The 112,365-nt window shown below is 44.2% G+C and overlaps 1 protein-coding gene across 1 annotated transcript; it reads right to left on the bottom strand.

Moving 5' to 3' along the window:
• Positions 1 to 736: 736 nt before the first annotated feature.
• TTBK1 (tau tubulin kinase 1) lies at positions 737 to 94,928 on the bottom strand (the record flags this gene model as incomplete). Its single annotated transcript, XM_084262417.1, has 15 exons — positions 737 to 1,163; positions 2,845 to 4,439; positions 28,649 to 29,207; positions 31,831 to 32,006; positions 35,305 to 35,524; positions 36,492 to 36,646; positions 46,903 to 47,028; positions 47,717 to 47,809; positions 49,315 to 49,380; positions 66,149 to 66,253; positions 67,545 to 67,685; positions 71,526 to 71,599; positions 85,088 to 85,235; positions 94,585 to 94,743; positions 94,878 to 94,928. The coding sequence occupies 15 exons, from the start codon at positions 94,926 to 94,928 to the stop codon at positions 737 to 739; spliced, it is 4,095 nt and encodes a 1,364-aa protein (XP_084118543.1).
• Positions 94,929 to 112,365: the final 17,437 nt, after the last annotated feature.

A 112,365-nucleotide genomic window follows, 5' to 3' on the forward strand; every position in this document is an offset into this window, starting at 1 on the left:
CAGGCATCTGCTGAAACAGCAGCAGTGTTGCTGAGCAGCGATGCCAGACAGCCTCCTCTGTGGGACATACTGGAGCAGGTAGGAGCATCTAGCAAGACCCGCCTGTCTCCTGCTCCCACCTGATGAGGCATCTCTGAAAAGGAGAGGAGAGCCCCCTCCACCCTGCCCCTGCTCTTATCTCAGCACACAAGGACGCATCCATCCCTCCTGGCTAAGCTGGTGACAATCCCTTGCTAACATGGGTGGCAGGAGGCGAGCCAACACTCAGGTAGATGGTGGTGGCCAAGGCTGGCATTTTCCCAGCAAGGAGAGAGGAGGGAGCTGCCTGCAGGACAGGGGTCTTCCTCCCCGTCAGGCCTTGCTCTTATCACCTCTGCTCCTCTTTCCAAAGCCAGGGTCGGTGTTGGTGACTGGTATTGCTCACAGAGAGAGGGGAATGCCTGGGGAGGGAGGAGGCTCAGGCACTAGGCAGGCTGCCTGGGTCGCTGCTTGGTGCTGTGCGTTAGCAAGCGTGAGCTGCGGGCGGAATGTCTCCCTTGAAGAAGGCTCCGTGGCTCAGAGGCTCTCAGGCCCGTGGGAGCTGATCACGATGGTGTGGGGTGAGAGTGAGTGAAGCATTGAAGTACAGCTACTGCTATACACTTGTGGGTCCAGCATGGAAGGCTGTGCTGCAGCATCTCGAGTGTATACTATACGCAGAAGTTACCCAGTCCGTTGGGCTGGCAGAAGAAGATCATTATCTGGCAGCTGCCTTACTTTCCAGGGACACCTGCTTTCCTTTGGTTGCTGGACTCTGAGTCTGGGTTTTTCCTCTTTGTTGTTTTTTGGCCACACCAGGAGATGGCAGGGAATCTCCTGTCGGCCCCAGGGCCTGAGCTGAGGGCTGAGGTCGGGGGGAAGGAGGAACTCGCTGAAGAGCAGTCCCTGGCTTATGCTGTCGGCAGGGAGAAGGACTTTCCCTCCGAGGAGGCAGCTGGCTTCTGGGGGAAGCACTGGGGTTTCTTGAAGGAAGGACAGGGCTCCGAGGGGATGCACAGCTGGACCTCCGCGAGCTGCTCCGTGGAGGAAGAGAAGTGGAGCTTGGCAAAGGAGGAAGCCGGCTTTGTGTCTGTGTTGTTCGGCACTCGCTGGGGATGCTTCCAGACGGTCTCTGTGCCTGAAGCCTGCAAGGGAAGAGAAGAAGGAGGATGAAGGTGAATTTTTGAAAGGGGTTCTGGGCTGCTGGCAGGTTTGGCATGAATGGTGCTGGGCAATTACAAGGAGTCTCCAGCACCAGAATGACAGGAGCTCTGCTGTGAACAAGCTGGGGCACTGGTTTGAACACCATCCTGTAACTCTTGATGCTGTTAGTTAGCATTTGCCCTGATCCTCCTGCATCCTCTGGGACAATGCACTGCTATGGTTTGGTTGATAGCACATATCTGGGGCTCTTCTTAACATGCAGTGTGCATGAATGCAGCAACTTCTTGCAAGGGAGGAGATACAATCTGGGAACATGGGCATGAGCTGGATTGCACCAGTTCGCCTCTAGTGGTGCCTGTTAGATGACTGGAAGATAAACCAACCCACAGAGATCCACTCCTCCTGAAAGTGCAGAATTTGGTGTGCCTGTGGCAGAGCCACAGCAGCAGCTCTGCTCCTGGGCTGGACCTCCAACCCCAAGGTCAGGTAGAAAAGCCAAACATTGGTGACTTCAGAAGGTCCACCTCCACTTACATCTCTGTGCATAGAGAGCCAGTTACCTACAAAAAATCAAGGCACAGGGATGTGCAGGGAATTCAGACCATGTGGAGGTGGCGCACACTGTTCCAGGTGATGCCAAAACCTGTATGTGTTCACCACCTTCTCTCCAGTTCTTTGCATGTTGGCCATCATCTGAGGTAATCACAACTGGCAACCTCACAGCCAAATCAGAATAATCCCTCCAGAGTTGCAGCTGTGCTGAAGATGCTGCAAAACTCAGCTCAACACCAGAGGGATCTGCTAGGCAGGATCAGACCAAATAGCTTGTGGAAGGGAAGAAGACCTCAAAGCCAGGGCAAGCAAAGAGGGGCTTGGTCCTTTGGCTAGGCTGAGCCAAAGAAGACAGAGGTGGGAACTTCACACACCAGTGAGCTGAAATGACTGCAGAAAACAGGATGGACCATGTGTTCAAGCCAAGTGAAGGATAAAGCAGGGGGAGGTGAGCAGAGCCCTGGCTGTGCCTCCTTAACAGGTCCAGGATTGAGCATTGCTCACTGTTGTGGTTTTGCCCCAGCTGAGAGCTGGGCACCATGCAGCCACTTGCTCTTTGAGAGGGAGCTGGGGGCGGGACAGGGAATTGAGGGAGGGGGAAAGGGAGGGAGAAGAAAACCCAAGGAACCAAAACCTTGCGGGCTGGGATAAGGATAGTTTAGTGGGATAGCAGAAAGATAGATATAACGATGATAACAGGACTTTACAACAGAATATACAAGACTGGTGATACACATTGCAGTTTCTCACTGAACCACACAACTCAGGCTGTACAGCTCAGAGCTGTCCCAAACCCAGACTTCCCCAAAACCACTTGTCCTGGAGCTGCCTGCTCCTTCTCCCACCAGCCCCCCTTTTATGCTGAGCATGACATAACTGGCATGGAATACCTTCTTTGTCCAGTTTGGGTCACCTGTCCTGGCTGTGTCCTCTCCTTTCTCGTTAGCAGAACAACTGAAAAGTCCTTGATTGCTTGGCAACAACTAGAAGCGTCGGTGTGCTATCAGCACTGCTCTCATCCTGACTCCCAAACACTGCATTCCATCTGCTGCTAGGAAGAAATTAACTCTATCCTAGCCGAAACCAGGACATTCACTTTTTTGGTCTTACCTGTTGGCAACAGCCGAGTCCTGCGGGGAGCTACTTAGCACTGCCATCGCCACAGCCACGGAGCTCTCAGACTTCGCTGCCTCTAGCGGTGTTTTCACCGGCGTGATGGGCCGAGGAATTCTGCTCTTTGTGCTTATGGGTCTTTCTTCTTTCCCCAGGAGGGCAGCTTTCTCCTTCCCTGCCTTCCTTGGGATGGAGTCATCAGAATCGTGGGTGTCCTCCTCAGAACCGGTGGCGGACAGGGTTTCTGAGGCCCGCCGCCTCTCCTCGCTGGAGGATGCGGAGGAGGATGCCCCTGAGGCCAGCCGAAGGAGGCGGCTTTGCCTCTTCTCCATCACTAGGCGGGCCAAGTCAGGTTGCTTCGCTCTCTTATAAAGCCTCTCCTTGGCCGAGAGTGAAGTTGAAAGGTCTGAGCCGGTGTCCTCCTCAGAGAACAAAATGGGTATCCGACTTCTATACCTGGAGCCCAGAGGTCTCCTGGGGCCCTGCTGCGGTGCATCGAGGAGGGTCTCCGCTTGCTTAAGGTGCTCTGCTGCCGACGCCGACTTCTCAAGGCCAGGTTCCCTTGCCACCATCTCACCGGGCTCTTCCAGATCCAGCGAGAGCGCCACTTTGTCAGAGAGCTCCGGCTTGACCTCGGGAGGCTTTGCGACACCGTTGGGAAGGGCCAACTGCTCCCCCACCACCTCTGAGGTGGTTTCGATGTGATTAGCTGACAGCGCGCAGCTCTCCGTCTCTGCCCCTTCTAGCCCCGAATGTATGCTCCCGTTCTCCACCAGCACCAGGTTGTCCTCCAGCTCTTCTTCAATAATGACCTCCTCAAACTGACCCGGAGGGCAGTACTCCTCATGCCTCATCATCTGGCCGCTGGAAGACATGACATTTAAGTGGGTCTTTTCAGCAATATGAACAAAGGTGCGCTCAACTTTGGTAAAGGGGGAGGAAGCTGCAGCCACTGCCATCGGAGGCTTTGGTTCAGATTTAAGGACTGAGGACAGGGTCCCTGGCTCGGATACATCCAGTTGGCTACCCATAGGCTGTGGCCGCTCGCTCTGAGGTGTCAGTGCAGCAAGAGTGCCCAGATCAACTTCTGGAGCCAAGTCTGTGGTCACTGGAGACTTTTTCAGATCACCTGGTGAAAACAGCACTAGTGTTTTTGAGCCTTCCTCCAGCTCCAGGTCCCCGTCAGCAGTGGATGCTCGACCCTTGGATCCCTTCTGGTCATCAGCCAGGAGCGTGGATGGAGCGCACTCCTGACTGCGCTCTGTGCTTTTTTGACTCAGGTCACTGCTGGAACCACTGTGCATGTCAATCTCATCCCCCTCCTCCTCTGCCTCTTCCTCCTCATCTTCCTCCTCCTCATCTTCTTCCTCGTCTTCTTCCTCCTCGTCTTTTCCATTCACTTCCAGATAAGGTTCCAGAGGTTTGCAAGGAGCGGTCAAGACAACATTTGAGAAATCAACTTTCTTTATCCGCTGGGATACCTTAGGCTTTTCCCAGTAGTCTGACACATCTTTCCTGAAGTCTTGATAAGGCAAACTTAAAGGCACCGCCTTGGGCAGACCATTCATTTCAAATGACTTCAGCATGTACGCCTGCAAGAAGACAGATGTGACAGAAGAAAAGGGTTAGTATTCAAACATGGCCTTGACACAGAAGACATTGAGATCACTGGGAAGCATGATTGGACAGGGTCGAGTCCATCACGCTTCCAGAATACACGCAGTGACTGCTTGATCATGAGATTCGTACAAACCTTGGAAAGGAGAGACCACAGACACTTATCAATGAGGGCAAAAAAAATGTGCCAAAGGCGTTCCTTTGATAGCTGTCTTTAACCTGGACCTAAAAAAGCTGTTTGCAATCAATTCCTCAGGGTTTTCCCATGTTTCCCAATCTTTTTCAGTATTCATGTATTTGTTTCAGTATTTTTACAATTACATGTTCAGTCCTTCCTTACTGGAGTCGTTCAACAGCTCTTTTTTATGCCCAGACCACAGTGAACTCAAGGGACCCCTGCGAGCTAAATAAATTTCGTGAGCACTTTCCAGTACCATCCACCATGGTCCCAGGGGCAACAACCACTGTAGCACACGTGTTCCTCTGCAGGTCCTTTCGTCCCTCCCTTCTGCTCCCACATCCCTTCAGCAGCTCCTAATTCTGTCTCTTCTTCAGCAAGTCAGCCACGGAGGCTGACACATAAAGTATCATTATTGGACTCTGGGTGTCCAACCATGAAAACCAGTGGGAGGATGGGAGTCAGTGGAGGCAGTGTTCCTCGAGCAGCAGTGTCCAGGCGGTGAGACTGCCTGCCAGGGGCCAGGAGTAGGTGTGAGATGGCTGCAGATAATGCTAGTGGAAAAGCAGCAGCTCACACACAGATGCACACACTTAACCAAACAAGAGAGGGGGTAGGTGGGTGGGGGCAAAATAAACAGGAAATGTCCACCAAAGTTTGGCCTAATTAACAATGGGTTGTAAGTGAAAACCACGGCAGCACCACTCCACAAAATGGATCTTAAAAATACCCACAACCATTTAGTTCATTCTTCTATTATGAGGGCTGGAAAATGAAAGCCCCTCCATAAAATCAACCAGTCAATAATGCATCACATGCTACCCTTGAAAAGTCCTAATCATGAACAGAAGGGCTCAGAACATCTGCGTTTTCAAGCAGCATTTGACAGCATCAGAGGGTATCTAGGCTACATGATTAAAGAAACACCCGTTCCACCATGTGGGCTACAGAGCTGACAGCAGCCAGCACATCCACCTCGCTATCTTTTTGTCTCAGGGAGGGGGGGGAAGCCCTCAGTAGCTTTTCAGTCCAATGACACAGTTCCAAATTGTGCTGAAAATATTCTGTGCAGAGCAACTCCCCTATTAGGACGCTTGAAAAATTTAAGATCATTATGCTCATGTATAACAGGGACATTTCAAATAGAGTGGTGGGCAGCACCAAGCTGTTATGCATGGTGATAAGCTGTTAGCTGTTTAATATTTCTTTTTATATCTTATAAATTAAAACACAGACTGTTTTTGGCGGTACCTCTGGAGTCCAAAGCTTCTTTTCTTCTACTAAAGCTGAAGCCTGGCCCTGAAGGCAGTCCTGTATTAGCACGATTTGGGCTTTCACTGAGCCACTCCACCTTTTCCATCAGGATGACAGATGTGGAACTTGGACTGGTAAGAATGGCTTATCACCCTTTGCAAAGAACATTATACACTTGGCTTCCTCCCTCAGGCATGTCTTTGCAATTAATCCACTCAGCATCTTAAGACCAGATTCTGGCTGTTGGCTGGTGTTGGTTTTCCCAAGAAATACACATGCAGTGCTATCCTGGAAGTCCTGATCCAACAGACACCCTTCCCCAGTGGGACTGGGACCTGATAAAGAAGCCCTGACCAATGCCTTGCCTTGTGCTGAGCCTCCCACTGGAAAGAGTACCCCATTTCCAACAGCAGTTCACCTCCTGCTCTACTTCGCCCCATTTCCTGGATGCTGTGATTGGAGTATCTCTGGTTTCTCTTTGCATATGTAAACTTTCAAATCTCTCAGCTCTTTGGAGCTTGTGTTGGCTCATCTGCTTTCTTGTCAAGGAGAATGGAATCCAGTCCTGCAGTGCACATCCTATACAGGCCAGAGATAGGGTTCCTATGTCCTGCAGTTTGCCCCATCAGTAGCAACCTCTCCAGCAACCTCTCTTTCCTCAACAGCTCTTGCAAGACATGTGAAGCTCCTCTGGGATGAGACAGCACTATGCAATGAGGTATGGCATGGTGCTGGGCAGCATGATGTTGCTGTAACAAAAATAATGGTTCTTTCCTTCTGCTCAGGTCCCTCTTTGCTGTCAGTGAGTTGTGCTGTAGACCACTTTCTAGCCTCCAGGTACTTCCACCTCTGGCTGTACAAATTCATTGCGGTACTTAGCAAATGGACTTTGTCATTTTCCCCATGTATTTTGTATTTCCCTGCACGGACACTGGTGGTTGCATGGGCACAACAGGGATTGCTTGGCTTCCACCTACCTTTGGGACACCTGGACTGCTTCAGCTGCTGCATGCAGTAACCCAAAATTGCCAGAATGCAGTCCCGTAAAGCAACCTGAGACTGTGGTTGTTTTGCCACTGTGAATGCACCAAAGAACATAAATATGCCAAAAAATATGGAGGGCAGAGGTTCCCTGCAAACCCAACTAAAGCTTGATTGAAATGTCTCTTGGGTCAAATATTATTTTAACATATTTTCTTACCTTCATTACTATCATCACCTGAAGCTGTTAACTAGGAAGACTGACCTAGGGCATCAAAGCCTAAGACTGTCTTCACAGCTGCGTTAATGTGATCAGCAGCTAGCTGTGAGCAGGCACCCTGCTGAACTAGGTGTTCCCACAGCTTGAACCCCTCACTAGAGAAGCTTGTGTCCTGTTGTGACAGTCATCACGTGTCTTTTGGACTACAGCACACTCAGCTGCTCTAGGACTATTCCCCAAAGCCTGGAGAAGAACTTTTCTCATCTGCTGTACCAAAGAAGATGGTGTTTCTGTGTTTCCTCTTCCAGCCTGATCCCAGACAGACCAACAGCAACTGGAGTTGAGCCACACGCCGCTCTACAGCAGAGACAGTTTTCAAACAGGAGTCACGATGCAAGGCAAGCATGGTTAGATCCATGTTACTTGCAGGACAGCCACAATTCTGCATCCATCTCACTAGGGTTTTAGGGGAGTGTGGGGGCTGGAAGTTTACCAGATGTTCTTAAACACCTTGTCAAATGTCTCATGGGAGACAGACATCTATCAACCCTATGCACATCCTTGCTGCCAGCCAGTGCAAGAAACCAAGAGAAACGTGACAAACTGTTTCTGCTGTGTTTGTAGGTGTTGATTTGTACTAGCTAAAGTTTAGCCAGTTTGGATGCTGGTAACCATCAAGGCAGGGCTCTTCCTTAAGTTTGGAACAGCTGTAACTTGCTGCTGTAGTATGACTGGGTCTGAGCCAGTGAAATTGGGACCAGCCTAGATTTAAAACTGAACTCACAGCGTGGCCTTGCCAAAATATGTGAAACACGTCTCCAAGAGTGACAGAACTTCGCTTCTATTCCCAGATCTGTCTTAACTGCAAGTTTTCAGTGATCACATTAGTAAACGATTATTAAACTCTCCTTGTTCTACCAGAGCTCCTTTACCTCCCCACCCGCTGCTCCCATGTACCCAAAGATAAGCAGGGGGCACCTTCCCAGAGCTGGAAAGCGAAGGAAGTAGAGAAACAAAGCAAGAAAGTAAGAAAAAAAAAAAAAAACAAACCACCCCAGCCATCACCAAGGTGCTGCCTTTGATTCTTTAATAAGGTTTCAGTAGTATACAAGCTTTTTTTTTTCTTTTTCTCTTTTTTCCGATTGTCTGGATTAACATACATGGATTTAAAAAAGGCACAAAATCCATTGCACAGCTTCTGTTTTTGTTTGTTTTTGATGACATTGCCTGTTCATTGTGGTTTCAAGTGTAGGATTTTACAGTACTCTGCAGCATTTACAGCATGGTCTACATACAGGTAATCAATGCATGCTTTTATACAGGAGACAGAATTCAAATTCTCTCTCAGTATTTCTATATACACAATAATACAGTGGTTTTCTTCTGAAAAAAGCCTTAAATTGGTCTTGCATGCTCAGTGTGCCAGAAGAATTAGTGCAAGCATATATTACAGTGTTATTGCAGTACAAAAAGGTGTTGACCTTAGGCTCTAAAGGGATTAGATACAGGAAGAATAAAAAGACTCAAGGAAATCAAGCTTTGGATCCCTTTAGTCAACTACGTCCTTCCAAATGGATCCCTACCCAGTACCGCCTTTAAAGCTACAGCAGGCTGCTTCCTCTCTGTCTCCCTGCTGCCCTTCCCCCTGAGACGAACTTCCACAGCTTCTTCAAACCTCCCGTCCCTAGCAATCCATGAGGACTCCTGGCAACTTGAGGAAGTCCTTCTGCTGTGCCTCCTAATGCTGGAGACCAGCTTGAAGGGGACTTTCCCGAGATCCACTGCCTTCAAGCCAACTCAGTTCCCAGCAGGTGAAGTTTCTCAAGCCAACCAGGAAGCACAACAGGTTACCTACAGCTTTTTTTTGTCTCCTCTCAGTAGAAACGACTCCAGAAACCCACATTCACCTCCTGCTTGAACAGCGGTTGGTTAAATATGGTTTGGACTCTCTCCTGCTTAGCGGCAACGGAAGTCTAACAGGTGACACAAGGTAATGCAAAGGAAGGATATGCTGGTCCCTGAGATTCTTCATGGGAGCTGGAAAGTCCGAGAAGCAAAAATCAAGTTCCCAACATGACATTAATTGTCCCATTGGGAATGGGAAGAGGCCTTAGTTCTGAGAGATGCAGATGGCACACAGACAGCAAGAGCCATAGTCTGGTCTTCCCTGTAACGGCTTTGATTTGGGTACTATCAGGGCCTTAGCATATCCTGGAAGTGACATTATCCTCTGCCAACATAGACTAAGCTTGTTTGAGACTTGGAGATCTGGCAGGATTAACACCAGTGAGTGGGAAAAAAAAAAAAACCAAACGTAGAATCTGAGTTTCTGAAGCAGCTCTTTCTTCAAACCAGCATCCAATGAGGTAAAAGTAGCAGGGGTCTTAGAGCTGCCACACTTGCTTGCAGGATCTCCACATTCCAAGAATCAGCACCATAAATGTCAGAGAGATGTTCTTCTTTCCAGCATCTTACCATCACATGCTCCACAGCCTTTCTCTTAAGTTTTTTTTACCAAGGTCAGTAGGACAGTCCAGGTGTAATGCTGGATAAGCACTCTGCTCCTCCCTATTTGTGCTTTCGCTTGTTGTTGGATTTGTGCCAGTTTTCCTAGCATCTTGGACGGGAGCAGTAGCTCTGTAAAGGTGGAATGCCTGCCACACAGCTCTCCATCTCAGCACCCACCAGCATCTCCAGCAAGAGTCAACACAGAGCTCCCTGCCTGAGAAGACACAGGGACCACCTCATTCTTACCCCTTGTAAGAGACTCAGGAAATGGCAAGCAAAGTGGAAGGAGAAGATAATCCAAAAATTGTTCTAGTCCCTAATTGTAAAGGCAACTTAATAGCAGCAAGAAAGAAGAAGAAGATTCTGAAAGCTAAGCATCTTCCTTACTTGTAAAAATAACCAGAAGTCAGCAGTGCTGAATAAGAACCTGATCTGGCTTTTTTTTTTTTTTTTTTTAAGGAAGGACCAAGCTGAAGGGGCAAGAGTCCCATGGAAACCCTCCTTGTCTGACTTGTTCAGAGGAAATTTGCCATTACTGTGTTTCACATTGCCAGATCAATTAATTGCACTCATAATTAAACTGAGAAACTTGGAGTTGTTGGAGGAAGCCCTGGGGATTCTTACGAGGCAAGTGCACTAGATGATGAGGTAACTGACTTGAAACACTTTGCATATGAAAAAAACCCCTCTAAACATAAAGCGATTTTCTTCCCAAGCACAAAAAGACATGCAAGTGAATGTAAAATGGGGATTGCTTCCAATCCCCAGGTTACACGGTTAGCAGCTTGTTCAAAATGTACATTCATTGTAACATCATTTTTTCCATGGCAGGTGTCATACAAAAGAGTTGCAGTACATCAAATAAGACTTGGAAACGTTTCCCAGAAGTTAACCTTGGCGCTGTGCCCTGGGCCTGCGAACGCAGGTCGGCCTGTCATGGCGGCCCAAGCACAACAACACAGGGTACAAAAACGCAACAGAAAGGAAGGGGCCACCGCAGCGACCAGCCTTTACATTACACATTTTATTTCACCTTTGAACGTTACCCCAAAAGAGGTGTCTCTGTACTAACCAATTCCACCCCATCGCCAGAATGCTCTGCCCCCCAGGGTGACGGGGAGTGCAGGGACAGGTATGCTACAAGACACCCCAACTGAGGAAACGGGGCTGGGCCAGGTTGGGGAAATCAGGTGTGCAATGTGCAGAGGGGGGCCTGGTGTGTGCCACCCGAACCAGACACCAACGAGGAAACTTTGCTGTAACTGGTTGGAGTTTCGAACTTTGCCAGGGCCTCCTGAGCACTGGGGGGTGTGCAGAGCGGCCCGGCGCCGGCACAGAAACGCTCCGGTAAGGCATGACCATGCGTGGCCGTGCAACGCTGCACGTGCGGGTCAGGAACACACAGAAACATAGATACAATCAGAAATGGAAGCTCCAGCAGAAGGCCTCCCAACACCACCCTGGGGACAAGAGTGCAATCAGGAAGCGCAACTGGCTTTTACTTTGGTCAGCCTCTCCATAAACTGTCACCTCCTCCAGTCACCCTGAGGACTGGCAACTACAGGGGACGCAGGTCAAGAAGACAAGCTCCCCATGTTCTCCAGCTGAGAACTACCTGGGGAAATTTATTCACTATAAGCTCTAAGGGGAGTTTAGGGATTTTCAAGGCTTCAGACCTTGTCTGCTAGGAAATGCAATTTTAGTTTCTTCAGCCAGCCTCTCGAAGCCCATCTGTTACTGCCAAGCAGAGCTATACAAATATATGATAGCTATCTCCAAACAGTTCTTTCCCATTTGTCACCAAAGGAGAAACAGAAAAGGAAAAATAAACCCAAAAGCTTCTCTTTTGAACTGATAGGGATAAAAGAGCCCTTTCTTATTCAATTTGGAAGTTGCAAAACGGTCTCAGCTCCAGGTAAAGTTCTGAGTGGCATGAACAGATCTCCACCAGCAGCCATTAATAAAATGCATCATTCATCTAACCCAGCAGTTTACCATAAAAACAAATTAGGTCAGTGACACATTGTTATGTGGCTGTGATGTGGATGTGACTGGATACCACAGAGACTCCACAAAGCCTAAGGAAGAGATGCTAGACCCCCTGGACAGCCGTGGTGGGTATCTGTCACCAATCCCTACAGATAAGCAGTAGAAAATCTCCTTATATTTTCAAGAAAAATCTTCTGCTGCTGCCAAGCACATATATATGCAAATCATAGAAGATTAACTGACCGAGGTGTGAGAGGGAAGGGCACTGGAGAACAGGAAAAGGACGGAACACATCTTTCCATCTTTCCTGCTCTTCAGTCTCACAGTGCATCCTCTTGTTGAGCTATTTTACAATACAGGACTAAACTAGCAATGGATACATTTTCTTGCCTTAATTTATTTACAAAGGATCACAGCACCAGATTCAAATAGTGCATTTTTACAGGAGAGAGCAAGTGAAGTTCCCGGTGATTTGCAGTCAAAGAAATGCCTCAGTGATACTTGTTATATTTGGTATATAGGTCCCACCCACTGTCTTGACAATTTCAAGATCATGAAATAATATTCTGCCTCCTGAAATTGCCTCTGTGCAATCAAACCCAGCTGTCTGGCTTCATCCTGAACATGTTCTGAAAAGGCTTTATTTGCTGCTGGCTTCCTCTGGCTGTCCCACGTGTCAAACAGCAGGGAAGTGACTCACAGGAAAAAAACCCAACAGTTCGGGGATCTTTTGGGTTAAGAGGCCATAGGAAGGTACGAGGGGTATTTTGGAAAGGGTAAATTGAGGTGTTTGCCCTGGTTTCCCATCTGACTGCAGAAGGCTTCTACTAGACAAGTTATCAAGTCTCTCAGAAGAGGCAGTAGTACACTTTGGGGGAGGGCAGCCAGTGACAAAGATGGCACCGAAGCGACGCTACTGATGGAAAAGACAAATGAGGTAGTTAAACACTCCAAAGTGAACCCTTTGGAAGAAATGTTTGAAGCACAGAACATTTGGTTCGTTTCTCATTTTGAAGTGCTCGCAGCCTGGAGGGGTTAGAAAAGGAGGGTGTGTTAACTGGCTTGGGAGTCCCCTTTGGAAAAGAAATGCAGCTCAATTGCTCAAGAGTCACTCCTTGTGCAGAGGCTAGGGAAGTTGCTGAGGACACCTTTGCTTATTAATACTGATCAGTTTGAAACAATAGGCCTCTTTCCAGAAGTCCTATATGCAAAAAATATATGCAAAATTTGGAGTTTTTTCACCTCAAAAAGGAAAAAAACCCACATTGTTGACTGGTTCTTAAAGGCAGGCTGCCTTCTCATCGGGTTTGACTGCCGCAGAAGCAGCTGCAGAACGGGACTGCAGAAGAAACCCAGAGCTCCTTTAAAACAAGAAGATAGTTGGATGGCGTCATGCCAAGGGAAGAACTGTCATTACATGTGTCAAAGGGAAGAATACCAAACCTCGAGGAAAAGATCCACCACTCAGTGATACCTCCGGATCAGACAAGCAACCAGAGGAAACACCGGGGAGTGAAAAGTTTGGAATAAATGAACAAAGTGTCAGCTCTGTTGCACTTAAAACTTGCCCTGTCCTGGCTGTCTGAAACACCCTCTTTAGTTCTATTTATATTTGGATTCCCAGCCTCAACTCCCATGTCCCAGAAGGCGGACAGCCACTTTTGCCAGCCCAGAAAACATCTGGTTTGGAAGGACTTGTACTATTTGCAACTGGAGTTGAGACATTTTCTTGCTCACAGAGACCAGGCACCAATTTAAATGGAATTTAGAAACAAGCTCACGACAACTGAAGTGGTGTTTGACCACCTATTTACATGGTTTGCAATCATAGATGGTATCTGTGTCTTAAGGGAAAGAGCATTGCCAGCCCTCTAAATTTAGCTGTTCATGTACTCAATAATTTTTGGGAGATTGCTAAATCCTAAGGATTCTGGGATTTGAAATGTGTGCAACTGTCCTGGAAACAGAGGGTGTCTTCCATTATTCTCTTTGAAATCAAACTGCCTTAAAACAACACGATCACTGTTCCTCACACAGACCCCGTGGTGAGCTGAGACTACTCTAAGTGCCAAAATGTGCCATTTTTCGCTGTTTCCTCCAAGGAAATCAGAGGGAGGGGAAGGCAAGAGGCTGATCAAAGTGCTACAGGGACTGTGTGGTGCAACATCACATATGCAACGCATGGGAAAATGGTACCTCCTCAGATATTCTTGGGAATGGCAAAGGCAGGAGGTAGTGCAGGTACCCAGGGACACAGAAAGGATGCGAGGGATGAGATACTGCCAATGGCAGAGGAGGTAAACCATGGGGGCAGGAGAATGTGTGGAGTGGGACATGCACTGGCACTGTGAAAATAGTTTTCTCACAAGGGGAAGAGACAGGATAGGCAAAGAGGAACAAACTAGATGTAAGAGAGCTTATTGAGCAGTGAGGTGATGATGAGGGAGTTCTGCCTCCTTATCACAGTGTATGTGAAGCCCCACCACCAGCTCACAGCTACAGCTGACTGCTGTTCTTCTTGCATCCAGATCGAGATTTAAACATAAACTAATAGGGTGGCAGCTGAACAGCAACATCCCTCCTTATGGATCAATGGACAAGATCCCAGAGGAGAATGTCATCTAGTCCTGGAGTCAGCTGCCTTATCTCAATCCAGTCTGGAGGCCAACTGTCCAAGTACAGCTTCTTCACCCTGGGCTGGGGAGGTGGCAACTGCCAGCATCCTTCACAGCTCAGGTGCTGCCGGCTGCCTCCTAGCACTGGAAGAGAGAAGGTGCACTCAACCTCTCACCCTCAGCTGGGTGCCCAGTAAACAAAAGGCAGCTAGAGCTATACACTCCTTAAGAGTCGTTTGGACACAGAATTTAAAGGTGGGCTGATCTGCCTCTGTCCTTGGGTATCATTAAAGAATCACCACATGAACTACAGGAAAACAGCTGAAGGAAAGGTCTTGGAGTCACCATCTATGATGTCAAAAGAAAAGCACCAGTTCAGGCTGGAAGTCTCTAGGAACCACAAAGACACTTAACCCAATAAATGTACCTTTTGAACCAGTTTGTCCCTTTCAGAACAAGAGTCTTCCAGCAGTCTTGACCACGGCAAGTCCAGGTTCAGACCCACAACAAAGAGAAGGAGTGGAAAAGCAAGAGATAACTTTTCAACATGAAGAGGTAGCATAGGGATGAGATTATATCACCCATATGACTGTCTTACAAGGCATTTCTATATTACATTCTGTCACCAGTGTAACAAAAGAGACTTTAAACAGAGAAAGAGGTGATGCAAGATAGCTCCTCCACTTACCTGTCCCTCAACACTGGCAAAAGAACTATGGGAATTGTGGACAAAGTCAGGTTCACACCAGGGACTTTGTCAACATGGGCATATCATCAGGACACTCCTAACACAGATGCGCTGGCGTCTGTGAAATTGCACCCTTGTCAGGACAGCTTATTTTCAGACAACCCCCTCCCACCAAAACCTTCCCCACCCAAAGTGAACGTGTGCTGGCATAGCTACCTTCACCCAAGTCGTGCCAGCTCAATCGAAGCACCTACAGTAACGTTTTCACAGAAACCACATCTCATTAGCATCTTCCTGGGGGAAGGAAGCTGGGGAGAGAGTGATAAATTGGAAGCATCTCCCATTCTGCATAGAAAGAAAGTGAAAGGACCAAGAGACTGAGATATAAAAAGATGGCTTTTGTAGGTATAGACAACCAATGTGCATTTGCTCACTGAAGTAGAGCATAAGATCCTAGCAACAGCTACCTGTCCCTCTGATGCTAACAGTGCCTGTGTCATAAAGGAGTGGGAAATGCTCATTTCAATGTTCACTTTGGATTCTGAGGTGAACAAGTGCTATATACAATGGGAAGTTACAATAAGAACATCTCTTTCAGGATGCAAGACCTGTTCTTGGGCCCTTGTGATGAACACAATTTGTCTGGGTCTGATGCTGAAAGGGATTTTTATTTTGCTAGGATTGATTTACACTGACTTACCCTAGCTGGAGAAGTTAAGGAACCTTATCAAACATAAAAGGAAGAATAACTATGGCAATTAATTTTTCAGCCCATAGCCCCATGATCACTTTTCATGTTGACAGCCCTCCATCAGTTGGGTTTTTTTCCCTACTGACCCTTGCTTGCCAGTGCTGTCAGTTGTGCAAATGGATAATGAAGCAAAGCAGGAAACGAACCAAAGTTGAAAACAACTTCCCTTCTTCCTGTGCAGGTCCATGCAGCTGCCTGGACACCAGCACTGGCATCAGGTGGGGGTTGGAGGGTACATCTTAGAGAACTTGACCATGAAAGCTTGTGGAAGTGGCTGCTTGGCATTTCCTTTGAGCTTTCTATTTTGGGTTGGTGGGGTTTTGTTTTGGTTGGGTGGGTTTTTTTGGACAACTGATTTGGGACATTTTTACATTTATAATTGCAGTCATTAGAAATGAAACACAATAAATAAATGCAATATAAATGTAATCTACAGAGGTCTTTTAGAATTGCACTGTAACTAGCTTTAATATTAATTTATTACATTTCCAAAGATATAAAAAGAGCTATTTTCACATTTCTTTAATTTGCCAACTGTTCCTCAGCAGTATGTGGATTCCATAGTAATTATTACAGCATTAGATGAAAATGTTAAAAATATCTGCAAAGTGACTATTTTTAATGCTCTTTGCATACTACTGTAACACCAGGATTCCAGCCATTAGCACCAATTAATTTGTTTGGCATTAAATTGTAAGAGCCATATTGATCATGAAATAAAACTCCCCATAAAACCCAGGCAACAGCAACATGTCCAGTTATTCTGGTATGGAGCCCAAATTTGATCTTTTAACAGGATTATTTAGAAATTGATATCCCACCTTACAGAATCTGAACAGCAAAGAGTTTGGTGTTTTTTAATAATGTATTTCAGCATTTTACCACAGACCTATGTTTTTTTAAAATGAGCATTTTACTTCTAGTTTGACCTTTGTTATTTTATCTTCCATAATCTAGACCCATATCTTTGCCTGGCAGATTAAAAACCCATCTTGCTCTCTTCAGGCAGGTGCTGCTAACAGCAATTGTGGCACTTTTAGTTTTGCCTGCAATGACAGACTGTTTCTTCAGGCTCATTCTCCAATGCAGGCTTTACAGAATCAAGTGATTCTTGTTATCCCTTCTCCTTTGTTTAGGTTTTGAAAATATTTGGTTTTAAATTCCCATCCAAGACTTGGATGTGGTATCTGGTGGTGATCTCCCCAGTAGAAAAGATCTCCCCTCTGCTCACATCTTCATTTTCCTGCTGTTACATTTAAGATTTTAATTTTTTTCTTCTATAGCAGCACGAGAACTGACATGTAGCTAATGATTTCCCCTAACTCCCACCTCATTTTGGGAGACAGCACCTCCCAGGGCACAGTTTCTCCCACTCTGCATGTGTGACCTATATTCTCCATACTCAAAACGCGACCCTGTCCCTGGCTGAACGCAATAATTAGCTTGAATGCAAGCAACTTCTCAAGTGATTCAGATCTTTATGAACAGCTGGACTGCCAGTGTTATTTTATCAAGCCCCATCTTCCTGTCACTGCAAACTTTCTCCTCAGTGATTTCTTTTTGCTCCTTGACAGCCATTAAGGGCGTGGAATAGTGCTGAGCTAAGGGCAGGAGATCAGGAATCCTAATAAGAAACATCTCCACTTGTAAGAGATACCAACATATAACCATCTTTTGGTTGGTTAGTTGCTTTTCAATCTATTAATAATTTTAAGTAGAAGAAAGTCTTACTGAAATCTATATAAATCAACTGTCTTTATCAATCAGACTTTTGAACTTGGAAGAAGAGTATCACGTTTACTCAGCAAGAACAGTTCTATATATAACCATGATGAGCTGCATATAGATAGATTACTGCCCTTTAAATTTTATCTGTGGAGCTACTTGTCAGCTAGTCATTGTTTTTGTCCAAACCAGGCAGATTAGAGTTTATAAATACCCATTTATCCTCTCTGTTCCCTGGCAAAATGAAAAATTAATAAAAAATTAAATAAAATTAGAACAATAGAAATTTTCATTCCTAAAAATTGACCTTGAAAAGTGACTATCAGTGTTTTGGAGAATATGAACTAAAAAGTATTACGAGCTACTGATTCTAAATCTACTTGTACAAATTCCATTTCCTCTGGAATCTGCTGTTCTATTGAAAGTCTCTACTGAACACTTTAAAAATAACATCAGAACAGCATCTACTTAAAGAAACAAATCCTCCTGTCACTCTGAGAAAAGCAAACCCTTGCTTTTCCTGGTGTCTGTGCTCAGCAAGAGAACTGCCAAACAGGATTAAGCTGCTGGTTAATTCAGTCCAAACGTTTCTGGCAATGCAGAGTGCCTTTTTAAAAAATGAAATGGATCAACAAATTGCACGTAAAATTTTTGGCTGGACAGTAAAGTGTCCTGTTCACTCAGGTCCTTGGAGGACATCAAAATAAACTGATGTCACTGATTCAAGAATGGCTGTGGGAAGAGACTGGTCATGCCTGTGCTGCATCTTCTCAAGGAGGATGTGTTGACCCCTCCACCTCCATCCCTTCACCCACCTGGATATTCTGTGGGCAGGCAGGAGGCAGTGCTGGCCCAGCTTGCCCGAGCACGTGCTGCAGCATGCAGACCCACATGGCCAGGTCCTGCAGGCTTCAGAAAGCCCTCCCCTCCTCCCTTCCCACCTGGGGTCACTTACAGAGGGGTGAATCTGGTATTAAGGGAGCCTCAGTCAGGGCAGATATACCTACAAAAACTGGCATTTGCAAGGAAGTGTTCACTGTAACTCTACTGGAAACACCGCCCTATGCAGTAATACCTCTGTGACACAACTTTCTCCAACACCCACACATACCCCACGGCATTTTCACATCTGCCTGAGATTTCTATATGATTTCTTGTCGTCATCCTGTTCTTACACACTTTCTGCTGAGTATTTTACTTTGGACTCTCACTTTCCTAAAGCTCTGAGCATCACCAGTGACCCCTTCTTTAACCTTAACACCCAAACTGACTCTTCTCCCTGAAGACCAGACCAAAGGCTCATTTCAACAGAAGACAGTGACTACGTTGACTTAACTACAGAAGGTCTTCATACAGCCTGGTGCTTTCTGCTGCAGCTACACTGAGAAGGGAAATATACTCCTGCACACCCAGCAAATAAGGTTACTTATGACAATTTCAATTAACTTTGATTTCCCTTTCCTCTGAGATTCAAGTCAGTTTTGGACAAGAGCTCCAGGGGCTCTGTATACCAAATGCTGAGGCCAGTTTATTTCTCAAGTGAGATCTGTTATCATAGGCATTTCCAAACAAGGCCAAGAAGCAAGGCTGCTCTGCCACTGAAAAGCTGCAGGTGCCTAAAATTTCTGGAATTTAGAAACAGCATTAATACACAGCTGGATCAGTGAGAAAATCTTTGCTATCCAACTCTTGACAGTCAGCGCCTCTGGGTGAAGGCAGGTAGGCTTGGAGCAGCTTCGGAGTGGAGAGCAGACAAACAGGTCCTCTGTCACTCAACAGAGGCAAAGCCAGAGAGACAGAAATGTGTGGTCACTGCATGGAAACCAAACTGCAACACAAGCAAAGGGGGTTTCCAAAGCCAAAGCAACAAAGAGATACATGATCGTAACTCCACAAGAGGGACAGATCCTGAGGTCCCGCCTCAGGTGAGCTTCCAGTGGGAGTCTGCCTGGATCTAGATGGAGTAAAACTGCCTACAGGTTTGGCCCAGTGTAAGATACCAACAAAGATGCTTGAACCGAGGTGCCCGGGGAAGGCAATGCTTGCTGGTACCTCCACAGTCTCTCCACTCCAGTCATAATTTGACAATGTTTGTGGCTTGACTGCATGTGTTCAGTGAGGCAGCCCCGCGCTTCCTACCCCAAGGCTGCAGGACACGCGAGCGAGTCTCTGAGATGAGCCCTGGCATCCACCTTTTTCACACATCACAACGTTCACCATTTGCGTTCTCATCTTCGGCCATGCTGCCACCCCTCGCCCAGGCTGCTGGGAAGGTTAGAAAGGCAGATGTTTTCAGTCTCTGTGGGGTCTGGTTGCAGGGGCTTTGGAAGTTACAGTACCTTAGGCCAGTGTTGTCTGGGATTCAATATTGCATTAAGTGGTGACACATTGTGGGCAGGTGGGATCTATTATTGCATTATGGAGGCTGCTGCTTCCCTGAACAGGCTATGTTTTGTGTGTGAAGCGGGCCCACACCTGCTGGAGCTGGGACCTGGAAATGCGGAGGACGGAAGGCATGAGTCTGTGGTTTCCTGCCGTGAGGGGCAAGTGCCTGCGGTGGGGCATGCGCACGGGGCTGCTCTCCGCCGAACGGCTGCGCTGTATGAAAGTGCCACCAACGTGAGGGTAGTGTTCTGTCTCCAGGGTTGAGGAGGAGAAAACGGAGGACGCCAGTCTTCTCAGGGGGCTGTACCTCGGGAGGGAGTGCTGAGAAGGCCTGTCCTCCTCCAACTGAAAAAGACCAAGAAGAGTGGAGGAAAAGGTGTCAGGCAAAGACTTGACTCGCCCCTGGTTTGCGATGCGCATGCTGCAGACATCTTCGCCGGCGGATGAAAAATGCTTTTTGCTCTACACGGGGCGTACTTACTGCTCTGTGTCTATAAACTCCCAGGGATCCTACGGGCACCAGGGGAGCCTGCCATGCCTGGGGGCCTGCCATGCTCTCCCCAGCCACACACGGACACGAGCGACACCAGCAGTGCCAGGCTCCGCTACATCAGTCCCCTCCTCTGGCTCCTCCACCTCTCTGTTCCTCTGGCATCACTCATCTTCACATGTCATTAGTCTATTTATGCATCTTGCACACAGGTAACAGTCAAACTCTCAACACACTTGGAAGCCATGTGTATGAGAAAAGGTGAAACACCTGCTGCTAAAATGACTGTATGTATTTAAAAGTGAGGGATTCTCAGGGGCTCTTTCGATGAGTCTTACGCAAACTTGCTCCAGGGATTTGCAAAGACAATTCTGGGGACTGTTAGTGGACTCTCCTTTTCTCACACCCACAACTGCTGACCTCCAAATTCATACTGAGTACCTGCAGGGGGAACGTTACTGCTCTCTGTTTTGTTAAGAGGATAAGGCAGCAGCTGGAAAGACAGGCAGGGCATAATTCCCCTTTCAGCAAGAAATGCAAAACACAGAGCCACGGGACCACAGGAGGAGAAGATACACTCTTAGGTCCCTTTTCTGCTTCTGCCATCCTGGGATGGCCAGGAGAGGGAGGGAAGACTACTCACAGAGGACAGCTTATGCCAGGATGGGATCGCAGTCCCTACCTTCCCTGCACAAGCAGAATGGAAGAGAGAGGCATTACTGGAACGACTTCAGATTCTTCACCCTGAAAATGTTAAGCTCTTCCTCCCCTCTCTACCTCAGCTATGAAATTCGTGTTTTCACAGGGGTCAGCAACCTCAATTGCCAAACCCAGACCATTTTCCTGGAATTCGCTTTTCCTTTCAAATTAATTCCCTTCCTTGTATTGCATTTTTTTTCAGGGAGTCTCTCAGGTCTCAAAAAGCAATTGGGAAATGTGAAAAGGCAATACTGTATTTTCTTAAGCCAACACTGCTCTCCTTACCCTACTAGAGATGCTGCTCTTACAAATGATATGAGAAAAAGAGCTGAACTTCATCAGTCTCATCGTTTTTCTATCACCTTCAATACCTTTGCAGTGCTTTGAAGCAGGTATCTTACCTTCATAAGTGTCTGAGAACTACTCAACTTGTGGTGGGCTTTAAATGTGAAAAGCAATTATTCACAGTCCTAAATGTACAGCATGTCACTGCACAGATCAGACTCTCAGATGACGATAATAATAATGATGTAATGGTGTCTGACAGAGTACTTGAGAGAGGCAAAGAAATTATAGACAGCCACTCTCACCTCTCCTGAAGATGTCTTCTTTGCATAGTTAGTGTATAAATTCAGTCCTGGGTGTACTGTTCATAGGCTGCACAACTAAGTATAATGGAATTCTTATTACTTTTTGATCCATGTTTGGGCTCACCATACTGTATGATTTCCAATTTATATATCAGCCCAACATGGTAAAAGACCTCCCAGATCAAAAAGGATCATTCCAACTACCAAGATGGACCTCCTTGAAAGCACGGGACCGAGGACCTCTCCCGGGCCATGAAGGCGCAAACCCCACCACCAAGCTCACTTAGATATTGCTGCCCCTTTGTCTGAAGCTGATGTTACAGACGTGACTTTCTTCACTCTAATGCTTAACTTGCAGAGTCTGTGCTGGGGGTGCTGCCCCGTCTTGTACCTTTGCTCTTGGCAGCAACTGGGACAGCAAAAGGACCACTTTCCATCAGGCCTCTTCTGCTCTGTTTGGACAGGTGCTTCTCATGACCCCTCTCATGTGAAGTCCTAGAAAATGTGGTATTGGTAGAGCTCGATATATTTTAAAGATATAAAATGGAATCAGGAATTTCTAATGAGCTCAAGGTTTTGATTGTGTATGTATATTGTTTTGATACATAGTATTTTGACTGTCTATACATAATGAGTATACATAAGCATTACTTCCCTTATAGTATCATCCTTTTGCTGATCCTTTATTCCTAACACATGGATGGACTGGGACCCTCCATCTAAGCAACATAAGGGTCAGAGGCCAACTCTACAATACATCCTTCTGCATCAGCTGGCAAGCTCTTGTCATGTGGAAGGAAGCTGGAGGAGCTGAATGTCAAAGAACTGTGTCTACAACAGGCACCAACTACAGCTTGGCAGGAATTATACTGAGGGGTAACAAGATGCTTCCCCTCCCCTGCAAATGCCCATTTCTCACCACAGAGAAATGTTCCCTCAGGTGCCCTCACAGCAGCCCAGAGATGATGCTGTAGAAGGGAAACCAAGACACTTAGCACTTTACCATACCTTATTTTTCCTGCTGCCTTCTTCCCCCAGCCCACCTCTTTTGCCCAGGGTCTGCTGAGAGCCTGCTGTGGTTACTTCCACCTGTTGCTTGATTATTTCAGTCCAGCTTTTCTTCTACCTGCCTCAGAGCCAGCAAAGTTGTAATTTCTACCCTCTGCTCCTGCTGGCTGCAGGCGCTCTGGGAGTGACAAGGGCTTCCGTCATCACTGCTGCAGGGCCTGGGGCCACAGAGGTCACTGGGCCCAAAATATAACCCAGAGAAAGCCCTGCTCAGCTTTCAGCCCTCAATGCAAACCAGAGATCCTCCAGGTAACAGAGCCAGGGCAGCCCAGAGCTGTACATCACAGCTCTGAGATCAGCCAAAATGCTAGAGCCCTGTCCCTGCTGTGAGGCAGCCCTCTCCTGTGCCTCTGTGGCCCTTTCAGAGGAATAATCATCACCAACTCAAATCAATGGAGGAAGAGAGCAGCACACTGGGGTCACTGAGGTGGCTGTCCCCTGGCAAGCTGTACTGTTCTTAAGGGCATCAGGCAACCTCACAACTACAACGTCCTTCGGATGAGGCAATGAGGAAGTAAGTTCAGGAGCACAGGGACAGCTGTGGGCTCAGCACTAGAACAAAGGGTATTTTCTTGGCTCAGTGAGGGTCTCGGCACAGTTTTTTACAGAAGAAACGTGGTGATTATAGGTAAAGTTGGGCTGCCAGGTGAACCTGGTCCAGGAAGCCTGTGAAATGTGCTTCTCTCTGCCTCCTGTGTCACCCCAGTATTACCAACACAGGTCTTCACGCTGAGCATCTTCACCTGATCTCTCAGCAAAGACAACAGTGGTGGGGTATGGCTGGGAAGGACTCATAAGCTTAATAGTTGCTGCTCTCTCAGAGTCAAGGCATGGATAACTTTAAATAAGTCCACTTGTGGCATCCTCCTGGCTGTGGGAGAACAGAGGCTAGCACCAAGGGAGATTTTTTTAAGAGTGATTCTAACTACACAGATAAGCTGGTGAGGAAACACAGCAGTCCCTCTTCACATTGGGACCTCTCCTGAAAGACAAACTCTTGCCTCCAGAACACAGTGTAAGCAAAATGCTCTCTAAACTCTGCAGGATGTATCCAAGACTAGGTAAGGAAGAGTTAATATCATCTCCCCCTCTTGCTCCACTTTTCTTGTGTCTTTTGAGGTGACATCATTCGGGCAAGCATGTTTTAGGCAGGCAAGTCTCAAAGCTTTCTGTACAATGCCAACTGCACTAGCAACCAGGGAGATCCAAAGTCAGGAAATACTTCTGAGCACAGACCTAGTTGGAAGTAGTTGCTAAAACTCTTTCCAGTGCAGAAGGCAGCAGTAAGTAGCCACCTCTGTCAAGTGTCAGAGAACTTGCTCAGCATATTTAGGAACTCAACAGATTTTGCAATTATATTGTTAGGTGTGGATAGAAATGATTTCCAACAGGAACAGCAATCCTATGGCAGGATTAACATGTCAACAGAAGTGCAGTTTAATTTTTTCCCCCACTCATTTTGAGCTATTTCTGTAGCATTATCTGCACATTAGTTCATAAAAATAAGCAGAGATTTTTTTAGTGCATCCCTGAAATGCATACATTATACTGTAAGAGCTCTCTTAAACAGCTTGCTGGGTGCTCAGTGCCATCCTGAGCAGTGCACAGACAGAAGGGCTTGAACTGGACATAGTGTCGTGACAGACCTGTCCTCCCTCTATACCAGGGCTTCCCATGAGGTCTATGCTCCACTGCAGCTGCCTTGTTGTCAGCTGAAACTGAGAGATATCTAAGATGTGAGAGTATTTGGGTCAGAAATTCCCCCAGGCTATTCAGAGCCTCCTCTGTTCTCAACTTTCCCCACAGGAGCATCTGTTCGTACTGTGTTCCCTCTTACACCCACACAGTTTCAGGAGGACACCATCATCCCTCACACTTGTGCTACAATATCTTTCTTCCAACAGATGAATATATTTGAACAAACATCTGAGCTCTAAATGAGGATAACTCAGGGAACTACAGGCTGGTCTGCCTGGAAAGGGCATGGAGCAAATCCTCCTGGAAGCCATTTCCACACATATGAAGGAGAAGAAGGTGACTGCGAGCAGCCAGCATGGATAAATGAAGGGAAAGTCATGCCTGATGAACCTGACAGCTTTATGGGTGGGAGGTTGTTTACCTTGACTTTAATAAGGTGTTTGACACTGGGTCCCATAACATCCTCATTCACAAAACTATGAAGTATGAGCAGGTATGAGTTGGACAGAAAAATGGCTGTGCTGCTGGGCTCAAAGCATTGTGTTTAGGGCAACAAAGTCCAGCTGGAGGCCAGTCACTAGTGGTGTAGTTAAGGGTTCATACTGGGGCCACTGCTGTTTAACAGCTGATGACCTGGACGATGGACAGAGTGAACCCTCAGCTGCTTCACAGATGAAACAAAACTGGGAGGAGAGGTTGACACCAGAAGGTTGTGCTGATATTCAGAAGTGCCTGAAGAGGCTGGTGAAATGGGCAAAAAGGAATTTCATGAAGCTCAACAGAAGGAAGTGCAAAGTCCTGCACCTGGGGAGGAAAAGGACATGCTGGGGGCCAACTGTCTGGAAAGCAGTTTGGCAGAGATGTGCCTGGAGGTCCTGGTCGACACCAAGCTGGACACCAGCCTAGTGCGAGGTGCCTTTGTGGCAAACAGAACCAGCAGCCTCCTGGGCTGCATTAGGAGGAGTGTTGCCAGCAGGTCAAGGGAGGTGATGCTTCCCCCTCTACTCAGCACTAGTAAGACCAGGCCTGGAATGCCATGTTCCAGTTCTGGGCTGCCCAGTACAAAAGAGACATGGACGTGCTGGAGATAGTCCAGCAGGGAGTCAAAAAGATGATGAATGGACTGAGTATCTCTCATTTGTGGAAAGGCTGAGAGAGCAGGGACTGTTATGTCTGGAAAAGTTAAGACTTAGGAGGGTTCTTATCAATGTTTATAAATACCTGATGGGAAAAAGAAGATGGATCCAGACTCTTCCTAGTGATGCCCCATGAAAGGACAAGAAGAAATGGACAGAAATTGAAATATGTGTATTCCATTTAAACACAAGTAAAAGGTTTCTTTCCTGTAAGGGTGACTGAACATTGGAACAGGTCGCCCAAAGAGGTTGTGGAGTCTCCATCCTCAGAGATATTCTGATTGGACACTGTCCTGAGCAACCTGCTCTAGCTGACCCATCTTGGAGCAGAGAGTGGGACTAGATGATCTCCAGAGGTCCCTCACAACCCTCAGCCATGTTGTGATTCTATGACAACCCATACATCACTGTCTTTTTGCCAGTAATGACTTATATATTGGAGCCAGAGAATGAAGCAACAGAAGAAAACATTGAAGCAGGGATTAACCATTTGCTCTCAGTTAGTACTCTACTGACACCAATGGATGTTCACCAGTTTTTGGGAGACCAGGATGACATCCCAAGTTGGTACAGTAAGGCCTATGACCTTAGTCAAAATAGTTCTGCATTTAGTGACACGTTTACCTATCTTAAATGCTCAGTTCATATTCAAAGATAAGGAAGATTTACTCATACATACACTATCTAATCACAATTTCAATCAAACCCAGAGGAAGCCCAAGCCTGAGCTACAGGAAACACCTGTCATTGCAAGTGAGGCCTTCAGTATTTTCATTAGTTAAATCCTTGGTCAACTTCTTATTAGTGTCCCAACCAACTGCCCCTCCATCTCTGCTGCACCTGAGGAGAACAGGCTTCTACTCTCTTTTAGGCACCAACTCATTTATCCTTTGAGAGCCAGCAGCTGGCTTTGTGACAGCAAATGAAAAAATAATAATGTCACTGCAGAGCGGTGTATATAGAGGCAACTGAAGGGTCCAGACATCAAAGGAAGCACAACTAAATTTCAGCCAGCCAAAGAAATCCAGTGTTGGTCTGTATGTACAAAGCCAGGCCCAGGAGTAACCAGAGGGCATTTGAGAAAACAGGGAGCAAAAAACCCCCCACCCCTCAGAGTCTGCTGGGGAACCAAGGCTGTCTAATACATTAGCAGTGATAACCCACAATCCCATCAATTTACCTTCTTTCCCCCTGCTTTTCAAGTTATCGCTGTGCAGTGCTAAGCAGCCTTCATACTGCATCATACCCAACTCTCCCAGTCAATTCACACAGCAGTATTACCAGCTGTGGCCAAGAAGACACCTCCAGCCTTCTTTAGCTATGCTAGATATGTTAGTGGAAGTGTTCCTGCTGGTTCTTGTCTCTGTTTTTTTGCGAGCTGGCTCTTGCCATGTTCATTGCATCTTGCAGATCTTACATATCTTGCACTGACCAGACTACTAAGTGTGCAGGCAGGGTAAATTCAGACATGGAGCCTTCCAACCCTGCTGATCTTGCCTCTGCAATCACTACATATCTGGGCATTCAATATATTGGCTTTATACAGCAAACACCTCCTCCTAGGAACTTTGCAGCTGGACACAGTCTTCATGAGCAGCAGGTACTGCTACTATGCCATGCTTCATCAGTGCCTGCTGTTGGCATTTCCATTCTTCCTGTAAATGCTTCAGCCTCATACGCTTAGAAAGGACACCTTGTCTGGCAGGCAAGGACTTGGTTTAGTTCTTTTTATGTAATTTCTTGTATCGTTCATGTTTTGCTGCCAAAACCAACAGTCTCTTCTTTTCTTGTACCTCTCCAGGATCCAGAGAGTAGAAGAACCCAGGGAAGGCCTGAGCAGAGGTTGCAGAGATGTCAGGGTTGGTCTCTTCTCTTGGATGACAAGCAATAGGACAAGAGGAAATGGCTTGAAATTACACCAGGACTGATTCAGGTTAGATATGAGGAAGAATTTCTTTACTGAAAGGGTTGTCAAGCATTGGAACAGGCTGCCCAGGGAGGTGGTGGAGTCACCATCCCTGGAAGTATTTAAAAGGCATGTAGATGAAGTGCTTGAGGATATGATCTAGAGGTGGGTTAGGCAGGGTTAGGCTGTGGTTGGACTCAATGATCTTAAAGGTCTCTTCCAACCCAGGTGATTCTATGATTGTATGTTCTTTTAACATGTTCCAGTCCAGTGACCACTTCCTTAGAGAGGAAACTCAAGAGGGAATGGAAGATGGAATTGCACCTCCCAGAGGGGAACAAGGGGACTGCACAAACATCTGCTGTAGGAGGGTATCACTGTGTATGTGACTGGAGACTCGCCTGCTCTTTGCTTCACTTACGGATCCCACATGCATGAGAAACATTCATTAACATACAAATACAAAAAGCCCCCAGGAGAACAATTTTCCTGTCTCTTACAGTGAACACTCTGGGACAGCCTTCTTCTGAACATCTGAGAAATGAAGATTAGATATGACAGAGGAACTCTGAGCCTAACAGTATATCATGTTTTTCCAGGTAATCTAATAAATTGCCTCCCACTAATAACTTCAGCTTCTTTATATCTTCAGAGGACCACAGAAAAAAAGTGAAAATGAATGGAAAAAAACCCCCTCTCCAGCTATCTGGAAAAAACACAGTAGGTAAAGAACATTTCTATGAGTAAGAACCCAGTAACAACAATGCCAGTCACTGCAGTAAGGCTGATGGGATGTGTGTGCTGGTTACTCTGAGCTTTTTGTCAGATATTTAGAAGAAAGTTTAATTTCAGGGAGTTTTTTTAGGATTTGCATTGCTGCAGGCCTGTCCAGTGCTGATGTGTGATGACATTAGAGTCCATTCTCTTGCCAAATGCTGTTGCTGCTGCTGAGAAACTACATGGAGAAGATTTGCTAGCAACACTTCCATACAACTAAGTGTTATTAACAAAACACTGTGGGAGAGCAATGGAAGAACTGATTAAAGATAGCTACAACCACAGGTGTGCTCTCCTCTGTTTCTGTGCAGAAACAGCTGAAAGATCTTGATAACAATGTGTCCCTAGTAGGGGACAGCGTTACTAACTATAGGGAGCACTTCTAAGGTGTTCACAAGGTTTGCAAGCGCTGTCAGAAAGTTTTACAAGAGCATCCATGCTTGGAATCACAGGCTTCTCCAGCATGGCTGAGGTTTCCTAAGGAGATACTATGCTAGGCAACATGATACAGACACAGGGATCTTACCTGTCTCTGAGGACCAGTAGGTTCAGATTCTCGTCTCCTTTGTCGGATAGCTGGTGCTGAATGTAAGGGGGAGTGGGCTGGACTTCCTGTCTGCTGTTCATGTTTACTGTCAGATACTGTTTGAGAAGGTCCTTCATGTCTGTGGGAACTGTCCTCCTCAGTCACAGGCTGCATACCCCGACTTCGCCCATCATGTGTCTTCGGCCTGACTGCAGCATCTCCCCCTAAGCGCCTTCTCTCCTCACCCTCTTCAATGGGTCTTAGTTCCTCAGGCTCCTCATCTGTGGTTCCAGAGGTGCTTGGTTCAGCACCTGGGTGGAAGTCCTTCAGCTCTGTCTCCTTATCAATGATAACCCACTCCTTGCTGTCGAAGTCCTCCTCCTCCGCCAGCGGCACGGAGCGGAAGGCGTTGCTGAGGGCTTCGTGTTCCACCGAGGCAGACACATCCATCCTGCCGCTCGCCTGCCGGTCCGCCTGGCCAGTATCAATGGACAGCATCTGGGCCGGCTGTGAGGAGCACACAAGCCGTGATGGAGAGCCAGGCAAATCCATTCGGGACCTAAAGACAGAACACCAGGTCTGTGGTTAAAGACAGGGAACGTGAGAGTTGAGAGGAAACCTGCACAGCCCTTCTCACTCATTTCTGGGTGTACCTCAGACAGGCAGGCTTAAGCAAAAGTATTTCTTTAGAAACTATAGTGGCATAAAGATGCTCCCCCTAAAGTGCTTCAGTATGATAGCCAATTCAGCATCCCCCCTCCTTGTAGATGATAGGGTGACACCAGTCTCCTCTAACGATACCTTTTTCAGTTCTACAGGTTTGTGGGAAAAAACCCAACGCCACAACCCAACCCCAAAACACCCCTTACTCCTAAATCTACCATTTGACTTAACAGGGTATCTGTGCCATCTCTGTGGTGGCCACTGAGGCCTCCAAGGCAGCCACATGAGTTCTCTGAAGACAGCAAGAATATTTGATCCCATTCTGCATAGACCACCCCAAAATACTGTGGAAGAGGGGGAAGAAAATACAAGTATCCTTTTACAAAGGGTAGTATAATGTTCAGTGGCTCACAATCTAAACACCAGCAGCTTCTGCAGCCATGCAGAAATACCTCTCAAAGAGGTGCTGGAAGCTCCCTGAGCCCCAGGTGGCCCTGGCAGCATTTCAGCTGGAAAAGCTAGTGGTACTTCTGTCTTTCTGCTCCACAGTGTTATGATCCATGCTTCTCCTTTGGCCTGCACCTGCTGCTTCCTTGCTCCTTTGCCTATCACAGAAGCTGGCAGATTGTTGTACAAAGCCAACGGGTCTGCTGCCCAGAAAAAGTCAGCTGCAGTGTGTTTTACAAAAGGATTTCAACAGGGACCATATGGGAGCTTTGCAGATTCTTCTGGGAACAGCCTTCTATGTGTGAGAAAGCATGAGGGGAAACAGAGAAGTGACTGACCATTGAGTGAGGGTTGCCGAGCAAAACTGTGTATCTTTAGCACAGTGGAAGGTCAGAGCTGAGATGGAAAGAATTAAAAAAAAAATTGAAAACATTTTGGGGAAGAAAGGGGAAATAGAGAAGGAGGTGACCAAAATTTTGCAGAAAAAAATCATTAATAAAACCAAAGGTCTCACCAAAAGCCATCTGATGGATCTGAAAGAAGTAAGGCTGTATTTCTTAAAGTCTTGAAAATATATTATTGTGAAGAGGGAACACTAAGAGTGCAAAGAACGGAAAATGGCCTAAACTCTGTGTGTGAAGCACTGGATTTTATAGAGTTGCTGCTAAAACAATAAAAGAAATTTTGGCTTTAGCCAGGGTCTTCATCCATTGCCCAGCAGAGAAATGACTGCTGGAGTGGAAGACTTTACTCCAGAAAGACAGAAGGATTTCCTAGTGCTGGGAGTCAGGTCTGTGTTATGAAAATATGAAAACAGAATAAAGAGAGGACTGTGTGGCACTCTACTTGGTGCCGGCTACTTGGACAATGAAAAAAGATCTTGATTTTAAAAACAGGAGCTGAGGGCAGAAGGCAGGAGAAAGGGATGTGTTTTCAGTACCACAGAGTTTTAGTATTGTTAACATGATTATGAGTAAACAAAGAAGAGTGGGAGAAATAAAAGGAATTAAAACCATCCAGTGAATACACAGGATTAGTGTTGCTGACTGTTATAAAATGGCTTTTTTCCCCTTCCTATTTTAAAAAGTCTTTCTTCTGAACAAGAAAAAGAAGAGGCAGCAAGACCCAAGATTTGTTATTCAAACCATAAATTATTAATAACACCACAATCTTTCTTGGATTGCAGAGAAACATCACAGCTTTCCCCAGCTGCCCAGAACAAAACAGTACCTAACGAACTGGGAATAGTGCTAGGGGCTCATCCTCTCTCTAGTTCCTTTTGATCCTCATTTCCAGCGACCATCTCCTCATGACTGTTCCTCTTGGCTGAAGTCTGTCAGATTTTTGGTGAGAAGGCAGCCTGTCTCTCCCCTAACCTCTTTTAAAGGGGCTGTTTCACCAGTACATTGTGCAATCACAGCCCATGCCCTGACTTTCAATGAGAAGAGGAAGACAGAGTAACAAAGGATGGGAAGGGGGTTACCAGCACCAAGAACTTGTATCTTACAAGGCATGTGCTCCAGCACACAATACTTTAAAAAGTTTCTTTTCATTACTTTTACTATTCTTGTTTTTTTGTTTATTTTTTGCTGTGGGTCTGAGAGAAGGTATTTCTGATACCCTCAAAAATAGGGTACATGAAAACACATGCAATGCTTTATGCTGAAAAGTGAATATCTTAATGAAAAGTAATGAAATAACAAACCCATCAGATCAGCATCTGCTTGCCAGCTCCCAGATCCTTGTATCTACCCTAGCAAGATTCACTCTTCCCCCCCAACTCAAACCAGCCAAAAGCTTGACAGAGGGCTTGACGGTTTGCCCTCCCTCTGACAATGTCCCTCCTTCCCTCTGTGGAGTTCTTTCCATCCAGGAACAGGATGAGAATCATTCCCACTAATGCCCCTTATTAACAGACAGGAATGTCTCATCAGAAAGGTCATGCAGCCCATGAACACCTCCACCCAGAAATGACCTTCCCGTGCCTGCTGATCTAATGATCGGGTTGGTCTCAACAGTCAATCCCCAAGACACTGCTAAAAGCAGTGGGAGGCTAGAGAGGTTGAGCAAACCTTCTTTCGTGCAGATCTGCTTTGCCATCAGCAGTGGAGAGGCGCTCTGACTCGGGGCTGTTCACGCGGCGGTATCTTAGGGAGCGTACTTGTGCGGTGGGGGACTCCGGAGGCACTCGGACAGGGGAACTGGGGCAGACACCATTTCTCTGCTCCTCTTCCACCATGCACTGAGTCTGTAGGGGGTAAACACAAGAGAACCTCAAAATCTGACCAAAGACATGGACTTCCCATCCCTCACTCTTGCTCTGTGCTTCCTTCCAGGATACAGCTTCACAATCTGTACAAGCAATGCTTGAAGGAATACAAGGGTCCATGCTATTGAAACAAGGTATGGATTTTAAATCAATTCAAACATTTAAACATCTTTACAAGGCACCCTTTGCATTTCAATCACCCTGAATAGTTGATCCTGCTTATATAAGATGACTAAGAGCCCTTGTTCATCAGTAATTGTCTACGCAGTGTCCATGCATTACATTGCAATGTATAGACTTTTACTTCTGAAGAACTAGACGTAACTAGGCCATCTCCTAATTCCCAGTGTGGTTTGGGTTTGCTTTTTTCTGTTTGTTTTCTTTTTTTAAACTTTCACTCAACTTATTCATCTGTAAGAGCTTTCTACAGACCCAAAGTCCTGCAGGGACCTGAACATGTTTGTGGACAGTGATGAGCATTGAGCGTTCATACTCCACCTGCTTAGGATAAAGCATAGAGGCAGAATGAATGGTCCAAGGGCTACAGCAGCAGCCTAGGATTTGCAGTCAACCCTGCTGTGCTGCCAGCTACTCAACATCAGCTGCAACACACTGCCTCTGCATGGGAATGTGTACTGAGGTGTCAGTGCAAATTGCTAGTATGGAGAGCGTTCACCCTTCTCTGCAGCATGTCCTACATTCACTTGTCCTCTCTCAGTGCCAGAGGGTCTGAAGGTAAGCAGACTTCTCAGTAAAATGCTGCTGATCAAGGTGGTTGTCTTTGTATCTGTGTTGTGCATATGGTAAATCAGTCAGTGTCCATAAATCAGCAGATTGAAACCATCCAGGCTGGGGTCAGAATGCATAACAAAGGAGCCTTTGCAGCTATGGAGAGTGAAGGACAACTTTGGGGCATTACACAACAAGCAGAATAGATGATAATGATTTAATCTGTAATCTGTTCAGGCCAGGAGCAGGTTAGTGACAAAGGAAGATCAAATGGGTTTGTGAAAGAAGGAAAGTGCTTAGGTAACAGGCAACTTGGTAAGATTCCAGAGCAGAGAATTGGGGGAGGGTGTGGGAGGGAAGGAAGAGGCTTCTCAAAACAGAATGAGAATTTGATCCCATGGAGGAAGGAGGGTTTAGAAGGTTGGTGACAGCAAGCAAGGAAACTGTGCTTAGCATAGAAATGGGAGAAGTAGGACAGAATAAGGTCTGAACTGTGTGAACAGAGAACTAAAGATGCCCTTAGAGAGGTAATGGGGAGAAAAAATACGTCAAGATCTACTCATCACCTAAATACAAAGAGCAAGACAGGGAGAGCCAGTGCTACATGACCAGAACATGAAGGATGGTGGCACTGTGAATAGCAGAAAGGTGTCTTACACACCAACTGCCACTTTGGTTCTGAAAGACACAAGGCATGCCTGAGATTACAAGCAGAGGTGAAGCTGTACCCTTATATATCCAATCTGCAGCTTCCCTTTTTTCCTCCATGTGGTGACTGTGACTTAAATAAAAACTGATTCTCTCTCAGAGAGCAGTCAGAACAAAGATAATAAGCTAGCAAAGCAAAAGGACAGGCAAGAGTCAGACTAAAGATAACAAATCTCACAGAGAGAAAGGACAGACTTCTTAAGCTTTGGAGAGCACGATGCCTTGGGCTCTATTTCATAGACTGCTGTGTAGCTACAGAGCCTGTCAGAACTGAAGTGCTCATTGCCATGCTGACTAACTCCCTAAGCTCCTTCACCAGTAAACTGACAAGAAATAGTATATCCCTTAGCAGGAGAGCACCTGGTCATGCTGTGGATCTTGTAGAAACCTGCCCTGCCTCTAGCTGCTGTTATGACAGGGCTTGTGAATGGGTACTCAAGACATGATGTACAGCTAGCACACAAAAAGGACATTTAGGACTCCCTCATGCACACCTCAGTCTGACTGAAGGACTGAAGAGCATGAAGGTACCTGGTGGTTCAAAGGAACACAAAAACACATAGGAGTTACCAGGACTCCACTCTACCAGGCTTTTGTTGATTTCAGGTACCTTCAAATGAGAACTTCTGGGGAGGCACACAGTTTACCAGTGGGAGATGAAGAAGTGATTTGAACTTGTTTTTTAATTCTTAGTATTGGGGAATGCTGCTGGTCACGTTTCACACAGACAACATATTGATCCAAATCACCCACACTGGAGAATTTTACAGAAGTTAGAGGGGATTATTTCTTGTCCATGAATAATGTCTTCTAATAAGACTAGGAATAGTGGAGATATCTACAGGGCTGAAAGAAGGACTGACCTTGGGCCAGTAGAGACTGAAGTGAATTCTGGTCAGACCCAGAAGACTAGCAGATTTAACATGCTAGTCCACAAATGTCCATGAAAGACAGGTTTGTGGAGTGAATCCCATACGACCTGATAGTATTTTAAGTCTGTTGCATGAGGGCTTCCCTGCTAACTGATTCTGTACATATCTGATGTAATGCCATGGGACATTCTGATTTTTAAATATGAATTGAGTTCAACACAAATACTAATTTACTTACAATACCTAAGTTGATCTAATAAATAAACTAACTGGTAGATTCTCATATTTAACATTTACTGTGGAATCTCCATTCAATATGGATGCCTCCAGGAAATTACATAACAAGAAAGGACTGAGAAACAGAGTAGGGATTACATGGAAAACCAACTGATTTATACACTTCATGCAAGCTAAAATGTCTAATATGATCTTGGAATACAGAGATATGAGAATATCACTCCTCAGTTCCTTATAGATTGTGACACCTTTAGAAAGGAAAGTTAAAAAACTGGAAGAGAAAAATTTGGGATGATTAAAGACGTAGAAAAATATGGCTTATGAAGATATCTCTCTCAATTTATTTACCAAAGAGGTTAGAATGAAATAAAATTTTGGTTTATGATTTCCAAATCTGGGATATTTCTGACAGTGTATCAGCTAGGCAAGGACTAAAATTCTATTGCTTGAAGCATCAAGATCCTAAATAATGATACAAAGATTGCACAAAAGATTCACTCGAGCATTATTGGCTCCCAAAATCTCATTTGCACAAAGATCTGAATTAATCCCAATGGCTTTTACTCTGAGAAAAAATTTCTTATAATTTCCGTTTCTACAGGGAAATTCCACAGTGCTTTTTGGGCTGCACTACGCATGATGTACATCAGTGGATCCAGGTGGCTTCTAGGAGTCTATGAATCCACTGCCCTAAATCCAACAGCCGCAGGAGATAAGTAAGTTGTCTTTACTTTGCTGATGCTGATCCTGAGTTTGTTGCGATTCACATCCGTCTCCTCCCAAACTTCAGCCTCGTTGAAAGCGGTGTTTGGAGCCTGACCAAGGCCTTCTGTTGGCCGGCCTGACAGGATGGGAGGAGCATTCTCTTGATCACTCAGATGTTCACCCTGTAGGACATCCTCAGTGTTCTCACGAAGCAAGTCCCCAGGTACCGGAGTGACATTAACCACCCTATGGAAGAGACAAGAAGAAAGGTAAAATCATTAATATTTAAAGAAGGAGGCTTATCACACTGCCCCACAGAAATTCTTTAGCATCTTTTAGGGCATCACCAAGTTGAAAAAAACAGGCAGTCCAGCATTACCCCAGATATGACAACCCAAAAGAGAACAGGAAGACTTCACCTGACATATAATCACAAAGACAGTGGGATGGATCAATGACAGCATCTTTGGCCCCCTGATACGTGGGCTGCAAACTTCTTCATATTTAACTTAGAAGAAACTTCCCCTCTTTGCATGAGCAAATGAGGATTAATAGGCTTTATAGCTTATATATTCCAGAATATTAAGCTTTTATCTTCTAGAATATTGCTAAGGATTATTGTTACCTCTTAACATCAGCCCCCTCAATGGCACTAAGGCAGACCAGCGAACTGAGCCTTATTAACTTCTGTTTGGTCTCCTTTCCATCTCTGAGCCCAGGCTCTGTGTATCTTTGCACCAGCACATGAAACACACTGTAAAGGTCAAGGAGCTGCGTTCGAGGTGTGATCAGCGTTCTGCTGTGTTCAGAATACTGCAGACCTGTGTTTGAGGTGTGACCAGTGTTCTGCTGTGTTCATCTCACCACCAATCACAGACCCACCCCACAGCAAGGCTCTCACAGAAGCTCCAGCCACGTATGCTATATATATATGGCAAAATATACAAGTGCATGGGCTCCATCAGTCCTGACCAAAGGCTGCCAGACATCCCTTACTGTGACTCCAACCCACATGCTCATCCCCAGTTGAAAAATGTATTTCCAAGGGTCTGAAACTGGGTTCAACCAACTTAAGATATACATTTAGATATATCAAGTTAAATTAAGCTGCCATGCAGCTCCAACTTCCCCTGAAATCTTTCAGAAATGAACTTGTTCCTGAGCTTGTTGTTGAGGATGTCCACAGTCTGACTGGTGCAACTGTGATACTCACCCAAACATGGCTGCTGTCTGCCTGGTGTTTTGTTGTGGTGGAGTAGAGGTGCTAGTGGACAACAAGATATCTGTGCCAGCCTTCTCCCAGTCAAAGGCTTCATTTTCAGTGATGCCTCTTTCTTTCATGCTGTTCTCGAAAACGGACATGATTAACTGCAATAAATTTGCAAAAAAACAATTGATGAAAATAGCTGAGGGTGGCTCTCACATAAAATCTGGATAATGAGAACCAAGTGCAGATTGTAAACTCCTTCTTGCCTACAGCCAGGTAGGTAAAGGTACCAAGAAATGAAAGCAAATGTCATAAAATCATACCAGTTGCTTCTCAGGCTGGTTTTGGCTTGGTATCTGAAATTTCTTTAAATCTGCAAAAGAAGTGCATGTAACAGTTTGCCATTGGTTTGATGAAATTTTGCAGTGGGCTGCTGAGTCTAAGGGTTTGACTTAAACTCAGCTTTCCTGTCAATCAGACACATGCAGACATTTGATATGCAGGGTTCAAGGGCTGACAGAAGATGTAAACACAGCAGGAAAACACAGTCCTAGGATGCAGACTAGTTGCAGTGTCTGGCTCAAACCCAACTTGGTCAGGAGTCCTGTGACATGCTGATGTGCAATGTGGCAGGATTGCTCATGCACATTTGGCTGCAGAAGAAAATGAAACTGTAAAAAGGAAAGAATAATTTTCTTTCTAAGAAAGCAGGTACATATGCTCATGCTGACAGAGTTTATCCTTGCTGCTTTATATGAACAGATATTCTTTAGGAGAGAATGAAACTACTGGCAACAGTGATCTGTGCATCACCCAGGGAAACCTGATGTTCTGCTGTCAAAGGGAAATTGGACACTACAGACCAACACAGCTGTATGTGAGGTCCTGCATTTCTAAAAATAAAAATCAGCTAAATACTGCAGAACTGAGAGGATTTAGCCTAAAGTCTACATGGAGAGAGAATATGGTGACAAATACATATGGATTATAGCACAGAATTAGCACTAAGTTATGAATAAAAATTACTGTGAACAACCCCCTGTTTGCTTGCATTTACATTACAGTTGTTTGTCAGCATGATAGAGGTGTAAGGTCTTGCACCTTGGAAAAAACAATCTAGGAGTGCAGCAGATTGGGATCCACCTGGCTGGAGAGCAGCTCTGTGGAAAGGGACCTGAGGGTCCCAGTGGACAAGCTCAACATGAGTCCCCACTATACAAAAAATATGTGGAGAAGCTGGAGAAGGCCCAGAGAAGGGCCACAAAGACAATCAAAGCACTGGGAAGCCTGCTATATAAGGAAAGGCTGAGAGCTGGGTTTGTTCAGCCTTGAGGAAAGGCTTATGGGAAACCTCATCACCGTGTTCCAGTATTTAAAGGTATAAAGAAGATGAAGACTCCCTTTTTACGAGGAGTTGCATGGAAAAGATGAGGGGTAATGGGTGCAAGGAACTTCAGAGACTGGATATGACATGGGAGTGGTAGCAGCTTCTTTGATTTTAAAAGGATTTTATGGTTGTAACAGTTCAATAGGATAGGATTCTGTTTCTGCTTGGTTGCTTCATGGCACGATATCCCCTTTCACCTCTGATGGAAACAGGAGTTGTGCTGCTGTTGGCAGGGGATTTCTTGCTCAAATGTGAGTGTAACTGAGGGGTCATAGTCTTGCTTTTAGAATATGCATTTCTGGTATTTAGTAACTTTAGATAGATATTTTCTTATTAATTTGCCTCATGACTTATTGAACACATAAGCTTTCAGACTACACTTATGGTAAAGTGCACCATTCTCCATGTACTTCTTGCCATTCTGCCTTTGATTTTAAAGATGTCAGTCCTCTTTTTCTTCCAGAGTGTACCGTCCTAGTCTAGTTAGTCTTTATCTGGAAGTGAATCTATCTCTAGCCTCCTTGTCACCCTTTCCTACATTTGTCTAATTTTCAGATATCCTTTTTGAGATGCAGGAATGGAACTACACACAGTGTTTAAGAGTATGCTTCACATAGATTTACATATATAAGGATATTTTCTGTTTACTCTCTAATTATTCTGAAGATTATATTTGCCTTTTGACGACTACTTTGGCAAGGATTACTGACAAATATGTCTTTTAGAAATTACTATCTCCACATACTCAAAGACTCCTTCCAAGAACTCCACACATTTGTAGACAGATGCACTTATAAAAGCCAGTCTGACTTCTGCTCATTAGAATGTCCTCACCCATCTGTCCGTTAATCCCAGACTTTATCACAGTTTCTGATTCTTTGTGATGTACCTGTCAGTGTCAATGACTGGAATCTTCTGAAGCCATTTTAAAAAATGGGACTGCTTCTGCCACCTGCCATTCCTTTGATAATGAAGCAGCCTGAAGTAAGAAGCCGCATGCTAAAATTAGAAGTTCAGCTGTCTTATTCTTAGCATTCCTTCACGCCATCAAGGACCCACTCAGTCAAAACCAGTTTTGTTACTTTCTTCTACAACTTCTTGCATTTGACTTTGCAGGCCATTTGGGATGGTACAGACTTCTCCCTCTAGGGTCTTTTTGCACTGGCTGAAGGATACAAGTGTCCTCAGCTGCCATTATTCTCAAGCTATTCCATGGTCTAGCCACCAACTGAGCTCTGCGTTGCTGATCACAACCCTCTGACACCCAGCAAACCAGACCACTTCCCACCAACCTTGTGGTCCACTTATTCAAACCATCTCTTTCTAATCTGGCTACGAAAACACTAGGAGAGACTGTGTAAAGTCAAGGTAGATAACATTTGCTGCTCTCTCTACAGGCTGGTCAGGTACTCTCTGTCCTGGATAATCCATGTTGGTTCTTCCCAGTCCCCTTCTAATCTTCCATGTACCTGGACATGCTTTCCAAAAACAGTTATTTCCTAACAAGCCCAGCATGTCTCTGCAGCAAGAATATAATGCCCACCATAGCTATGCCTACATACACTACTCCATGAAGAATTGTTGAGTTTGCATGCCGTGGACCTAAGGGAAGACAGAGACTGACTTGTCGTATTTCCTTGGCAGTGGCAGACCTAGACATCTGGTGTCTGGACAGAACACCAAACCAGGGAAACTGATGATGAAGCACATGCATACATGAAGAATGTTACAGGGTTTTTTAAAGAAATATCTTTCTGAGTAACCATTTGATGCATTAGAGGCTAGATGAAGAGAGTTCTGGGAAGGCTGATGAGGGAACACAGGTAGGAGATGACCAAGTAACATCTTCACATAAGACTTCCTTCATGCAAAAAGATATTCCCATTTCTCTCTACAGGTTGAGAATAACATATATGTCTGTCATCCAGGCACTGGGTAAGAAAAGTTATGTAAAGCTAATTGTAACCTAAAAATTAGGCTCAAATCGTGAAGTTACCAGTGCACCCAACAGGTCTACACTACACGCAGACAGGGACCTATGAAAGCAACCTGTTATCACAGTGCCTGTAGTTGGTTTGACTTGGAAAAGAGCTTCCAAGTCATAAGGAAGTCATTGTGGAAGACCAACAGTTTGGACAGGTCTCACTGGCAATTCCTCATATACAAAGGAAATGTTGGCCATTCTGGGACCCTGTGAGGCAACAGGAAAGGCACAAGGCAGTACATTTCATTCAGACTACCTTCACCTCTCTGTACTAGGGTACAGAAAGGCAAGGGAGGCAATGGCTACAGATGCAGATCAGATCCTCTTCCCCACCTACAGGATAAGAGAGATGCATAGTACCCCAGTGAGAAGAAAGGCAGTCTTCCCTTGGAAGGTTATGAGAATCACAGGGGTTGAGCAACTGTGTTGTGCATCACTTCTTTTGTATATGTTTTTACCATTACTAACTTCCTTTTCTGTCATATTAAACTATCTTTATCTCAACCCATGAGTTTTACCTTTTTTTCCTCCAATTGTCTCCACTACCCCACTGGCAAAGCAGGAGAAGGGAAGCTGGGGCAGAGTGAACTCAAGTTGTTTTATTTGCCAGCTGCTTTAAACCACCACAAGATGTTAATGTCCATGAAGACATGTAACTTAATTCCACATTTTGTAGTACTATACTGTATTTTGGTCTGAGGCCTCATAGAAAGAGAGAAGCAGACAACTGGACAGAATATACCCACTAAACTGTCATGATACATCTTTTTTTGGATGCTTTCTCCTGGCCAAGGTTCAGGAATGAATCACAATCAATCCTGAAACAGCAAGTATAAAAAGGTCCCAAAATAAGTTATGGATTGTTTAGATGCTCTGGCCTTGAATTCTTCAGCGTTCATCTAGGAAGATTAAATCTTTCAGCACACACTTCAGGCATGGCAAGTTGTTCTTCCTCAAGTTTCTAATCTGCACTATAACACCACCCCCACCTCCCCGTATTGAAAAATAATAACACCTCTTAAGTGGCAGGGGTCCCCTTTTGATGAGGGAATGCTCCTGAGAGGCATTTGAGAGCCCTACAGGGATACCTGGGGAGAAAACACTAGGCCTGTGATGGAAGATTTCCAATAACTGGGCCAGCATAAGTGCTCTCAGACTGGCACTGGTTCTCTACAGAGAGTCTTTCCCAAATCGTCTGACAAGGTATTGACTGGATCTGAGGAAATGGTCCATGTAGAAAGCTCTTACCTTCCCACCTCTGCTCTAAATGTGTTCAAGCCAGCCATTCCCTTACACAATTACACAATTACAGGTGATACGATCACTTTTTTTTGGGTGAAGTGCAATTCACAGTCCAGCAACTGATGGAATCTAATGGGGTCCCAGGCAAAGGTCCCCCAGCTTCTATAATTTTCCAGAATCAAAGGTCACTCACTATTCCTCTTCCAATATGCAAAGGTGGATCTTTGGTGATAGAAGCCAGCCGCCTCCCCAGCCATATCTGGAGCTATCCCTCTACTAGTTGGACCCAGTGTGCAACTGCAGCAGAAAGGTTTTTCCTGTACCTTTCTCACATCCTGTCTTCACTAAGCTAGGGGAAAGGCATGTATCTTGCTGTCAGAAGAGTCAGAAAACTCAAAAATGTTGCTCTAAAGCCCATATCCTTCTGCTGCAAAAGTGCTAAAAGTTTGATCCTAACTATGTACCAGTACTGGCAATGTTCCATCAAAGGCCTCTGATGTCAGAGGCCATAAGTCCAAGAAATGCAAAAACACATGGTGTAAGATCAATCATGTGACTGCTCTACTCTATTTCATTCTGCCATCGCTTTCCTCACCTATGCCTAGGCAAAGCTTGTGCCATCTATCCATCAGAGAGTAGTGGTCTCGAGTCACATTTAATTTTCAGTTACGGACTCATACTTCTCTCTTCTGACATGATCTCAGGGGCCCAGAACTGTGGTAAAACCAACACTCACCATGAAGTGTACTTAGGAGGATCTAAAATAGCAAGGGAAGGCAGATGACTACTGACAAACAGTTTTTGATGGCTTGGCCTTCAAAATAGATGCTAATAGTTAAGAACTAAACACTTCCCATGGGTCTACACCCACCGTCTAGACCAAACATGGTCCTGGCAACCTTCACCATCATGGAAAGTAGGTCCAGGAAGAACAGGCTCACCATTCCACCAGCTTCCAGCCCCAGCTTAGATCAATGGCTAAGTAAGAGTCAACCTCCTGCAGACACATGATGGTGTAATCTGCTTTTCTTCCCAGGCAGGTGACTATTTGGATGCTGCAAAGCATCAGCTGTAGTACTGAGTGTTAGCAATGTTATTTTCATGTGTTAAGAAGGTTATGGTTTTACCAGTCTGAGCTGTTAGGGGAAAAGACAGTAGCACCATTACTTGAGGCAAACAAGAGAGAATGATGGTGGCTAACAAAGGAAAAAAGAAAAAAAACCAATGCACAATCATATAGGGAGAAAGTTGGGAGTAGGTGAGCTGCACAACTAGGAGACAGGGAAGAGAGAGTTCACACAAAGACAGAAAAAGCCATAGGGGCTTGGGGTGGATGGAGAAAGAGAGAACTGTGGCTCTGAGTGGTGGGAGATGGCTGGTTGTTAGTTTGGTTGTTGTTTAGTTTTGCTGGCTTGGTTTGGTTTTTTAAACAACAATACTAAGAAGGAAGGATGGGGTGTAAAAGAGTCACGGGGGTCACTGAGATGAAGTGTCTGCATTGCCTTCCACCCCTAAAACTTTTCTTGTGACAGTGATGAAACAAGTCTGAAGACTGCAGATGCAGTTGCTTTTTCCTTCATGCAACAATTTAGGTGTGCTGCACAATGGTGGTGAAGGCTACAGGTGTATTTCATTCCTCTTCCTTTCCCACTCTTCACACTAACATATCTGTTTAGGTGGACAATCCCAGATGCTGATGGTGGCAGAGCTGAAGAAAAAGATTGCAAACTTCAGGGCATGGACCACTTGGAGCAAGGACAACAGCAGGAGCCAGTTCCCTACTATCTGTCCCAATTTACAAAGGAGAAAGGGGGGTCTGACCCATTAGGGCTCTTCTTACATTCATGTCTGGTCTCTTTCTAAAGCCAAAAGCATCCTGCAAAGCCAGAGCACATTTATCAAGAGAAGTTAGAGAGATAATACATGAGAATGCAGACAGTAAGTGGGAATGATCTTATTACTGGATGCTCACATGCAGTGATTATTCATCACTCCCCACTTCAAAATGGTAGGGGAGGGAGAGGAAGGATTTTACCAAAACTTCATGCTACTGCAAAAGAAGCCAAAGCTTTACTTGGTGAGCAGGGATGGGAGCAATCAAAACTGCACTGCCACTGGATAAAACAGAGAGAAAGTCTTTGCAACAGAATAGAGCATTGTAAAGGCAGTTTATCACTTCATGGGCTGCACACATCTTGAACAAGCAATGTTGGCAAGTCCGCACCTCACAAAGATATAGTTGGACAAAGTTCAGAAGAGGACACAAACCAAAAGTGTGGAAAGGTTTCCTTCTGGGCTAAAAGCAATTAAGGAGCCTAGGATCCTTCAGCCTGGGCAAGAGAGTAACGCTAGACAGCAGGATGACGATGAGCCAGCAATGTGCCCTTGTGGCTAAGAAGGCCAAAGACATCCTGGGGTGTATTAGGAGGGGTGTGGTTAGTAGGTCAAGAGAGGTCCTTCTCCCCCTCCCCTGATGCGACTGCACCTGGAATATTGTGTCCAATTCTGGACTCCTCAGTTCAAGAAGGACATAGAACTCCTTGATGATTAAGGGAGTGGAGCACCTTGTTTATGAGGAAAGGCTGAGGGAGCTGGGCCTCTTTAGCTTGGAGAAGAGGACACAGAGGGGTGACCTCATTAATGTTTATAAATATGTAAAGGGTGAGAGTCAGGAAGATGGAGCCAGGCTCTTCTCAGCGATGGGCAGCGATAGGACAAAGGGCAACGGGTGCAAACTGGAGCACAGGAGGCTCCATGTGAATAAAAGGAGAAATTTTAAACTGTGAGGGTGACTGAGCACTGGAACAGGCTTCCCAGAGAGGTTGTGGAGTCTCCTTCTCTGTAGGCATTCAAAACCCATCCTGGATGTGTTCCTGTGTGATTTAGTCTGGGTGATCCTGCTCCGACAGGGGGGTTGAACTAGATGATCTTTTGAGGTCTCTTCCAACCCCTAACGTTCTGTGACTCTGTGGAAGAGCAATACCATAGAGGTCTGTAAGATTCTGTATGGCTGAGAAGTGGGAGAAGGGTTGGGAACCAGCATTCACAGTCTGAGATGTGAGGGACGTTAAATAAGTTTGGCAAATTTAGAATGAATGGAAGACAGCAATTCTCACAGCAAGTACTTAAACTGTGAAGCCTCCCTGTCCCATAGTGGATGCTGAAGGTTTATGTGAAATCAGGAGGAGACTGGACAAATTCATGGAAGAGAAACTGAGGGCTATGAAGTACAACTACATTTTTGGTTTAGGAGACTCTTAGCCCTCATGGATCCTCGAACTTGGAGAGTTTTCTGGGGAAATGTCACTGAATGCTCATTGTTTTATAACCTTCCCACAGCCAACACCATGAAAAGATACATGCTACTAGGCAAGACAAATCTTTCCTCCAGCCCAGTGAAGCTGCCCTTTGATGGTAACTTCTCTAAAGAGAACTCAGAGATCAACTAGAGCTGGGTAGCAATATGAAACATCAAACCTCTCCAGCTAGAGGACAGCATTCAGAGTCATAATCCTCACCTGGTGATCAGCACGCATCCTAAACTGCAATATATTAAAGTGCTAAGAAGGGAAATGGTGATCTGTAACTTCAAATTATATTAACATAAGTTTTATTCCATTTTTTTATTTCTAATCTTGTCATTCCAACTTTAAATAAACCATGACTTTATATATTGGCAGCCATACCTCCCCAGTTTCCTTAATTTTCCTGAGGGTCTGGTACTGGTGACACATTCAGATGCCATCTGATATACTTTTTAATCTTTCACAGTAATAAATCCAGATAATCCAATATAAACACATCTCTGGAGTTGAGATGTTTGGCAAATTTGCTGTCTGAAATAGGCCTCCAAATCAAGCTAGAAGAATCAGTGTTTAGTGGCAAGATTCAGGTGCTGGACTTCTGTGGGGAGTTCCCTCTTGGAGGGAGCTGTACCTGCAAGAATCTGAAGGCAAAGAGGCAATTCACAGCTTGAGACAAATTTCCTACTGTGAAAGAGCTGTACTGAAATAATCTGGAAACATCTCTTTCTACTTCCATCTCAAGGATGGCTTTTCAGTACTGTTAGGACACAATTTTAAACTGGAATACAATGTAGGAGGATGTAGGTTCAAAATGAGCTTTGGAGACCTATAATCCAAGCATCTGTTCAAAAACAGGGCTGAATGCAAAGTCAGATCAGGTTCCTCATCCAGTCAACTTCAGAAACCCCCAAGGATGGAAATTCTACAGTTCCATGCTTAATATGCTGGGTTGGGCTGGGATAGAGTTAAGTTTCTTCCCAACAGCCGGTATGGGGCTGTGTTTTGGATTTGTGCTGAAAACTGCACTGGTCACATCAAATTGTTTTCATTCCTGCTGAGCAGTGCTTGTACTGAGCCAAGACCTTTCCTGCCCTTCACACAGCCCTGACAGTGAGCATGCTGGGGGTGTGTGAGGAACTGGGAGGGGACACAGCTGGCACAGCTGATCCCAACTGACCAAAGGGATATCCCATACTATATGATGTCATGCTCAGCCTATAAAGCTGGAGGAAGAAGGAAAGAAGGACCTTCAAAGTGATGGCGTTTGTCTTCTCAAGTAACTGTGAGGTGTGATGGAGCCCTGCTGTCCTGGGGATGGCTGAACACCTGCTGACAGGAAGTGGTGAAGGAATTCCTTGCCTTGCTCTGCTTGCATGTGTGGCTTTTGCTTTACCTATTGAACTGTGTTTATCTCAACCCACAGATTTTCTCGCTTCTACTCTTCTGATTCTCTCCTCCATCTCACTAGGGGGGGGTGAGCAAGTTGGCTGTGTGGGGCTTGGCTGCCAGCTGGAGTTAAACCATGACACTTAAAACTCCTTGCTCTGATTCCTGCACGCCGCCCCGCCCCCCCCCCTCCAGATTTAGTCACAATTTTCCCTGCTGCCTCTGAGAAAAGACTGCCTCTATTCTCCCCACAACAGTCATGAGGCAGTGGAAGACAGCAATCAAATCCTTTCTTTGACTTTTCTTCTCCAGCATCCCTCTGTGCACCTCCATCCCTTTGTAGCCCTTCATCTTAGTGGCAAATGTCAGTTTTCCACTGTACTATCCAGAAAGTATTTATTGGTTGTGGTGGGGTTATTTTTAAAAACTCTTGTGCTTGCACTGATGGAGAAAGTTTGCTGGAACACCCTCTTACAATTTTCCCACTCATGTGATGCACTATCAACAGGAGCAGGCACTCCTCCTGCACATATTAAGACTGTGAAGATCTGCTAATAAAATGTTTTCATTGCTCTGGCTCTAACATACAGAAAGAAAACCTCTATGATAAAAAAGGACACAGAATTAAGTTGTCTTGGTTATACTGTGTTAGTTCAGCTACTATAAATGTTTGCATAGAGCAAACACTGAATGGCAAAAAAATGAGATTAATATTAAAGAAAGTGATAATAATTGCCAAGGGCCACATGAGCCTGGATGAAAACAAAGGGGTTGGTGGGCACTGTTCAGTCGTTGGCTTTTGCAGACTGTAGACTTCAAGCTGTGCTAAAGCTGTCACATTTGGAGTATCTCACAACTTTTGTGTTTTACTGAAAGCCAAGAGTAACTTGTTACTTGGGAAGAGCTTTCTGGTCCGGAGTATTTTGGACAGGGTGGCAGAAGGAGAAGAAAACACTTCTGAGATGTTGAAGAACTGTATAGTCCAACCGTTTTCTCCTGGTCCTAGGAAAGGAATTCCAGAGCCAGACACAAACACGTGTGTGGAAATGTTAGAAAAGCCAAATGCCAACCCAAGGTTCCATGCTTCAGACTGGTAACAAGAAAGGCTCCTACCTGATAGTCTGGCTTGGTGAAGTAGTCTAGGCTTGCAATATGATCCAGAAAAAGGTGGAACTCTGAAGGCATGTGTTTTAGCAGCATTCGGTGTTCATACTTTTCTTTTATCATGCCAACCTGCTCCTGGAAAAAAGAAAGTATTTCAGAGCCAAGAATCTCTTCTTTTGCTTCATATTCACAGTCTTGTCATTCTTGGAATACCATTTAGTCTTATCACTCCTGGAACACAGCCTTTTCTTAGACCCAGTACTGTGTCTACACACTTCTGTTTGGTGTCCCTAGCAAAGTGAGGTTGATCACTGCAGGCAAGGGTCAAAGGTGAATCCTGAGTCAGAAGCACCTTTCAGAAGCTGTCCCTTTAGCAAAGCCTTCTGCACAGGTGACCTATTTCTTTCCATGGATTTTATTCTCTAGCATGAAGACACGAACAATCAGCTTTATTCTGTTTAATTTTCCAGTTGCAATTCCCATTCCACTTGTTTGGCATGGCAAAATCTTATCCTCCTGCCTTTCTAAAGGCTCTGTTTGTCCACTTCTGTTGCTTACTTTGCAAGAACAACGTCAAAGTCCCTTGATCAAATATGATTAACAATGTGCATAAGAAAATGCCTAGCTCCTCCAAATGAGCCAAGCCCCACACCATGCATCAGAACACACAAAAGCAGGTTAGCATCTTGCAGCAAGATCTCATGAAAAGCAGGCTCTGGCTCGACTTCAACACAAAGCCCCACTGAGCTGCAGAGGGAGTAATCAATGTTGTAAAAATAAAAATGTAATATCCTCTCTTATGGACAGAAACTCGGGCTCCTACCTTATCTTTGATCTTCCGCCATGGAAGCTGACCAACTGCAAACTCCACCAACATGTAAAAGAGGGACCACAGATCATCATGTCTACCCATCTCCTGGAAAAAAAGAGAGATGAAGACTGAGGAGCAAAGTTCCATGTTGCTCAGTAATCCAGGTGTGCTCTCCAGATAAGCTACCTCATTTTAAAAAGCAGAAAGTGAAGTCACACTTCCCATTCAATGATTAAAGAAGTGTGATTAAAGACTACAGATAAATATTTAAGCTTTTGTTAAACTTGGCAATTCAGTCCCCTGAATAACTTCACTTGTTTTGCTTTTTGTGAATATATTCGGAAAGAGGTTTTTTATCTGTACAAAAGCACAAGTTTTCCTTAGGACTTCCCCTCACTGAGAATACAGGAATGGAATATTTATTAATGGGATGCAGAATAACCTAAATTAAGATAAAAAACCCCACCAGACTGTGTGTAGAAAGTCTTCTTTATTATTATTTTTTAAAGCTAAGTATAATTCAAACTACTTTCACAAGACAGCATGTACTCAAAGGCTTTTGCAAAACACTTATCATCACACACCACAATAATTTACAGATTTATAACATTTCCACCACTCCCCTCCTGGCCTAGTAAATGGGAAAGTGAAACATGAGGATTAAGGCTGAAATTGTCAAAGCACCTGAAGGCATTTTTGGTGCTTAACATTCAATGTCTAGAACATGGTTTCTCAGAACAGCATGCATTATACAGCAATTTTTCTGTCTAAATATACCTTCAGCAGACACCAGCTTCATCTGGCACTGTTCAGCTCTTCCAAAAATTATACCTCAGGCTTCCCAGCGTCTCCCAGGAAATAGAATTAATTCATGATGGCATTCAACTGCCTTCCCCACATCACATTTTCCACCTTCTGCAGACAATAACTTATTTCCCTAAAAAAACCTTGAAACTTCCTTTAATGTCACAGGTCATCCTATGGACTCATCCCAAATAAGGCCAGAAACCTGGAGAAGGGCTGGTAATTTCCATCTGGCAAGTAGCAGAACCAGAGGATTTACAATTTACTGTCTACATGGGAACGTTACTGAAATTGTACAAACGGTGTTTTGAGAAGGATGTTGGAAGAGTTTAGAATTAAACAGGCCAGACACTATGTAAATGATGTCTCTTTTTCAGGGAAAAATAGACCTAGCTTTCACTGGGTGGCTCTTCACCTGATGGCAAGATGTTAATATTGAAATGGAGAATGGATGGTGGAGAATGGATTTGGGGACCTGGCACTTAGTAATTCACAGCCAACTTCTGCTAGAAACTAGCAGCAAACAGCCTCACACTTACCTGATTCCCACCTTACTGTGTTTGTGCTTTGTTTGTTGTTTCCCCTTAAAAGTGTCAGACAATGCAATAATTACAACTCCTAAGGCTGCCACCTAGAGAGGATCTAATCACTGAATCGTAATGTAGATTTTACAGCCTTGACCATCTAATACCAACTTCTGTAGGTAACAAACCAGAACTCACGCCTCTTACTCTGCTGCTCCTGAAAAGAGGTTTCTGAGGAGAAATACATGTGCTTTTAACTCCTCACAAGCCGAACATACTCACTCGGTTCTTGTGTGCGTTCACCGACGCGTAGCGGACCGTTCCTCGGAAGCCAGCAACATTGCGAGGCTGCAGGGAGACAACAGAAAATCTCAGAGACAGAGCAGGTTACTAAATAAATCCCCTGTGCAGCTAACTCCTGAGAACTCCTTGCCTATGCTGCTCTTCCCTACAAAGCTTTTAACTGCCTTCATCTGCTCTAGCAGCCGGCTAAAGAGACAGCGTTCTCCAACGCTGCGTTTCTAGAACAGCTTTTACAGAGAGGGAAGGTGGTTACAGTGACAGGTTAGAATGGTAACAGTTTAGGCATAGAGCTAAGAACATTATCCAAGATCATATTTTCTTTCTTAAACTCTAGGTCGAGGGAAAAGCTAGTAAAGAAGCACAAGTGCACTACTGAGTCATGGATAACATGAGCTAAGCAAAGGCTGAGGGCAGCCTGGTCAGGACAGCAACAGCGATCCCCTTCTCTGACACAGAGCAGATGACCATATGTGTTGGCTGACATTGCTTACCAACATCCCTTTGGAAGGCTTAAACAAATTAAGAACCTCTGACTTTCAGAGGTTTTGCTATTTTCCAGATCCTTCCTAGTGTATCCTAAGCTATATCTTTTTTTCTTCTCCCCTTTCTCTGATTCTCTTGCTCTTCACGTCCTTGGGAAGTGCACGCTTGATACAGTGGCCCTGGTAAAAAGGCAGTCCTCCTGTGACTATTCCTCCAAGCTGGAGGTTTTCTCTGTTCTGAGGGCTGAACAACACTTCCATCTCTTCCCAATGCTGCCTCCACAAGAACATTAGACCATGTGGGTTCACTTACTGAAGATGTCATTGTTCTGAAAAAAAAATTGACATCCACCAAACCCTTTCAGCTTAGCTAGAAGCACCAGGGTTAACAGCAGCACCTTCAAAATTCATGTGGCAAACCCCAGGTTCAGGGCCCAGTCATCTTTCATCATAAGGCTAAGCTTGGGCAAAGAACTAAACATATGCATAATTAAGATCCTACTCTTGCAGAAACTCGAGCACATAAATAACAACTCGACTTGGGTAACTTGTCCCACTTAGGTCAGTTGATTCGTGTTTGTTCTTTCAGCTGTGCCAATGCTTTCTGAACTGAGCCTACAACTGTACGTTTATTCTAGGGCACCCTTCTGTCAGTTTAAATAAGTACAACAATAATAAGTTGCTTTCTTTTGGGTACAGGAAAGTTGCTCTGAGTTTTGATACTGTCAGAACAAATAAATCTTCTAATGCTTTTTTTTTTTTAAACAAGTTCACTAACACCATCTCAGTAACACACACTTGAATGGCGTGCAAGGCAACTCTGAAGTTAGAGTGATTCCAAGCAAAAAAAAGCTACAGCCTAACTTACAACTCCTTTACATTAACAAAATACTCCACAAGGAGGATCTGAAGGCATTTCCCATGCATGTAGTGCAGCATTTACTCCTGCAGTACACCAGCCTGAGCTGGAAGCTACTTAAATAGCAGCAGGTAATAGCTGAGATATTATTTTCATGATCTTGTTCCTCATTCTTTACAGAGCATACATTTAGGGTTCCCACTGCCAGATGACTGTAAAATAATTTTCAGAGTTCGTTTAAATTCACTGATGTGAGCTCCTAAAAAAGCAGAACACTGGCCACTGGAATGTATCTACTGGAATGAGCCATCATGGCAAATGTGCTGTACATATTCAAAAGCAAGAGGACTCTCCTATTTGCCATTATCTGTAGAAGCTACTGTGTCTGGATACTTTGCCTGAGCCATAAAATACAAGTGCAATGTGAACAACTCTAGCATGTAACATGTAATGTTTTCAGAACAAACATGGTTCAATGTTGGCAGTCCACAGGAGTTCCTCTTTCATGTTCTTTCCCTACTTCAAAAATCTTCAGTTACCACCTTGTGCATGTACTGAACCAAGCGCCACATATGCTGGCTGCAGTATCGTTGGCAAGGTCTCTCAAAATCTTTTTAGATCAATAGTTACTATTTCTGGCTGCCAGGCTATCTTTGCAGTCTTTAATTAGATCTATTCGGAAACCAACTCTAGGCAGTGTGCAAATGTATTTCCTCCTCTTTCAGAAGCAAATCCAGAGCCCATCCATCTTTTAACTGTGCATCTGTCCCACAGCCAGCATAAAACGGTTTGCCAAGGCAGTCCTGCAGCTGAACCCAAAGGGCTCACTCTCCAGTCCTCTCCTGTGGTACCCCAGTAAAGGTAGAGCACTGCAACTGAGCAAGAGTTTGCAATTGTTTTGGCAGGATGTTTAGAGCTCTGAACAAAATGGGCAGATGCTAACTGTGTTAACAGCATCTCTTTCTCATACAGGTTTCACCTCTTTTAACCACATTTGACTGCCCTGCCAGTCACAAGGCAATTATTCATGCCCTTTGACTGTGTCACTAATCACTGCAATCAAATATTTCCACGGGTGTGGAGATAACTCTTTTTTATCCAAACAAACAGCTCCTGCCTGAGCATTTACTGTAGCACATGCTGGTGACACCCAACTCTTACTGACTTTTTTTCTGAATTCATCAATATTCATTTTCCAGATGATGTCTTTACATGCTTAATTTCTGCCAGTTAATAAATTTCATCCCACCACTGCATTGCCCAGCAGTGGAAAAGAGCCTGGATAAAGCATCCTTGCTGTCCAAAACAGTCCACATCTAACACAGAACTGAAATTGCAACAGTTAAGGGCTTCAGACTATGGCATCATACACTACCCAACTACTTTGACTCTCCAGAATAAGAAGGTAATAAGCTAGCAAGCTGAAATACAATTTTAAAACATACATGATTTATTTTTTTAATTTTTCCACATCAGTATCACTATAAAAATGCTACTCAGGGTAAAGTATATCTCTTCCTGCACTCAGTTTATGGCTAGCACAAAGGTAAAGTAATTTATTACACAGAGCTGTCAGGGTGATGACAGAGATATGAAGTGTATTGCATTGTGTTAGAAGTTTGGTTTATAATGAGTTTTAGCTTGAGAGAATGTGTTAGATCACTACCACAGAACAAAAATTATACTCTGTGCTCCCTTCAATGCATTAGCCATCTACACTACCTCAAGACAAGGATAAAATTAAGTAACAAAATCCTGTATGAAGGGGATACACTGTGTTGTGTTGCACCCATCAGCTCTTCATCATTCTCCAGTGCAAATGCTCATGATCATTTGTTATTTTAAATGCCACCTGTGTCTCCCTTATCGTTCACACGAAGCCTGTCTTTCCTGCATGCACTTCCTTTATTTCAGGAGTGCTGGTATTTCCTCATTAACCTGAATCCCTGCTCCTTACAGCACATTCATACACAGAGATTAAAATCTTTCCTCTTGCCTCACTAGTCCCTAGATTGGTATTTTGAATGTCTTGGTTTCCATCTTCCTTCCTAAAAGCTTATATTTGGATGCAGTGTTTTCCTCCTGCTCTTTCTCATGCCTGTGGTACTCTCATGGTTCCTCCTCAAGTTTCTGGAAGCCTGTGCAAACACCTCAGGAGATCCACCACCTTTGTCCCTGTCAGGACAGCTGTCATCTAGGATCATTAACCAACCTCTCCTGGAAAGGGGAAAAGGATTTCCAGCAGTCAGGAAATGAAAAGAAAGCGCAGATCGAAGAGAAGGTGGCAAAGGGAGGGAGGAAATGCTACAGGTCATGAGAAGCACTTGGAAATATATCTTGGATTGAAATGACTTGTTGGGAAAGTTGTGATCAGAAGGAAATGTGAAAGGAAGCTTTAACTGAAGAAAAAAGAAGTATCTCTGTGACTTCTAGGAATCTCTTGCATCCACCAGTTAGGCTCATGGGGCGGACGCAGGGATATGCATCTCCACCTCTCCTATGGAGACAAATTCTGCATCTCTCAGATGCATTTTGACTTGCTAATTAAAACAGCAGCACTTTGTAGAATCATTAATGACAGCAGCATATTTTATCCCAACAGGGACTCAGAAATGAATAGAGGAAGCTGGAGCCAAAAATGTAAGATGAGAGACCTCCCCTCCCCCTGCCTCTGAAACCACAGATGTGCCAATATTACACTCCCCAGCACCACCCAAATGTCTGTCAGCCCCTCGGGCAGAATCCCAAGCGTTCTAGGCCTCTGCATCACATTTAGGTAGCTGTCATGATCCTGCTGAAAAACAAACATATCATGAGGGAAAAAAGAAAACCAGGTGTAATTCGGACTTCCATATATAACAAAAGCACAAAACAAAATGAAAACCCAGAAGCATGGTGATGGCTCACTCACAACTCATAGCAGAGATGGTTACGAGCAGCGGATGGGAAGCCAACGCATCAAACACAGCCTCAAAAGAAGAGCCCAAAAGAACTGTAAAACAGAGAGAAACCCAAAGAAAAACATGAAAAAAACAAAATGAGAAAAAAATTAAACAGAAATGAATTAAAAAACAATTCAATATTGTATCCCTCCAGAAACCTGGGTGTCTTGTTTAGCCGTTGTCACCTTCCAGCATCCTTCCCAAGGCTGTTGGCACACACTGTATTTGGTTTTACTTAGACACAGAGTCTTGAGTGAGCCCTCGCGGGTTGTGAGTGCTCTGTAAGGTGGGGAGAGGGGTCCCTCTAGAGACTAATTTCCCCCGGCTCACATATCACACCTAATGGTACCAAACCCAAAAGCTGAGAGCAGAGATAAACACAGCCAAGCCTCAGGTCAGTTGTACGGTTCTACCATAATTTTCCTTCCTAAAAGTGTCAGATACCCTTACCTCCCTTCCTCCCCCAATCCAATCTAATAATCAGCAAGGGAATTTGGTCTTTTTCATCTCTTGCCCTTTTCACCCAGAGCCAGTTCTAACAGCATGTAAGTTTCTAAAAATGAACAGAGATGTCCCCTTCTCTGTCTGAATTGTCATGGTTCCAAGATATTTGGGTTTTTTCTTCAATTACCACCTTGCTTTTTCACCAGCAATCTCCATGAGATCACTGGCTTGCCAACTTTCCAGGCTTCACAGCGGCCAAATTCAGGCATCTTGCCCTTCCCTGATGACTGCTGCAGTGCTCCACATAGACATAGCAGGGTCACAGCTGCCTGTTATGGGATGGAGCATGGTGCTTTGAAAGAGCAGAATGAAAGTCACTGCTGGTTTTAAGCCACATGAGCAGCCACTGCATCTTAAGACATGAATGGCACTATAGAAAGGTAAGTGCCACCCTGATGAGAGGCAAGAGTTAATATTAACTGTAAAACTCAATTCAGAAAACCAAAACCTTGGCTGAAAGATACTTATTCCAACAGAAATCAACTAATCAAAAGCAGTCAACCCAACAGAGTTTCTTATTCAAGTCTCAGTATTCCTCTTCCCTAAAAATGTGCAGGTTCTAAGAATTCCACAGATTTTGCAAAAAATTTAGTTCTCCGAGTTACTTAATAGTCTCCTACAATTCTTACCAAAACAAAAGACCTGAAGGAGATGACTTAAACTGCCATCTTTCCTTCTTTACTTTAGGAGAATTCAAAATTTCCAATGGAATTTAACGTCAGAAAAGACCAAGGCAATAGTTTTATCTTTCTGAATAGCATGTGCCAACCGTGTCATCACATGATACCTGTGCCACAACTAGTGCTGGAGAAGAGGATGCCTTTCTCACATTAGAAACAGGGATAAGAACGAGCACTATTTTATCAGAAGCTTATTTAAGCTGTAATCCTATTATTCAATTATAATTTGATTTTTAACAAGCGATTTTGGTTGCAAAGCTGCTCTTGTTTGTTACATACATGGTCTCACAGGCGAACGAGTAGCACAGCACATCCCCATGGAAAGCAGGGTGAGTGCTACGTAAGACAGACAAGTTTGTAACGCACTGGAACACAGAGCAGGGGAACCACTGAAATGGAAATGCTTTGGAGACCGTTGTGGAGTGCTAGTCATGTCTCACTTGGGATTTACAGCTCATACTGCTTTCCTGGAGTCAGATGGAGAAGATGGTCCTTTTCAACCAAAAGGAAGAAGACAAAAGACAGTTGTGGCAGTCACTGAGATGCAGCAGCTAAGTTCAAATCTCTTCACCCCTTGGACAGACATGAAAACCACACCTCTCTCCTTCCAGAGTACACCCCCTAAGCCAAAGGGGTGCTTTAAAATGGAAATCTAAGAACAACCATGTTGGAAAGGATCCCTTTTGCACAGAATAATTGAATGTCTATTACCAAGTGAGAGAAAGTATATGGCAGGCATTCCATAACCTGGCAGCAAACGCACTTACCTGAGGGAGAGGAAACTTGACCCACAATCCAACTCAACATTCACTTGCCCAGGGAGTGAAGCCCCTGCTCCTTCACCACTGGACACAAGTAAGACTTTTCTGTTCCTCTCTCTGTGGTCCAGTGGGAAGAATAATCAGAGCTTCAAGTGGAACAGTGTCGACCAGAAGGAATGACACATTCAGACATACTGTATCCCCCCTACAGCTTGGCAGTAAAGGCACTCAGAAAGGGAAAAACGGATCTCAGCTCCCTGCAGGCATATATGGGATTTGAGCCTGAGTTGTCCTTCCTTTTCCCTCACCCCCTGTAGCACAAGAGCTCTAACCAGAGAGCTACTACGTAAAATAAAACCAACAACAACCCGATGTAGACGATCTGATGTCACCCTCACTGGACCAGGGTTTCCAGAGGAGGAAAGCAGAGAAACAGCTAGTTATAACAAGACACAAGAGTCCCTACTTGCTAATAGATTTTCAAACCATCAGCCCATCTGCTTTTCTTGAATTTAATTTCAACCACACTGGCTTTCTGTAGTTGTAATGTTTTAAACCAGAACAAGATCTCCTTTCTCAAGTCCAAGTCTGCTATCCAGCAATGAAAGTAACAAGAACCTTTAAGTGATTTTCACAATGATCAGTTTTATAACTAACCCATTCCCACAGAAACATTTCTATAATATATTAAATGTGCAATATATTTAAAGACATTGGTCCATTTTTTTCCTTTCCCCCATCTCTGTGCAAACCAACATGACTATGCTGTGCTTTTGTCTTTTCTCAATGCAAAGTTCGAGACAAAAATGACATCTCTTCCTAAGTTAGTACAGTACTCTGAGTACTGCAGCTCCACAAATCTGTTTATTCTACTGTAAAATGTTCATCTCCTACACAACATTATGGCTTTACATATATTTCAACTGCAAAGTATGTATAAAAGCTACTGGGCTTCTATATTTGAATATCTGGGGTCTTAGGATGTAGGAGTTAATATCCTTTGTTTGATTTTACAGCTCATTTTCCAATGTAGGGAAAACCCACTTAGTACAAAAACCACACAATATTCTCCTCTTCCAATACCTTGTTCACTGCAGTGAAGTTTATTTTTAACCCTATGCACAGACATTTAGAAAATAAATACCTTTTTCTCAACTAGCTGACACATTTCTGCAGCCTTCATCACGCTCATCTCAACAGGCAATGCACTGTTCTGCCTACAACATCTCTCTGCCCACTGACTCACAGAGCCACCCTCACACATGTACAGTATCCTCAGCAAGGCACTGCAAACTGCTGCAGTGCAGTCTGAGCCACGAGGAGATCGAGATCTAATCAATGGGGTGCAGCTGACTAAGCTAAAACAAACAAAAAATAATGCTTGCTGAGCATAACAGCCCAGCTCAGATCCTGCAACGGGGGAGAGACTCCAGGAAAAAAAAGCCCCATAGCCTCTCCTCTGTTTTCCAATCAATAATTAAGATCAAGCTGCTAAATCCTTGACCACTTTCAATTAATATTTGTGGAGCCACAGGGACTGTGTTTCTGAAGGCAGGGTGTCACAGGCAGAATAGAAGTATAATGCTTTCTGTATTCCATGTTAGAGACAAAACTAGCAGCCCTGAACAAAGACCAGCAATGATGGATGAGTTATTGTCCTAAACCTGACCTACACAGAAGAACTTCATTACTCAGAACACCTCTACTATACAAGCATATGTTGCTCATCATATTATCTGTATAGCAACATCTACGTCTATTTTCCCTTCCAAGTCCAACTTTTCTCAGCCACAGTTCTCCACAGCAAACACATTCTGCTAGTTTGGTTCTCTGCTATAAAAATTAATGCAAGATGAAAATTTTGACTTTTGCAAAATTCTGTGGAAGATACTTCCACGAACTGAAAAAAGAACCCCAACTTTTAAGTTAATTTTTAATGAATTAATTTAATTTTTTAATTAACTAGTTGCTTAGCCCTGTTGTTTGAAGATGTGCATCAATGCTGATAGCTTATACTCTACATGGTAAAGGTGGGTTTTACAACCAGGACATCAGGGTGAATAAAACCACTCATGTCTATCTGAATGGTGGCAGAAGGTTGCATGTAGAGGAAATAAAGGTTAAATACCTAAAAAAAAAAAATCTCTGCATTCTTTAATACAAAATTTGTTACAGAAGGTCTTGGGATTCATCCCAAAATGGACTTTTTCATGGAAGGAGAAGGAAAAAAATAATCACAAAGAGAAAATTAGACTTGTTTCTCAGAGGAGTACCCTCTGCATCTGAAAACACTTATTAACTAGAGCTGAACTAAGAGATTCCCTCTATTAGTCATCTTAAGCTGATCACCAAGCCTTCCATGGCTGAGAAACACGTGGCTTGAACTACTGCCCACTTCAAACCCACTTGGATGGGAACCCTCATGCTGTTCCCAAAGTGTGTAACACATTGAGGCAAACGTAGAAAAACTTATCTCCTTGATACTGAAGTTACACAATAGCACAAATCCTGGGGAGATCCCACAGAGGAAAAGGTATTGTGTGGTGTGGGAGGGTGCAGAATGTAAGCTTGAAAAACAAGGACTGTGGCCTTGGATGAGGCAATGGGATTGCTTTAGGTATTAAGGGAAAGAAAAACTGCTTCCTATGTATCATCAGTCTGGACAAAGGTGAGCTTGGTCCAAGACAACACTGCTCCCAAGTCACTGATATTCTCAAACTGTCTTCCCCAATAAAGCAAAAGTGGGGTGCAGTTGTTCTACAGGAAGACTGTTGATATGGAAGAGAATATCAGTTCTTTCTTTTACTTCCATTTTCAAAAAGCTTCTGAAGAGATCACATATTTCCCCATTTTCCTGCTGCTGCCCACATGCGACTACAAAGTGAAGCCGCTGCGGAAATCTCAGAGGAGAGGTGTTAAGTAGTAAAGCATCCTAAAGGAAGGGCTTTTAAAAGCAGATGGCAGACAAGGCCTATACACACAACTGCTGCTAGCATCACACTCTGACTGACACAAAGAGAAAGGCTCTTTGCAAGAACAAGGCCAGCAGATAGTCAGCCCAGTCTCAGGTGTGCAATGAGAACTCTGAAAAGCCGCCCCCATCTCATCAAGGGTCACAACAGTGACCTCTGATTTGTCCCACATTCCTTTCCCAGTGACTTCCAATGTTTGAGGGCCTTCTTGAAAGCTCCTGAGTATCAAAGCCAGGTTTTCATGAGGCTATTCCGTAACTTTAGTCAACAGCAAGTTAAACATGAGCCAGCAGTGTGCCAGGAGGGCCAACCATACCCTGGGGTGCATCAGGCACAGCACTGCCAGCTGGTCCAGGGAGGCATTTGTCCTGCTTTACACTGCACTGGTGCAGCCTCACCTTGAGTACTGGGTGCAGTTTTGGGCGCCACAGTACAAGAGGGACATGAAAATATTGGACAGTGTCCAGAGGAGGGCAATGAGGATGGTGAAGGATCTGGAGGGGGAGTCTTATGAGGAGAGGCTGAAGTCCCTTGGTTTGTACAGCCTGGAGAAGAGGTGGCTGAAGGGAGACCTCATCATGGTCTGTGGCATCCTGATGAGGGGGAGTGAAGGGGCAGACACCAATCTCCTCTCTTTGGTGACCAGTGGTAGAACCCGAGGAAACAGTATGAAGCTGCAACAAGGGAGGTTTAGGTTGGGTATTAGGAAGAGGCCATTTATTGAGATGGTGGTCAGGCACTGGAACAGTCTCCTCAGGGAAGTGGTCAAGCACTGAGCCTGCCTGAGTTCAAGAAGCATCTGGACAATGCACTCAGTCCCATGCTCTGACTTGGCTGGCCCTGTGTGGAGCCAGGAGTTGGACTTGATGATCCTTATGGGTCCCCTCCAACCCAGGATAGTCGATGATTCTATGAACATCAAATTCTCACTTGTCACTGATACCTGTCAGCTCAGAGGCCATTGCCATATACATGAAATTAGAACTATGCCCATTCCTGCCCAAAAATACACCATAAGCATCACCTTTTATCTACACAGAATTTCACCTGCCAGTTTAGAGTGTTCCCCCCATTTTCTATGGCTGGCCCTTACTTTGTCCCACAGCGTGCTACATAGACCAGCCTCTGACCTGCACGCATGTGCTGGATTACAACCCGTGCTGACTGCCTGAGGCAGCAAGTGATGCATCTCTTTATTGGTTTAAATTTATCACCTGTTTCACTGGATATCTTGTTCCTACATAAGCAAAGAGAACAGAGGCGCTCTCATTTGCTTCCCAAGACTTTATAGTCCTTCACAGACTTTTTACAATACTCCATCTTGCTCAGGTTATAAACACAATCTTTTCAATCCCCCTTCACCTGACCATTACTGTCTTCTGAATACTGTTTAGATCTGCAATAACCTCTTTGAAACCGGATGGGTGGTATCTCACACATCATCAACAGCTATCTCATCTAGATCCCTACAAAGGCACCAGGAAAGGGTTTGTAGCTTTCATCACCCTGTTCCATATGCGCCGTAGCAACTGCATCGCTGGTTCAAGGCATCTGATCTGGCAGCCTGCCTCAGGTCCTAGAGAAGGTGCTTCTGGATATCCTAGAGTAGTGTGCAGGTGGTTGGGTAGATGCAGCCCCGTCCCCTTGTGTTCTGTTTAACCCAGCATGTGTAATACTAATTTTTAAAAGCTGTAATGCTGGTTCAGACCCCCCACTCCAGAACGAACATGTGAAACTCTCCTAAAGAACAAACCCAGTAGAAACGTGGCTAGCTGGGATGTAATTAGGGAAAGACTAAGCAGCTTTTCTAAGGGGAAGTAGTGCAGCACCAACAGCATTCTCTGCAGCATTTGTGCATATAGACAAGGGCAGCCTTGTTCATATAGTACACCTGAATTTTCAAAAACATCAGCCCCTGAGAAAGTCCATACTTCAAGAAATTACACTGCAAAAGACAATGTTTCTCTTCCATTTGAGTGGTGGTAATTACAGTTGTCCTCTAAAGAGGCAACAAACTGTACACCATGAGAATTTTACAATACAAACTGCCCAAAATTGTGTTTTCACTTTCCCCTCCTTTGTTACTTTATTTGTCATATCATGAGACAAGAGAGTTTTGAGACCAGCCAACTTCAGAATCTGATTTCCTTTAGATCAAACTTTGTGAGCTATTGATGTTTAGCAAAAAGCTTTGGCATGAAAAGCATTAAAATTTTGATTTAATTTTTTCCTCTATTTATGATATTTATAAGAAGTACAGTCAACAGACAACTAACAGAGCTGTAGCAGTTGTGACAGCACTCAGCAAAACAAGGGTGCAAAGGGGCCCAGAAACTTTGCTCAGGACAGCATGGGCCTGGCTGAGGCTGCAGTGACAGTTGTGATGGGCCACAGAGCCTGGTCCCCAGCCAGTGCAACTGTCTCTACCATACTGGAGACTTCAACCCAGAAAAAGCCCCAAAAGAAGGATGTGGCTATCCACATTGGGCTGCAGAGAGCATCTGGTGCCTCTGGAGTGGCCTCATTTCTGGCTTAGGTGTGGAGCTGCCAGATGAAGGAGCTGTGGTGAGGTGGGAAAGGAGGTGAGCAGACTGTGTAGGGTGAACACGATAAATCTTCACAGAGCCTGTGGAACTGAAGATCATGAACGCTGCAGTGCAAGGGAAAAGGGACAACAAGCACTTAGGCTCAAAGGAACACAGACAAAGACACCAAGAGGAGGGAAGCCAGCAGCAGAAGGGAGGCTCTGTTCCAGCTGCAGAATAGATTTCGCAACCTAGGAACTGGTGAGCAGGAACAAGACCTGTTGGGGAGCCAGCTGAGCCCCAACCAAATGTCCATACCAAGAAGCAAAGGTGAGTGATGGTCACTGAAGATTTCTTCCTGCAGGAAATGGAAGCCCTATCTGCTGGCCTGACTTGATGTTGCAAGAGCTTTGTGGCTTGTTGGGGGCCTGGATGATAAGAACAGATTGCAAACATTTGCATGGCCCTCTGACTATTAACCCTTCCTGTTCATTCATGGGAGCACCAAAAGCACCTGTTTTTCAAGGGGTGATGTTGAGTATACAACAGATAAGTGACTACCAATCTGGGGGCATGGGGGATGGCTATTGTTCCCCTAAATCTCACCAGTGAGTGGGAAATATGTAGAGGGCTTCAATAACTCCTGTATCTGCCTGGAGAAGCAATATGTCAAGGTGGGGCAATCCAGGACTTTTCTGGTGAGCACTGAGCAGAGCCATAAAAACATGAAATGAAGATACAGAGCAACACTGAACAGTTGAGCACAGTTTCTCCTCTTCAGTATTAGATCATTCACCTAAAGTCTGGAAGTCTCAGATTCAATAATCTCTCCTACAAGAGTTCCTCCATTCTTATCTGACAGCAGAGTACCATGAATTACCATGTACTTAAGCAACAAGCAGAAAGGGAGCAGGCATGTTGTGATCTCCTTTGTTGAAGCTTTACAGATGTGCACAAAATTAAGACACATTCCCTAGAAAAAGTGAACTCAGGAGTCTTGCAAAAGGCCCTGTTTACCCTGACTTCAGTAAATACGTAAATAATGAGCAGAAGATGATGTTACTGTGGGTAATGGGCCAGGAATACTTTGTGAATTATCACTGACAGTGCTTCTTGAGAAGTGAGAAACCTCAGGTCAATCATACCCTGCTGCATACAGATCTTAACCAGTACTTGCCAGCTTTAAAGCAGGAGAGAGTGGGGCTTGGAAGGGGCAGTGAGGCGCAGTAATCAGCAACTCCTCTAGCAGTTTTGTCAAGCTGCCTGTCTTTTCCTTCATTTCCCTGTCCTCTCAAGTGTTTGAAAACAAAACCCTCTGGGAAGATTAACAATTTTAGCAATAGCAGTCTGTCCTGTTTATCATAATAGCCAGACTCCCTCCTGCTAGCCAGGATGTTGACTCTGATCCAAATGCCAGAAATGCTGAGGGTAGGCAAAGTAAGCCAGGCCCTAAGCAGTTCTCAACACACAGTGGATACCAAATGGCTACATGACTGATGCACGACTGCTCTACCTGTCCAAAGAAGTAACTATCAAAGACTGACTTGTACACCCTCAGAGAAACATCAAGTAATGAGATTGTAGAGAGCAGCTGAGTTCCTCCTAATTGCTAACAGAGGGAAAAATTATTGCTGATGCTTCCTTACACACCTTCTGGCTCCAACCAACTTCTGTCTTTATAGTGCAGTGTGAGTTCCTGTGAATTCCTACAGACCTATCCAGGAGGTTTTGCAACATCTGGCCAGGGGTAAGTGGTAGAGGGCTGAGACCGTTCCCATGAAAGCATATCTGTGCAACAAGAGCTTTTCTCCAGAGCAGCATTTCTGTCATTAGCATTCCACATAAGGTAGATCTGGGTTGTTTTAGTTTGTGGTTTTTTTCCTACAAGTACAGAATGAATTCAGATCCAGAATAAATTTGGATGTACTTAAGCCAAGTGGCCCCTAACTTTACGAATTCCAAACAAGCAACTTGAACTGTCAAGTAGCTATGCTCTGTAAAAACATACAAAACAAGAAGGCATCCTCTCTGAAAACATACAAACCAAATGCATAGTACTCATCAGAAGCTTAGAACATTAACAGCTCCCTAGGAAAAAATTACTGTGGTAGCTCTTGATAGAGGGTCAGGAAAGCCAGAGTGGTAACAGCTGAGGATGGAGTAGTTAATACTCAGTGAAGATCATGGGAAGTAGATATGATCCCACCTCAAAGCTTTAATCAATCTCTAGAAAATCAGGATGAGACCTCTTTAGTGACAGCCTATGCTATCTGCCTGCTAAGGAGCTCCTTGCCTTTTCATGTAAAAAAAAAATAAAAATCATACTTTTGATATCAGTGAATTGCACATAAAAAACTAAATACCTAAAATCAGTGCCAACTCAGCTTTCTGGAGGATTGTGCTCCCCAGAATAACAGTGTTTTCTCTTTTAGAAAATCAAAGGTATTTTCAAAATAGAAGTGACCAAAAATAAGAAGGCAAAAAAAGTTAAGTTAAATTAAAAAAAAACCAAACAAACCAAAACTACCGAATCCTAAAGGCCAGGCCCATTATCTGTATTACCTGTTAGCCATTAGGAGTCTTTTTGAAAAGCTGACAAGCATGACTGAGGTTATGTATTTCAGAGGATGTGAAAGAAGCTAATACTTTTTCTGTTATTATTCATAAAGTATGACAGTGCTTCTGAAACTGTAGGAAACTGCACAGAACCTACTTGAGCAGAAAACATCTGTTAATAAATTAATACAACTGAAAGCAAAATTCAGATATGCTTCCAGAAAAAGAGGACATGAACTGGTTCCCCTATCTATCTTATGTACAGTACCTCAGAAAAAAAATCACAAAAAAACTAGGCTCGGGATGATCATGCTGCCAGTCTGGGAATTGTATTCCTCATGGATAAAGGAACTGAAAGAGAATGGAGAAACAATAGTCTACCTTACTGGTTTGATTAAATAGAAAATGAAGTTCTTAATTTAAAAATAAAAGAAAAAAACACCCAAAAAAATCTCATTTCACTTGTCTTCATGCTGCATTTCACCCCCATCCACCTCATGATGCTCAGTGCATTATTTGGGCAGCAAATCACACCATGCTTCTTCAGGCAAATGTCTCAGTCTGGTAAGTGAGACTCAACAGTGGGATCAGGCAGATGGGACACAATAGGATTGAGCAGCCTGGTGGCTACAAGATAATGTTACTAGGGACTGAAGTAAATATTTATGTATTTTTTATTGTATCACTTTGGTCAAACAGCCTCTTGAAGCCTGGCACGAGAAAACAGGTACATTAGGTATACAAGGCTTTTCCCCATATGATCCTCCACATATCAAACAACCTGGGACATTTTACCACTTTAAGCAGAGCAGAATCCTACCCCTCTGGGAAGCCATGTCTTTTTTCAGGAAAAGATTGTGTGTCATTACTCCACCTGTGAGACTCATCTGTGGCAAGCAAGCAACCAACCATCAGAACACCAGAATCAAGACCAGCCTTCTCCAAGTCTTGCATTCTAACAAAGCCTCACCTCATCCACACCAACCCAAGCAGGACACAGCTTGTGACATAAAGCTGAAGAATTTTTTGCTCTGAAAAATGTCAAGGCTGGATGTAGTGCAGTTTCAAAAAACAGAGCCTGAGAGTATTCTCTTGACGACGCAGCAAAATAAAAGCAAAGTAATTTTAAATTAGTGGGAGAAAGGAATAAAAAGAGAGGATCCAAAAGAAGAGACAGCTGGAAAAGTTTGTTTCTTTAAGTGTAAAGAAAGACCAGTGTTCAAACTGAACAGACTTGAAACACACACATAAAACATAGTTGCTTCACCAAAGCAATGAAGAAATCTTGCAGAAAACCAAATGTCGGTTTCAGTCCATAATGAGCTCAAATTGAGTTCTGACTGCAGAAAGAGGAAAGGAGTGGGGCTGCATTTTGAAGAGGGCTATATGGAGAAGGGTTATTCCCAAACTAAACAGCATTGACTAAGACGACCAACAGTGTGTGCCTTTTTAAGAATAAGATGCAGACACCTACAAAGCTGCTCCCATCTACAGCTAAAAAGAAAAGATTTGCAATGTCCAACTGAAAATGCTTATAAAAAGAAAAATCCCCCAACTCTGTTCATCTGCTGAAGACACAAAATCTGCTCAGTGATCTTTGCTTTCTTCCCACTCCCCCATCATATCCTGTACTACAGAGTATCTCAATTTAGCTCTGACATTGTCAACATTTTCCATGTGCAGACCAAAAGGTATAACCCATGGATGATAAAAAGAGAGACTGAGCAAACCCTCTCTGCTTGCGCTCTGTTCCAAAAAAAAGCTAGGAATGCTCTAACTGATAACCAAGAGATACATCCTTATGTCTGACCCCACAAAACCCAGTGCTGGTAAAAGGATCGAAGATAACACACGTCACAAGGTGCACGTTATGCCCCCTGCCCTTACCTCCCCTCCAAGTAGGTGCACTGAAATACTCCTGCTAAGAAATCCAGACAGGAGGCACAACATACACAAAACCAAAGCCAGGCAAGGGTGAGAACAGCATTACAGATGCCAGTTCACAGTAAGTTCAACCTCAGACATCTGGTCAGCTTCTAACTTCTAGCATTTTATTATTCCCTCCCCCCCAAAAAAGCCAACACCCAAACCTTTAGGAACACACTGACCCGGTTCTCCAGATCACAGAGAACTGAACTAGACCAGTCCTTTAGTACTATGGAAGTTTCATGGCCAGCACCGGGTTCACCTTCTTTGGTTGGCCATAATGTACTTCAGTAAGTATTCCAAAGCTTTGAAAACGTGATTATAAAAAAGGAAAAAAAACCCCAAAACAAATCCAAACAAACAAAGAAAGAGCCACACACCTTGTAAGAAAAAAGCAAGCATCCCTTCTTAGATTCCCAACTCAGCTGAAGTCACCTGCTGCTTCTCACCTTGCAGAAAATGCAGTCCAATAGAGTGACCAAGCATAACAACCACAAACCAAACCAAACCCACAAAACAACTGCAAAACCTTTCCATGCCTAAGCACTTGCAGAAGTGGGGAAAAAAAATATAAATTAAAAAAAAAATCACTGAAAATGTACTTACTGGGCGGACTTCACCAGTAGTGTTGGTATACTGACGGGCCAGACCAAAGTCTAACATGTAGCACTTCCTGTATGTTGAGGGTAAGCGGCCCATGGCAAAATTGGACTAGACAAAGAAAAAGGAAAAAAGAAAAAAACCCATCAGATTTATAACAGCAACTTGGGTAAGAGTGGCCATGTGTCAACAAAAGTTTGTCATATAGTCCCACATGCCTCTGGTAGAAACTTAAGTCAAAGAGAAGAATTTTAAACATCATTAGAGAACCACTGCATGTTAAGAAGTTAACTTTGCAGACAAGTGACTGCGGAGTCTCAAAATAACTAAAATTCACATTAGCTTAGCTAAATTTCAGCTGCTATGAGAAAGAGTTACATTTAACACCACCAGCTCTGCACTGAGAGCTCCATCACTTGCATAACAGGCTGGAGTTACTGTATGCAAATGTTTCTGTTGGTGGTTCAGCTGCTAGCATGCACTATTATGTCCTAGCTCCTACAATCTCCATCCACTGCATTGAATTACCTAAATTTATCTGAACATTCAGACATCAAAAAAACCACTAGGTTTGGTTCTTAGTACATAAACTGACAACAAGCTAACAGAGAAGCTCTTTTTTTTACCCCCTTCTTAAAGTTCTATCCTTTACCATAAAGGGTGGCTGCTAAAGGATTTGTAGGCAATCACACTAGTGACCGATTTTCATCTGAATCCGATCAGCCCGAACCATCTGATTTTAAAAGCAGCACACAACTTTGCTGGAAGGAAGATGATTTCAGGGATGGTGGAGCAACAAGTGTTCAGGTCAAGTAGTGAAGAGCTGCAGGAAAAAGACTGGCTCCTACTGTGAGACCTGGCACTGTCAGGCCTCACCTAGGCAGAAAACCAACATCATGACTGTGTTTCTTGACACTGGAAACAGTGGTAAAGCTTTTTTGGCAATTGCTCAGAAAAAATTAAGGGGATTATTTAAAACATGAAAGAATAAATGTTATTTATTAATAGTTTTATTAATATTATTATATTAATATTAATTATTTATTTTTAAGCAATAGGACACAGAGCAAGGCATCCTTTCTGAAGCCTTTTATAGCAATAACTGTTTGGACTCCAAATGATTGTTCAAAATTAGATTGTCAGTCACAAGTGTAACTGACAGGTACTAACCCACCATGGACCAGCCTCTGCCAATAAAAACTAGTTCACTATGCACTTAAAGGAATGACAATACTGCATTACTATTATATACTTAAAGAAAATAGCCAATGTGTCAGACAGTGGGAGTGTGCAGGGAGCCTAAATGCCTCCACCGAGATCTGCACATATTCAGACTATCTTTACTGACTCAAGCAGAACAGACAGACATACAACCAAAAGGAAAATTTCCAAAACAACATACAGGCTTGATGTCACGATGTAGGAATCCCACAGAGTGAATGGCTTCTATTGATTCCAGAATCTGTTTGCCTAATCGCAGCGTTGTGCTCAGCGTAAACGTCCCTCGAGGCTGACTCCTTCTGAGATCTGCAAGATTTCGGCCCTGAAACAATCAATAAAACACTTTAAACCATCACATTAAAACACAGCATTTCACAGCTGCAGAGTTCCAATGTGCATCCCCTAAAAGGCAGAAATGCTAATCAGACAGGTGCTCACCTTATGTCTGCTTTATTTCTTTTATAACATAGAATCATAGAATGGTCTGGGTTGGAAGGGACCCCAAGGATCAGAGAGCTCCAACCCCCCTGCCACAGGCAGGGACACCAACCTCAAGGCCTGGATCTACACAAGGGTGCCCAGGGCCCCATCCAACCTGACCTTGAACACCTCCAGGGACAGGGCATCCACCACCTCCCTGGGCAGCCTGTTCCAGCCCCTCACCACTCTCTCTGTAAAAAAATTTCCCCCTAATATCTGATTTAAACCTTTTTTCCTTTAGCTTAAATCCATTCCCCCTTGTCCTGACATTTTCTACCCTTTTAAAAAGTTGATTTCCCTCCAGTTTGTATGGTCCCTTCAGGTACTGGAAGGCTGCAATGAGGTCCCCCCACAGCCTTCTCTTCTCCAGGCTATGATCCTCCAATACTTCATTTTAACTTTTAAGTGACACATTTGCTGATAAGATACCAGATCTTGGGAAGTCAGCTGGTGTACTATTTGGGAAATAGGCATGACGCAGACAGCAGTGCCTCAGGCTGTATAAGCCCAGCATCTCCTTACTTTAAAACCCAGACTATATAGAGGCTGATTTAAGAACAACCTTTGACTGTTCTCTGAGCCATCTAAAGATTAAAGCAGTACAAATGCAATAAGCAGGTCATGAAGCCACTGTCTGTTACAGCTCACAGAAGCAGTTTCATCAGAAGCTCCATGGCACACAGCTCTGCGGCTCAAGCGCCAAGTCAGCATTGTTGTGGCAGTGCCACAATGGCAAAGCTGTCTATCAAGAGAATCACACCCAATATCAAGAGAGGAGGATTTTTCTGCTGACTTAAAACCCCATGTATTTTAAACCATGGTAACTTACCTCCAGTTAATTAAAATTTGGGGAGGGGGGAAGGGGAAGTCTACCAGCTGTGCACAAAAGTAAAAACAGTTTAGGAAAAGAAAAGTGGACAGACTAAACACCAGAAGAATCAGTGTTCTTTGATGTCTCTCATCTGAGTTTTGCCTGTACCTCTTTCAATTTGTAAAAAGAAGGCGTTAAAATGAGTATATCCTACAGCAGAGTACCCCCTAATCCACAGAACTAATGCATTTATCAACTGATCAAAACCATCGTGAATAAGGGTCCACAGTCTCAGAGAACAGGCATGAAGAACAAACGTTAGAGGGACACACTGTTTATCACTGTACTACAGAATCTCTTGATTCTGCTTCTGCAAAGACATGCACGCTTCTAATGCAAGGCCAGATGTATTCAAACAACATTCACAACAGAAGATACACAAAATTCCAAGCATTTGGTGAGAAAACATGTCATCTGCTCATCAACCCCTTTCCTGTTCTCAAGATATTGAAGGGGCAACTGCATCTGGCTTTTTTGGTGTATGACTGGTCTCCCAAACTGGTTTGACCCATGTTCCACTTCAGGGGCTTTAGTCCCTTGAACACTTGATACAGGCCAACTAACACAGATACAGCCAAGCCACAGCAACCAGCCCGGGTTTGGTCCTCAGCATGAGTAAAATAAAAACTAAGCTACTTCTCTTGTGCTTATGTTCTTTAATTTCTCTAACAGTGTACTTGCGGCAGCACAGATTTGTCATCACTATCCTGAAAGATCTGAGTTACTGATTTGACAGCAGCTTGCTCTTTCCACTGTGAAGTGGTTCCTTGGACACCAACTCCGTTCTCCAGGGGCAACAGGCAAAGGCAGGGTTTTTTTTTCACAGCTGCATACTGAAATGTGCTGTAATTTTCCCCAGTTGGTTTGAGAGATGGTCTCAGGCACTTCCTCTCCATAAATCACTCAAGAGCATGTGAACACCTCATACTGACTGCAGGAATAGACAGAAAATATGCATTATATTCCAAATAAACACCTTCAGGCTGGCTAAGAAACAGAGCAGATGCATGGAGTTGCAAAGCTCAGAGCGGAAACCTCAGTCCCAGTGACTGAAGAGAGAGGGAGAGTTGCAGTACGCCAACATTCAGAGTGACACATGAGAAACCATGTCTCAGCAAACCTTGAAGCTGAATTTAGCCTGAAAAGTGATGGTGCTAAACTAGCTAATGCTTTAAGTATCAAAGTCTAAATTCCAAACAATGAAATGATTTTTAACTCTGCCTACTCTATGAGCTCAGCTATGTAGTCAAGAACAGGGCAGAAGGAGATTCTATGCAGAAAAGATTTTTCCAAGGTATCTTCACTAAGCTCATTAGGGTAAGGACTGGGGAGTTAGAAGCCTTGCTGCTCTATGAGCTCCAGATTAGTCCTTTCAAAACTCGTATTCACACTCACACTGCAGCACCAGCAACAGCCAGGGCTTGTTAGAGAGCAAAAGGTTTTTTCTACTTGTAACGGCAGTTGAGATGCCAAAGCCCAAAGCTGGGCAAACCCAAGCACTAGGAATCCACTGGTTTTGTAACATCCACTTTGCAAAGTAGAACTACAGTTCAAAAGAATCAGAAGTTTATTTTAAAGAAGTACTGGGGTCTCCTGGTGTCTGTTTTACTTCATTCACTAGTCACTATTTAAAAATAACTGAGATTACGCAGCAGGTTACTTCTCATTACTTAGTGCTTCAACCATCCCACTTTCCTTCAGTGTGTTCTATCATAAAGAAACAGGACGTACGCTGTAAGATCTTCAGGGGAAGGATAGGCTTGTATTGTTTAATCATAAACAATACAGAGCAAAGCCCTGATCACACAAACTGCAAGAGGTGGGACAAGTTCCCTGTCAACTCTTATGTCAGGTGCTGAAACGGGCCAGCTTCCAAGGCAAATGCACTGGAAAGAAGCACCTTTAGTTTGAAAATATTCTCCTTGAGCTAATGACAATCTCCCTCTCCTTAAAGGTTTTCCTTCCTGGTGTTTTTGACTCAGCCACTTGTTCTCCACTGATTCTTTCTCCTGTGACTGTATGCTGTGAGAGCAAGCTGCTTTTGTGAGTAAGAAATCTGTTTTCAGGACAGTACCACCATATTTGGGCTCTGAAGATCTAACTGTATACAGTTTCTGGTTAGTGTTTCATGCTGAACCACACAGAGGTCCCTGCAACTCCTCCTGTTACAGTGGCTTGTGTAGACACCCATGTAAGACTTCAGCTGTGTAACTCTTGACAGGAGTAGCTGGCTGTCCAGCAGTACAGTCACCATGCACTGGCTACCCAAGTATTTACCCAGATTGACTTAATACCAGCAGTGTTCAAACAGGAGAAAGCACTTTCACAGCAGAAACCAAACTGTTGAGCTTAGTAGAGATGGGGGAGCCAGAGATCACTCCCTCTCAGAGAAGACTGTGCAGCAGGTGTGACACCACTGGCTCCCGCCACATTCTGAGCTCTGATACAAGAGGTATGTTTTGAATGCTGCAGCACAGAGCAGCAGGAGATACTTGCAACAGCTGCCACTGCTGCATGATATTATAGGTGGCTCCTGCCAGCATTCTGAATTGAGCACATCCCCCAGAAAATTGACCGAAAACCATCTTAAACAGAAAAGCAGAGCTATGAAATATCTTAGTGCATCTTGACAGCTGGAGCTATCCCAAGGGATATCACAGCAACACTACTCTCTCTCACTGTCTCCCATACCACCCACTTCCTACATACAGTGTCTCTACGCCAGTGCTTGGACTTATTTTCTCGCTGTAAATCCTTCCCTGTGGTCACATCTCCATGGGATGAGGGGGAGAAGGGAAGCACAGAACTCACCTGAAGCTGCATGACCACATAATTAAACTTTTCATTCCTTCCACAGCCAATAAATCTGCAAACATGATCCTTCCCTGGAAAGAAACAGAAACATACAGAATGGAACATAAGGAAGCAACCCTGTGATTGTGATTTTTAGGAAAATGGTTCTGACCGAGGGCGTGTAACCATATGTGGCATCAGGCACGGAGTTTTGCAGACCAGCCTGATTTTATTTCTACTTCCCATTCTTGTAGCTCAGGAGAGCACTAACATTCAGCAAGACAACTGCCTGTGAAATAGTGGTGAGTGGGAATCAGTGTCAGGAATGCTCAAAGTTACATAGGGCACAAATATGAGTGCAACAAACTGCAGTTTATACCAGCACTATGACCATGCAGCACCACCACCCCTGAGCTAAACCATGGGTAGCATACATGACCACATGGCTTCATGGGTTCACTGGCAGCATGTTACCACAGAATGGTTAGGGCTGGAAGGGACCTTAAAGATCAAGTTCCAACCCCCACGCCACGGGCAGGGACACCTCTCACTAGACCGGGCTGCTCAAGGCCCCATCCAGCCTGGCCTTGTGCACCTCCAGGGAGGGGCAGCCACCACCTCCCTGGGCAACCTGTCCCAGTGCCTCACCACCCTTGTAGTGAAGAATTATTTCCTAATATCCAATCTAAATCTACCCCAATTGGGGTAGATGGACAACTTCACATCAAGTTCTGTCATGGGGTTAGAAGCACAAACTCCATCTATTCAGGCAGTATCAAAAGCAACCAGCCACCCTGAAACACTCAGCTAGTCCTCAGGGTTCATTCCCTGTGGTACAAAAGTGCTGCCACAATGTCTAAATTTCATCACATGGCACCAAACAGGACCCATTAAAAAAAAAAAAAAAAAAAAGGAAGAAAAAAAAAAGGAAAAAAGAGGAGAAAAAAAAGAAAAAAAAAAAAGAAGGAACATAGGCTGTGGTTTCAGACTCTGACCTGTAATGGATTTTTGATGGCATGCATTAGCAAAGGGGGAAGTACAATGCATGCATTCCTCTACCAGCAAACTACTACTGATAACAGAGTAAAAGTGATGTAGACCACAATGGCATGGTTTCTAAGCAGGGAAGAGGGTGAGTATCACTGCATGGTTTTGCCCTGTGTTTTTTTGTAGCACTTGAGCAATTATGATTTTAATTAGCTTGTAAGCCAAAGCTTATCGTCTGATATCTCCCAGTTTTAAAACAAAAAAAAAGAAGAGCATGAACAGATACAGTAATCAGTAATGGCAGAGGCTCTAACACCCTTGGGACCCTGCTATTGCTCTCATTGGGTGCATCACAGGCCTGGGGCATCAAAAACTGTTGGAGACAGCAAGATGTGACAGGATAGGGACCTGGAGGGCTGCCAGAGACCTAGAAGTGGCATTCTCACTGGAGAACCAGAACAATGCATACAAGGGTGGAATATGGAGCTCCACCCCAGGCTCTGATAAGAGCATCAAGAAGAGCCTGCTCTCCAGGGCCCAACAGCCCCCTAGCAGAACATCCACACTCTCCCCTATCACAATGAGATAACAGAGCTGCTAATGAGATAACAGAGCTGGTAGCAACTAGAACTGGGGGGACAAAGGCTTTGGCTACCCCTTACTCTTGGAAAAACAGGCTTAAAACAAACCATCCCACCCACCAGCCCCTCTCCCCCCAGTATGCACCTGTATTTGGTTAGATAAGCTAGGTTATGTGGCTGCAGATCCTCCACATCTCTAGTTCAGTCCTAAGGAGGCTGTCCAGTTCCAGGCTGAGTGTGAAAGACCATGGTGAAGACATCAAGGAACACCACAAGCCACCATACTTCAGGAAAACATATTCAGAGATCAGGGAAGTACCCTCTGCAGTATACATCAGGGCAGCCTGCACACTCTTCCTTGATCCTTTTTCTCACATACTAAGCCCATGTCCTGCGTGTGCCCATGAGTACTGGGTGCCACTGCATTCCTACTACCGCCAAGTTAATTGAAATTCAGCTTTTTTAAACATACAGGTTTCTGGTTTTCTGAAGGAACTCGAGATACTGCCTGGATGTAGTGCACATCTTGGCCTGGGCATTACCAAGAAGAGACCACCAGCAAGCTTCAAGTGTCCTACATGTCTTCCTGCCAGTACTGGCTATGCTGCCAGCCAATATGAAACCATCTTCAAAACAAGATTTGTGGCTATAAAGTCAACATATCTGGATAACCTCAGAAAGAACCAGATAAGTTTCTTTAGGAGCTTATGATACCTGTGTACTTCAGCAAATTGATACAGGTCTCAGACAGGATGGACAGGCCAGGGCAGGTCCACACTCATCCTTTAAACCCTTACAGATTCACACACACCAACCAGCCTGGCTTGCTTACAGACACACTGTGATTCCCACTTTGCTTTGTTTTGCCTTTCAGAGCACCAGGAGATGGATACTGAGGCAACAGCCAAAACAATGACTCTTTCTACTGGCAATGAGAGCTACTGTGTGGTGAAAAGGGTAAATTGCTCCAATTTTTACTTGCTTTTACTGTTTTAAGTAATTGCAAAGCACTGATAGGCAGGACACGATGTGCTTTTTATTGCTGTAAAGCTACAGACAAGTACATTAAAAACCAATCCTCTGAAGGGGAGAACCTGGCCACTTCAATCAATCATTTTGGTGTGCCAGGAGTCCAATACACTTGACTGTGATTTAAGACACATCCCTGATAATTCAGTGCTGCCCCTTCTGACTTCACGGATATTCCTGATTCCAATATCAGCTGGCTCTAAGAGGGACCTGCCACTGGTCAAGGCCAAGCCCATCAGTGATGGTGGCAGCACCTCTCAGGGAGCAGAGTTAAGACAGGAGCCGGGGGGAAGCAAGAGCTTTTGCAGCCAGGGAGGAGTGTGAAGATTTAAGAAACTTTGCAGACACCAAGGTCAATGAAGAAGAAGGGGGAGGAGGTGCTAAAATTGCCCTGCAGTCTATGGAGAAGACCACGGTGAGGCAGGTTGTCCCCCTGCAGCCCATGGAGGGCCTGGCCCCACACTGGAGCAGGTCGAGGCACCTGAAGGAGGCTGTGACTCCATGAAAAGCCTGTGCTGGAGCAAGCTCCTGGCAGGACTTGTGAAGGAGGGAGAGGCCCACACCAGAGCAAGTTTGCTGTCAGGACTTGTGACCCCATGGGGGACTGTGCTGGAGCAGCCTGGTCCTGAAGCTCTGCAGGCCGTGGAAGAGACCCACACTGGGGCAGCTCATGAAGAACTGTAGCCCCCATGGGAAAGGACTCATACAGGAGAAGTACTTGGAGGGCTGTCTCCCATGGAAAGGGCCTATGCTGGAGCAGGGGAAGAGTGTGAGGAGACCTCCTCCTGAGGAGGAAGGGATGTCAGAGACCAGATGTGATGAACTGACCCCAACTCATATTCCCTGTACCCTTGTGCTGCTGGCAGGGAGGAGGGAGAGAATTCAGGAGTAAAGCTTTGGTGGAGTAAAGCCTGGCCTCCAGCCAGGGTCAACCCACCACAATGACCCACATCCCAAAACTGACTTGATTTTATACTGAACCCTCCTTTCCAGCCTAAAATGGACCCCTCCTGTTGGTCTTGGGAATTCAGACAGTCCCTGGAACAGGTCTCCCAGGCATTATTCTACAACACCAGCAACACCAGGAAAAGGAGGAGGGTGGGGGCAAGAGGAAAATTGTGACAATTGCTGCGTGAAACATAAGGAATGTAACAGAGTGTAGAGAAAGCAGGTGACATTTAGAGGTGGTGTATGTACAACCAGCTGGTCATATAGATGGGATAAACCCCTCTGGGTTTCTGAGGCTTTTACTCCTTTTTTTTTGTCTAAAGGAGGCACCAGGTAACAACTGTTTGCTCTCTCAGAGGAGTCTACACCATGCTGAAGGAGCAGATGGAAGCTGACAGTCTGGAGTGACTTTAGGATTCCTGCAGATCAGTCCTGAAGTTGATCACAACTATGAAGCCCACAAAAAAATCATGTTAATAATCTCCTGTGCAGCTGGGAAGATGAAACTATCATACTTTTCTTCAAGGCAAAAAGAAATAGCCCTCTTTCTTCACACATGCCCTCCTCAAGCATGAAGATCATAGCACAGAAGGCAGCAAAGCATATTTTAACCCAGAAAAGTAAGAAAGGGGGGGGGGGAAGCGGGTTTTTTTAAGATATACTTAGTATAGGGAGCCTCACAACCATTTTACTGCACTAACTGCCAGATCATACTCACTCCTTTGCTGGACTGCTCCACTGAACAGCCAATTGATATTACAGAAGATCACAAGCTCATACTTCAGATGTCCTATAAGAAGTCCTATATCTGCATTAGATTATTATTAAAACAAACCAGCTATCTTTCAACACAGTAAAGGAACAGAGCAAGAGATTATAATGAGTGTTGGTTTGTTAACTAACTAACATAGGTTGAAGGAATAAGTTTCAGTGAATAGGCATTTTGTTTCACATGCATTCATTTCTCCAAGCATTTAGTTAAGGCAGTGTTTTAATGTTCACTCATAGAAAAATAGTATTTTTACTGCTGCCTTTAAACTAAAATGAATGGAATAATCTCCCATATAATGCTGGGTAAGAAATAAAAGGCTTTAGCTATTGAAATGGCCTTCACTGTCCTTGTTCTGAAGTAACTCCAAAAAATTACTGTCAATAACCATGTCCTCATGTATAAAAATAACTTAAGTATCTGGAAAACCCTTCTACCCTAAGATAGATATTCATCACTTTGTAGAGATATGATTAACAATCCCATGTTAATACTTAAAAACTTTCATTACATGAAAAACTTTCATTATGCACCACTTAAAAAATTAAATGATGATCCTTTTTTCTGAGCATATTTTTCCACACATATCAATTTCAAACTGCTGGAAACCAATATTCATTCCAATCTTCTACTCGTTTAAGTTCTTAAAAATTCCTAACATAAGTGCAATACAGCAATGAAAATACATGACATTATTGTTGCAATTTGAAGTTTTGGGTTGGTTTGGCGTTTTTTTCTGTAAGAGATTCTGTACTTCCTGCATTTTCACCTGCAGAAAACAAATAACCACTCTTCTTGCTGAAGGAGTTCAAGAATTTAACCTTTTAAATTTATGCTAAAATTATCTTGTGGTTCATCTTCACAGATGAGCTGCCTCTTTTGCTAACAGTCCACCCAAAGCACTGAAGAAACTTCTACAGCATACTGCACAGATTAGGAAGACAGCGGTGGGGGTCTTCAAACTGGAGGGAACCACCTAGCAGAAGAGTGCTGAGAAGATGGCACCTGACTTTTCTTGGAGGCAGAGAGCCACTGGACTGGAGCTGCAATATGGGAAATTCCCATAAGGTGTCATTTTTTTCACCATGAGGGTGGCTAAAAGAGGGGCCTGGAGAGACTGTGGGATCTCCACCTTTGGAGACAATTCAAAACCTGATCTGTTTCTTTCTTCTTGGAGCAGGAGGTTGTACTAGAGACTTCCAGCAGTGTCCCCTGACAGCCTAAATTATCCTCTGGATCTATCTTTGTCAAACACTCATTTTTCTTGAAGGCCTGCCTCTTGCACCAGTGGTGCCCTCTGACCTCTCTCATCACAAACTCACCTTAATTCCAGAATCATCATTCTGATGGCCAAAAATAAACAGCATAGCACAGTCATCCAGCAGCTCAGCCATAAAGACAACTACATAGGAAAACCCCAAGTGCTCAGTGACATGCCTTGCTTGAGCATTTGGCAATGCCAGGGTCTCTATGATATAGAACACAGCTGTGGACATCTCACCAGCATTTGGAAAGCCGCAGCTATTTCTCAAGCTCTACAGTATATATATATATATATATAAATTTTACAGCTATCTTCTTTTGTATTCACCTGTCAACATCAGTATCAGGTTTATCAGCTTATCACAGATTTTGTATTGTGGGGATATTAAATTAACTTCTGTACAAATGTTCTAAAGAAATGGAGGATCCATCAGGGCTAGAAAATTAAATGAAAGTTATTTTCATCATCTTCTAACTTTACTTGGAAATGGTGTCTGTAGCTTGGCAAAGCTGACTGGCATACGGTTTTCTTTCCTTCACAGTTAGCAAGTTTCATCCCTGGCCAAACTAGCTGACTTCAGGGACTTGCCAACTTAGCTGGAGACAAGGAGTTTTGAACATGAAAGAAAACACATTTTTATGCTGGAAGTAAGGCTTAAATAACTGCATTATCCAATAGTAATAACTAGGATTTAATCAACTGGGTTAACCTTGCTAGTACTTCTGTAATAAGTGAATGTACTAATGGACATAAAAACAGAAGGCTGACCATCTACATCTAATTGAACAGTAAAAGGTAAAACTGTCTGACCTCACACAGGATAATTTCCCAAGACCACTAGAAACTTTAAGATGAGCAACTGATAATAGATCCCACATAGAGCAAGGTAAAGGAGCAAGAATTCAAAACACACTCGACCCCCCACCATGTTTTTAATCCTTTTTCATCCATCCCACATCCTTCTCCCATCCTGTGACACTATGGTTGACACAGAAAACATGTGGCCCAAATGCCAGTTCAAACACCCAGAGGACTCTTCCATATGGAAAAATGCAGTGCTTGGCAGTCAAGTGTCTGACTCTGCCACCCTGTGAGAGCTTAAAGACCTGGCCAATGTAAGCTACCCTGCTTTCCAGCCTTTACAGATAGCTTGGCTACATCAACCCAGCAAAATACTATAGAAACACACGAAATGTATCCACAAAAGTAACATAAACTGAATCGCAGAGAGTTAAGGCATCACTTAACATGAAAAACTCACATATGCAAAAAACCAAAACCCCAAAACCAAGGAAGACCCCTTTTCTTCCCTTATTTTGTTAGGAAACCCTTACCTGTCCAACCCCTGGCAGTAAACGGGGAACAAGCAACACAGACCTGCTTCGCTATCTGCTGTAATAAAATCGGGTACTCAAAAACCACAATGCCTGGGACCAGGCTGCATCTTGCACAGTTACTCAATATGCAGAAGATCTCTGCACTGCAGAATAAAATTAATCAGTCCTACGCAGTGAGACTGGTTACTGTTGCAGTTTTGAAAGAAAGCACTTCCACAGAAAATGACATGCTGAGGAGAGCACGGGAATACCTGGCTGCTGGCTGAGGTCAAAAGCAAATACATGGAACCTTGTAGCCTCACACCAGGACAAAATTGCTACCATGGAGGAACAGAAAACACAGCTCAGCACCAGAAGATTCTGTCCATTTTAACTGAGGATCTGACTGTTAGGATGCTCCAAGGAGAATCTGAGAAAAGGAAACTGAATGCTGTGGCCACATCTGCATTTTGGGGAGCCTGGAGGCCAGAAGGCATTTGAGGTCCATGCCCTTTGAGAGATCCTTTTGCATTGTCCTAGTCTCACAAGCCCTCAGAGTGCTCCCAGAGAGACCTATCAAGAAGCGGGTAAGGACAAGAAAATTACTTTTGAATTCAAAGCATCTGGTTCTGGACCTCACAGCCCCAGTTGAGCATCTAAAGCAGACATATGCAAAGATTATTTCCATGCCCCTCTCTGCAGCAGCCCAAAAACTAGAGAGAATAATCCACTGAACCTAATCAGAAAGGTTCACTATTTGTGCAATTGAGGCTGCTGTTGGAAAGGCAGCCTGACATTGAGATAAGCTAAACCAAGCGCTTCAAAAGATGTGCAAGAGCTGTTCTAACAGAGCCTTTGCATTTTGATTAACCTCAAGGACCTCAGAGATGAGAAAAAGTCCAGATAGTATTTCACAGATTTACTCCTTTACCAACTGAATGTTAGTGTAGCAAACCAGAGTGGAAGAAAAATGTCACAGAGAGAGCAGGCAGGGTTCTGTCTGTCTATATTCTGAAGAGTTAGAAAAGCACTGAAGATATGGAAAAGCACCTTGTAGAATTAACAGGCCTCTTCCTTCTACATGTTCAATGATAGGAAACCACCCCCATGATGAGAAAGAACAGAAGTCTCAGTCCTGGTTTAGAATAGCAATGAGGTTTTAAAGCAAGCCCCTATAGGGCCTTCAATCATCACAACTACTGTGTGACAGTGTGGTTCACAGAGCGGCTTTGCACCATGTAAACTTTGTTCAAATGGTGCCAGAGGCTACGGGAGCTGGGCTTGTTCAGCCTGGAGAAGAGAAGGCTGTGGGGGGGACCTCATTGCAGCCTTCCAGTCCCTGAAGGGAGCAGAGAAACAGGAGGGGAATCAACTTTTTAAAAGGGCAGACAATGGCAGGACAAGGGGGAATGGATTGAAGCTGAAGGAGGGAAGGTTTAGATTAGATATTAGGGGGAAGTTCTTTACAGAGAGAGCGGTGAGGTGCTGGAACAGGCTGCCCAAAGAAGTGGCCCCATCCGTGGAGGCGTTCAAGGCCAGGTTGGATGGGGCCCTGGGAAATCTTGTCTAGATCCAGGCCTGGAGGTTGGTGGCCCTGCCTGTGGCAGGGGGGTTGGAACTCTATGATCCTTGGGGTGCCTTCCAACCCAGAGTGTTCTATGATTCTGTGCATGCCAAGTTGTCCCCAAATCCTAAAGGGGACGGATCCAACTAACAACCAGTCCCTCAGACAGGGGGACCAGACTAACTAAAACTAACCCAAAGCAAAGACCTTGAAACAGATGTTGTTTGGAACCCCCTTCATAGTGTAGAATCCACAAGCTGTATGTGCTGGAGATGTATAGACTTGTACAGGCTTCTATCCACTGATCTGCTGGCATTGTACTGCTCATAGCTTAACAGAGTGAAACATAAACCCAGCAAAGGCAACCTTCTTATTGGAGACAAGTTCCATCCACAAGAAGTATTTCACCAGTGAAGCTTAGGCTTGGTTTGCAAATACTTGACTGCAAAGCAGAAAAGCCCAGTAGGTTAAAATTATGTGCAAATGGTAGTTGTACACAATTATCTCACTTAAAGATAATTTTACAGTAGTGATTAAGGTAATAAAATGAGGGCTTGGCACTAAAATAGTATTCCTTTGACAGAGGGGCTATATTCATGCAGAAACTCTCTGTGCAGAGGTGCCAAACTATCCCTGAAACAGTTTCTGAATTTCATATAGGTAAGATTTTCATCCCTTGTAGGGCAATTCTCTATTTGCTGTCTATAAAATATTTTTATTATCTTTTTTCATACTATTACTTTGATTTACTATCCCTAGAGTCACCAACTATATATACACATTTCTTATTGCTGTACACCATGAATTTTTCATATAATTTCCATATTGCTTGTTACTTATTGGACATTTTAGAGATAAATACATAATAATCTATTACTGCAGAAGTCTACTCTCTGATGTGGTTCCCTCGACTCTCCATAGCACCCAGTAGCTGCGAACTGCACAGTAGCTTTCTTCAAGGAAGGAAAATTTCCTGATCCTCCAGGTAAACTTAGTCCCACTTATTCCTGCATCCACGGTAGGGACAAATAATGCAAAGAGAATCAAGCCTGACACAAGTGGTGAGCAACTCCTCCAGTCTGGCCAAAAGGCTTGGTCAGGATGGTGTTGATAAACAGCAGAGGACTTCACCTACAGCAGACAGTGGTAAACATGTGGTGTGGTCTCAAGGAAAAGAGAAGGCCAAGGTCACAATCTGCTTGTGCTGCAATGATCATACAGGTTAAATCAGGCACTGTGGGGGGTGCAGGCCTCCTTCAGCAGCAAGGACGGTAGTATGTATTGTGATACTGAGCTCAGCATTCCTAATGGTACAAAAAGAGGATGTAATTTCCCTGTTTCCCCAGTAAGCTTTCCAACACACTCACTAAGAAAATGGCTGTGGTTCAACAGTGCCAAGGCCCTGTCAGAAAAGTGGAGCAACATAAGCAAAAACCAGTGCTTGGCAAAGATGGGAAAAAAAACACTTACCTTGTGGTGCTCTGATTAAAATCAACCAGATACATTAACACCAGACAGAATGTCCTGACCCCTGCAAGCCCAGCCTGAACAAAATATTGTACAGCAACTCTGTGGGACCAAGAGGTTTTGATTTTAACTAAAATAGTCATGGAAGGCAAGAAAGAGCGAGAAATTTTGCTGGAAACTTTTTGAATACATGGGAAACAACAGGACAACTAAGATCTTCAGCTCATCACCTGCTTGAGCTTAAGAAAGAAACTGTAAGCTGACTTCTCAATCATACTTCACTCAAAGCCTAAAAGGGCAGCACTGCTGGTGCTTCCCAGCCCCAAGACAGCACAATTTGGAATGTTGGTCAGAAGATGCTCTATGATTCTTGCAAGTAACATTACAAGTCAGAAAGAACTTTGCCTTTGGCAAAAACATTAATATCTGAACAGAGAAAGAAAAAGCACCGTACAGATAGAAAAATCAGATCAAACAAGAGAACAGAATGACTCCACAGGACAGTTGAGAAATACTGATGTGACAGTGACCTCACATAGCCAAGCACAAGTATCACAGAATTATTTATGTTGCAAGGGATCTCTTGAGATCACCTAGTCCACCCCACCTGTTCAAGCAGAGACGGCTACATCAGGTTGTCCAAGGCTGCATCCAGTTGGCTTTGGAGTATCTCCAAGGATAGAGACTCTCTGGGCAACCTGTCCCAGTATTTGACCACCCTCACAGCAGAAGACCACACACAATGTTTATAAGAAGCTTATGACTCTTCTAAAGAGTCTGTGTAACTGATTAGTTCCTTGGATGTTTTGTGCAGACTGCCAGTGCAGTAAGGACAATGAGGGAACTGCAGTTGTGTTCCTTACGTAGCTATTCCAGAAAACATCCCAGAAAGCCTGACTGTCGGTAACAGCCTGCAGTCCAAAGTGATCAGGGGCTACTGCACCAGGAGGTCAGGCTACACCCAAATCAGGTCCTGAAGTAGGTCTGCAGCATGGGCCAACAGCCAGCCTTCTCTGTCCCAAACTCTGAAACTCTAGTAGCTTGCAAGATCCTGATCAGAAGCTCTGAAATGAGCAAAACCTCATTAGTCCTTTAAAGTTGGTGTGATACCTAAATAGAAAACAGTAAAGCTGGTCTATTTATGAGGGACTGCAGTGTTCAATTCTAACAAAGGTAAAGAGGAATTTCAGACAACACTGTTCCTTTGCTTTTTACCTGGAAAGCCATGACCCAACGATATCACCTATAACAGTACCACCAACTTTATCTGCAAACTATTCAGTATCTCCCCTTCTGAAACATTTCTTGCTCTTCACAACAGCTCACAGTAAAAACAGACACAACAAATGATTCCCAACTCTCTGAAATTTATTTCTTACTTTAAGTCTATCATTTTTTTTTTCAGTAAGGCATTTGAGAATTAATCTTGAACCAAAAAAGCTAAAACTCTGGACAGAACAGCTGGATTTGTAAAAATATGGCTGAAGTAATTTGTCATTCTGAAACACAGGACAGCTGATGCACAGCCAAGTCTGCTGCTTCTGTCTTTTCTGTCCCTTAATATTCGCTAACTGCTTTCCCAAGGAACTTTCCTAATTTGACACACCACTCTCTCTCCCCAATTACCAGCATCATGCTGAGTACAACTGTGGGCGTTTTTTCAAGACTTTTGGTATTCTCAACTATTTTCCAGAAATAAACACCGATGGCAAAGCATGAGCATTAGTCAACCCCCTATATGTGTTCTGATGCTAGCTCTGATTTGGTGACTTCAGGTCATGCTTTTCAAGCATTCCCCACCCTGGATGTAACAGATATTAACACTAGCTGGCATGATAGCATCACCTCTTGGTATTCTAATAGTCTGCTGTTGAAGGCATTTGCAATCATCCTCAACTCAGAGCAGTTCCCAAGCACACAACCTAATGCAAAAATCTAAATCTCTGCCTTGCTTGCCCTCCCTATGTTGCTTTCAGTCCTCAGCCACATGCTCTGCTTTTGCCTGGGAGCTCTGTGTATCCAGGCCTCTCACAGATCAACAGCAAGCTCCCTCCTAATGACCTGGGTTGATTTTTCCTTTGTTTCAATTATCTTTACACAGCTCAGCTGAATCTATTACAATACCATGTATTCAAAAGAGGCTTTAGCAGTCCTCCTCTCAAAAGAGCTGAACTGCAGGGAACTATTTGACCTTCAAAAACGATTCAGATTTTTAGCTAGAGGCGATCTGTCACAAACATTGAGTAACCTCTGTTTCACAAGACCTGCAACAGTCTCATCCTGTAATTCAATCGTATCTCTGGGGATTCTGTACAAGGGCAGAGGTACAGACTGAGATACAGGGCCACAACACCCTCTCAGAAGCATGAGCCCTTGTGGTACGAATACTATTCAACTGCTTCATGGGGAGGCATTCCCTTAGCCCCGGTGGGAATCTTGCAGAAAGGAACACACCTTCAAAGGTTTATTACACTAGAACATGTAAACTGTACCTGTGCATAGAGCTCCTTGCCTGCACAAGGAAATCCATGCACAATGCACTTCAGCAGACAGTAGTTCTTAGCTCCTCAAAGGGAGATTTGGAAATTCCTTATTTACATCCTCCCTTAGCAATCAGGTTTTAGTAGAAGACACATCAACTGTTCCTTCAGCCAGGAAAAACTGCAGTAAGGCTGCTCCCTTGGCCCCGTGGTGTTAAACTGTCTCTCCTCAGCATCGCAAAAGCCTGTGAGATACTGGCTGGGTTCTTTCACAGTATTCTACTAGTTAGTTCCTGAGAATGACTGTGACTTTAAAGATCAGCACAGGAAGTTTTAAATTTTAGCCTTATTCATAGTTTCATCTGTGCAAATATAAAACAGTTTCCTGGCATAAGACAAGCCCTCCTTCACTGTAGTTTGTTAAGTGGAACAGGCTTGGACACAAGTCAAGGAAGGCTCCTGTTCTGTTGCTTCCCGGTCACTTTGAAACCTGCTTGTAAGTTCTGGCAGGTTCAACCATAGATATTGATGGTACCAGAGCTGACCTCCACATCCAAACCAATATAAGGCTGTGTTCAGGAGACTTAAGAGTAGGTATGTAATTTAAACTAACATAATTCAAAGCCACCACTCTCAAAACTAAAAGACCTAAAATCATTTCATGCTTTGCCTTCAGGACAGTCAGGTAGATGAAAAATTAATTAATTACCAGTTTCCCTGTACACATCATCCACTTTTTGCACTCCTCTACTAGTCAACCATTTTACTTGGAGACTCCAGCATGCTCACAGTGCTAGTCACAGACATCATCCCAGTCCTCTGGAAGGCAATCAGCTAACCTCATTTCTTAGTCAGATATTGCTTGCTCCATTCCCTACTACTTAATCAGCATCACTAGGCTGCACAAACCAGTGCACCAACAGTTGAGTTCGCATCTTCTCTTTGTTATTATAGCCTGGTAGACAAAAATAGTTCCTGTAGTTGGAACTCACATGAGTAGGATGCTTTGCAGAGCGTAGTAAATTTCTGAGCTGATTTACTTAATGTAACATCACATATAGATGGAAGCTGAAGAGAAAATGATATAAAAAAAACCTTAAGCATTTGCAACTTCAGATTTTAATTTTTAATACACACAGTAACCTCTAGCACTTCCAAAGAGCTTTCCACCTTACCTTGCAGCTTTTTCAGGACAGCCACTTCCATCTTGAGAACTTGCTTGGGCTGCTGGGCTGATTCTACCTTCAAGGCCACATTCTCACGGGTCAGCAGATCCATCGCCTCATAGATCTCCCCAAAGCCACCGCCACCAATCTTCTTCAGCTAGAAAAGTACAAAGAGGTTTGGTACAATGCACAAGAGATTGTACACTGGCTCTCACAGACCCAGGCACTAGCTTCTTTACTGCACAGGGAGAACAAACTCAGCTCCCAAACTGTGCTATGCCTGAATCCCTTCACTGCACTGCCAGGCAAAAGTCCAGCTACCCACTTGACTGTGCTATGTATAAATTCTTTGCTATAACAACAAAAACCAAGCCTAGCAAGCTATGACACAAATATACATTTAAAAGCAAATGATAATGCCTATTACCTCAATGCAGTTTTTGCCAAAATTCAAGGAAAGACCCTTCAAGAAGATAGTAGAACCACTATCCAAGACCATGGCAGATAAAAACTGCTATTGACTCTCAACAAAAGCATCTCTGCAGTAAAACACAACTGTGGTAGTTGGAACTAATACTTTCAAGAAATAAGTTCAGTGACTTTTATATCACATCCATTGGAATATTTTACAAGATGCTTGACCTGCTCTGCTAGTGAGGTTACTTCACTGTGACATTTCAGAGAACTGGCAACTGCATCACCACAACTGCATTACCACAAAACAGTTACATACGAGCCACAAGTACTCCTCAATTGTTTCTCATTCTCTCTTTTTTATTTTCTTCAATTTTAAACCACATCATACAATGCTTTCTGTGTCTCTGAGGAAAATTAAAGACCATTTCACAACAGAAGGCTATCACTACTTGGAAATCCAAACAATTTCAACTAGCATCATCTCAAAGCTAAAGATGTCTAGGTTTCAGCACGTTTGCTATGCACCTACTAGAGATAGATCATCTGCCTGTTCTAGAGTAGCCACCCACTCAGAGAGCAAGCTGGGATCCTCTGCCTTTCCTGGATGGTGATTCCTTGATTCTCCTTCTGCTGAGACTTTGCAGCATATGCACATACAGTTATACATATGTATGGATAAGACAGACTCCTAACATGCTGCAAGTGTCAATGTCTGCGCCAGGAAAATTATTTTATATTTGTTTCTCTGATATATATTTAAAACATACTATGCTGCCCAGGAACAAATTCAGGTTGACAGCAGAGCTAGATCAGGGCTCCTTTGATCTGCTGAACACTTGTTCATTGAACTTAGCTGCAGCCCTTCCCTTCAGCATTTTGTGTCCCTTTGTTCAGTACTACTCAGGAAGCCCTGAGCGCTGCTTCCTTCCAAAGGCAGCCATAGCATTTGAAGAGAAAAAGAACTTTAAATCAGGCAGATTGTATAAGATACGTTTGACTATGTTTAATGAGGTTTAGATGACACAAAGACACATCTTTGTGTCTTCTGCACCACAAAAGACCTGTCCTGCACATCTCTTCAGTTTGCTGAACAGAGGGCCCTGCCTCTCAAAGGTAGGATTTTTTATTTCTTAAGGTGACCCAAACCATTTACTTTTCTGGATCCTATGCCAAGAAAAACAGCTCTGTATGAGGAAGATAGTACTTTCTTGATTAACAGCCTGATGACTATTGTTTCTGAAGCTATTTATTGATAAACCTTTGAGAGTGGTGTCCAGAGACAGTTTTCTCCTTCTACTTTCTATTTTTCCTCATACCCTTCCACTGGGCTAAAGAGACATATTCATACAGTAAACAGCCCAATAACTAGGCCACCACATATTATTCATAAATTATTACTGTGCAGTCCTACTTCTACTTGGAAATTCACATGAAGTGAGCTGGCTATTAAAAATCTTTGTATCAAAACAATGCTACATTCAGCATAGCAACAACATATCCGCTAATACCTCAGGATTCAGTACACAAGATCTTCTGCTGCCTGATATTAACAAAGAAGGGAAAGGGACAGTAAAAGTTGCAGAAGACAAAGTTTAGTGAGGATCCAGAAGGGCTCCATCAGAAGAGGGGTGGCCAGCAGGGACAGGGAGCTGATTGTCCCTCTCTACTCTGCCCTCATGAGGCCCCATCTGGAGTCCTGTGTCCAGATCTGGGGCCCGCAATACAAGAAAGACGTGAAACTGTGGGAGAGGGTTCAGAGGAGGCCATGAAGATGATTACAGGGTTGGAGCACCTCCCCTACAAAGAGAGGTTGAAGGAACTGGGCTTGTTCTGCCAGGAGAAGAGAAGGCTTTGGGGGGACCTCATTGCAGCCTTCCAGTCCCTGAAGGGAGCAAAGAAACAGGAGGGGAATCAACTTTTTAAAAGAGTAGTCACTGGCAGGACAAGGGGGAATGAATTGAAGCTGAAGGAGAGAAAGTTTAGATTAGATGTTAGGGGCAAGTTCTTTACAGAGAGAGTGGTGAGGGGCTGGAATGGGCTGCCCAAAGAAGTGGCAGATGCCCCATCCCTGGAAGTGTTCAAGGCCAGGTTGGATGGGGCCCTGAGCAACTTTGTGTAAATCCAGGCCTGGAGGTTGGTGTGGCAGGCTGTCGGCGCGAGGTTGGAACTCTCTGATCCTTGGGGTCCCTTCCAACCCAGACCATTCTACGATTCTGTGATTCTATGACTTTGAGAAGAAGATTAAAAATGTATCAGTGGGAAAATCAGTAACATGACTAGAAGTCAACAATAATAAAAATAACACAAAATAGCCAGGATGGTGAAAAAACATAGGCTACCCAAACATCTGGCTGGGTTGCAAATTCAAGAAATGGATCTGGGGAGAAATATTGCTAAAGCCAGCACAGATGCACACAATGATCCTTTTCCATTCTCTGGCCTTAACAAGGAGTTCAATGCAGTTGTCAAAATACAGAGCTACTGCAATATAAATTGAACAACACAGTAATATGATTAGAACAGCATCACTGTAAAGATGTTTAGTCATGTATGATGCCAATATGGATCACCTTGCTGCTAGAGGCTCCCACTGAGTTAGGAGAGGTTCATTTCAGGATGAGAATGATCAGAAGCGTGGAAAAACTAAGGATGGGCTAGAATTACTACCTCAGAAAAAGCGACAGAAATGTGCATCAGAGAAGCAGGTTCAGGAAGAAAGGTACAGGTATTAAGACTACTCACCTGGGAAAAAAGCTCAACCAGAGGACCCATATAAGTCAACACAGCAACAAATGCAAGATGACACAAGGTGAAGATAAGAGGTGCTGCTGAATCACAGAACCAATTTTATACACATGTTCCAACCAATGGATGCACCTCTCTGTCCAAGAGCCCTCAAGCTGCCTCTTTCTCGCATCCTTTCTCACCCTCTTATGGAAATTAGTCTCTGGCATAGTTTTCCCAGCACAGCAGATGGTCCCATTCATCATTACCAGCACTGCCACCCTCCTTGATTTTTCAGCAACATCCAGAGGCCATCAGCAGCTATTTCCTTTTCTTTGTTGCAGAACAAGTTGTTATCTTGCAACTCAGGGTCTTGGCTGAGGTCAGGAGTTTATCATATAGGCATTTCCTCCTTGCTTGGATATTTTATGAGAGTTCACTGTCTAAGGTAAACTGAGCACACCCTTCTGCTGGACACAAAGGAAAAATAGGCATATACCACACAAGAAAATAAATGAATAATGATATTATTAAACACAAAGTCAAGAACAAGAAAGAAAAATCTAACAAGATTCACCTAAATTCATCAGCAGCCCATGCTAAGCCTCGCTGCTCTGGGAATATTCTCTTCTCATCTTGTTCCAGACCTTCCACCAGTCCTTTTACTTTTAAGACTGGCATACAGGCTGACAAAACCAGCAGGATTCATTCTACCTAACTGCATGACCCTACATGTGAGCTGGGTCATGTGCAGTCAAGTGAACAATTTGTCTGATCAAACACAGGTATCTACTGGGACTTGGACACAGACAACTAAAATTAAGTAGGCTGCACCTCAGACATGATTCCAGTCCTTTCAGCGTGCCACTAACAGCCACACAACCATACAATGCATTGCTGTGCTTCTTCCATATTCTAAGAGGTTTCATGTCAACACAGTTGTCAAAATGCAAAGCTACTACAGTATAAACAGAACAGCACAGTAATATGGTTAGGATAGTGGTACTGAAGGATCAGAGGAAAGTCATGTACGATGCACAATATGGACCACCTTGCTGCTACAAGCTTTCACTGAGTTAGGAGTGGTTCATTTCAGGAGTAAGCTGTTAACAAAAAGCTGCTCTACTTGACATCTCTGTGTGTCAGTCTCCAACCATGGGCTTCCAGGAATTGCCCAAACTGGACCATCCCTTAGGAGTACCAATAGTAAACAGCCGTGTCCTGATGGGGGAAGCCACTCCCAAAAGCCATCCTGGATGTATCAGTAGCTGCAGAGGACACAGATAGCTCTCTTTGAAGTGTCCTTTAAATATCTTGAAATATTTTGGATTTATCCTGAAATTAATCTTGCAGCACAATCCTACAGAGCCTCTTAAAAAAATCTAAAAAATAACAAACCAAACCAAACAACCCCAAAAAGCCCCAACACACAGCCTTCCTACTAAGCAGAAATCAGTACTCACAGAGGGACAGTTCAAAAAACCAAGGCAACACACCTCCTCCTACCAAAAATAGCCTTCAATTACAAATTTAATCTTTTATTCAGCAAGTGTTTAAGGCATCACTGTTCTAAACAAAGTCTGTCTTCCAGGGATATTACATAAAGACTAAATCTTCTCAAGAAAACACTCTGGAACCAAGACAGAAATGGTTCAGTCTCAGGAGTGGTGCAAGGTCAGGCAAAGAACATCTGCCCTAAATCCAGAATGAAGGACCAAACCAAGAGCCAGCCACTTACAGTGAACCCAGCCAGGGTAAAGGCTGTCATCCACAATCTTCAAATGTTGACAAGGTCAAGTGATGACTACTGTGGCTACCTTTAAGGAGCACTTGTACAGTTGAGCTTGCAACTCCTGCAGCCAAATTCAATGGGCTAATTGATCCAGAAAAGGCTAGCAGGCCTCAGCTGACTCAACAGCAGGTTAGGAAGAATGGATCTACATGCACCAAACTCCCTGAGTCCACTCAACTTGCTTAGGAGACCTGGAGTTAATCTGATCTCAGGGAAAACTAACCTATAGAACATGCATAAACTGTGAAGCCAATAGAGAAGTCAACCAGCCACATTCTAAATCATCTGAAGACCTATGAAGGCCCACTTAAAGCAATTATCCACAGTGACCAAAACACACCCCAAGACTGGTATAGCACCTTACTTGTCCCAAGAAACCTCTTGGAACTATAAATGAACTTTGTGACCTAGAAAAGATGACAAGCCCACAAAATTTTGGGGAGCTTCCAACAAGTTTTCCAAAATAAACAGGAGAATTAGAAGGACAAGTGCAACCAAAATTTCAGTTCAAGAACCTGGAAGAAACCAAAGCAAGGCTTGTACTTGTCAAAAGTGCATGCACATGTACAAGAGTCACTACTTGTATTCAAAGCTTCATGCAGGAGCTGCCAACTCTGTCTTGCTACCAAGTTTCAGTTGTGAATGTCCAATAGAAAGTGTTTAGGTGAAGTAGAGAGACACATCCATTCAGCTTTAATATTTATACATAGTTCAAACCAAGTACAAGTTATCATAGAACCATAGACTGGTTTTGGTTGGAAGGGACCTCAAAGCCCATCTAGTTCCAACCCCCTGCCATGGGCAGGGACACCCTTTACTAGCCCAGGTGGCCCAAAGCCCCATCCAACCATACCTTGAACACTGCCAGAGAGGGAGCAGCCACAGCTTCTCTGGGCAGCCTGTGCCAGGGCCTCACCACCTTCACTGGGAAGAATTTCTTCCTTATATCTAATGCAAACCTACCCCTCCTTCAGCTTGAAGCCATTACCCCTTGTCCTATCACTCTGTGCCCTTGCAAAGAGTCCCTCTCCAGCTTTCCTGAAGGCCCCTGCAGGTACTGGAAGGCTGCTAGAAGGTCCCTCTGGAGCCTTCTCTTGTCCAGGCTGAAGAAGCCCAACTCTCTCAGCCTTGCTTCATAGAAGAGGTGACTTCAGCCCTCTGGTCATCTTTATGGGCCTCCTCTGTACCTGCTCCAATAGGCCCACGTCTTTCTTGGGACCCCAGATGGGATCTCACCAGAGCAGAGTAAAGGGGGAGAATCACCTCCGTCGACTGGTCACACTTCTTTTGATGCAGCCCAGGATATGGTTTGCTTTCTGGGCTGCAAGTGCATGCTGTGGGCTCACATCACGTTTCTCTTCCACCAACACCACCCCCAAGTCTTTCTCCTCAGGGTGGCTCTCCATCTATTCAAGTTCTGTGTAACTGTGTTCTCTTCTCTGAACAAAGCAGTTCACATAATTCAGAGCACACATGGACTTCCAGAGTGTCAGAAAAAGTCACGTGGTTCAAGCACTGTCCAAATTTCATCCAGTATCAAGTAAAGAATGATGACTCAAAAGAATACTCCAAGTCCAAAAGTTTTGATAAAGCGCATAAGCACTCCCTGTCCATGACTTTCTCCGAAAATAAGAACAAAAATATCATTGCTGTCAGACAGCCAAACTTTACTGACTTGGAGTGACAGGAAAATGAACTACCAACAGGCTAACTGCAGAGAACTAACATCTTCATTTGTCAAAACCCTGTCAGCCAGCATACAGGAGGAGAGGAGAAAAGGAATTCAAGGAATACATTACACCGATCTAAAATTAGAAATCGGTTCAATACTGGAGGTGTGCCAGCACTAAGAACTACAAGGTTCAAGCAGATGCCCAGCCAGAGACAGTCACAATGGGAGGACAAATTACACAAAAAAAACCTTCTGGCAGCTGAACCCCAGCATCACATAAATGTGCCACACACCTGCTGGAGCAGGATCCATCACTCACAGCAAAATGTGAACTGTCCAGCTCCATGCTGTGAGCTGGATTCAGAAAGATCTATGACAAAGGAAAAAATGCTACTACTGATGTTACAGCTGTATGCTCGCTTTAGGGCACACTCCCTTTTCCACTTGTCACTTGATCCTATGCTTTCCATTTCCTTGGGCCAATAGAGCCTTAGATTATTGGGTTTTTTTCCCCAGTTTACTTTGAGCCCCATACAGCTCACAATTCTGATGTCCTGCACCAACATCAAGCCCGGAAAGGAGACAGTGCAGAAAGCCTGCCTAAAGAGTATGCATTTTGGGGGGGGAGGGGCAGAGGGGCAGGTAGAGCCAGGCAGAAATGACTGTTCAACAGTCACAACACACAACTCAACTAGCACTAGGCCAAATTCCCAGCTCTACTCAGAGCCTGGAATTAGAATTTCTCATTGTTTCTTATGCCCTTTACTAAGTCATATAATGACCTCATTGCAGCATTGAAGACTACTGTAAGCCAACATTATAAAAATTAAAAGACTATTTGTTTGGATAGAGGTAGCTGCTGTTGACAAGATAGCTGCACATTTCTCTGTTTTCTAAGGCAGAGTTAGTGGGCAGAGCTCCCAGCAGTCCCCAGTCGCAGATTCATGCAGCAATGAAGTCACGGAATCCCACGGTTAGTGCTTCTACCAAATTTAAAATTAGTTTGAGATATTCCCCCATGAGCATAACTCAGCATATTTTAGGCTTTACTTGGAGTTTTCAGTGCTTTTAAGAGTTGTGCTGTTTCCAAGAACAAAGTTACTTTGTTTAGACTGTGTTAAAAAATACTTCCATCGTTTACAGACATTTTAGCACTCCTATCCATGAAGGAGAAGCTCAAAGTTTTATGAAGGGTAGGGATGGTCCAAGCTGAAGCTGGCTAGGGTAAAGAAGAATGAAGAAAAATGACTACTTGCAGCCATGCAGCTGGAGCAATGGATGAAGAGAGGCAGGCAATGGGGGAGTAAAAAGAAGAGAGCAAGGTGGGACTGTCCAGGACAACAGTTCTGTCCAGATACAGGCAGGAGGCAAGTCTAATGGAAGGATAATATGTTGTCTGAAGCAGCCTGTTGAAAATAAGCTACCCACAGCCTGGAACTGAAGCGAGTTCAGAGTCCTGAGTCTCTTCAGTCCTCTGCTCTTCACAGACCACTGCAAAACTCATAGGGCAGCTGTACCATAGCTGGTTAGCACAGAGAGACAACTGAGTCCTACTACTATGAATCACTTGCAGTTTGAACTAGTGAGGCTTCTGCTGGGAGATTAATGATTCAGGCACTGCCAGTAATCCAAGTTAAAAATGGGCACAACAGCACAAGAGGGATTTACAATTTTTGAAAGCTTTTTGAAAGCAAAGCTTTTAAAGCAAGAAAACAAAAACTGTCAAAAAACCCACCCAGAATTTCAAGAAGTTTAAAAGGTGCATGATCCTTTGACGTGTAATGTTCTAGTTTCTTTAGCTGAGGTGATACCATAATGCTACTTTCCCCACCATCCCAGAGAACTAGCCTTATGACTAAAGAAAAAGACTTATACATAGGAAAAACTGCATCCTCTGAACAAATCTGGTGGCAATGAAACACATGTCCAGAGGATGAGGTGCTCCCCATGTCTCTATCGCAGAATTCTTGCATGATTCTGGTCAAACTGCTGAAGTCTTTGCTCACAAGCCATCACTAATCACAGGTTCATCTGCTGGGTGCCTAAGGTAAGACAGCCAGGTCCAATTTATAGAAGTGAAGAGCATGCCTAGATGCTTATTATGTCTAGTGGAGTTGTGATTTGCTCATAAATATTAAGCAGTCTATAAAAAAAAAAAAATCAAATTTTGAAACCCTATCCATAAAAGCAGATTAATAGTTGTATCACCTGGTGAAAGAATGAACTACAAATCTGACACAGATACTACAGCAATAAGAAACATAAAGAGCTGAGTGTAAATGGCAAACTCATGCCATGACTTTAAGTGGCTAGTGAGGTCTGCAGCCATACAATGAATATGTAAAAGATGAAGTGGCTACCAATTCAGTGTAGCCCATCCAGCTTGTGCAATAGTTGTCCCATGAAGAACTAAAACTCTTAACAAGTGTTGATATAATTTTAGAAGTATCATTGAATCATGGAATCACCTGAGTATCCTAATAAATTTACACAGAAGTTGTACCAACAAGCTAATTAGTGGTTTTCTGACTTAAGTAGCTGACATTCCAACTTAAACAATTGCTTTTAAATTATTTTACTGTAATGCAATTTATTTATAGGCATGTTTGTAGTATTCTTTGCCACAGGAACTCAAAAATCTAAGTGTCATACTAAAAGATGACTCAGCCTTCTGCAATGGCTCAATCCTACCTAAAAATCCCTGGCAGGTTGTCTTCTAAAAATACCAGACACTAAGGCAATATTAACCATCTTCTTGCAGTATCTTACTAACATATCAAAACATACCACTCCGCTGTTGCTTGCTGGAGTCCAGGATTAACTAGCCAAGTTTCTACACTACTACAGGCAGAAGTTATCTGTTTGGGCCACCAAAGGAAGCACAAAGCTGGACCTACTCACCACTTTCCATCGATCTTTGACCACATAATTGGCCGGAAGAATGTCGACCTGTTCCCCTCCTCCACTCATGTTTGGTTCGTCCTTGATGACTGCTGCTAGGCACTGCATTTGCCAGCCAGAGAGTATTTTAGTAGCTCCCAATTTAAATGAGCCATTTATCTGGGGAAAGAAGGGGGCGGGGGGAAGGAATGACAAAATTAGTACAGGTCACAGCAGAAGTACATGCTACATTTCCACAGGTTTTGCTTATGACTATACTGAACCAGTCTCTCAGGAAAGAAGGCAAAACTCACCTTGCAAACACCTGAGCTCACTCCATGCATAAACTTGACAGACGCAACCATGCTTCAAGTCAGCAGCACAAACTAAAGGGGTGACAATTACCAGCTATACCATGCAGGAGTCCAGCGATCTCGGGCCTGACAGCCAACAAGTCAAAAAGAATCTAATGCCAAATGCTGCAGGAGCTGTTATTGTTACCAAGCAAAAAGGTCTTGCTTTAACAGAGCAGCTGCTACATAGGCAGTTTTCATGGTTTTCACTGGATGACATCCAACACAAATCAGAAAGGTTTGCCAGGTATTGCATTCAATAAGCCTAAAAGCATCTGAATAGGGTAGAAGGGCCTTCACAGAGCCAGGATTACAGACACTATTACTGTGATGAACAGCCAAGCAAAGAAGATGGGGATGGTTAGAAAGGGTTTCAGCCACGTATAAATTAGTCCTCCTCACGGCGTACACACAGTGCTAAAAATGATCAAATTAAAATACAGACAGGTATCTTGTTCCTATGGTGTTTGCATTCTACATCATGTCCTTTTTTCCTGCTTTTAGAAGGAGCTCCAGATAGCCTATCCTGAAATTAATTTTGTTTTGAGGGTGTTGGGGTTTTTTTGTTACAATTCTTCTACAAAAATGACTTTCATTAACTCTGCTTTCCTGGAAGAAAATGAAATGAAACAGGACTAATGAAAGATCGTCCTAATGCATTTCATCTCTTCTGTAAGATATTTTTCTGGCTTTAGAAGTAGGCTGGATATTTTATTATGCATGCATCTTTTTCTAAGCTTTCCTGGCAGTTCTATTGTCCATCCACCAAAATATGAAATATTTTCCTTCCTAAAAATCAGTGTTACTGTAGCATTCTGACTGCAGATTTCAATAAGATTAACAAGATAAATACCAAATTAGAAAAGAAGACTGGTCATTCAATCGCTGCACTTCTTCAGGCCCCTCCAAAAAAAGAAAAAAGTCCCCACTAAATTATGAGCTCAAATAGAGAGAAAAGCTCATTCCCTAGCAATAAAAGGGCTGAGAAGGAAGGATAGGAAGTGACCGACATGTAGTGTGCACAAGGAAGCAGCAGACAGAAGTATGTCAAAAGTGCAAGAAATAGAGGATGATCAAACAAAACACGAACAAAAGATCTCAAAGAGATCTTCTCAAAAGATCTTCACAAAAGAAGATTTCATTCTAGATAAAGACGATAACTACATGGAAAAAAGGAGCGGCTGACTAATGCAGTAAGAGGGCTGCTGAGAAATGTTCACAGAATCCAACACCTGCTAAAGTACAATCAAAATGATAGAAGAGAAATAAGAAGAAACTGAATATTAAAGACATCCAGAAGAAAGGTGCAACAAAATGCTCCGAATTCTCATAGAAAAGAGTCCTACATCTGTATGGGGCGGCCGCCCTTTCAGTCGCCAGGTATTGAAGTAAGAAACTGGAAAGCTCTCCAGTGAGAAAGTACATGCTGTGTTTGGGAGCACATTTGTGCTGCCTCTTCCTAATGAGCAAGTCTAATGCCATTCACAGGCTCCTTTATGCTCACCAGAACATCTGAGCTGACCATACCTAAGCTACCAGTGAGCTGGTAGCTGCACCCAGCCTCCCTGCACACGCACAGGAGACCGGCAGACTGCACAGGAGACAGAATCCCCACAAAAATATCTTGGAAGGCTGGCTTTTCTTCTGTTATTGAAATAATGTAACTATAGATTGCCCCAAACCCTCAACATAACAAAAATATTTAAAAAAACAACATTAACGCACAGGTCCAGAGGCAGGTATCTCCTCCCTACTCTTGAAGGTCTCTTAGCATCATTTCATGGAGGCAAGCATAGGCAGTGCAGGCACTGGGCTGCAGGGGACACAAAGGCAGCTAGAGATCCAGGACAGTAGGAAGAGAGAGAAAGGATTTTAGGAGTTTTCCGGAGAAAGTCAGCCATGCACTGTTTTTCACTTTGAAGCAAAACACCTAAAAAGCATGGTACATGATGCATGCATTAGTAATGCAAAGACCTATTAAGATTTCAGTCTAGTGACTAGTGGTGGAAAGTAATTCCAAGGAATAATTTTAGAGGGGAGACAGAGCACAGAAGTCTGTGAGCACTCAGAACTAGGCACGGTAGAATGGCTTTCCCTGGTGCACTATTCCACTTCCCTTTATCAATGTTATAATACACGTGTGCAAAGGTAACATGGTTGTTACTTGAGTCACATAAACCTCCCCTGGCTTTGCAACAGAACAAAATCCTCTTGGGCATGGCCATGAACAGCAGCGATGTGTCAATACAGAATTACAGAACTAAGTTTACAGATATGCTCTGGTATAGCCAGAGTGATGCAGACAAACCAAAAGGCAATTTAATTACAGCCTGATACAAATTTCAAGCTGGTTTAGATTACAGTAGCAGCACAAAGCAGTATTAGAAAACCAAAAATGTATTCCTGAGGCAGTACTAATACTGTAGAAACCTGCTCAGGCCTACAGACCATGGGTATACCAGAGCGACACTGAAGCACTGCCTACATCCATGGCAAGACGTAACACATGTTAACCCACATCTCCAGAAGCATCACAAAGAAAGGGCAAAAGAAGGGGTGACATCACCTTTGTGCAAAGAACATAAGCACATTTCAAAGATGCTTTTAACTTACACATTATTGCACTTGCTTCTAAATCAATATAATATAGGGTAAATATTGTTTGACTAGCATCAAAGGCTGCAGCCAGCCCCCTGCCAGGGCTGAATTTGCTAATGTAGCCACAGAAAGGGGCTGGTGAAGGTCGGTCAGTGGGAGAGAGGTGAGGCACTAGCATTTCTTCCCCAGCACACAGCAGAGAACTTAATTTCTACATGTTAAATGTTAAGTATCGTTAAGGGGAACTGAAGGAGAGATGGAAGGTTTATCTCTCTCTTGAACTCCAGTAGAGCTGTTTCTGATTCAAAGGGTGACCAAGCATATGAACTCGGACACATCTGCATCCCTTTTAGCTTTAAAATGTACAGACTGTAGAATGTCAAGACACATCATTTTGAAGATAGTGACTGAGAAAAGAGCTTTTAGATTGTCTTTTCCTACAGGAAATGTACAGGATGTCAAGAAATTATTATATCCATCTCCCATGAAGACAGGCAAGATAGCTGAACTATCCTAAGACACTGTCAAACTAGCTTCCAAGAAATAGCAAGTGAAGCAGAAATGAAAGCTGCTGTGAGAAAGAAACAGTAACAGGCCATGTCTTGGCCCATCTCTTGGCCAACCTCAGGATGATAAAGTGTAAACATCAGCTCTCATATAGTGCTATCTCTTCTAGAATCTTTATAGTTTCATAAATGTATTTTTGGCCTTTAAAAAAAGAAATACCCACCCCCATGCTTAAACAGACTAATAGTCCCAACTGTATATTCTGACCCACTGCTCTGCTAAACTGTTCCTTCTGTTTGGCATCAAGACAGTTCCAGTTGATAGTCCTCAGGGGTAAATGGTCTCCTCCTTTCTAAGGAAGCTTACAGAATTCTGATGCACTACAGCAGCAATTCTTTAGCCGACATGAAAATCAAGAGCCAGCAGAGAAGCACGACTGGGATAGGCAACAGTAACAAACTTAGGAGGAAAGACTGCAAGAACTTCAGTGCCAAGGCCTGGTGTTGCAGTTAAGTGTGGCAGAGTCTTACATCCAACGCGTCTGCCTTGGTCACACGTGTGCTCATCAGGAGACCAACTAGGCCAAGCAAAAGTAACTTCATGCAAGTTGTTAAGCTGAAGAAGTCTTCACTACAGATGCTAAAAGCTTACAGAGATTCAAAAAGTGACTTGAGAAATTCACTAAAAATGATAATAAAGAAACCCATTAAACAGTCGCACACAAATATTCCATCTTTAGCTTAGGAAGCCTTCAGTTCACAAATCACTGAAGGTGGCAAAAGCATTCTGCAGAGTCAATTTAAATGCTTTCCCTGCTCTTACTGCCTGTAGATATCCACTAGATATCAATAGATATCCAGTCTTAGCTGACTTAGGACGCGATACTGGCCTAGATGGATCTGTGATATGACTTAGTATGGCCAGACTTGTGTTTTTATCAGTTACTTTCAGTGTATATATAATGTATATGTCTCCTTTATCCCTTCAAGGAGATCAGAGACCAAAAAGTAAAGAATCAATCAAAAAGGCTCATATACACAATCCAATTACCTATCTGACAATGTTCTTTCATGCAAGCAACATTCTCAACAGCTTGACTGGAAAAATTATTTCCTAATTTTACAGGATCACAGCAGTCTTAAAATTAAACTTATAAATATGGAGCATTCCCTGTGGAAACTCCTAACATATACAGGAGAACTTTCCCAGGTTAGCTTATTTCAAGTCTCAGTATATAGTGGTAGCAGTGGTCAAAATACAGCCAAACTCAAACAAACATCAAGTTGAAAACTCATTAGACATAAGGTGGTTATTAAACAGCAGGACAAAGCTATGGAGATCTGTCTCTCACCATCTTACTAAAGGTCCTGGATAATCTTAAGTGTCTTAATCTCACTGTGGAGGAACTGCAATATCCCACTTTATTTCAGGACACATCCTCACCTCTGGAAGCCTACAAATTAGAACAATTAGAACGAGTGAAGTTTATTTAGACTGCTGTAGCCCAATACCCTCGATCAAATTCCCCACCAAGAACACAGGATCCACCTTAAGAGCAGATCCCAATGGTGTTTTAGAAAGCTGATGCAAGCTACAGCTTTTAGGTAAGACAAAGTCTGGCATCTGCAAAAACAAAAGAACCCCAGTAAACTGCAGTCTAGAAATCAGATAAATCTCCCTGTCCAATGCTTGCATGGGAGGAATAAACAAACAGACAAAAAAAGTTGTAAATAGGATTTAAACATAACTTCGATGTTCCCAACATGAACTTTAATTGCATTAAGCCAAAATGAAACAGATGGGGTGGGGAAATAAGAGAATATAACAAGTAGGATTGAGGGTCCTTAGAAAAAAGAAAGAAAAACAGTGGAGTTTCCAAGTCCAAGTGAGCAGCAGAACTGGGGCTCAGCTAATGGCAGCATTAACTGCACACACTTGTGTCCCTCACTGCTTTACAAATGTCATCTGCTCCAATACACAATACCAATTATAAAAATAAAATCCCTCACATAAAACAAACAAAACCCCCTTAAATCTTTGTATAAACAAGTTGAACCATGCACTAGCATTCTGATGTTAGGGTAGAAAAGCATATGATAGTACAGGAAACAAGTTGATTTAAAAAAAAATAAAATAATACAGTGGACTAACAGCCCCTCAGCCCTGGAATACATCATACCTCCCTCCTGCTGAACTTGAAACAGCAATTACAAACAAGTCATACGCTGTTAGGGTTGGTCTGACAGCAGGAGCTCGAAAGGTTCTGAATTGTTCCTTGAAGACACATATCTTCCTTCATTGCCTGCCTCTGCTGTAGCAAACCCTGCTTAGAGAGCAGGCTCAACTCCTAGCAGCTGCAGCTTAACGTCTCCTCTGTGACATATTCTTCTCATAGGCATGCAAGGGCACCAGCCTTAGAAATTCTGGATTTGCTATTCACAGCATTTCATTTCTGTAAAAAACAAAACATCTAAAGGTGAGGTTCAAAAATACTGGGACTGTTTTTCACCTTTGAAAGGTTTATGACCAATAAGGAGTGATGTACCTAAGACTGGGAAAAGCAAAAACCAACCAACCAGCCAAACAAAAAAAAAAAAACCACCTCCCCAGAAAGCTGCAATCAAGACAGACAGGTACAGATTCTCTCCTAACACGAGGCTGCACTGAACAGAACGTACATAAATATGTTAAATATAACAGATGCACCTTGACAGAGTTATTATGGCTACCTGGCTGCACAGCCAACACAATAGTGCCTGCACAGCGACTTACACATAGCAGCATATGACCTAAGCAAGACAAACAAACCCCCAAACACATAATGTCATGCTGCCAGGATTCACATACATTACAGAGCAGTCAGACATACCAGTGACTTCTGTGCCTAAACCACCTATCTCCAGGGAGCATTGGTTAATTATGTCAACAAATCATGCACACCAAATAAGCATGCCTGCACTACTTGCAATTTATGTGATCCTAATTCTCTCCAACTACAACTCAGCAGCAAAACTCAAGAATGGGGAGCAGGGCAGTTTGAGAGGGAAGTCTGTTATCACCTATCTCCCTGACAGAGTTGATCTAATTTTTAATCCAAGTAAAAAATTAAATCCAGCACCAAGAAATCCCTCTAATATCATAACCACCTTAACCTTTACTTATTTAACAGGCAAACAATGATGGTCTGTTTATAATAAATACTAAACTGCAGCTGAAGTAGATCTACCTGCAAAGTCAATATAGGTCACTATTTGCAAAGCCTGAGCAGTGGGCTGGTAGCCAAAATAAATATATCTGAATAAAAGCACGAACCAAGGAGAGATTATATTTACAGTACCAGACCTAATCTATACCTTACATCACCAGAAACACTACACAGAGGTATGTTTTCATCACCTGATCCTGCATCAGTTCATTTAATTGATCCTTAGGTAATGCAAAATGTCAAAGAATCACAGAACATTAGGAGTTGGAACAGACCTTGAAAGATCATCCAGGCCAACCTTTGTGCCAGAGCAAGATCACACAGACTAAATCACACAGGAATGCATCCAGGTGGATTTTGAACGTCTCCAGAGAAGGAGACTCCACAACTTCCCTGGGCAGCCTGTCCCAGTGCTCAGTCACCCTCACAGTGAAAAAATTCCTCCTTGTATTCACATGGAACCTGCTGTGCTCCAGCTTGCACCCGTTGCCCCTTGTCCTGTTGGTGGCCATCGCTGAGAAGAGCCTGGCTCCATCCTCCTGACTCTCACCCTTTACATATTTATAGACATTCATGAGGTCACCCCTCAGTCTCCTCCAAGCTAAAGAGTCCGAGCTCCCTCAGCCTGCCCTCATAAGAAAGGTGTTCCACTCCATCATCTTAGTGGCCCTGCACTGGACTTGTTCAAGGAGTTCTATGTCCTTCTTGGACTGAGGGGCCCAGAACTGGACACAATATTCCAGGTGCAGTCTCACCAGGGGAGGGGGAGAAGAACCTCTCTTGACCTACTACCCACACCTAATACACCTCATAACCTCCTAATACACCCCAGGATGCCTCTGGCTTTCTTAACCAGGAGGGCACATTGCTAGTTCATGGTCATCGTGCTAAGGCAAGCAGGATGTTCTGCTTAGGCAAGTCCTCTCCCTGCAGAGAGCTTTTGTGGGCAGCCCGTCATCCATCCTCCTTCAAACGTGGCCATGCCAGATCACTTTTCATAGCTATGGTCAACAGCATCTTCCTTGAGTCCTTCCTCTTACAAGTTCGAGAGTTGACTCTTACAAGTAAAACCTTGAATAGCTGACTCAGCAGCAAACAGAACATCTGTTGCTCAATTTTCTTGTATATAACCTATTATATTAGGTTATTAAAAGGTCCATAGCTTGAGATCAATCATTTTAAACCTCCATTCCAGGGAAAATGGTGCTTATCTTACCCATTCAAATCATTGACAGAGTCACCACAACTATAAAGGATTAAATAAATTGTAAGAAAAAAAAAAAAAACTATTCAGAGGTTAAGGCCAGATCAGTAAGTCCCTGATCAGAGATTCGGTACTTTGATTCAAATTCTGAAAGACAAGGTATTTTGCAGGGAAAAATCACATATTTTTAGATTTGCCATGTAGATTTCATGTTGCCAAGGACTTTCTGAAACTTCATAAATATTAGTGTAAGTGGGGCCGCTGCCACTTGCTGCGGTGAAGCTGTATCACACTAAATGCCACTAAGTGGGACAAAATTTTTGTGGTTCTCAAGCCCACTGCTGATCACAGCAGAGGTTCTGATTGTGATTACACAGAAGAGATTTCCTGGGACTGACAAAAGTGTTTTATGCCAATTGTTAAGTCACTTAAATCACCTCTCTACAGCCCTTCTGTAACCATTTTTCTCATTTTTATAAGGAACTCCCCCTCCCCCCCCAGTTGGAGCATGCTTGGGAAAGCACGTTCAACCTTCCTCTGCCCCCTGCAAATCTACAGTTTCATTCTTTGATCAGCAGCTTCACCATTTTTTAGTGTGCAGACAGCTGGTGACTTGCCCGAAGGTGATGTCCTCGTGGCTGACCCACTTTTTCTTCTACCCTTGGGAAATCCCAGTGCATTCTCAGCCACAGTCAACGGCTGCCTGAGCTTTTTTTCTCAAAGACAAAAGACCCCAGAGGTGTAAAATTTGAGTTTGGCTCAGATTGCGTCTTCATCTGAAGGATCTATAGTTCGAGAGGAATTTGTCTCCTTAGCAGTTAATATTTAAAGATAATACTACCAAAGAAAACACTAACATCAAGGCAGATAATGGCTGTACCTTTATGGAAAAGTTTTACAAGCTGGTCAGGACTGCCTTTATATAAGCATGTCCACAAGCATCAATGATGCCAGCTAGTCCACACCTGTCAGTACCTGCTTGCATTCCCCCAGCCCACACAAATACCCAGCTCCGATCCGTAAGGTGTCTCTTGAGTTAAGCGAGCTCTGTGACTTAGGCATGTCTCTTCTCATTCTGCTATAGGATCTTCTGCCAGCTCATTGTGCTTGACAGAAAAATCCCTGTGTTCTTCAGGTAATAAACCATATTTGTACTTTGGTCCTTAATTTGACAGTGCTATGCCAGGTAACTGGATCCTGAGAATTATCTATTACAGAGCACAGATGGTCTGAATTTGTTTCTACAAATAAAGCGTCATAAACCTTATGTCATACTTGAATGAAAAGGTAGTTTTAATTCTGTTCATAGCTGCAATAAAGTAATGGAAAGCTAAATTTTGTACCTGAGCTGGCTAAAGCTCGTAACAGGTTTTCAAGCTGATCTCAACCTGAAATGGGTAATTGCACATCCTGTGCTCAACTTGCCAGAGTAAACTGGCTACTGGCGATCGCTTTTGATAGCAGTCCACAGACAAAGCAATTACTGGTTCAAATCCAGCCTAGGATGTTTGGAGAAGGAAAAAAAATGTGTATCATTTCATCACAATCAGAAACACAGGTTAAAGAAAATCTGTTTTGCAGAAGCAACCACCTAACTAACAAAAGCAGCTTCGGAGTTGCCATCAAACCTAAACACATGCTGCAGAGACCTAGAACCCAAATGCCTCCTGCTATTTCTCCCACATCACCTGTCACGAGTGAGAAAAGTTCTCACAAGTGAGAAAATACTTGACTACCTGCCCTTTTCATTTACACCTTCTACATTTTCTTTCTTTTCCTGAGAGCTTGAGGACCTTTAAGCCTCATCTCTGCTTGATAAAACTGCTGTTTCTGATTCTTTATAGATATGGGAAACAGCAGAAAGAAAAGGTGCATCTGCCACAAAATGCCTCTCAATACAACCAAACTCATGCTCAGACATCTATGAATAAATCATACAGGTCACGCATACAGAGTACAGCTTGTCTATGGAGAGAAGCAGGAAAAAAGGGGAAGTGATTCTGTCCTTGCCTGCCACTGGAGAAAGGGAGTGGAGCCCAGTAAAGGGACAGCATCCACACATCGTGGTCACTAAAAAAGCTGGAGCTGAAAAAAAAGGCTGAAAGACACCTTCTAGTCACCTGAAAACTAAGTTCTTTAAAATACATATATATCATATCTAAAAGGCCCACTGAAAAGCAAATGAATGTGCAAGTACCTCCCTATGATGAAAACTTAAGAAACTGAAGGGCTCTCCTGTTCTTGACCACCTTTTGCTAAAAGCTGAAGTCTTCACAACTGCAAATTAGTTTTTCATGGGAGTTTGCCTTAAGGACAGGACCTAGAACAAGGGAGATGGTGATTCTACATCTCCTGCTTTTTCCTGATCAAGGCTTGGTACCTTTAAAAAGGCATGCTTTAGCTACTGTGAATGTTACTAAAATGAGAATCAATGACAATAAAACCCCCCAAACCAAAAATCACACTGTCTGATGAATGAAAGCCAAGAATCAATGTAAGCATGTAACACCACATTACCCAGCTATCCTCCTCCATAAAGCCTACAAACAGACACTGAGCCTGGATCCACAGCTTCAGGCTCCTGTTCAGCCAATCTAAAACCCACAATGAAAAGAAGCAGTTCCCCTCTCTCCCGCTGGCTCTGAACTCCTACAAGTAGGATTCTACCACAGGCCAGCGGAGTGACTTGTACCATCAGAAAAACTATCCCTCTTCCAAATAAAAAAAGGTTATTTCCTTGGCTTAGAGGATCTTGAACTGGTCCACTGTAGTGTCAGACACACACAAGTGCCAGCACAATGAAGGAGCCGTTCCTCAGACACATTTCAGCTTCAGTCAAGCTGTGGTCCCTGTTCATCTCCACAGCAGGAAGCCCTTGGCCTTCCATGAGATCACAGGATTCAGTCACTTCTGCTTAAAAGCAGTGGAGTATCTGCCTGAGACCAAGTTTTTGGGTTTTGCCACCACCCCCAAGGATAGCAAAATTTAAAGAAACCAGCTAGTTTTGAAAATTTACTTGCATAGACCCTAAACTAGTAAATTTTAGAGTCTCATGCAGCTGGATTCTGTTTAAATAATTTAAGACATAATTAAATCACAAAGCTCTTAAGTCTCCTAACACAACATCACCACAAAGGTGACTTCTATTCTCTGACTAAGGTACTTCAACGAGCAAGCAACAAGCAGCTTTCTCCTCTTCATGAAATGATGGAAACAAACCACACAATTTATTGGAGTACAGTCATAAGGAGCGTTGCACTGACGCCTATCTGGCAGTAAAAGTGTAACTCAGCTACACTGTCCCCTTGTTTGAGAAGAACATGTATCAAAGATTTAAGCTCTACCTCAAGAAGACTATGAAGTTCCTAGTCCCTAGGAAGTGAAATAAAAAGAAAGTTATGCTAAAAGGAGAGGGAAACAGCAGAACTATCTGCTCACTGCTCTCTGCTACCTCTACAAAGGCTGGAAGCTGGGAAGCAGGCAGAAGGGTGAGATGGCTGGAGCCTGCTTCTAGCGCGGCATGTACAGCTGCCTACCTCTGAACATGGTCCTCAGAAGCAACATACTGGTTTTCCATGTTAGGGATGGACAAAATGCACCAGTTTGGGTTTGGGGAGGGGAAAGAGAAGAATTTCAGATACATTCCCACCTTCAGACTACGCTTTTACCAAGGAGGGGAAAACATCTTGTTGTAGTAAGTCTTAGGGGAATACGCAATGATCCTGTTGGAGAAACTTCCTCAGCAGAGGATGGTGTCTCATCCTCTTACACCAGGAATACCCACCAGCTATGAAGTCTGCAGAGGTAACTCAGATACCTGGCAGGCAGACAGCTGAATTTCTGAAGTGACAGGACAGCACTGTGACCTGCCAGTCAGGGTCAAGTGTGGCAGACCAGGTGCTGGAAGGCAGATTCTTAAGAACAACAAGTTGAGGTGTGATACGATGGAGGTCTAAACAACGAAGTTCTGCACAGAAAAGAGGAACAAGAGATGACTGTTCACTGCTTTTCCCCAATGTGTTAAGTAAGTAGCAGCAGGTAACTCTAGCAGTGCTGAAACAAATGCAAAGCACTGAGGAGCTGTGCAATACTCTGCTGTAAGACACAGGGGAGGTTAGTGTTCACACTGAGTCCAAAGGGCCAGACAGCTTTGTAGAAGAAAGCCCACTAAGGAAAACAAAAGAAAACCAACCATTGGAAGACAACTAAATAAAAGGACACAAATCTCTGACAAAAAATAAATAAGTAAATATCACTGAAAGTGACTGAGTACCAAGAGAGCACTCCAGGAGAATGGCCCTGCCCACCAGCTCCAACCTCCAGCTCTCCCTGAGCATTCAGCTTTGGCCATGGTCACAGGCAACATGCTGGGTGGTCTCATCCAGAACAGCCATTTCAGTATCCCCTAGGGAGAAGCTGGCACACATGATCCATACGGCTTTCAATGGTATAAAGGTCAAGTATGATAGCCTGGGTGAAATCTCAAGTTCTGTAAAGCAGAGTAGGGAAAAAAAAAAGAAGGCAGAATTTTAGAAGAAATATCCCCCCTCCCAAAGAGCAGTTTTGGGGGGGGGGGGGGAGGGCGTATCTGATATTTAAATGGGACCCAAAAAAATGAAATGGATTAAACAGGTCACAGAAATAGCAGCCCTGAGGAAAGGGCTTGTGAGTACTAGTGGATGAGAATCTGGACATGAGCCATCAATGTGCATCTGCAACCCAGAAGGACAACTGCATCCTGGGCTGCATCAAGAGAAGTGTGGCCAGCAGATCAAGAGAGGTGACTCTGCCCTTCTACACTGCTCTGGTGAGACCTCACCTGAAGTACTGTGCCCACCTTTGGAGCCCTCAGCACAAGGACATGGACCTGTTGGAGTGCATCCAGAGGAAGCCACAAAAATGACTGAAGGACTGGAGCACCTCTCCTGTGAAGACAGGCTGAGAGAGTTGGGCTTGTTCAGCTTGGAGAAGAGAAGGTCCTGGGGGAAACTTATAGCAGCCTTCCAGTACCTGAAAGGTGCCTATAGGAAAGCTGGGGAAGAACTGTTCATAGCAGTAGGACAAGGGGTAACGCTGACTCCGGCAATACTTTTCTTGATGATGTTAAAGAGACAAGGTGAGTTTCTACAGATAGAAACTCCACAGTTTCCACATATACCCGACCAGAGGCCAGCCAGCCACTCTGCTGGGTGACTGACAAAAATTAGAAAGACTTAATAGAGAAAAGAAAAAAAAAAAATTGGCTGTTGTTTATTTTAAAGAGCTCTGCAGAGGATCTGGAAAATCAGAGCCCCATTTCCACGCCAGACATCTTTAGAAAATTGAAAATGAAAAATAAAACTAACTGGCTGGCAGGGAGGGGAAGTCATGATTTACGGACCAATTAGGAATGGCTAGGTGCTTTTAGGAAGACTCAAAAGGCACACAGAGAGGTCCATCTCACTAATCACGATGTCTCTGGACAGCCAAAACCTTCTGGGTTTGGCTATCAGACCAAAGGCCTTGAAAATTAAGACGTCCCAGGATAAAACAAGTGTTTCTCTAAAACTGGCAATAGGATACAAAAGATGAAAACACACAGGAACGCATAGCTATGTGTCACAACAGTGCTGTTACCACCTTGTGTACATACAAAATTATTCAGGCTAAGAAGATGACTGAAAAACTGCAGACTGCAATGCCAAGAAGGGTATAACTAGGGCAAGCATTTAACACTTGCCCTCTTAGCCCTTCCTTAAGCATCATCTCTTAGTCACTGGTAGAAAAAGGACTGGAGCAATACAGGGTTTTGGCCTGAGCAGTTGGGTTTATAATCCTCTAATGAAAACCTTTTCACTAAACATCAACTTCTCCTTCTCTTCTTTGCCATCTTTTCATATCTGATTGGTAAACCACCAAAGCTTTCTACATGTAGAGCCTCCAGGCTGACGGTGAGCCTCCTAACATCTACTGTCACACCGACAGCGAGGAATCCACTCCCATCTGTCAGGGCTGACACTAAATCCCTCTCTTAAGGCTAGGCTGCCCCGTTTCTCCAAAGAGGAAATCTCTGCCCATAAGCATTCCCTCTGCTCCTTGTTGTGCCTATATGGCTGGCATCAGACCATGATCTGCACTTTCTTCCTTTCATACTGTTCACCAAATCAAATATGACATGGCTTGACACCAAAAGGAAAGGGTTTCCAAGCACATCTTATTTGATTACATCTACAGTCCATCACGCTGTCAATATCTTCCTTCGCAACTACTGAAAAAAAGACCCTTTCCCATGTACACAGGTCTGGGGTAGTGAAGAAGACGTAATGGAAAACAGTGTGGAACAACGTAATTCCAAAAGGAATTGGGAGTCTGATGAAAAAAAGCTAATGTTGACAATTTCCCCTTCCCATCAAGTCTAATACATTGGTGTATCTGCTGGTATCCAAAAAATGGAAGGGGGGAAAAAAAACACTTGATAAATGGAGTTCCAAGTCATATTTCTATTGCTAGATTATTTCCTGTGTTTTCTGGAATAACTGTCATGAGTCTCAACAATACAGAACACATATCACACACATACCTGGCCACTGCTGTGAAGAAGACCATGACCTGGAGGACTGCCACTGCTCAGTTTGTAGCTGGTGGAACTCTTAGAGGAAAGGGAGCCTCAATTCAGGTTCAGACACATGGTGTAAAAATCACATCATCTCCCTCCCCTCCCGCCCTCCTTCCTAATGCTTCAGTAAATGTCCAATAGATTCTCCCATTATTCTTCCTTTGCCCTAGAGAAGGAAGCCTCATCACTGGCCACCTTCTCTCCCAAAGCAATCCTAACATTTGTTACAATTGGATGGTGTCCCACCGTGACATCTAAGGGGATTTCAGGACGTTTCAGAGGAATACCCACTTTTTGGTTATGTTTAATGACGGAAGGAGGGGGAGGGAAGCACTTGTCATGCCCACCCTGTATCTCACTCAGTAAACTACCAGAGCTTAAACACCCTTTTAGCAAATGCTTCCACAATCACTCCAGCAAACATTGAACTGTGTCTTGCAACCTCCAAAGAAGATACTAACAAAGCCCTTAAAATGAGGGAGCACTTAACAAAGCCCTTGAGGACTTTATAGTGACATATTCCTCTGTAAGGCCCTATTTTCTGTCTTCCGCTTGGTTTTCAAAGTGAATCAATGTTACTGGAAGGTCACTATGGACCTCTGGAAAATGAATCTAATCTGGGACCTTCCCAGGATTGGGAGCCATTCCTGCAGAGTTTATCTGGACCCTGCATATTGATACATATACATAAATAAGATCAAAGACACAACTGAAGAGGGGAGCCCACAGCAAGAACCACAAGAGAGTAGAGAGCTACCTAATAAGCTATAAAGGGATGTGGCAATCTTTGTGTAAGAGAGGGAAGCAATAGCATGAAGGCATCCCAACACTAAAGATGAAGACCCTTCTTGGATCTATCTGATCACTCCTGCTTTGGAAAATAACAAATACTAACTGCTTCCAATGGAGGAGAGTTCCATACAGCCTACTGCAGTGTAGAGAGACACTTGCCTTCCCATCAAATATCGGGGCTGGGATGGAGAGGGAAGGGGAAGGAAATCCGCTAATATGCCATGAGTGTCACCTTATTAGCTTCAACCCTGTGAGCTGGTGAAATAGATTTCCTAACACCAGAGACGTTCCTTTCTGGACGACCAGGAGAACTGATGGGGATCCGACCTTCCTCTTGCTAACTATCCCAAGAAAAAAATGTTAGGCAGGTGTCCCCGAGACTGATCCTGATAAAACTGTCCCAGAAGGGAATGATAATTCAAGTGGTTTTCTTTGCCAGTCAGAGAAGAGGAACTTTGCCCATTCTTGGAGGAATTAAATTATCATGAAGTATGCAAGAGCACACAGAACACAAACAGCAGCAGACACCACACACACCACTCATGAGCATTGCATCTCAAAAGTTTCTGATCCCACATACATCAGCATGAGAATGCTTGTTACCAGCTGGTACGTGAAGCCAGAGGGGAAAAAGAATAGCCAAAACATTATCACATAATTCCTAACCTGCCCCTCTTTTGCTGGGTGATAGTCTGGGAAAAGAAGCTGTCACACCGAAATGTGGTAACTACTAGTGAGATGGTACTGATGCCCTCTGCTCTTCAGTCATAGTACCTGTATAGGCACAGCACCTCCAGGCATTGTTGTCGAGGGCGCATCAGCACACCCTATCTCACAAACATCACTGGCTTGTATTTCACTCACACAAATGAAAAGTTCTCGGGCTGAAAAATCTCTGTTGTGACTCCTCACTGAGAAGTTTGCTGCTAAAAGGCAGCATTTTCAGAGACAGTACAAAGACTATAAAGAAATTAACGTGCACTGGTGCAATTAGGAAACCTTTCCTTCTATCAATCACACTTGCTACACCTCCTCCTTGCAACCATCAGGAAATTTAAAAAATACAGAAGAAATATTTTAATGTACATTTGGCACGGACTGCTCAGAAACATGAATACCAACAGGTATTAAAATCCCCACATCCCTCCCCCCTGGAAAAATAATACAGGTGGTGTTGAACTTGTCAGGCAAGCAGTTCAGGAACACTGACAGAGTGGCGGTGTCACTCCAGCGCTTCATACAGCGCGCGGGTCCCTTGTTAAACACAAGATGTACTTCAAGGTCACGGTGTTCATCTTGGAAGTCCCCAGCGGGTCAGACCCCGGTTACCGGACACCCCCTGTCTGGGCGCGCAGGGAAAGCACAAAGACTACAGGCACATTCACCAACGCGAACTTGAGCACCACGAGCAGTCACGACACAATGGCAGGAGACTTCAAGCTAAGAACCTGCAGAAGACAGGGCAATGCACACAGGACTCCCCTCTCCCACCCGGCGAAGGCTCCTGAGGAGAAACCGGCCTTCCGCCCCAAACCCAGCACCAAGGGCTTATCCCCCAGGTAACGTGCTGAAAACGCTCCCTTTCCCCGAAAGCCCCTACACCACGGGCTGGCGCTCTGTGGCTTTCCAGCACTGGGTTAAATGTGCACCTAGCGGCACCTGGAAGGATGCCCGTGCCCTGGCCCCGGGCTGAAACAACCGACGCCCTCCGCGGGCTCCCCTCACACGTCCCCGCAGGGCTCGGCCCGGCCACCCGGCACAAGGCCGCCGGTTGTCTTCGCACCTCAGCCCCCACCCCGGCACAGGGCGGGCGACGGAGCCGCCCGGCACCATCCGTCGGGGCCGCTCTCTCCTCGGCGGCGCCTTTCGAGGCGCGGGGACCGGGGCACCCCCGGCTCGGGCCGCCCACGGCCCCAAACGACGCTGCCGTCGCCCGCGCCCCTGCGAAGCCACCGCCCGCCCCTCCCCTGGCGAGCAACCCCTGGCCGAGCCCCGAGCCCCGGTACCCGCTGCCCCGCAGCCGGCCCGGGCAGGAGGCGGCGGGACGCAGAGAGGGGGAACCGCCGCAGCCCCGGGCCCCTTCCCCCCCCCCGCCGCCCTGCCCCTCACCTCGGGCAGCCCCGCCTCCCCCCGCCGAAGAAGTGGCCACGTCCGCCCCTGCACTGCAGCTGCCGGCACACCGCCCCCCCTCACCCCCCACCTCCCCTCTCGGCAGATGGTTCGCCCCACCCCGTCCTGCCTTCTCATTGGCGGCGGCTGCCCGTCATTCATCTTCGGGCCCGCCCAGCCCCAGAGGCATGCTGGGAATCCGAGTTCTTTGCGCAGGACCGTCTAGCTTCTGTTGCCGGCACAGGGCGGAGGCGCGAACTACAGCTCCCACAGTGCCCCGCGCGCAGCCCGGAGCGGAGCGGCCCGGCCCGGCCCGGTGCGGTCCCGCGGCCCCACACCTCCCCGCCGGCGGGACGCCCCCTCCCCCGCCGATGACCGCAGCGGCGCCGCAGCCCGGCCCAGCCCGGCCCGGCTCACCTGGCCCCGCCGTCGCCGGCGC

This window comes from Gallinula chloropus (genome assembly GCF_964237585.1).
Source record: "Gallinula chloropus genome assembly, chromosome: 3".
Lineage (NCBI taxonomy): Eukaryota > Metazoa > Chordata > Aves > Gruiformes > Rallidae > Gallinula > Gallinula chloropus.